This window comes from Protomyctophum parallelum (genome assembly GCF_964188405.1).
Source record: "Protomyctophum parallelum genome assembly, chromosome: 21".
NCBI classification, from domain to species: Eukaryota; Metazoa; Chordata; class Actinopteri; order Myctophiformes; family Myctophidae; genus Protomyctophum; species Protomyctophum parallelum.
In genome coordinates, this window is record NC_139713.1 from 14,213,600 (window position 1) to 14,334,370 (window position 120,771).

A 120,771-nucleotide genomic window follows, 5' to 3' on the forward strand; every position below is an offset into this window, starting at 1 on the left:
TTATTCAGCATTATGTGCAATATTGAATGTTTGATATTCTTGCAAGAAAACAAGACATGTGGAGCGCACATGTTCTTTAAGGTGTTAGCATCATGCTATATGCTTTAGCTATTGGAAAATAGCAGACCTACAAGCTCATAGCGCGCCACCGCGCTACGAGCTTGTAGGTCTGCTATTTTAGAAAAATCAAAGAACGACTGACATATAGAAACAGCTTTTTCAGAAAACTGTCGGGATGTAAAAGACATTTTTTGAATCTGATCTCAGGTCAGAATGGGTTAAAAAAGCAGCGACGGAAAATATTTAGTTTGCATTTCTTTCTATATTGGAGACCTCAGAGGTCAAACCAGAGGGCAATTACTTTGTGGTGTCATGGCCCTTTTATATTCTCCAATAGACAAAATGAAACAGTACACACAGGCAATGGAGGTAGCAGCACATCACAAAGGCCAATAACGATTATGGCCTCTTCAGAAACAAAAATAAAACAAATTATGCATCACATATACACGTACTACACACACACACGCACATGCACGCACGCATACACACACTCACACTTTCTTTATTTTTTTACCAATCATCAGACAAAAAGCACACATTTTTGTGCAATAGGAAGACAAACAAAGGTTGTCTCGAACTAGGCGTTTCATGACAGTTTGACAGCTATACAGACAAACAAAAAACACTTTCGTTTTACACGTTGCACCAGCGATTCTTGGCAAAAAAATGAAAACTGGTATAAATGCAAGGTTCAACTTTGTCAAACGTACAAAAATGAGGAATGTTATGCTCATATTGTATTGTATTTTATTTTTATATAAAGGCCACTTAGACGGCTAAGCTTTGCCTGATGTGGCATCATGTCACTATTTTGCTTTTATAATGCCCTGTCGCCAAATCTGTTTCATGTCCTTTCGTCTGCAGAGCCCTATCTGCTCGTGGGCCGGTCCACGCCACACCACAAGCTCAAGTTCAAACAATATTTTTCTTTGCTTACTTCCCCCCCCCCTGCCCCATATAACCATGTGTGGATCAAACACTCGTTCTGTGATATTGCACTGAATAAAGCCTTTTGTTAGCAGCAGCATTTTTCAGAATGCCTCAATAACAGTGACAGTGTCGTCCCCGTTTTCGTATGGTCTCTTATCTCCTTTGTATTGACATCAATCCATCTCGGATTCCTCCACCAATAATATACCGTAGGTGTTTCTCTGTTGTTATTATCTTTGCTGAGTAAGTACTGTACGTACTGTATGTTAGAAATCCAGATGTAACCCCAAATGTGTTTTTTCCATGGCTTGTATACCCTGCTTGACATAAACACACCAATAAAGTTAATTTGATTAACAATGATAAGAGGAAAATACATGTCATGAAAATCCTAGTTTTTTTTTTTCATCATTCCTTGATTTAAAATACATCACAGTAATACTGTATGTGTGCACGGGGCTGACCATACTCTTGATTTTGGCACACACTGCACTGTACATACACAGTAGAAAAAAAAAAGAAAAAAGGTCCCTATTTTTATACTCAGAGTAAAATAAACTGAGGATTTTACTGTGTAAGTAACTTGTTTTGGAATAAATCACTGAACAAATAATTATACCACTGATTATATTCAACATAGCTCACACAAGTCCTTTTTTATACATGACTCTCCTTCGCCATGTGTCGTCGGATCAGAATTGATTGCGTTTATGCACACGATATCATAGAGCCCGCCGCGCCTTGTGCATTGAATGCACAACGAAAATGTGTGTTGTTTTTTACTTCACGGGGGACAGTCTCTTTAGCAGTTTCTTCCCCTTGGACAGCAGGCCCTTCTTCGTCTTCTTCGACGCCAGGTCTTGGGAATTGTCCCCCCGCGAGTCCAGTTGAACCGGAGCCGCCGGGCCCCTCGGCGGGCTGAGGGGCCTCATGGTACCTGGGAGGAGGAGGGGCTTCACTATGGGGGACGGGGCGCGGGGGACGGGCAGCGAGGGGTCACTGTCGACCGTGCTGTTGTCGGTGGCTTCTTCTGTGCCCTGAGGAGAGAAGCCACGTGGTGGTGGAGGCATATGGGTTTGGCAATTACAAAAGGGACCTGACCTCAACATTTTTATGAGAAATCTAAATCTAAATCCTTCAGGTTTCTGAAATAAATATTCTCACGATTAAATTTTTTTTTAGCAGACCTACAAGCTCGTAGCGCGCCACTCGGTGGCGCGCTATGAGCTTGTAGATCTGCTATTTTTCAATAGCTAAAGTATTACATAATGCTACCAAAAGGGGTTGCCGCCCGGAATGGGTTAAGTTGGGGGCGGCCAGACAATATAGCCGATCTACAGGCTCACGACGCCTCACATCATGACAAGTTACTGATCTGTCGCCGCTTGTGCGTCAGCCATTTGTGGCGTGTACTGGTGTGTACCTTAGAGTATATATGATTAGAGAAGGCACCCAGAGGAAACACTGAGGCCAAATGGACATAGTGGCCGAATGAAAGCATTGCAGTTGGCCCCAAACACATGAACGCGCTGGTCCGTTGACTATCATTGTGCACGTTCACGACGGACGTACGCTCGTGCGCGTTCAACGGCAGCGCGTTCATGTGTTTGGGGCCACTCACTACTATTGCAATCCATCCCAGAATGCACTCTGTTCCTACCCGGAAGGAGGAGTGAAATCGCCTCATGCGCTTTTGAGCAACTTAACGCAAGTGGATGGAAGGAGAACTCGGATGTCATCTCTATTCATATATACTCTAAGGTGTGTACTGTAACGCAAAGCAAGGCACACCCTTACAGCAAGTTTGAAACCTGATTTGTCAATACAATTTCAATAGTGAGTGCAAGTGTACAGTGCAAGTCACAGTGTATATATTCAACTGGTTGAATGTACAAGTGATTGTTCAAAAATAATGCCTTTTATCACAATTTTCTCCAAATGTCTATTTTAGATTATAAATTACCATGGGGGTATATAGAGTTGATGTTTGTGTCAATGACAGAGTGACATTTACAGTGAGCATGACCGAGGTGTGCTTTGCGTCATAACTCATGTTAAAACGTGTCACCTATAATTAACGGACCACATACCACATCATGGGAGTGGACCTTTGTCATGTGACAAAGAACCGTGATTTGGATTTATGTTTTATATCGTAAATAAAATAAAAACAACTAAAAAAAGCAAGAAGTTGCCAACTGGTCATTTCCTTTCATGCGTAAAAGGGTAGTTGACTGTCTGTGCCAAACAGGCTTTCTTATTAATCTTTCATTGGATACACACAAGTTAACATTAACTACAGTATTTGTCATACTGGTCTAGGGATAGCTGAACATAAAATTACATGTATATATAGTCCTCTTATAAATAAAATAACCGCTGTATGTATAGTATAGATGGTAGCCCTACAGTACTATAGAAAGAAAGAAAGAAAGAAATAACAAATTTTGGCCACTAAGGTGTCATAAGTATGAGATTCGCATACTGTATGAAGAAGAGACACAGGAAAAGACATGAAACAGCGAGCACATTAGTACACCATCCACAGGGCCACCAACAGACAGTAGGCCACGAGGGAACAGATACAGTACAGTGTACAGAACATACAACACTCAGGGACACAACTGTAGATACCAAGCCTCTTGTCTAAATGCATTGGCTGAACACACAAACGGATGTTTTTCAAAACTTATGTTTTTTTTTTTTTTAATAATGTACTACTATATATAAAATACCCCTTTCAGGTCGTGAAACATTAAAGATTAGTCTTTTCTTTTTTTTATCCCACGATTTTGTAACCCATTTTTTCACCCAGTGTCAATTATCTAATGTAATCCTGGGCGCTACACTTCCTCTGCCAACCTAGGGGGGGGGGGGGAGCAGCGGACTGACCTCATGCTTCCTTCTATGCATGAGGAGTCCAAGCTGCTTCTTTTCACCTGACAGGGGAGAGTTTCACCGGCTGAACGTATAGCGTGTGGAAGGAACACGTTATTCCGACCAGTTCCTTTCCCCCTCCATCAGGCGCCCCGGCTGGCCAGGGGGAGGTAGTTTTAGAGACCAGGATAACTGCATGTTTTTTGTGAGGGTATACCTACCCTAGGGGACATGGAGGAGAACATGCAAACTCCACACAGAGAGGCCCTTTCGCCAACCCCGCCTCGGGTATGTATGGGCAGTGATGACACGGAGGAGGACACGCCCCCAGTGTCCCCAGCGGGAATCGAACCCAGGACCTGTGAGGATGATTAATGATGAGTCTTGACTTGCAGCAGATTTAAACATTTTTTTGGTCACAATGCAAGGTTGCTAAAGTGCTGGTCTCTGATCCGATCTCGCCGGAATACAGTACGTGACTAATGCTATCACAATGGCCTTTTGCGGTTGCATTAGGATTTCCAGTTTGGTATCTCAAGTTGCTGACGACTTACTGTACAAGGCAGACAGAGCCACTTTATGGTGTGAAATGAACAATCTTCCTCTTCCCTTTTATTTGGTAACTGTCAGTCGGAAACCTTGTATGTCCTTATCATGTTGTTGTATGTCGTTATTATTTAGTACCAAGCTATGGTTAATACTATTCATGGGTTCAATGTTTAAAGGGATTGTTAAAAAGTTTTTGTATTTTTTCTTATTCTTTTCTTTTAGGTTTTCTGAGCTCAATTGCACCCAAAAGAAAATAAACTGAACTTTTAACATTCAGTAGATGTTCTGTGGTCTGGGGTTTTTTCTGGCTCAAACAAGAACACCACCAGCAATCAGCAATCAAACACAAATGTTTAGTCAAACCCATTGGACTAAACGACTCCCATTGGAAAAGCGTGTTGCCTAAAGCATTGTGGTGGCCTAAAAAACCCAAAGAAAATGACCAAACATTTTGTTTGACTGTGTTTGATACGTGTTGAATGAGGCCTAAGGGCCAGCAAATCCCATATATGTCAATGGGATTTGCCAGCAGATGTCACTGTTTTGCCTGTTTTCATTGCAGCTCAAAAGGCTTCACAGGCACAGAGAACATCCCGGACCACAGAGAATCCACCGAATGTTCAAAGTTCAGGTCGTTTGGCTGTATAATAGAGGTCATGGAACCTAAAAGAAAGACGAAAAATAAATGAAAATGAATGTCATGAAACCTTTTTGGCACGCCATTATAGGCGAAATGTTCAGAAATGTTCAAATCTTTAAAAGAAAAGTAAAAATAACAAAAAAAAAAGCCGATTCTCACAAAGCATTGTGATGAATTAGGAGCGTGAAGATCTGACATTTGTGCAACTTTTGCATGACGCTGTCACACAATAGTAGGCCTATACGTTCATTTATAAAAATGTAGGCCTACGTTAATTTATAAAATAGTAGGCCTATGTTAATTTATAAAATAATAGGCCTACGTTAATTTATAAAATAATAGGCCTACGTTAATTTATAAAATAATAGGCCTACGTTAATTTGTAAAATAGTCGGTCTACATTCATTCATGGGATGGACACAAGGTTTCTGCCCAACAGCGCCGCTTTGATTTGCCCAAAAGCAGGTGAGGAAAAAATAAACCAGACGTGGCAGCATATCTTCATCGTCAGTAAAGAAACCCAACAGCACACTATGACAAATGAAAAGTAACAACATCAACACATGGACACAGAGCGCAAAGGGCTTTGTTTTTTATATCCAATTTTTGTCTTTTTATTGTTCCATTATAACAATACAAGTATGGATGTCTCAGTGTAGCGGCTCCTTTTTTTTCCTCTCTCTCTCTCTCAGATCAAACATGGCATTATGTTTTATTAACCAACTTTCAACAGGCCTGAAAAATAGATCTTTTGATGTGTGCGCGCAGTATACAAAAAGAAACGAAGCCTCTTTAAGTAAATACAGCAGTCGGGCCCAAGAAAGTCATTATAAAATGTATCAAGTTTTTTGAAAAAAAGGCATGTTTTTTCTCTCTCTCTCTCTCTCTCTCTCTCTCTCTCTCTCTCTCTTTCTCTCTCTCTCTCTCTCTCTCATCAAACTTGAGATTATTTTTCTTATTCAAATCTTTTCTTTCAGTGTCGTGGTGGTAGAGAAACGATGTGGTACATGTGTTCAAAAATCACTTACAGCATTTTCACTACACAGTACCCCATACTTAGATTTTTGTGTGTGTCGAGTGCAAAGAGATCACCAAATTATTTGTGTGTGTAAAGCCTAATTTATATACATACTGTCGCACGATGACATGGCTTGGTTGAAAAATTAAAAAAACAAACATTTCAAGCTGACGACGCGATGCGTCGCGTGACATCATCGTACAATGGAGTATAAATTAGGCTTAAGGAATGACTTTAGCCTTTTCGTCTAATCTCTCCCTCCTCCCCTCCCCCCCTCCCTCCCTCCCCCCTCCCCTCTCATTGGCAATACCACATGCATAATAACACATATAGACCCCCCCTTTTCCCGCCGGTTGGTTCCCGATGGGAATACCGGTTCAGTTCTTTTAGGTTCTTATATAGTCCATGAGCCACAGAGCTCCAAAATTGGTGGGAAAAAAAACTGTTTATAGAATCAATCAATAAAAGTAAATGAACCTTTCAACGGTAGTAGCTTTTTTTATATTTTCGATTGTTTTGCATATTGTCCTACATAATGCCTCATTTGCATATTTAAAAATGTAAAAAATACAATAAATCATTGTCTTCGTTGTAAGTACTCGATTGGGGAAGTTTCACGGTGATATAACAATATAATCTAATATAGGTATGGTTTTGCTTCACTCGATTCATAATTAGCCCATTTTGGTCGGGAACCTCCTTTGGTGTTATCATTATGTTATGCTTTAGCTATTGAAAAATAGCAGATCTACAAGCTCATAGCTTGTAGATCTGCTATTTTTGAAAAATCAAAGAACGACTGACATAGAGACATAGCTTTTTCAGAAAAACTGTCATTTGTTTCAAACAGACATTTTTTTTAATCTGATCTCAGGGACAAGATGGGTTGACGTTCCAATTTAGGGAGCTCTGGCTCAGGGACTATAATATAAGAACCAAAAAAATAACTGAACCGGGTTCCACATTATGGGAAACCGACCGGTGGGGGGGAAAAAAAGGGGGCCACAGTTCTCTGTGTCCATATAAGGGCTTTGCTTCGTCCTTTCTCTGAAAGGTGTTAGACCGACAGACAGACAGACAGACAGACGGGGGTGCTTGGGGGACGGGGACGGGGGGTTAGGGTTATCCCCTTTTCCAAAAAGGGGGATAGGCCGGCGGGGGAGGCGGTTAGTTTGTATAGAGAGTCACCACTTGGTTCACCACACGCACAGAAAACACGGCAACACACTGAAAACAGCACATAGACGGCATAAAAAGTGGAAGGAAGCTGAGAAGAGAGACGGTGTGGCTTCCAGAGGTTCCTAGGTACCCATAGAAACCTCTAGGTGTCAGGCCGGTACAAAGGAATGGAACACCACTGTATAAAAATCAAGAGAAGGACGAAGGAGGATGGACGGACAGGAGGAGGAGGAGGAGGAGGAGGGCGGGGCCTAGCGCTGAGGGCGAGGGCGACGGTGCTGTACCCGTTTGGCCTCCGAGACGGCGGCTGTCGCGGGGGCGGAGTCGGTGGCGGGGGGCGGCGGGCGGCTGGCCGCGGGCGGCGTCTGGTCCTGCTGCTGAGGGTGAGGGGGGTAGTGGGCCGCTGGCTGGGTGTCCGTCAGGTACACCTCCACGTCGTCGGGCACTTCCTCCAGGAAGTTGGAAGGGACGAGGCCCCGGTGGCCGTTCATCTCGCCCTGGATGTTTGTGAGAGGAGAAGAAGGAAGGAAGAAAGAAACACACGAGACGGGGGGGGGGGGGGGGGGGGGGGGGTGAGAGGACCGTATAGGCGGCGGCGGTGAGAATTAACCCATTCTGACCTGAGATCAGATTCTAAAAATGTCTATTACATCCTGACAGTTTCATTATTAATCCATTCTGACCTGAGATCAGATTCTAAAAATGTAAATTTTTCAAAAATAGCAGACCTACAAGCTCGTAGCGCGCCGCGGTGGCGCGCTATGAGCTTGTAGATCTGCTATTTTTCAATAGCTAAAGCACAACGTAATGCTAACACCAAAAGGGGTTCCCGCGCAAAATGGGTTAAAGGACCACTTCACCACTTTTCAACCTATCTTCATTATATTAGGTCCTCACTAATAATCATTGATTAAAATTGCGCAATTCTTTTCTACTCGGTCCGTGTCTCATATAGGAGGGCCGTGGGCAGTTCAGGAACCGTCCTCCAGTGACATAATCGATGGAGAATACAAGCTAATAGAAACTGCAGGCTTTCTAGTCCTGCAAAAGTTGAAATGTGAAAATGGAAGCCATATCGTTCTCACGCTAATGAATATCTAAACATGATTCTTGTTTAAAAAATAATCTGCCTAATGATGATGTCACTGGAGGACGGTTTCTAAACTGCCCACAGCCCTGCTAAGAGAAAATAATCGTGCCATTTTATCATGATTATTAGTGAGGACCTATTATATGAAGATGGGTTGAAAAGTGGTGAAGTGGTCCTTTAAGAGAGTGGAGGGAAAGGGGGAGTACAAGTTCTTAAAATAATTTGAGAAGACCCAGGACTTTTCTCTCTGAATGCTTAACCCATTTAGACCCCAGAACGATTCTATACAAATGCCTTCTATCACAATGCCTTGGGTCACATTTTCACGATTTCTCAAAAATAGAGCAAGCTATGAGCTATGAGGTTGTAGATCTGCTATTTTTCAATAGCTAAAGTATAACATAATGCTTTAAAACAACCAAAAGGGGTTTCCGGGCCCAGAATGTGATGATGATGCTAAGCTGTGATGTGGTGGCTGTCACTCACATAATAGAAGCCATCTTCGTCGATATCCCCACAGACAGCTATGATGTCCCCCGCGCAGAATGTCAATTCAGCCTATAGGAAACGGAGACATAAACAGAGGGAGAGTGTACTGTACACTGTACAGTATGTTCAGTGGCGTGCACAGACATTTAGAGGGGCAGGTGCTCAAGTGAAAAAAAAGGGCACCTTGTGCAGCGCATTTTGGGGCGGGAACCCATTTTGGTGCTTTAGCTATATTGAAAAATAGCAGACCTACAAGCTCATAGCGCGCCACCGGTCCGAGTGGCGCGCTATGAGCTTGTAGGTCTGCTATTTATTTTTTTATCGAAGAACCACTGACATAGAAACATAGCTTTAGATTGTGGGGGCCTAAAATAATAATTATAGTAGAAGCGTTTTTTTATCAAGATTTGATCAATGTCACTGCATGGTCCACACACTACAAATTAAGAAAAAAAAAAGAAACTTTTTTATCTGCTCTAGCACCCCCTAGTGTCTATCTGTGCACGCCACTGAGTTTGTTCTGTCTGTGAGGTCTATCCCTGAACTATAGCACAAACTCTAGTCTGGAACGGATTGGGCCCAACCAAACCAACTAAGGTCAATATAAATGAACCGACAGGGCCAGAATAAATAAAGACTTTATCCTTCCCTCAAGGTCAACTAAGGTCAACATAAATGAACCGACAGGGCCAGAATAAATAAGGACTTTATCCTTCCCTCAAGGTCAAATGGAGGAGCAGCCAACTTTGATTGATTGATCGTATTGGAAGTTATCTTCGTATGTTCATCAAACTCACATTTGAGACAAGGGGCTCCATTTTCGTCAACGCTAAACCCCTTATCCCTAAACTTCTTTGCCTTTTTTTTTTACTATTTTGCAAAACATTTTTGAATAGTTAAAATGGCCAGTCTACAAGCTCACAACGTGTCAATGTAGATTGGCTATAGTTGAACTATTCAATTTTTTTTTAGTAAAAGGCAAAGAAGTTTAGGGATAAGGGGTATAGCGGTTATTCTTATTATTATACATGTTTCTTTTTTTTAGTGGTGCAACCACTCCAAGGAAGTATGTCCTATAACCTATGTCCCGATGTTTAGAGTACCAATAGGTCGCTTCAGACTGGTCTGATTTTTTCTTCTTGATGTAGCACTTAAAAATGTGTTACGAAAAAATCCTGACAGATTTCAGAAAAACCTACAGTATGTTTATATCAGTGGTGGATGCCAAAAACTATATGGAATTGGCTGCCGACCCCCCCCCCCCCCCCCCATCCGAAAATATGTTGTTCCAGGGACACCCCAGAAGCAAAGATTTGAGTTAAAAACGTTCACCGTGAAAGTATATATATTCAAAGATTTGGTCCCTGGAACAACATATTTTCAGGTGGGGGTCAGTGGCCAAATACGGATCATTTTTGAGGGTACTTGACGTGGAAATGCTTGAGAACGACTGACATAGAAACATGGGTTTTTCAGAAAACTTGAAGACATTCGGAGAATCGTTCCCAGGTCAAAATGGCTTAGATGTGCCAGTGTGGTGTGCGTGTGCGTGTGCACGTGCGTGCGTTTGTGTGTGAGTGTGTTGTCTACTGTAATGACAGTACGAGGTACCTCGACATCAACATTTGGGGAGCTTTCCCTCGGGTCGTAGTCGTACAGGGCGACCATCCTCCGAGAGGCCTGGTCCCGACGTTGGCCTCGCCTGTTCTGCTCTGGAGAGGCACAATGGAAGGCCACGTTAACAAACACGTTAACAAACACGTTAACAAACCTGTTCTGCTCTGGAGAGGCACAATGGAAGGCCACGTTAACAAACACGTTAACAAACACGTTAACAAACCTGTTCTGCTCTGGAGAGGCACAATGGAAGGCCACGTTAACAAACACGTTAACAAACACGTTAACAAACCTGTTCTGCTCTGGAGAGGCACAATGGAAGGCCACGTTAACAAACACGTTAACAAACCTGTTCTGCTCTGGAGAGGCACAATGGAAGGCCACGTTAACAAACACGTTAACAAACCTGTTCTGCTCTGGAGAGGCACAATGGAAGGCCACGTTAACAAACACGTTAACAAACCTGTTCTGCTCTGGAGAGGCACAATGGAAGGCCACGTTAACAAACACGTTAACAAACCTGTTCTGCTCTGGAGAGGCACAATGGAAGGCCACGTTAACAAACACGTTAACAAACACGTTAACAAACCTGTTCTGCTCTGGAGAGGCACAATGGAAGGCCACGTTAACAAACACGTTAACAAACCTGTTCTGCTCTGGAGAGGCACAATGGAAGGCCACGTTAACAAACACGTTAACAAACACGTTAACAAACCTGTTCTGCTCTGGAGAGGCACAATGGAAGGCCACGTTAACAAACACGTTAACAAACACGTTAACAAACCTGTTCTGCTCTGGAGAGGCACAATGGAAGGCCACGTTAACAAACACGTTAACACGTTAACAAACACGTTAACACGTTAACAAACACGTTAACAAACCTGTTCTGCTCTGGAGAGGCACAATGGAAGGCCACGTTAACAAACACGTTAACAAACCTGTTCTGCGTGAATCTGAACTCAGGTCAGAATGGGTTATAATCAGACCAGTGTGTGTTGTCCAGTGGAAACCTCGTATGAATCTGATCTCAGGTCAGAATGGGTAAAAAAACACCAAAAGGGGTGTGTGCGACCGTTATACCTATTCTGTCCACGGGCGTGTTGAGCGGCAGGAAGCCCTGCTTCATCAGCTGCTCCATGGTCTCGTCGTCCTCGGCCCTGATCTCCGACACCATGTTGCACGGGATCAGCCCCATCCTGCCCCGCACGTCTCCTCGGTAGAAGCCGTCCGTGTCCTTGTCGCCGTACACCTGTACAACGGCGGGGGGGGGGGGGGGGGGGGACACACAGGAGTCAGTGGCGTGCACAGATAGACACTAGGGGGTGCTAGAGCACCCCCTAGTGCCCTTTTGGCAATGTGCTCTAAAAAATACGTTTTCTTTTTTTCCCTAATGTTTTGTGTGTGGACCATGGTGACATTGATCAAATCTTGATAAAAAACGCTTCTATTCCCCCTGGCCAGCCGGGGCGCCTGATGGAGGGGAAAGGAACTGGTTGGAATAACGTGTTCCTTCCACGCGCTACGTCCAACCAGGGAAACTCCCACCTGTCAGGTGTAAAGGAGCAACTTGGACACTCAGGCATGAAGGAAGCATGAGTTAAGTCCATTGCTCTCCCCAGGTTGGCGGAGGGTGTGTAGAGCCCAGGATCACATTAGATGATTGACGCAGGGGTGAAAAATGGGTTACAAAATCGTGGGATAAAAAATATATATATAAAAAAAACGCTTCTATACTATATTATTTAGGCCCCCACAATCTAAAGCTGTTTCTATGTCAGTGGTTCTTTCGATAAAAAAATAAATAGCAGACCTACAAGCTCGTAGCGCGCCACTCGGTGGTGCGCTATGAGCTTGTAGATCTGCTATTTTTCAATAGCTATAAAGCGCCAAAATGGGTTCCCGCCCTAAATGCGCTGCACAAGGTGCCCTTTTTTTCACTTGAGCACCTGCCCCTCTAAATGTCTGTGCCCTGAAAATAGTTCCATGGCTTGTTGTCGAACCGAAACATATGCCAACTGCTAAGAGTCCAGTTGAAACTACCGTTCACTTGCATTGAACTCATTTTCCCAGAAGCCCTTGCAGCCCGGAGCACGGTTTCGTCGTCATAACGCGACACCAGGTCCGCGACAAACCCCGCAATTTCTTTTTAATTATAAAAAAAAACAGTGGAATTAAACACAAACAAACAGTGGGGTTTAGCATATTACGCAGGGCAGAAACATGGATTAAATAGCGTGGACAGCGGGTTATGCAGCAAAACTGTTTTAACAACAGCTTGTCACTAAATATAAATAACAACTACATTGGATCCATCTTAGGCCTCAACGACAAACACACACACACACACACACACACACACACACACACACACACACACACACACACACACACACACACACACACACACACACACACACACACACACACACACGACGCCAATTAAGTCAAACCAATGGTCATGAATATTTTAAAAAAAGAAGAGAAGAATTGGATGTCTCTTCTTCAACAAAAAAACACACACCCTGATAATTTGTCCCTCTTTGAAGGGCAGCTCCTCGTCAGCCGCGTCCGGGTTGGGGGACATGGAGAGAGGGTCGTAGTCAAAGAGCGCCACGAAGATCCGAAAGGACTCCTCGGTCTCCGACTCGTCGTAGTACGGAGGGGAGCGGCGGTCCCGGTCCCTGTATCCATCTTTAATTAACATCGGGGAAACAAAACATTTAAAAAAGGTACCAAAGAAATGCCATCAAACCATTGAGTATAGGTGCATTAAATGAGTAGATTCCAGAGCTCTTCCCTATACAAGGAATGGCGTGTGTTTTCTTGACCAAAGCAACCTGTGGGCATGTATTCCACAGTCACATAGGATCGCGTCGTGTGCATTTTGTGAGGCATGTTAATACAACATGCTTCCGTGGCAAGTTTGAAATAAAACAAACGGGAATATCTTCGTGTTTTTTTTTACGAGATACACCGACCCCATGCAGCGCCGTATGACACGTTAATTATCAAAATCATCCAGCAAACCGTCTCTTATCGGCATGCAAACGTTCTCATCTCATGGTCAGTCTCGTCCGTTCCATCATTCAGTGCGACACACATTCAACGAACCAATACAAACACCGCCTTGCGCGCACGGTAGGGCTTTCACTTCTAGTGATTTTTACTAGTCGACTAGTGGTTTACTACTAGTCGACTACCCGTTATGTAAAACTAAAAACAAAAACAAAAAATATATATATTTGTACATTTAAAAACTGTGTACATTGGTGACTATAATCTAGAATTCTAGCTGATCTTGAAGCCTTCAAAAACGGGGAGGAAAACTAGTCAACTACTAGTACCAGCAAGGTCAAGTAGTGGATTTACTAGTCGACTAGTTGAATAGTCGACTAGTTGAATGAATAGTCGACTAGTTGCGTAAAGCCCTAGCGCACGGCACACAGTCGTTTGTAATGCTTTTGTATTTCAATATACAGTACATTCATAAGAAAGTGCTCCACCAGGATAGTGTTGTGCTGCAGACAAACGAAGGGCAAAATATGGAATTATATTGACGTGAAACATGGACAATTATGACATGTGATGACACACAAGTACAGTAACAGACAAGCATGTACAGTAAGACCATTATGAAGCAACTGTGGACACTATGGCGAATTAATAAAGTATCGTCTTGGAAGTGTAACATGATATGTAATATTGCTGCATCTCTGATATCGATTAGGACATCGTTTTTTACTACTTTTTAGGGAATGAGTGAGTTGCTTAAGCCGTGACCTTTTTTTCTACTGTTACTCAGGGAGACAATATTATCGTTTTGTTTAGTTTGCGAGGAGCTGCATGATTACTTTCAGATAATTAGGGCTTGAAAGTAACACAATACAGTGTGGTTTGTATGTAGTGTGCTTCTACTTTGTTTGACTAGTTTTCAGGGCGCGCTACGAGCTTGTAGGTCTGCTATTTTTGAAAAATCGAACGACTATGTCGAACGACTGACATAGAAACATAGCACTGGAACAACACCTTTTCAGACGGGGGGGGGGGGGGGGGGGGGGTCGACAGCCAATTGCATATATTTCTGGGGGTCCTTGTGTGAGAAACATAGGATTTCTCAGAAAACTGTCAGGATTTTTAGAAGGCATTTGTGTAATCGACCTTGGGTTAAATACAGCAAGATACACACACCACATAAAAAAGGTTAACCAGTTTACAGTACGCAGTCACTCACTACAGTGCATATATACACTATACAGTAATTGAATATAGCCTTAAACTTCCGTCTCCCTTCATGCATGGTCGGCCCCAAGGACAGAGATGGCCGAATTGTGTCTACTGTATAATATACAGTAGTTCATGTATTATATACATGATGTTATATCATGTATTATAATACATAAACTACTTTATATCACAAAAGGGAAGGGGTTACCGTTTAACCCATTCTGATCGGGAACCCATTTTGGTGTTAGCATCATGTTATGCTTTAGCTTTTGAAAAATAGCAGATCTACAAGCTCATAGCGCGCCACCGAGTGGCGCGCTACGAGCTTGTAGGTCTGCTATTTTTTGAAAAATCGAAGAACGACTGACATTTTTTTTAGAATCTGATCTCAGGTCAGAATGGGTTAATCAGACCAGTGTGTGTCCAGTGGAAACCTGGTATGAATCTGATCTCAGGTCAGAATGGGTTAAGCAGGCATCTGGAGTTCAGTGCAGGAGGAAGCAATCCGATCGATCAATCAATCAATCAATCAATCAATCAATGAACAACAGTGGGGTGGCCATCTCGTCAGTGATGCCACTGTTTCAGTGCAGTGCAGTGAGGTCATGTGAGGTCAGTGCAGTGCAGTGAGGTCATGTTTCAGTGCAGTGCAGTGAGGTCATGTTTCAGTGCAGTGCAGTGAGGTCATGTTTCAGTGCAGTGCAGTGAGGTCATGTTTCAGTGCAGTGCAGTGAGGTCATGCTGGTGCGGCGAACCGGGGAACGACATAATAGGGGGTTCAACAGTTTGCCGAACTCATCCATCTCTAATGAAGTCATCCATTTTGAAAAGAAAAGATTTAGACGTTTATTTTTTCATATTTCTTTCCTCCTCCTCCAAGTTCAACAACGTGGTGCATCGTCAGACTATTTATTTTAAAGCAAATTTAGTGTCAATTCCTTGACATATAGGGCTCCATTTCCGTCACCGCTAAACCCCTTATCCCTAAACTTCTTTGCCTTCTTTTTTTACTATTTTGAAAAACATTTTTGAATAGTTCAACTAGTCAATCTACATTGACACGTTGTGAGCTTGTAGACTGGCCATTTTAACTATTCAAAAATGAAGTTTAGGGATAAGGGGTTTTAGTGGTGACAAAAATGGAGTCCCGTCTACAGGAATAAGTCAGACGTTGACATAATTAAAAATAAAAATATATAAATGACCCCCCGCCCCTCCCTCCCTCCCTCCAACATCATGCTTCTCGATTATTTGATTAATCGAAAAAAGTAATCGGCAAAGAAAATAATCGATAGTTGCAGGCTACATATATTATACTCACTTGTGGAGGAGTGTCCTCCACATCTACTCAACAAGCACCATGGTCAGGGAATATTACCAGAATAATGTCAAATCTTACCAAGACTTTTCCTCACCAATGTGTTTGTAAAGGTGTCTACTAACTAACATATCCCACACGGTTTATTTTCAACCAATTTTTGACAGCTGCTGAAAGTTGGGGTACCATCAACAGCAAAACGTTCTAAATTTCATTATGCTTTAAATAGCATGTGACGTGTCAAACTAGGGTGTTTTCATCATTCTGAATCCATTCCAAGCATTAGTTTTGCACGAAAAACACTACATGGGCTAAAAACGGCCATAGACCTGACCTCACCACATTTGTGATGACGGCTACGGGCATTTTTAGCCCAAGGAGTGTTTTTCGTGTAAAACTAAAGCTTGGAATGGATTAAGAATCATGAAAACCCCCTAGTTTGGCCATAGACCCCCTAGTTTGGCCATAGCCACTTGCCCAAATATGCCCAAATGTGCTGACTTCATCACATTTGTGATGACGGCTATGGCCATTTTTAACCCAAGGAGTGTTTTTCGTGCAAAACTAATGCTTGGAATGGATTCAGAATGATGTTACTTAAAGCATAATGAAACTTAGAACATTTTGCCTTATAATGGTTCCATGGTACCCCAACGTTCAGCCGCTGTCAAAAATTCCCCTAGGGTGGTTGAATATAAACCAATGTGGGATTATGTTAGTAGACAGTAGACACCTTTACAAACACATTGGTGAAGAAAGTTATTTTCCCAGATTGTATTAATATCCCCTGACTACCAGGTTTCTTTTCATTTCGGGAGGCTTTATTATTATTTTTTTTGGTGGCTATACTGTAGTCCTGTTGGTTGGTGAACGAAGGGGGGGGAGGGGGGGGGTCAAAGAGAGAGGGGGTGGGGGCCGCAGGCAGGCAGCAGCTAGCAGCTAGCAGCAGCACGACGTACCATGGGGCGGCCTGCAGGGGGCGCCTGTGCAGCCGCCTGCGTGCCTGCGGGACGAGGCCCTGGTCCTTTGTCCTGCACCTACTCTGCCATGGGGGAGGTTCCCTCCCTCACTGTTGTTACTCTCAGTGGTTATCTCTATACAGGGAAATAAACCAATCACAGAGGGGGTGGGTGGGGGGGTCAGGGGTCACCAACATGTCCGACCGTACACAGACAAAAATGTGTCCCGTGCCAATTATTATTATTTTTTTTTACTCTGTTTTTATTTACACACCATTTTAATGTATATGTTCTGATTTTTGATCATGAGACCCACTTGATCGAATGTCAAGTCTCCAGGGTTTTCTTCACAATTAGCCCTTTCACTAAGCCCCTCCCCCAACACGTCCAAGACAGCTTGACCTTGACAGTCGCTTTTTGGGGGTGGGATTTAGTGAAGGGCTAATGATATGTATGGCAATAATTCACGACTACTACAGGCACACTAGGAGTCCAACTAGTACTAGTGGTTCTCAAATGTTCTATATTTGCAAGGACGCCCCTTAATGAGTGTTCAAATGGAACCAAATGGTTACAGACCTGTTACAGACATTCAGGGCTCTATTTGTCGTCTTTCTGGTAATATTATCGTCCACTCATTTTGTACGTCTGTGGCAAAAATGGACTGTTGACCAAAAATGTCCACCAAGCCAACATGGAGATGACCCCTGGGTAGGGGGGGGGGGGTTCGGTTCAGGAACGCCAACTGAATTAAGCCTTTCTATTGCAGCAAAAATGTCCCTGCCATGCTTTGGTATAGTGGCTATAGTTAACATGGGAGCATATATACACCAAAATGATTTCAATCAGAGTGCGAGTGTCTGTGTATGATGGTCTGCGGCCCGTCTATAGCCTCGGAAACCCAGACTTTTTTGGTTTTTTTCCAGGGAGAGAAAAAAAAAAGTCTGGGGCCCGAGTCCACTTCAATTCGGCATAGAGTAGCGCAAACGTCGATCACTCTCTGCTGATTTCTGATCGTCTGCACCTTTGTTACATTGACGCAGACATGCACACGCGTACACACACGCACACACACTCCTCTCTCTCTCTCTCGCTCTAATTAATTAGGCTCATGTCCAGCAGCTGTGCCTAGTTTCTCCCGGCGAATCATGCCGGGAGCTGCATATCATATGTCCATAGCGGGCGAGAGACTATAGCGGGGCCAGCCTGTTGAAGTATATACAAGTTTGCGCGAGATCTGTTAATGTTCAGGGAATGTGGAAGGGCATGAACATGGCTCAAAGACACACATGGACCAGTGGCGTGCACAGATAGACACTAGGGGGTGCTAGAGCACCCCCTGCCCTATTGGCAATTTTGCTCTTTTTTTTTAAATTTGTAGTGTGTGGACCATGCGGTGACATTGATCAAATCTTGATAAAAAAACGCTTCTACTATATTATTTAGGCCCCCCACAATCTACAGCTATGTTTCTATGTCAGTGGTTCTTCGATAAAATAAAATAAAATAGCAGAGCTACAAGCTCGTAGCGCGCCACTCGGTGGCGCGCTATGAGCTTGTAGATCTGCTATTTTTCAATAGCTATAAAGCACCAAAATGGGTTCCCGCCCCAAAATGTGCTGCACAAGGTGCCCTTTTTTTCACTTGAGCACCTGCCCCTCTAAATGTCTGTGCACGCCACTGACATGGACGGTTTTACAACATCGGGGGAAACCTACAATGACAGTTTTTAACGGAGCAACATAGACCGCTAGAGCAAGTGGTTCCCAAACGGAATTTAGCAAAGGATTTTGTGACAACTACATTTTCAACGGCTCCAGCAGTGGATTCTCAACCCGTTTAATTGCATTAGTCTACGGACGGACTAATATGAACTGGGGACCCCCCAGTTTATGTTGTAAAATCAATGTTAATTTAACTCTGAGAGTGTACAAATCGAACCATAATATGGTTTGATTTGAGTTACAGACCCCTATGGGGTCCATTTGGTTCCAAACTATAATTTAGCTGCGGGGACCCCCACTTTTTGGTAACCACTGTGCTAGAGCATGGAGAACATCAAAGCAAGGAAACACATGAACAGCTTTTTAAAATGAAAATAAAACGACCCAGGGAACCCAGAAGCAGACCGTTCTTTCGCTCGGCGCTAAGCGACCATATACTGACCAATGGAAGGGACCATGAGAGGTCGTCTCTGGGGCTTCATATACTGACCAATGGAAGGGACCATGAGAGGTCGTCTCTGGGGCTTCATATACTGACCAATGGAAGGGACCATGAGAGGTCGTCTCTGGGGCTTCATATACTGACCAATGGAAGGGACCATGAGAGGTCGTCTCTGGGGCTTCATATACTGACCAATGGAAGGGACCATGAGAGGTCGTCTCTGGGGCTTCATATACTGACCAATGGAAGGGACCATGAGAGGTCGTCTCTGGGGCTTCATATACTGACCAATGGAAGGGACCATGAGAGGTCGTCTCTGGGGCTTCATATACTGACCAATGGAAGGGACCATGAGAGGTCGTCTCTGGGGCTTCATGGGGCCGCCATGTTGGATTCTTCTCCCCGTCTCTCGATCTATTCGACCGCCGGCGTTGGTAGCGTTGGTCTGAAACACACACACGCACACAGATACAGAGGCATGTGCATGCACTCATACCCGCACAGACACAGACATACATGAGTTGCATGTGCACACACACGCAACCACACAATCACGCACGCATACGCACGCATACACACGCACGCACGCACTCACACACAACGCACCACTAAATGTACGCGCACACAAACGCTCACAAACACATACACATTATGTGAAGACGAGCCCATAAACATACATGTGCATATGCACTCACACAGCTATACACTCATGCAGGCACACACACCTACACACACACACACACACACGCGCACACATAAACACACCCACACACAAACATACCCACCCGCACGCACGCACATGCGCACACACACACGTGCACACACACACACACACACACACACACACACACACACACACACACACACACACACACACACACACACACACACACACACACACACACACACACACACACACACACACACACACACACACACACACACACACACACACACACACGTGCACACACAAGCACACAAGAATATTTTTTTTAACATTCCAGGAATAGGCCAATGCAATGACATACAAGAAAAACAACAAGAAAAATACACTTTATTTGGATAATTTTTCTTTCATACAGATAATGTAACCCAAGGTGCTTTACAGAAAGATATAGCTATAGAGAGATACAGGCAGTGGCGTGCACAGATAAGACACTAGGGGGTGCTAGAGCACCCCTGAACCTTTTCCCTCTGGACAGCACTGTGCCCACTGTTTTCTTTTGTACAGTGTGTACACTGTACAGTATGTGGACCATGGTGACATTGATCAATTCTTGATTAAAAAAAACCAAATGCTTCTAATATATTATTTATGCCCCAAAATCTATTAATCTCACACTATTAACCCATTCTGACCTGAGATCAGATTCTATAAACGTCTTCTACATCCTGACAGTTTTCTGATAAAGCTATGTTTCTATGTCAGTCGTTCTTCGATTTTTCAAAAATAGCAGACCTACAAGCTCGTATCGCGCCACTCGGTGGCGTGATATGAGCTTGTAGATCTGCTATTTTTAAATAGCTAAAGCACGACACAATGCTAACACCAAAATGGGTTCCAAGGTGCCATTTTTTTTTTTTCACTTGCACCTGCCCCTCTAAATGTCTGTGCACGCCACTGGATATATAGGACAGTGACCCCTGAGCCTGCAACATACAGTAGCCTCCATTCATCGCACACAAATAGTTAGAGCCGAGCCGTACATTTGCTGGTTAACCCTGTTCAGAACGGAAACCCCCTTTAGGTGTTTTAACCCATTTTGACCCATGGGAACGATTCTACAAAATGTCTTCTAAATCCTGACTGTTTTCTTGAAAAAGCTATGTTTTTCAAATCATCAGTCGTTCTCAAAACACTTTCAATCACTGAATGCTCCTTTAACGTCGATATTTAAAAATAAATGTCTTTTTACAATGTCTTTAGTCTAAGTGAAGAACTCATGTTTCTATATCAGTGGGTTCTCAATATTCCATGTCGGAAGCAAAGATTTGAGTTAAAAACGTTGGCTCTGAAAGAACACGCATTCAAAGATTTGCGCCGCATTTTCACGATTTTTCAAAAAAATAGCAGACCTACAAGCTCATAGCGCGGCACTCTGTGCCGCGCTATGAGCTTGTAGATCTGCTATTTTTTCAATAGTTAAAGACTAACATAATGCTTTAACCCATTCTGAACGGGAACCCATTTTGGCGTTAGCATCATGTTATGCTTTAGCTATTGAAAAATAGCAGACCTACAAGCTCATAGCGCGCCACCGAGTGGCGCGCTACGAGCTTGTAGGTCTGCTATTTTTGAAAAATCAAAGAACGACTGTGAAATTTTTTAGAATCTGATCTCAGGTCAGAATGGGTTAATCAGACCAGTGTGTGTGTGTCCAGTGGAAACCTCGTATGAATCTGATCTCAGGTCAGAATGGGTTAAAACACCAAAAGGGGCTTCCCGGGGTAAAACAAAGTAAAAACAATGGAGAGTGCTGTTTCCACCAGCGATAATATCAGAGTATGCCCCGCCATACCGTCCGTCAGTCCGTACCTTAAGGGCGTTGTGCGAACTGCGCCGCCGTCCCTCCTCCAGCTGCATCTCCGAGTACAGCTCCTCCTCGTCCTCCTCCATGATGTCGGAGAGGTCCGAGCCGCCGCCGCCGCCGGCGCCGCGGCTACTATCACTCTGACACTCCCCTCCCTCCTCCTCCTCACTGTGGCTATAGTGAGGCTGCGGAGGTTGACGGACACACACAGCGACAGCCGCATGGTTTCAGCAACAACACACACACACACGCATGCACGTTTGTGGTCGCGAGGTCGTCGTAGGCCCCCGCCCCCACACCACCACCACCACCGCCGCCGCCGCCATCGTCACATGCGTGCATACACGCGACACATACACGCGCACCACACGCACACGTTAAAAAAATATATATACACGCGCCGTCGGCACGCGCCGTCGTCGTTGTCGTCGCGCATGCATGACATGCCGCACGTATGCATGTGTGCATGTATGCAGGCATTCATTCATACACACACACGACATAATGCACGTGTCCATGTATACATGCATACGCGCGCACAGATGGGAGATAGAAAATGCATGCACAAGACAGACAGACAGACAGATACACGCGCACGCACACGCACACATACGAATATAGACGTGACACAAGAATGCATCATCATGTATATATGTACAGAACACCCATACAGACACCCATTTACGGTATGCATGCATTTGCATGCAAAGTTGCATCCACACGTGACATGGGTACAGTACACACGTGTGTGTGTGTGTGTGTGTGTGTGTTTGTGTGTGTACGTACGCGTGGACGCACAAACATACACGCGCGCACACACACACACACGCACGCATACAGACAGAAAAGGTTATGCTGTATTTGCATAGATCCTAAAGTCACGCATGTTTACCGATTTGGACAGGGCTCAGCTCCCTTAAAAATGCTACTAGTTTTAGCTAGGGTTGTCCCATTGCCAATCTGGACCCGATCACGTCATTTTTGTGTTCTTCAAGTTCTTCATTTTAGTTTTAGTCATATAGTCTCTTGAATAGTTTTCATTTAGTTTCAGTCACATTTTAGTCACCTGGAATGTTTTAGTGTTAGTCTAGTTTTAGTCAACTAAATATCATAAGGTTTTAGTCGACTAAATCTACAGTTGATTTAGCCGAACAAAATGTATTTTGGCGGGCCTTGATGCCGTCGTAATGATGCGACGCGTTGTGAGCTTGTAGATCGGATATGTTCAGCATGCAACCAAGTGTAAAATGACTTATAACTGGATATCTTGTCCACTATAGTCCCTTCCTAACATTTTAGTCTAGTTTTTATTTGTTGACGAAAACGTCAGTATATTTTGTCTCAGTTTGAGTCAGCGCGGCTTCGTTTTCATGTAGTTCCAGTTTAGTTTTCGTCGGTGGAAAAAGGTAGTCGACGAACTTATTTAGTCTTAGTTTTAGTCGACGAAAACAACACTGTTTCTAATGATCGGAATCGGATTGGGAAAAAAAGTATCCATATCATGATATTACGACTGGATATCGTCTATGAGTTTTGGATATTGTACGATTGTGACATGGCGTTATAAATATCTGATCGGGGGAAAAGTCTGTACTCAAAATCAAATTATCGGGAATCGGAAACAGGGAGCGAAAAAAATAAAAACGTGATCGGTGACATCCCTGTAGTTTTTAGCCCATTGGAAGCCAATTCCCTAAGAATTCCCATTCCCTAAGAATGGACCCTTGCACACAAAGACAGACAGACCTGGGGGGGGGGGGGGGGGGGGGGGACAGGACAGGACAACGTGGGTCGGGGTAGGTATGGGAATGATTCAGTGGGTTTGTTTTTTATCAGTGGTGGAAAGTAACTAAGTACTTTTACTTAAGTACTGTACTTAAGTACAATTTTGAGGTATTTGTACTTTACTTGAGTATATCCAATTTCCAGTACTTTTACTTCTACTCCATTATACGTCTCAGAGCCAAAATGTACTACAATTATTTGAAAACTTTAGTTACTAGTTAACTTTGGAGATTTAAATTTTGATTAGAAAACACACATTAACCACTTCAACCCTATACATTTCGGCCATTTGAAAATCGCCGATCTACAAGCTCAACAACGCGACACATTGTGAGCTTAGAGATTGGCTATTTTCAATAGACTTTGCGCACATTTTGAACTTGTGAAATGGGACATTCTGCAATATGACTACTTTCACTTTTAGTACTTTAAGTACATTTTGATGCCGACACTTTTGTACTTTTTACTCGAGCACAATTCCGTACTTTTCCGTAGCCTATACTTCTAAATTGCAGTATTGGCACTTTTACTTAAGTAAAACAATCGAGTACTTTTTCCACCACTGTTTCTTTTTGTTGTTATGGGTGTTGGTCTTACCGGCCGGCCCAGCTCGGAGCCTCTGAGGAACTCGTCCACAGAGGCCACTCTCCGGCGGCTACGAGCGTAGCCGCCGCCGTCGTCCTCCTCTTCCTCGTCCGAGTGGTGTTGGTGGAACGACTGGCCGTGCTGCTCTCCGTAGCCGGCCTGCCTCGGCCCCCCTCGGCCCCCCTGGAAACACAGGCGGAGACGCCACAAAACACACCGAGAGTTAAACCCATTTAGAGGCCCCCTGCCCCCCTGGAAACACAGGCGGAGACGCCACAAAGCACACCGAGAGTTAAACCCATTTAGAGGCCCCCTGCCCCCCTGGGAACACAGGCGGAGACGCCACAAAGCACACCGAGAGTTAAACCCATTTAGAGGCCCCCTGCCCCCCTGGAAACACAGGCGGAGACACCACAAAGCACACCGAGAGTTAAACCCATTTAGAGGCCCCCTGCCCCCCTGGAAACACAGGCGGAGACACCACACAGCACACAGAGAGTTAAACCCATTTAGAGGCCCCCTGCCCCCCTGGAAACACAGGCGGAGACGCCACACAGCACACCGAGAGTTAAACCCATTTAGAGGCCCCCTGCCCCCCTGGAAACACAGGCGGAGACACCACAAACACACCAAGAGTTAAACCCATTTAGAGGCCCCCTGCCCCCCTGGAAACACAGGCGGAGACACCACAAACACACCGAGAGTTAAACCCATTTAGAGGCCCCCTGCCCCCCTGGAAACACAGGCGGAGACACCACAAACACACCGAGAGTTAAACCCATTTAGAGGCCCCCTGCCCCCCTGGAAACACAGGCGGAGACGCCACAAAGCACACCGAGAGTTAAACCCATTTAGAGGCCCCCTGCCCCCCTGGAAACACAGGCGGAGACACCACAAAGCACACCGAGAGTTAAACCCATTTAGAGGCCCCCTGCCCCCCTGGAAACACAGGCGGAGACGCCACAAAGCACACTGAGAGTTAAACCCATTTAGAGGCCCCCTGCCCCCCTGGAAACACAGGCGGAGACACCACAAACACACCGAGAGTTAAACCCATTTAGAGGCCCCCTGCCCCCCTGGAAACACAGGCGGAGACGCCACAAAGCACACCGAGAGTTAAACCCATTTAGAGGCCCCCTGCCCCCCTGGAAACACAGGCGGAGACGCCACAAACACACCGAGAGTTAAACCCATTTAGAGGCCCCCCTCGGCCCCCCTGGGAACACAGGCGGAGACGCCACACAGCACACCGAGAGTTAAACCCATTCTACAAAATGTCTTCCGAATCCGGACATCCGCCGATTAGAAAACATACATTAACCACTTCAACATACATTTCAGCCATTTGAAAATCACTGATCTACAAGCTCACAATGTGCATTGTGAGCTTGTAGATCTGCTATTTTCAATAGATTTTGTACACATTTTGAACTTGTGAAATGGCACATTCTGCACAATGAGTACTTTTACTTTTAATACTTTAAGTACATGTTGATACTTTTGTACTTTTACTCAAGCACATTTTCAATTCTGTACTTTTACTTGTTCTAAATTGCAGTATTGGTTATTTTTTCCACCACTGCTCAACACCATACCGTAATGTGCGTCCAAAAGAATAGACATACCAACCACCAATGCACCGCTCATGGCGTACTGAACCTCTTGCCTGCCCTTTTGTTTTCCTTCTCCTGATCTTCTGATGTAATTGTGATGTTTTTTTTTACATGATATTGTATTACTCGATGACACTGAAAATGAGTTTAGTTACTCAGTGTAATTTGGAGAATAAATAAAACTTTAATGAATTACCGTGGCAACGTTGATTGATTAGGTCAGGATGACATTAGGTTATTATTCAACCGCGACATGAAACCAAAACGAGCTATCGAGCTAACCAAAACGAGCTATCGTGCAATGATCTCATAAAACATGTTTGCATTATGGCAAGTTAACTGAAGTTATATATACCTAATAGTTGAGCAGCTCATTTTGGTGTGCAAAGTGCAAACCAGCACAGCCAGCGATAGCAACAAGTTAGCAAGTAGCAGGCAGCAACAACCACCACCACCACCACCACCACCAAGCACAACCAGAGCTGCAGCATCAAACAGCCAGTGCAACACGCTGCACTCCGCCCTCCATTCCACTCCTCCACCTCCAGAGAGTCACATAGTAGCCTGGGCGGTTGGATGGCACTCACACCCGCCTTCTAATGAGAGCGCAGAATCTAATCTAATCTTATATACGGCAACCTTCCCTGTGTTTCTTCACTATAGTCCGATCCAGAAGAACACAGTTTGCAACACATACATCAGTAAGCAGGAACTGGGGATGGCGATGAAGGACCGGAAAGTCTGGCGTGGCGTTGTGAAATCCATGATCTCGACCGCGGCCGTGGTCACCATTCCATTTCGGGTTTATGAACCGGTCGGGAGCGGATGATATCGCTACGTCATGTTGTAGTATTGTTTTGTAGTCATCAATCTTCCGGAACTTCCTTTTCCCTCGAACCGATTTTCTCAATAAAAGCCACAGGCTACTAGAGCTTTTATTGTTATTCTTCCGGTTTGCGGGAAAAGGAAGTTCCGTTTGATTGTTCCTGCCTGATGAATACAAAACAATGACTACAACATGACGTAACAATATCATCCTGATGACTGCAAAACAATGACTACAACATGACGTAACAATATCATCCTGATGACTACAAAACAATGACTACAACATGACGTAACAATATCATCCTGATGACTACAAAACAATGACTACAACATGACGTAACAATATCATCCTGATGACTACAAAACAATGACTACAACATGACGTAGCGATATCATCCTGATGACTACAAAACAATGACTACAACATGGCGTAGCGATATCATCCTGATGACTACAAAACGATGACTACAACGTGACGTAGCGATATCATCCTGATGACTACAAAACAATGACTACAACGTGACATAGCGATATCATTCTGATGACTACAACGTGACGTAGCGATATCATTCTGATGACTACAAAACAATGACTACAACGTGACGTAGCGATATCATTCTGATGACTACAAAACAATGACTACAACTTGACGTAGCGATATCATTCTGATGACTACAAAACAATGACTACAACGTGACGTAGCGATATCATCCGTTCCAGACCTGACACGGCACTTTTGGAACAGAGACCAGGCTTGCCTCCGAGGTGGAAAGCCTGGTGAGTCACAGAATTGTCATTTTAATTATACTAAAATCAAAATTAAATATCACAGAAAATCAGGGCCGGCCCGGCCCGACTAATTAATTAGGGGGTCGGGTAGGGTCGGGTTCGGGCAGAAAATGAGGTCCGACTGGCTGAAACTCGTCCCGTGAGAAACCTTCCGGAGCGCATGCAATGAAATATCGCGAGTCGGCCGGCGATTTCGATTCGTCCTATACACCGAACACCGATCGTCAATTTTCGACAATGTATCGAGAATCGCCTTAGTGGGTATAATGTTTTTGTACGTTTTGTATCCCCGGGGGGGGGGGGGGGGGTAAACCAGGCAGAGACATAAAAAAAGCACAAAACATTTGACTTTTTTCTTTTTGAATATCCGAAACGTTCTCTCACCTTGCCGGCCTGGCCCTCCGCCGCCGCCACCCTCTGCGCCGCCTCTCGAGCGATGGCTTTGGCCACCGTGTCCGGAATCAGCGTCCCCCGGGGCTGGGGCAGGATCCTCTGGGGCGAGGGGGAGCGGGCGTTGCAGGCCGGGGGCGGCGCCGCCAGGGTATGGCCCTGCATGGGGGGGGCGGGGGCACCGGCGGGGGGGGGAGGAGGAGGCGCCGCCGCCAACGAGGGGGAGCGGGCGGGAGGCGCCGGGTCCCAGCCGGGCGGTCCCGGCAGCGCGGGGTGGTGGTGGTGGGCCTGCTCTTTGGCATTCAGGTCTCTGGCACTTACTGGTCTCTGAGGTACGGGGTGGTGTTGGTGGGGGTGGTGGGGGTGCGGGTGCGGCAGGAGGGGTAGCCGGTGCTGGGGCCTCATGGTGGGACCACCCTGGTGGAGCGGCGGCGGGTGGTGGTGGTGGGGGTGGGGGTGGGGGTGGGGGTGCTGGAGGAGGTGCGGCGGGGGGACCGCTCCCCCCGGGTGAGGAAGCCTGACCTGCTGAGCGTGCGGCGGAGGAGGAGGAGGAGGAGGAGGAGGAGGAGGAGGAGGGTGGAGCGCAAGCGGCTGCCCGCCCCGCGGCGCCTGAGGGTGGGGCAGCAGGGCGAGGAGGGGCTGCTGCTGCGGGGGGGCGTGAGGGTGAGGCGGCGGCGGCAGGCCTGTGCTGTGCGGGTGCTGCGGGTGCTGCTGCGGTACCAGCGACAGCGCCAGCGGGACGGGGAGAGGCACCAGGAGGTTGTTGGGGATGGCGGCCGTGGGGGAGTCCTGCGACTCGCCCTGCGCCGACAGGGTCCTGACGATGACCTCCCGCGCCTCCAGGCACTGGATCCTCGTCAGCTCCACCGTCACGTAGTCCGCCATGGGGTACATCACCTCCGCTATCTGCAACGGGATATCGGCACACACGCATCAAGGTCAAGGTCAAGGTCAACTTTATTATTGTCCACGAGGGAAATTTGTCTTGGGCTTTCACCCCCAGCTACAGCCACACATAAAACATCAATGACAACAAAATACATTACAGAGGAAGACACGACATTACACAATTCATGCATGCACACGCGCGCGCGCGCGCACACACACACACACACACACACACACACACACACACACACACACACACACACACACACACACACACACACACACACACACACACACACACACACACACACACACACACACACACACACACACACACACACACACACACACACACACACACACACACACACACACACACACACACACACACACACACACACACACACACACACACACACACACACACACACACACACACACACCACGACAGCGCTTAGAACAGTCACTGCATGGTTGGTGGGGGACACCTTCACCCCTTTTTTTTGTTGCAAAATAAATATATGTTAAAAGGAGAATTCCATGTGCTTTCAGAATAAGGCTTTCTGAATCGTAAAATCTCCAAAGCAACTGCAGTAACTCAAGTTTTTCCAAATAATTGTAGTGGAGTAAAAGTACACATTTTGACTCTGAGATGCAGTGTAGTAGAAGTAAATACAAAAAAATATATATATAGCCCCTATAGTGTCATGTGCACTGCACACTAGACTAAAAAGAATGTGTACCGCAGTTCCGTGACCCACAAATGGGTCCTATAGGAGCCGGTGTTTGGGGAAACGAGGAGGTGAGGGGGGGGGGGGAGACAAATGGGACTAGTGTGAAACATGCACTGGCGTTGGGTTGTCGGTAGGGGTCAGTGCAGTGCACCATTATGCCCACGTTGAAGGCACACACGATGCCCAGGCCATGTTGTTCACAAAGGCGGAATATACAGAGCTACACTACTGCATTCATGGTGCTTCCTCTGTACTTTTTTTCAACAGACTGATACAAAACCATTCCCTGACATGTTTTACAGACAGACAGGCAGGCAGGCAGGCAGGCAGGCAAGCAGGCAGACAGGCAGACAAGTCTCCTGTCTTTCTATATTACTAGAGCCAGTGTCCGTGGTGTGTTGTGAAGAACAGAACAGGCCAACTCCATATATGGAGATATATATATGACCAGGTCCATATAGCCCGGGGCGGAGGCCTTTTGTTCCTGGTTCTAGTTAAACCAGGAACAAGTTAAATGCATGCCCCCACCCAGTTATTATATGTATGTGTCCCTTTTATGCCATTATATGGAGTTCTGTGTCATGCATGCAGACAGACCAGCCCCATGTGGACCAATGGGCAGGGGCCCTGCAGTCCAGAGCACGGAGCAGAGGCCTTTTCTGGGGCGGTTCTGAACAACCGTGGGCCTGACCGACTCGACACCGGGCACCGCTGCACCCCCCCCTGCGGGGGTGTGGAACGCGTGAGTCGAATGTGAAGTCGTTGGGGCGAATGGTTCTCGAGTTACGTGGATTACACACACACACACACACACGTACAGACCGACAGACAGACGCACAGACAGAGCATTTATAGATAGATAGAAGATGTCAAATCCAACGCGAATACAGTATACAAACATCACTATCACCAACCAGAAGCTAGACAGCTTCAACGTGCCCTCAAAATATGAATAATGTATTGGTGGGCGGCATCGACTTTAAACTGGAATGCTTCAACTCACCCGTTGCCCTTTAGTGCAGACCACGTAGCCAATGACGTTGGCCCCGTTGGATGTGCCCGTAGGGGAAAGGGGCGGGGGCTTCCATCGCACCTGGAGGACCCCCGGAACCTGTCCGCAGAGGACCTGCACCTCTTGGGGAGCATGGGGAGGGCCTGGCAGGGCAGGGCAGGGCAGGGCAGGGCAGGGCAGGGCAGGGCAGGGCAGGGCAGGGCAGGGCAGGGCAGGACAGGGCAGGGCAGGACAGGACAGGACAGGGCAGGGCAGGGCAGGGAAGGACAGGGCAGGACAGGGAAGGCAGGGCAGGGCAGGGCAGGGCAGGGCAGGGCAGGGCAGGGCAGGGCAGGGCAGGGCAGGGCAGGGCAGGGCAGGGCAGGGCAGGGAAGGCAGGGCAGGGCAGGGCAGGGCAGGACAGGGAAGGCAGGGCAGGGCAGGGCAGGGCAGGGCAGGGCAGGGCAGGGCAGGGCAGGGCAGGGCAGGGAAGGCAGGGCAGGGCAGGGCAGGACAGGACAGGACAGGACAGGGCAGGACAGGACAGGACAGGACAGGACAGGACAGGACAGGACAGGACATGTCAAACGCATATATGTACAGGATAGGGGTGTAACGATATAGTGCAACTGCATCGAAAAATCGATTTTAATTTCAAGAATCTAAGTATATATCGGAATGAAAACGGCAACATTGGCTATGTGTTGTATCGTTTTGCAATGGAAATAATCGGTATCGATTCGTTTTGCTATATGCAACTAATCGATTGTATCGATACTAAATCTTTGTGCGTGGTATTTAGCAAATTTTTTTTGAAGAAAAATGAAAAAGAGGGGTTTAATTACTTAATTTAAAATGACGTCAATGTATTTTAAATAGTTACCGTATCGATTTCAAATCGTTGAATCGTATCGGATCGCCATAATGAACCGATGTCGTGCATGTGTCGTATCGTCGTGATATGTATGGCATCGCTGTTAAAATGTATCGTTACACACCCCTAGTACAGTACAATGATGATTCTCCAACATTTCACCTTCAAGGACCACCAGTTTGATATGCATTAGATTTAAGTTCCCAGAGGGGATTTCAACCCTTTTCACATCTCCGTTGTTGAGCCACGGGGACCACCATGTGGTGACATTTATAGGGCTCCATTTTCGTCACCACTAAACCCCCTTTTTCCCTAAACTTCTTTGCCTTTTTACTATTTTGAAAAACATTTTTGAATAGTTCATCTCTAGACAATCTACATTGACACGTTGAGAGCTTGTAGACTGGCCATTTTAACTATATATTCAAAAATGTTTTGCGGGGGGAAAAAAAGCCAAAGAAGTTTAGGGATAAGGGGTTTAAGCGGTGACGAAAATGGAGCCCTTAGCCTCTCACAAAAGTAATGTATGTTCTGTTTTTTTCGTTGGATAAGATTTTGGCTACAATTCCATGTTTTTGGCAAAGCATTTATTTTATTTTATTTACATTCTCTAATTGTGTAGAATTCTTGTAAATTAAGCAGTGCAGATGTTTAACAATAATGTATAACTCTTGAGAGCGTAAAAAGAAACCAAATGGACCCAGTGCCTTCATGGACTCTCAAGAGTTAAAGATCTAATGATAAGGGTCCATTTGGTTACCAACTCTTCTAAAGAGTTAAAGATCTAATGATAAGGGTCCATTTGGTTACCAACTCTTCTAAAGAGTTAAAGATCTAATGATAAGGGTCCATTTGGTTACCAACTCTTCGTCATTTACAGCTGGGGAACGTAAAATGAGACCAAATGGGGTCCATTTGGTTTCATTTTACGCTCTTAAGAGTTAACTTATTGTGAAACATCTGCATTACTTAATTTACAAGAACTCTATACACAATTAGAGAATGTAGAAGAATTTATCATTTTGATCAACGTTTGCCTGTTATCTCTCCCAATGGTATACATCAATACAGCATGGAGATGTGGACACAATCTTATCCCAACAACAACAACATATTATTTTAGTTTTGTGTCAAAATGCCATCAAAATGATGGTTCCGTGGCTCAAATGCCGAATACATAAATAATGGGCCTTGATGTATACATTTGCACCCCCTGGTGGTCGTTGAGACGTTGAGATCTACCGAGTGTCACATAATATAGATTTTACAGACAACAACATTATATACAATAAGGAAGTAGAAATTGGGGAACACACTTAATACACTCACACATTCGCGTGTATTAATGTGTAATGTGCATGTGCGTGCATGAATGTAGGTAAATTAAGTTGTGCATGCTCCGCGCGCGCACACACACGCACGCGCACGCACGCACACATGCGCGCACGCACGCACGCACATCAATGGTTCCATTGTGGGATTCACATGCACAGCCACAGTGCATACTGTACACTATGTACACTCATACATAGTGTAAATACATGCGACAACCAATCAGCTTGAGTTGTGAGTGAAATAAATATTAATAATAATATTATTATAATAATAATAACATTTATATTGTATTTTTTAATAGATACTCAAAGCAAATGTGCTTTACAAAAACAAGACAAATAACTTTAAATAAAGACGGAATTATTGGTGGGGAAGGCATAGATAGGCAAGTCTAACTTTCTTCAGCATGTGTTATTCCTGGCTATAGGCTGCGGGAATGACTCAACTCAATCAAAATGGCAGCCGATCGATGGCGCTCACAGGTGCTCACGGTGCTTTCATTAGCCGTGTGCTCGGTGAGTGAACTACTGAACTCGCAAAACAAAGCATTTGAAATTGGCTTGAAGTATTTTAACTAGGATGTAAATAAATGTGGCAACATGCCTGTCTCATCAAGTAAAATTCAAGGAGTATATATATATATAATATATATTTATTTTTAATTATAATAATTATTATTATTATTATTATTATTATTACTACTCTGTAGCACTAATAACAATGACAATAAACTTTAGCCAACTTAATATCTGTTTTCAAAAGTAATAATTAAATGAAATAATAGATCCTATAGACTAATGAAAAAAGATATAAAGGGAAACGGTAAAATAAAAGGAAGGAAAGGAAGCATACAAAAGATACAAAACAGGAGGGGACAGAGGAGGACAAAATATGAAAATACTTCCCTATAACTTTTCATTGCCTTTGTCCTCTCTCTTTAAAAATAAATATATATATATATATATATATATATATATATATATATGCGGTAATAAATCTGCCTCGCAGCGTTGGGTGCTTAAAACGCTTCTTGGAAACGAACCCCTGCCAAAGAACTGTGCTGATGATTTAAGTGCGAGTGAAAATGGAACACTATACACGGGTGTGTCTTTCTGACCTGTTCTGCAATATGCTGTTGGACCTGAGGCGATAAAACACAGCACACAACAAGGGGAAGGTAAGGCACTGTGTTCTATGGGACGCCATGAGGCCTGACTCACACCTTCACAACAGACTGATATGTATGCGTGTTGTATACAAAGGGTGTGATACATCTTGCCCCAATGCATTTCCACAGTGGCGTGCACAGACATTTAGAGGGGCAGGTGCTCAAGTAAAAAAGGGCACCTTGTGCAGCGCATTTTGGTGCTTTAGCTATTGAAAAATAGCAGATCTACAAGCTCATGGCGCGCTACGAGCTTGTAGGTCTGCTATTTATTTTTTAATCGAAGAACCACTGACATGGAAACATAGCTTTAGATTGTGGGGGGCCTAAATAATATAGTAGAAGCGTTTTTTATCAAGATTTGATCAATGTCACCATGGTCCACACACTACAAATTAAGAAAAAAAATATTTTTTTCTTTTTCTTTTTTAGAGCACATTGCCAAAAGGGCAGGGGGTGCTCTAGCAACCCCTAGTGTCTATCTGTGCACGCCACTGTATGTATGCTTGTTGTATACAAAGGGTGTGCTACATCTTGCCCCAATGCATTTCCAATGGGAGTCACATGGTTTGACACATTTGTGTTGTGTGACGGGGGAGGGGGGCAGTCGAAACACAGCCGTACTACAACAGCTTGTAGTCCAAAATTGTTGTATCAAACCATGTGACTTCCATTGGAAATGCATTGGGGCGGCCATGACACTTACATCTTGCTTACATCTAGCATGCATCGATGTTGTATGTTAGATCGAAAGGTGTGGATATACCAGTGTAATTAGCAGTGGTGGAAAAAAAAGTACTCAATTGTTTTACTTAATTAAAAGTACCAATAGTGCAATTTAGAACTACTTTGTCACAAGTAAAAGTACGGAATTGAAAATGTACTTGAGTAAAAGTACTAAAAGTAAAAGTATAACATAATGCTTTAACCCATTTTGGGCGGGAACCCCTTTTGGTGTTTTAAACATTGTGTTATAATTAGGGCTGTCAATCGATTAAAATATTTAATCTGATTAATCGCATGATTGTCCATAGTTAACTGTGATTAATCGCAAATTAATCGCATATTTTTTTATCCGTTCTAAATATACCTTAAATCAGTGGTTTTCAAGATTTTTCTTATCAAGGCCCATTATTTATTCTGCATTTGAGCCACGGACCACCATTTGATGACATTTAGCCTTCCAGACCCAAACTAAAGAACTGTATTTATGTTGGCCAATGGTACCATTACGAGAGATAACAGGCCATGTTGATCAAAATAACATGTTTTCTAAGTTTTCTAATTGTGTAGACTTAAATTAAATTAAGTAATTCAGCTGTTTAACAATTATTCAACTCTTCAGTGTAAAATTGCCATGCGTCTCTCAACCATTCTGTCAAACTTCACAGTGCGTTAATCGCGCATCAAACAAAATTGTGCCGTTAAAAGGATTGTGAGTTAACTAGTTAATAGTGCGTTAACTTTGACAGCCCTAGTTATAATTTAGCTATTGAAAAATAGCAGATCTACAAGCTCATAGCGCGCCACCGAGTGGCGCGCTATGAGCTTGTAGATCTGCTATATATACGAGCTTGTAGGTCTGCTATTTTTGAAGAAAAAAAACATGAAAATGTGGTGCAAATCCTGACAGGATTTAGAAGACATTTTCATAAATTTCGACGTCAGGCCTAAATGGGGTTAAAACAACCAAAAGGGGGGGGGTTCCCGGGTTAACTTAAAAAAAAAAAGATGGCCGCTGTCGCTCACCCGCAGCCTGCGTGCAGAACTCCACGCTGGTCTCCTTCTTCTCGCGCTGCTCCAGGGGAAGCTGCCACGGCACCTGGTGGGGCCGCGCCGCCACCGTCACCTTGTACACCGTGGTGGCCTTCAGGCTGTGGAAGCGCAGCCGGTGCCTCCCCGGCTTCACCGTGGCGTACTCCACCTGGTATATGGAGGCCCGGGGGGGGGGGGGGGGGGGTGGAGGAGACATTTATTTTTTTAGGGAATACACTTTAAAATAATCATCTTCTAAATCCTCCAGTTTTTCTTGTAGGTCTGCTATTTTAAAAAAAATTGAAGAACGACTGACATTTTTAGAATCTGATCTCAGGTCAGAATGGGTTATAAGGGAGTGGTGGTAGCCCTACTCAAAAACAAAAACAAAAACGCCACACACACACACACACACACACACCCACCCCGTCCAGGAACACCGCGTGTCCGTAGTTGCTGTTGCTCGGCATCCACGACAGCTCCGCCGCGTCGCGGCGGATGTCGTCCACGCGCAGCCCGCACGGCGCCACCACCACGTTGGCGCCCACCAGCAGCGTGCAGCGCAGCTCGTCCGACGCCAGGCCGCTGGTCGTCACGCACTGCACCGACACGCGGTGCACGCCGCCGCCGCCGCGCCCCGGGGGCGGGGCGTCCAGGTCCGGCAGGCCCTCCAGCAGGCTCTTGCAGGCGGCGCGCGGCGCGCCGTACGGCACGCTGGCGCGCGGCTCGCCGTCCACCAGCACGCTGTAGCCCGAGACCACGCCGAAGAAGGAGGAGGAGGAGGAGCCGCCCGGCGGCGGCTCCCAGGCCACGATGACGCTGCGCGCCAGCATCTTGATCAGGTTGATCTTGCGGGGGAAGGGGACGGCGTCTTCGTCGGCGAGGTCCTCGGCGTCCAACGCTCCTCCTCCTCCTCCTCCTCCCGTGCCGTTGCTACAGGGACCGCCCCCCCCCAGGCTGCCGTTGCTGCAGGCGGAGCCCAGGAGACCGCCGTCCTGCTGGAGGAGGCAACCGACGCCGCCGCCACCGCCGTCCACCAGAGCTAAGGCCAAACATGGCCCCTGCTGCTGCTGCTGGTCCTCCCCTCCCTCCCCTCCCCCGCCCCCCCCAGCCTGGATGGCTAGTTGTCTCTCCTTGTCCTGGACAAACTCCACGAAGTTGGAGGGGACGAGCCCTCGCTGGCCGTCCAGGAGCTCCCCTGGACGAGAGAGAGAGAGAGAGAGAGAGAGAGAGAGAGAGATGCGGGAGACAGAGAAAGAGAGTGGAATTAAAAACTCATTCATCGCCACCAGGGGGCGCCAAAAGTCTCAGACCGCCATTATATATCCATTTTTATTTTATTTTATTTTTTGCGTTAAACACGTCGTTGGCAGTCTAGGACATCATAAAAATAAGTCCTTGGTAGTCACTGAGTTTTAAGTAACTGATTTCATATTATTCCTTTGTTGGGTTATTTTTTTCAACTTTTTAAAGAAATGGTTACCCACTTGTGTGCCTGCGTGCTACTGTTAATGAAATATAAAGCATCATTATGCTATGATGCTCACAGTCTCGCACGCGATTTATTTCCCCGTCCCCATTCTTAATAAAAATGTCACGACGGAGCGATCGATAAACTACCACCGATGGGTGTCACGCGGTGTACGTTTGTACTGTCTGGTTCTACAACATCCCGTCATCGATAAACTACCACCGATGGGTGTCACGCGGTGTACGTTTGTACTGTCTGGTTCTACAACATCCCGTCATCGATAAACTACCACCGATGGGTGTCACGCGGTGTACGTTTGTACTGTCTGGTTCTACAACATCCCGTCATCGATAAACTACCACCGATGGGTGTCACGCGGTGTACGTTTGTACTGTCTGGTTCTCCAACATCCCGTCATCGCCATTTCATTAATGTGAGTCTGGCATCAGTGTTGTTTTTGGCAGCAAATTCTGATTTGGGTTTTTAGTCATAGTCTCTTGAATAGTTTTCATTTAGTTTTAGTCACATTTTAGTCACCATGGAATGTCTTAGTGTTAGTCTAGTCATAGGATTGTAGTCGACTAAATCTACAGTTGATTTAATCGACTAAAATTAATTTTGTCTGGCCTTGATGCCGTCGTAATGACGTTGTTTTTACACTAGCTGATGTACATCGTCTATTTTCAGCATGCAACCAAGTGTAAAATGACTTATACTGGGTCTCTTGTCCACTAGTCCCTTCCTAACATTTTAGTCCAGAATGAATGTGTTGACGAACTTCTCAGTATATTTCTTAGTATATAGTCTTATTTCGTTTTTATGTCATTTTCGTCAGTGAAAAAAAGGTAGTCGACGGGACATTTTTCGTCAAAGTATTAGTCGACGAAAACAACAACAACAACAACAACAACACTGTCTGGCACGTCCTACACTATTGGTCCTATGAATCAGCAGCCATTGACTCATCTTGTACTTTTCATTCTGTGCGCTGTACACATGCAGGCAAAAGGAACAATGATCTGTTTACGTAATGATGACCAGGACAAACGTGAGGCGGAGGAAGTGATCTTTCTTGTCACGCTGTCACACTACATCATGGTTCCCCCCCGATGCGCCAAGGACCGCGGTGGTGGCGGCGTGAACATGTGAAGCTTATTAACTATGACTCACTGAATACTTGACATTACCACTGACCATCACACACGGCCAGGTCACTGTGTTCGTCAAAGGGAAGCCAGGTGTCGTTCATTCATTTATAATGAATTGCATTTTTATAGCGCATTTCCAGGTGCTCAAAGCGCTTTACAATGGTTCATTCATTCATATACATTGGGAGGTGAAGCGGCGAACAGTCGACGACTCACTTCCCACATTCAGACACCGACGGTGGCGAGCTCACACCGACCGACTCATTGGAGGCAATGTGGGGTTCAGCGTCTTGACTCATTGGAGGCAATGTGGGGTTCAGCGTCTTGACTCATTGGAGGCAATGTGGGGTTCAGCGTCTTGACTCATTGGAGGCAATGTGGGGTTCAGCGTCTTGACTCATTGGAGGCAATGTGGGGATCAGCGTCTTGACTCATTGGAGGCAATGTGGGGTTCAGCGTCTTGACTCTTGCCCAAGGACACTATGACACGTGGACAGGAGGAGCCGGGATTTCTGTACAGGTATACCCATAGGAGGCCTTAGCTATGTTTCACCAGTTTCAAGTGAAACGGGCCTCCACCCTCAGGGGGGCCTCCGAGCTCCAACTGAACGTCAGGCGTCAGTCAACCCCCGCCACTCTTGGCCCTCTCTATCTCTCTATCTCGTTCACTCACTGCCTTGCTCTCTCCCACAATGTTAAGTTACACCTATTTTATGTTAATAACCTGGGTAAAATGTGCAGCATAATTGGGAGGTAAAGGGGTTACACTTTAATTGTGAAGGGACGACAGGATGAGGAGAGGTGTAACTGCACAGTTTTGTTAAACCAACATTGACTCAGTTACTTACACACTTAAAAGTCTTGGGTTATTTTCATGAACACATTGCTGGGTTAATTAAGTTCAGCCATTATTCTGGTTTATTTGGTTACTGTAAACACACTGCTGGGTTGTTCTGGGTAACCCCTGGGTCAAAGCGCTTCAACACCTGCCTGGGTTATTTTAACCCAGAGGTTGGCTTTATTGATTTTCCTGCTTCTGAATCACTGTGGAACCATTTCTGAAAACAAGGTATGTAATGTAACCTATATTTTATCACATTTATCAATTCTGTAAATTATATTTATTTTCGTTTTCTACTTTTTTATGATGTTTTGGATAGCTATATATTTGTCTATTGAATGTTTTGATTGATTGAGTTGTATACTTGAAATGTACTGTAATTCAGCAAACTGTTAATAAATAAATCAATTGATTAATTGCGTACAAAAGGAAACAAATTAACAGCCTGAACAGAAAAACACATTTGTCCGATGTAGTATGAATCCACCCATCGAATGCACAGGAATTACTATAAATGTCTCCCATTGTATGGGCCCAGATGTGTGTGCGTGTGTGTGCATGTGCGTGTGTGTGTGTGCACGTGCGTGTGTGTGTGTGCGTGCATGCATGCGTGTGTGTGTGTGTACTGTGTGAATACTGTTTGATATATATCGGTTCTCTTCTTCCTTTTTCTTTTTTTTCTGGTCTCTTTTCATAGTATCAGTGTCCAGTAGTACACATCTCTAAGACAAAGTATTGCCTTGGTAGTCTAGTGGTCTGTGCTCTTGCCCCTGGAGTTATTCCTGCACCTGGGAGCCAGTTCAAATCCCGCTCATGGCAAAAAGTTATTTGAACTTAATGTTATTTTGTATATTGTGTATGGACACAAGCTACATTTTTGACGGTATCATTATTGTAAATCATTTGATAACACTTCTATCGAGAAAGACGTTGTGTATTGTACTTTTTTAAACGGGCTATAAAGTTGTTCTCTCCTCTCCTCTTCTCTCCTCTCCAGAGGAGTTTTGTGTCTTCAAACAGACCTTTAAAACATGTTTTCTAATGTTATTCCTTCGAACACTAGACGTATTTTTCATATTCAGGACATGCCGCATCCAATGGCGCCGGTCTCGAATTTTGCAAAGGTCAAAGGTCAGCCAAAAGACTGCCACGGTGACCTTTGGGCCAAATGCCTTAATGGGGCTACCGCCGCGACCGTATGTCCGTTTGGCCCGAAACTTATACGGCTGCGATCGGGGCCGCGACCCGGTAGCAGTGATGGTCTCGGATTTGTTCTGCGACTTTCGCGTCAAAGTCGCAGAACTTCTTTTTATCTAATTAACACACGCCCCTAATTAGCATCAGAAACACCCCCATAAACCGCACCCCCTATTTACATAAACCACTCCCACAAAAAAGGAGGCGTGGCTTAAGTTTGCAAGAGGAGGCTGGGCTTAAGTTAGCAAGAGGCCTAAGTTAACGAGAAAAGTCGCGAAAGTCGCAGAAATAATCCGAGACCATCACCGCGACCGGGTCGCGGTCCCGATCGCAGCCGTATAGGTTTTGGGCCAAACGCACATACGGTCACGGCGGTAGCCCTGCACGAATGCCTCGAAATGTGCGACTTTGACGCGAAAGTCGCAGAACAAATCCGAGACCATCACTGCGACCGGGTCGCGCCCCACGATCGCAGACGTATAAGTTTCGGGCCAAACGGACATACGGTCGCGGCGGTAGCCCTGAACGAAGGCCTACAATTTGCCGACTTTGACGCGCGACAACGCGCCAACGATAAAACATTACGGTCCGACGTTCGGATATGTCGGAGAGCTCACCCAGACGAACGGTTTGATGTCTTCGATGTACGCCTCCGACAGTCGTACAAAACGTCCTTCACTTTGGCTTTGTGCATCAGACACCTCATAGACCCATAGACTTTAACAGCATCCTGACTGAAAAAAGTGAAACGAGACCCCGCCTCCTAGAAAGGTCGCCCGAGGACGTTCTATAGATTCACGCGTGCGTCTCTGCAAGCTCTATAACATATCCGAAAATCAGACCCGAAGGCCTTACCGTTGTGCCGTAGTGAAGCACCGTAGTGAAGCAAAGGTTTGACATTCGCGCGTTCTACGTCGATGATCGTAGGTCTGTTCAAGATGAGCCTCATATCTCTGCGATCGCGGCGACGAGCCGATCGTCGTGATAGTCTCGGTTTTCTTCTGCGACCTTTGGAACCTCTAATCTGGCCCAAAGGTCACCGTGGCAGTCTTTTGGCTGACCTTTGACCTTTGCCAAAGTTGTGGAAATTCGAGACCGCCGCCAATGAATTCGGCATGTCCTTAATATGGATATTGGAGGTTGTTACATATTTTTTTAAATATCCTTCACCCCATTTTCTAAGGAATTTGGCACTAAAGGTCACTGTTGCAGTCTTTTGGCTGAACTTTGACCTTTGCAAACGTCGTGGAAAGTCCAGACCGACGCCATTGGATTCGGCATGTTCTAAATATGAAAAATACGTCTAGTGTCTGAAGAATAACATTAAAAAACATGTTTTAAAGGTCTGTTTTGTGTCTTCACAAAACTCCTCTGGAGAGGAGAGGAGAGAAAAGGAGAGGAGAGCAGTCCAACAAGTTTATAGCCATCATTCTGGGTTATTTGGTTACTAGTGTAAACACACTGGTGCGCTGTTCATGCTACTCAGCCAAATAGGTTATTTCTGGTTGAACACCTACTGCCTGGGTTAACGCCTGGGTTTTAACCCAGAGGTTGCTTTATTGAGTCGTTGACTCCACCCATTTCCCCTGATTGGTTCAAAACAATTCAAACACACTTTCTCAATCCTTTCTCCCTTGAAAACTGAGAAGAGTACCCCTCTTGTGTTTACATGCAGATGCGAGTTATTTCTTTCTCTACAGTAACATTGGCTCATGTAGTAACAGTTCAATGAGTCAGAATTGATCTGTGTGAGGTTACAAAAGTTCGTTTTTTGTGACTATTTGCTATGCCTAAGGTCAGTGGCTAAGCTAGCAGGGAAGCTAACTGTGAGCCTGCTATGTTAAGAATGAAGCTAACTATGAGCATGTTAACCTGATATGCTATGTACTGCATTTTATTCTAGCTTGCATAGGAAATTATTAGCTCATGGTTTTATTTCTGTACTCATGTTTATTATTTGTTATTTCAGATACCTGTTGAATTCTACTGCCAGCATCATGCTATCATAAAGATGCACTTTACTTTAGGCTCCTGTTTGGACACTAAAGAGTACCCCTGTTGTGTTTACATGCAGATGCAGCTAATGCTATGAACCAACATCAATAAGTGAGTTATTTATTTCTCTACAGTAACATTGGCTCATGTAGTAACAATTCAATGAGTCAGAATTGATCTGTGTGTGGTTACAAAAATTCGTTTTTTTTTAGGCTACTATGCCTAAGGTCAGTGGCTAAGCTAGCAGGGAAGCTAACTGTGAGCCATGTTAAGAATGAAGCTAACTATGAGCATGTCAACCTGATAATATGCTATGTGCTGCATTTTATTCTAGCTTGCATAGGATATTATTAGCTCATGGTTTTATTTCTCACTCACTGTTTATTATTTGTTATTTCAGATACCATGTATGTTGAATTCTACTGCCAGCATCTTCATATAAAAATCCTAAAACTACCATCAGTGTCATTTATGAACCCCCCTTTGACCAGAGCCATGTGGTGGGAGTGTAAGTGGTTTCACTCGCTGTACAATGAGGTACTTGGGTAGTTCTAATTAAACCATGTTATAAAGTTTTAAGTTGGTATTAAAAATACACCTAACCATGTATCTCTCTTCTCCTAAGTCACCACTCAGAGAGACTCGGAGACAGGCCAACAGTCTCTACTATTTCAGGTTGGTACGTTTTGACTTTTGAACTAAACAAAACATAATGCATTTTGGATGGATTGCAATGAATATATAATCAGATCATCTGTACATTGTAGGCTACTAGTAGGCCTATCATCTCTGTCGGGTGAACACAACTTTTTTTTTCAGGATTTAAATTCAAAAGCATCAAAAGTAGCAGATCGACAAGATCGAAACGCAACGCTTCATGTCGTGTTTCAAGCTTGTAGATCTGCTTTTTTGTGACGCTGTAGTATGATCAAGTAGTGCATTAATTTACGTAAAAAACAAACAATAAGATAATTTTAGGTATTGACGCAATGCATTTATTTTGTATAGGAACTCAACATTGAGTTTTAATTTGGATTTCAGCACTGGTCTTGTGCATTGTTTGTCGTTAGCTATAGGTTTAGCCCAAAATAAATACATGTCAACTAAATTAGGTTGTAAAAAAGATGCAAAAAGTCTCGAGAGATGCCCACATCCAGCAAGCTGTGTGGTCCCTAAAGCATCCAATAAATGGTATGTTACAATGTTTAAACATCAACTCAACATCAACACAATTTGCAGTATGTTCAATCTCACCCTGGCAGCTACAGGCTACTTCTGATCCAAATAACAGTGAGGGAACCCATATCAGATGTGTTTGTTCTTTTGATGAGTTAGCTGGCATCATGCATGCATCAGAAGACATGTTATCTAAATTACATACCATGCATGTCCTCCTTCTCTCCTCTATCCCCAGATGAGGTCACATCCACTAGACCTACCACCTGTCCTCTCAACCCTGTCCCATCTCCAATCTTCCAGACCATCGCACCTGATCTCCTCCCCATCTCCTCCATCATCAACACCTCAGTAACCTCAGGCTGGGTCCCTTCTGCCTTCAAGTCAGCCAGGGTAACACCACTCCTCAAGAAACCAACTCTTGACCCCTCAGATGTCAAGAACTACAGACTGGTATCACTCCAACTCTTGAACGTGTTGTCTCTAACCAGCTCTCTCTCCATCTCTCACAGACAAGGCCCACTCCACAGAAACTGCACTCCTCGCAGTCACAGAAGCACTACATGCTGCCCAGGCTGCTTCCCACTCTGTCTCCCCCTTCTCCGCTCCCTCCATTGGCTCCCAGTCGCTGCCCGCACAGAATACAAAACTCTGATGCTGGCATTCAAAGCAACAAAAGGTATGGCTCCCCCATATCTTGCAAGTCTGATTGAACCCTAAACCCTCCCGCGCACTCGGATAAGCCAACGCAGGGAAGCTGGAAGTACCTTCACTAAAAACGCAGGGACAACGCTCCACACGTCCCAAACTCTTCTCCCTACTGGCTCCAAAACTATGGACCCATTACAATCAGAACTGCAGCCTCACTCCCAACCTTCCGCCGTAGTCTGAAAACCCACCTCTTCAGACTCCATCATGGCCCGTAGCACTTGCCCTAGCCCCGACATTTTTATGTAGACTTAGATAGCATCTTATGTAGACTTATAGCATTTTTATGCAGACATAGTACTATAATGTATACATGCATAGTTCCATTATATAGATATTCCACTTACGTGCTTAGCTTACATGCTTAATGATAACTACTTTTTATGTATGATGTATTGCCATGCTTTTTGTTCTTGCTTAATGTAGGTCGCTCTGGATTAAGAGTGTCTGCTAAAAGCCTAAATAGTAAATTGTACAATGTGTATGCATTTCAGTTGTAACAGCAAGATCAACTCCAGATCACTACAACACATCAAAGCCTTCACAACTGGCAAGGAATGGTATGTCACATTGTCACAATAATAGGATGTGTAGTTGTCATGCTTTTAGATAGAGCACTCTGTAAACAATTTCTCCCAACTTGACTCACAAATTGTTTTACATTTCCACTTTGTAGAAATGGTTACTGGTCAACTACTGGAAATCACCACCTGAGCAATTTCATAATGGTGAGTTATCAGTCAGTCAGTCACATAACATAAAATTCTGGCAAGTTTAAAACATCTGTGTTGAATCCATTGTCACACACACACACACACACACACACACACACACACACACACACACACACACACACACACACACACACACACACACACACACACACACACACACACACACACACACACACACACACACACACACACACACACACACACACACACACAATTACCTTTCAAAATGTGTGCAGTGACAAGTTGCATGAATGTTTGTGTTTTACAGATGGAACCAAACAGATGCACGGTGATGACACCAGGCAGGCTTTTGAAAGGCAGGTTTATTGGACATAGTGTCATGAGTCATTTGCAGGGTATTTTCATTTCTAACTTAAAGATTTTAACTAAATATAAGAAGAAAATGTATGGGGAAATGTATGGGACAAACAGACAAGACACTCTTCCTCACTCCTCACTCCTATTCTTGTGATTTTGTCTTTCAGCTACTCTGCAGTTTGACTTCAAGCTGGCCCACAAGGACTTCAGTGAAAGTGTAAAGAAGTGGCTGAGTTATGCTCCACAGTGCGAGCGAGGAATCCAAAGGAACGCAAGTGAAACAAACACAAGTCAAACTTTGGGTACCCCACACTAATGTGTTTTCCTTGTGCATACAGTACAAGGTTTACAGCCTCATGGACAATAATGTTCTATCATGGACTGTTCAATGGACTGTTGTAGTGTTGTTCTTACAGTCAAAAGGAGTCAAATGTATACAGCTTCATGGATGATACTGTAAGACTTGAAGCTTCAGGCTGTATTTGATGCAGTGTTTGGTGCAACAATGTTTCTTCTTACACACCTTGTGGGTCACTGTATACCGGTATTTGCAGGCTCTCTACCTGTGTCTAGAGCCTGCCTGAGGTTTCCCAAAGTGGGTGCTGTGATTCCAGTTCAACTGTGACTCAGGTTACTTAATAATATCAGTTTAAGCACTTAGACCCTCTATGTTTAGTAAAACATTTATTTTTCCCAAAATGACAGATCTACAAGCCCACATGGCGTCATGTTGTTGCACCCTGTGGGCTTGTTGATCGGCCATCTCCGGTGAACATTCGCCCCATAAAGTCCCTTCTTTTGCCTGTCTTTTGCCCCTTCTTTTGCCCTTCTTTTGCCTGTCTTTTGCCCTTCTTTTGCCCCTTCTTTTGCCTGTCTTTTGCCCCTTCTTTTGCCCTTCTTTTGCCCCTTCTTTTGCCCTTCTTTTGCCCTTCTTTTGCCCTTCTTTTGCCCGTCTTTTGCCCCTTCTTTTGCCCCTTCTTTTGCCTGTCTTTTGCCCTTCCTTTGCCTGTCTTTTGCCCCTTCTTTTGCCCTTCTTTTGCCTGTATTTTGCCCCTTCTTTTGCCTGTATTTTGCCCCTTCTTTTGCCCTTCTTTTGCCTGTCTTTTGCCCCTTCTTTTGCCCTTCTTTTGCCCCTTCTTTTGCCTGTATTTTGCCCCTTCTTTTGCCCTTCTTTTACAATTTACAATTTAGGCATTTAGCAGACGCTCTTAATCCAGAGCGACTTACATTTAAGCAAGAACAAAAGCATGGGAATACATCACATAAAAGCATTTATCAATATCATGAAACATGCGTAAGCTAAGAAAGTAACAGTGGAATATCTATATAATGAAACTATACATACACTATACATATAAACTATACATATTTACTACTATGCTATACATATGTACTATGGCGTGCTATGACTATATACAATACAATTATAGTGCTGTCTACATAACATGCTATAAGTCTGTGTCAAATGCTATCTAAGCCAACAGAAATGCTATCTAAGGGGTTAGGGTAAGTGCTATGGGCCATGATGGAGTCTGAAAAGGTGGGTTTTCAGGCTACGGCGGAAGATTGGGAGTGATGCTGCAGTTCTGACTGCAATGGGAAGTGCATTCCACAGTTTTGGAGCCAGAAGGGAGAAGAGTTTGGGACGTGTGGAGCGTTGTCCCGGCGTACAACGGCGACAACGCTCCACACGTCCCAGACATATACAGACGTATAGCATGTTATGTAGACAGCACTATAATTGTATTGTATATAGTCATAGCACGCCATAGTACATATGTATAGCATAGTAGTAAATATGTATAGTTTATATGTATAGTGTATGTATAGTTTCATTATATAGATATTCCACTGTTACTTTCTTAGCTTACGCATGTTTCATGATATTGATAAATGCTTTTATGTGATGTATTCCCATGCTTTTGTTCTTGCTTAAATGTAAGTCGCTCTGGATTAAGAGCGTCTGCCAAATGCCTAAATTGTAAATTGTAAATTGTAACCCCTGATCTAGCGAATAGTAAGCATTTGACTTCTGCATGTGTCCACTAGGGGGAAGCTCCTAGTGTGGTAGGAAGCCAATTTGAGTTTTGCTCAGGGCATTGGTTTCTCTCTCTCGTGTGTGTGTGTGTGTGTGTGTGGGGATGACTGATGTATCCTGTGTGCATTGTGTGTGTGTGTGTGTGTGTGTGGGGATGACTGATTTATCCTGTGTGCATTGATTAGATGGAGGCACAACAGGTGTCTGTCCAGTCACACCCAGCTCAGAGTCCATTTAGTTTGGATTCAGGCCCAGTTTGACTGCTGATTTCAGCCATCAGCCCCAAACACGCACACGCACACGGGCACACACACACACACACACCACAGAAGATGTTCGTTTTTCTCCCTGCATTACCGACAATATCTTCCATGTTGTCTTCGGTAAACTGGCGGCTGTGTATGTGTAGGTGCGTGCGTGTGCGTGTGTGTGTGTGTGTGTGTGTGTGTGTGTGTGTGTGCGCGCACGTGTGCATGGTGATGTCTAAGCAGAGGCTTGTTGGATTAGCCATTGAACTAAAATGGACCATGGTCCCCATCTTGACAACAGCTTGGTCTGAGCCATCAGCCTGCCTCCCCAGGGGTGTGTACACACACACACACACACAAACACACGCACACACACACATACGCACGCACGCACGCACACACACACACACACACACACACACAAGGCTTTCTCCAGGATGCAAGGCCATCTTACCAGTCACCACCACCCACAGACGATGACTCAGAGTAGCTGAGCATGACTGCAGAGGGCTGAGCTGACTGAGGAGCAGATAGACCGGCTATAAGGATAAACACAGAGTCTTATACAGAGAAGCCTTCATAATGCTCATATCATATAGGGGCGCATCGGTTCATCGGAATAACCAATGTAACCAATTGCAAAATAAACAATAATAATAATAATAATCATACTATAATTAACCGAGTGTGTGTGTGTGTGTCTGTCAGAAACAGTGCCGTAACTCCTTACTGCCTGCACCAATCACTCCCACTTTTCACACAGGCATTGACCATATGAATATGGAGGGCGTAACGAAGCCCTTTTTTCGATTTGACACATTAATGATTATTAATGTATTTATTAGTCAATTACAAACGCACCCGGGTGCAGTACCCCCCACGGCCACAAGGGAGGGCAAATATCTCACAACGGGTAAGGACTAGTATTAATAAATTACTATTATTATTATTATAATGATAATAATAATAACTATTTATTCAGCATTTTAGCCACAGACCACCATTTGAGCCTCCAAAACTAAAGATGTTTTAGTTTTTGTCCACAATTCTATGCTGTATTCAGGAGCGATATAACGTTCAATCAAAATAACAATTCTTCCACATTCCATTTCTTCCGGCTCTCAAGAGTTAAAGATCTATAATATAAGGGTCCATTTGGTTACCAACTCTCCATCATTTAACTGGGGGGACGACGACCTGGAATCCTCTCGTGGACCACAGGTTGAGAACCACTGCCATACATTTCTATTATTTAATTATTTCCTACCTTCATAGAAGCCATCATCGTCCATGTTTCCATAGACGTACAGGTATTTTCCCGCCACCAGGGGGAGCTCTGCTTCGGGGTGCTCATTTGGTCCGTCATAAGGGTTATAACTGAATGGAGAAAGAACGTCAAAAAGGTGTGAAATTATAAATTAATAATATACGACGATGTGTTGCTCATTACAGCTTCATCAGATCTTTCCTTTCTGATGTGTCTCTGGTCTCAGCCACCACGATGGACATTTTGACATTTCGTTATTTTTTATTTTTTTTATGTTGCCACTATTGTAGGAGCACTGGAGCAGCCATAAACTACACAGGTTCATCTCGATGTTCTGGGCATCTTTGTAATGTCAGCGTTAGTAAAAAGCAGGTAAAAGAGCAACATTTGAGGCAGACTAAGCATCAGTCACTCTACAGTTCAATGTAGTAGAAGAGGTGCGGGTTTAAAACGCAGCTATGTCGGCTCCGCCTACAGGAAATACGTTCATCAGATCTTTTCTTTCTGAACAAAGCGAATAGACGTGGTTTGCCGATATCCGTCCAGAATCTGATACTGCTCAATTATCAATCGTACGATTAGACACACGTTTAGAAGACTGCAGTGAAATGTGTTCCCCGCGTTTGACCCATCTATGGGAGCGGTGAGCCGCAGCCGTGTGCCGCGCTCGGGAATCATTAGTTGATTTGACCCCCCCCCCCCCCAATCCAACCCTTTGATGCTGAGTGCCAAGCAGGGAGGCATTGGGTCCCATTTTTACAGTCTTTGGTATGACCTGGCCCTGGGGATCGAACCCCCGACCTCCCAGTATCAGGGCGGACACTCTAACCACAAGGCCACTGTCTGGTATACTGCTCTATATCTGCAAGCCAGCCTTGTAGTGTCCATTTGGGGGTCCTTGACATGAAAAGGTTTGGGAACCACTGGTCTATACACGGTCTGGTCTTTCACTTTGTAATTCACTCTGAATAACAGTGTAGTGTAGTTTTAGTCATAGTCTGTTTCATTTTAGTCACCCGGAATGTTTTAGTGTTAGTCTAGTTTTAGTCGACTAAATGTCATAAGGTTTTAGTCGACTAAATCTACAGTTGACTTAGTCGAACAAAATGTATTTTGGCGGGCCTTGATGCCGTCGTAATGGCTCAATTTACACTTGCTGAAATTGTAGATCGGCTATTTTTAGCACGCAACCAATTGTAAAATGACTTATACTGGAAGTTTTGTCCACTACTCCCTTCATAACATTTGAGTCTAGTTTTTATTTGTTGGCGAAATTGTCAGTATTTTTAGCCTCGGTTTTAGTCGACCATAGCTTTGTTTTCATTCAGTTTCCATTTCGTTTTCCTCAGTGAAAAAAAAGGTAGTCGACGAACACTTTTCGTCTCAGTTTTAGCCGACGAAAACAACACTGCTGAATAAGATCATATCGTGTCAATCGGGACGTCATAATTTTAATAATTTATAATATATGTATATATATTTTTGTCAGTGTGTATTATCGGACTTCAAAGCATGAACAGCATACACAGCCAAGTAGAAAATACACAAAAGCAGCTTGCTTGATTAAACATTTTTTTACTAACTGGAAGGCAGCATAGGCTATACAATGATGCAATTGCAACTGTCAGCGCTGCTAGTGCAGTGAGTGCACACACTGGGAAGTGGGAACAATTACAACCAAACAACACACTATACTACCACTACTATTTTTTTTATTTTTTTGGGGGGGAGGCCCCTGGAGGCTCAATTGAAACGATTGAAACCTATATTAGGCCGCCACTGGTGTCAATGCCCAACGACATATTGTTAATTGTTAACCCCAGAACTTGACCTCTCACCTGTAGCGGGCAGTGCAGAGGCGGACCTGGCCTGTGTATCGAGGCTTGGACCTGGGCGACGGGCTGACCTCATCCTCCATCTGTTGGAAAGGCCAGTGGGAAGTCTAGAGTCATTCGACAATGGACATGACGGCATTCAAAACAACCGAAACTCCAATGTCACTGCAAGTGAGCTAAGAAGTGTTCGCTTTAATGGCTATACGCATAAAACTACTGGTGCAACATGCCAATCGCAAATAATACGTCATACAACATAATTGATAATTGAATAAAACAAACAAGGAAGCAAGCATGTTTACAGTTGTTGCAAACTTAAGTAATTTGACATGAAAAGTAAGGCTACTTTTAATAAAAATTGTGAAAAGGGGGGGGGGGGGATAAATCATTAAAATAAATTGGCTGGAAAATACTTTTGTGTTTAAAATATCGTGAAAAATCACATGGTGAACCTCATATGGTGATACGTATCCTATCGTGAGTTGAGTGTATATCATTACATGCCTAATACACACACATGCATTAAGTACTGCACATACAGTATAGTCATCCATATAATATCGTCGTTGTCGGGCAGAAACCTCGTATCTTCATATTTCAACTTTCTGTGCATGTCTTTGTGTCAAACTAGAGTGTAGCGAGAGTATAGACCGATTCAGAAACGGGTCTCATGGTCGCAGGCAAGGGGGGGGTCCCTGGAACAACATATTTACAGATGGGGGGTCGGCGGCCGATTCCATATGATCCTATGAAATAGTATGACAAACACTGATATAGAAACATGAGGTTTTTCAGAAAAACGTCATTTTCTTTTTTTTTTTTTTTAAGACATTTTGTAGAATCGAGCTCAGTTTAACGACAGAAGGTTCCTGCCCGACGGCCGGAGCGGGGCGGGCGACGATACGTCAACACACACCTCCGAGGGCGTCGCCCGTCGGGGGCTGCCTGGGCGGTCGACTACGGTGGTCACGGTGCCGGGCGGCTTGACGGACAGCTCTTCTAGCCAATCTCGGTCTCCTCCGGTGAGGTCTGCGAGGGTGGGCGAGTGGGAAGAACCAGGGGGGTGATCAGTGACGGCGTGTTTGCCACGCCCTCGTCATTGCCTGGGAAACATTGATTTTTCCATAGCAAATAAACAGCTTCTATTCGGGGTGCTCATGGTATGGTATATCTGTTCAAATAAACAGCTTCTATTCGGGGTGCTCATGGTATGGTATATCTGTTCAAATAAACAGCTTCTATTCGGGGTGCTCATGGTATGGTATATCTGTTCAAATAAACAGCTTCTATTCGGGGTGCTCATGGTATGGTATATCTGTTCAAATAAACAGCTTCTATTCGGGGTGCTCATGGTATGGTATATCTGTTCGGCCAGTACAGTTTCCAGTAGGGCATTCACTTCTAGTCATTTTTACTAGTTTACTAGTCCACTAGTTGTTTAACTACCTATTATGTAAAATAAATAAATAATATATATATATATATAATTCAACATGGACTGTTTCAACAAATACACATGTAGTCATATGATATAAATGTGGGACATATTTGTATTCATGATCGACTGGATGCAGAAAATGTTTGTATATTTCACAAACAAAAACATCTATTCTGACAAAGATCAACAGGATCATAATTGGCATAGCTCATTTATAGCTCATTTATGAGCTATCCCAGTAAAGCTAAAAAGTGTGAGCGCAAAAAGTAAATGAACACAAATTATTCTTTAGGTTTCCTCTAAGTTTGGAGTGACTGTTGATATAATGGATCAAATAAAGTACTTGAATCTTGAATCTTCCGTGTACTATACTCAGTGGTAGAAAGTAACTAAGTACTTTTACTTCAGTACAATTTTGAGGCATTTGTACTTGAGTATTTCCAATTTCCAGTACTCTTACTCTTACTCCACTACATCTCAGAGCCATAATTGGTACTTTTACTTCAGTACAACTATTTGAAAACTTTAGTTACTATAGTTACTTTGGCCATTGTAATTTTGATTAGAAAACGTACATTAACCACTTCAACCCTATACATTTCCGCCATTTGAAAATAGCCGATGTACAAGCTCTACAATGCGTCGCGTTGCGTTTTTTTTTACACATTTTGGACTTCTGCAATATAATATGGCATTCTGCAAATTTTACCTTTTAGTACTTTAAGTACATTTTGATGCCGATACTTTTAGTACATTTTCAATTCCGTACTTTTGTAAATCGCAGGAATTGGGTCTTTTATTTAAGTAAAAAACAATCGAGTACTTTTTTTCCCCCCACCACTGACTATGACCGGCCCCACCTTGTGCTGCCCCAGACGCGTTCAGTCATAGATTATAGAACCACTGACTATGACCGGCCCCACCTTGTGCTGCCCCAGACGCGTCCAGTCCGTCCAGGAACGTATGTGAGACTTTGTCTGCAGAGAGAGGAGGAGGACGACCTTGACCTTGACCCTGGGACGACGTCGAGACGATGGCCTCAGAGTGAAGGACGCCGGAGGCCCCCCCCGCTGCCGCCGCCGCCGTGTCTGGAGCGAGGTTATAATAGTTAACTAAAACTAACTAAAAAAACCGAAAACTAGAATTAAAAAAAAACATTTTAGTTACCTGAAACTAATAAAAACAAAAAAAAAAGATAACTAAACTGAAACTGTATTATTGTGTGTCCTCAAAACTAACTAAAACTAACTGAAATTATAGAACAAAAATACCCTTAGTTTTAGTTTTAATCAATATTTATATGCCTTTCGGATATTTATAATATAATCCTTTTGAATTAATTTGATTCATTTCCTCATTTCTCCAACAAGTTTTTTACGGCAGTTTTCAGCACCGTACGGCAGCATGTAGCCACGCTAACCCTAACCCACAAATAAACCAAAGTACGAAAAAACTAAAACTAAACTATAACTAAACTGAAACTAAACTAAAACTAAACTAAAACTAAAACTAAAACTAAGCACTTTCACCAAAATAAAAACTAAATAAAAACTAGCAAACCCGCTCTAAAAACCAACTAAAACTAACTGAATTAGAATATGTCAAAACTATAACTCAAACTAAACTATATATATATATATTTCTTTTAAGACATTTTGTAGAATCGAGCTCAGTTTAACCCATTCTGAACGGGAACCCATTTTGGTGTTAGCATCATGTCATGCTTTAGCTATTGAAAAATAGCAGATCTACAAGCTCATAGCGCGCCACCGAGTGGCGCGCTACGAGCTTGTAGGTCTGCTATTTTTGAAAAATCGAAGAGTCAAAACTATAACTCAAACTAAACTATAATGAAAAAAAAAACCCAAAACTATTATAACCTTGGTCTGGAGAGAGGGGAGGAGGAGGAGGAGGACACCGGGGCGTGGTGGTGGAGGTGGAGGAGGAGATGCAGCAGGGCTCAGACCGTGGAGGATGGAGGACATCCACGGCGTGACGGGCGACGGCGGCGCCCGGCGGTGACTCTGGCCCGTCGTTCTGCTGTAGCGTGCTGCAGAGGTGGAGATTCAGCAGTGTTTCCGAGAGCCGGTGGTACTGATCATTCTGCGACCTGCACTTCTGTTCCAGGTCACAAACCTTTGTTTTTCAAAACCGTATATGCGAGTGAAAGAGAGTACACACACACACACACACACACATGAGAGTTGAAAGGGGGAGAGAGAGAGAGAGAGAGAGAGAGAGAGAGAGAGAGAGAGAGGGGGAATGAAAAAGAGAGAGGGAGAGCGTGAGAGAGATCAGTGACGTACAAATTCTTCTAAATCCTCCAGTTTTCTGAAATAAATATTTTCACAATTTAAAAGAAAATAGCAGACCTACAAGCTCGTAGCGCGCCACTCGGTGGCGCGCTATGAGCTTGTAGATCTGCTATTTTCCAATAGCTAAATTATAACATAATGTTTAAAACACCAAAATGGGTTAAAATAGGGTGCATTTTGCATCCCAAAACGCAGTTTCTAGTTAAGGGACGCAATAAAACAACGACCTCTACACTACTGTACTGTTTTTTTATTCTAGTTTATTTTGCTAGCTTAATAATAATTTCTTCTTCTCTTTTCTACATGAATATAATCACATTATAACCAATGAAATGGGAGTTAAATGCTAAAAAAAAAGAAAAAAGAAATAAAAAGCATAATAAAGGCAAAATATGACTGCTAATGTCATTGAAGTGGTACTCATAAAATGTCCCTGGGACTCATCTAAAAGACCATCCCTTCAACCTGGGACTCATTACATTGACACAATTACATAAAGACTAATCAGTGTGTGTATTTCCTGCACTATCTGCATCGAGTGATCTTGGTACATTATAGAATTTGATTTATTGAAGATTCGGACGTTCAAATGTACATACATTTTGTTTTGACTGTATTGCTGTATCGTGCCTTTTGCTTTGGCAATGTAAACGTATGCTTTCTCATGCCAATAAAGCCCTTTGAGTTGAATTGAGTTGACTTGCAATCCATGTGCAAAAAGCCATCAGTTGGTGAAATTCAACTCCGTAATTGAGTTCTCGGTAGAGCAGCCCGCCGTCCTATCTGTTTATGCAGATCAAATGCAGAACCAATTACCACACAACCCCCAAAAGAGATGCTTTCCAAGCTTGTTCTGCGATATCAAGAAAGCCAGCAGTCTAATCCGCTGGTCCTTTTAAAGTGGGATCTGGGGACCCCCTAGGGGTCCTTGAGGGGTCTCTCTCCCCAGCTTAAATGTGTTTATGTAGCATCGGAATCCGTTGAATACATTATCCGGGGGGGGGGGGGGGCACGTTGTGAGCGTGTGGAGAGCTGCTATTTTTGAAGATTCTTGAAAACATCTCGAGGCTCCCCGGCACAGAATCTTTCAGGTGGGGGTCGGCGACCAAATACACATTCATTGGTATTTGAAGGGGGGTCCTCGTCATGAAAGTGTTGGTCTATGCAGCTCAGACACAAACAGATTACCACGCAACCCCAACCCCCAGGTATAAAAATAAAAGAAGCTGCAGTCTAACCCATTTTGGGGCGGGAACCCCTCTTGGTGTTTCAAGCATTACGTTATGCATTAGCTGATCATTAGCAGATCTACAAGCTTGTAGGTCTGCTATTTTTTTTTTTATCGTAAGAATGTGTCGCGAATGTGTCGCGAATGTGTCGCGAACGTTTTCAACTCAATTCTTTGCTTCTGGAGGGTGCCGGGAACTACATATTTTGAGATGGGGGGTCGGCGGCCAATTACATAATAATCTTGGGGGGTCCTTGACATGAAAATGTTTGAGAACGACCGACATGGCTTTTTCAGAAAACTGTCCGAATTTAGAAGGCATTTGTAGAATCGTCCTCATGGTCTAAATGGGCTATAAATCAAAGCATCTGGAAGTGAAGGTTCCCTCCATTACAGCTACACATACTGTAATATCCCATTCTGAACGGGAACCCATCTTGGTGTTAGCATCATGTAGCATCATGTAGCAGATCTACAAGCTCATAGCGCGCCACCGAGTGGCGCGCTACGAGCTTGTAGGTCTGCTATTTTTGAAAAATCGAAGAACGACTGACATTTTTTTTAAATCTGATCTCAGGTCAGAATGGGTTAATCAGACCAGTGTGTGTCCAGTGGAAACCTCGTATAAATCTGATCTAAGGTCAGAATGGGAACATGGAGACGGGAGGTATCTCTAGCCGACAGCAACGAGACGCGTGCTCCAACAAAACTGCTGCCACGCTTTGATAACAAAGCCCCTCGCTGCGACGCAGTTAAGAGGCTTACAAAAGTTAAGTACGCTAAAGACATTATCAGAACAGCTCGCAACAATGACTGAGGGGACCTGAGTTAATAGCTATGGGGTTATATAAACATAGAGAAGTTATGCACACACACACACAGACAAATACAATGCAATGTTTCCGACCGACAGCATATATATATATATATATATATATATTATACTGTTACTTATTTTTCAAAAATATTTCAAAAATAGCCAATATAGCTGTACTCTATATCTGCTATTTTAGCAACGTTTAACTTAGCCTCGGTCCCAGGCTTACTTATCTGCGAAAAGAAAAGCTTGGTCACAACGTAAGGCAGCGAAGCTATCGGCGGATGTATCCTTCCGGAAAACATCCGTCAGATGTATTTCCCCCGGATACGATATTTTCCCGACCAATCACAACACTCGTTTCATTCGCGGAGAATGTAAACTGATTTGTAAAGCCATCAACGTCATTTCCTTGGGGCGATAGTCTTTCAGTGTAGTAGGTCTTGCCCTGCAGGGTGCTTTTAAGTCAACCCATTCTGGAACGGGAACCCATTTTGGTGTTTATAGCATTGTGTTATGCGTTAGCTATATTGAGAAATAGAAGATCTACAAGCTTGTAGCGCTACGAGCTTGTATAGGTCTGCTATTTTTGAAAAATAGTGGAAATGTGGAGCAAATCTCTGAAAATTTATTCTTTCAGAGGGAACGTTTTTAACTCAAATCTTTGCTTCTGGGGAGGGTCCCTGGAACTACATATTTTCAGATGGGGGTCGGCGGCCAAACGCATATATTTTATATACTGTATTTAAAATAAGGGCATTGAATTAGGGGAGGAAAAAGTGGATTTTTTTTTAAATAATATGGAGACACAAGTTTGGGACGATAATGAAAGTGCTAGATGTAGCACTTTCAGTACAAAACTTTGGCTCTGAGATGGAGTGGAGAGAGTAGAAGTAAAAGTACTGGAAATTGGAAATACTCAAGTAAAGTACAAATACCTCAAAAGTGTACTTAAGTACAGTACTTAAGTAGTGCCTATAGCCTTGCTCTGTGAAGACGAACCAACACTGTACAGAGTACTGAGGACTCAGCAGAAAGATGGGAGTACAGTAGATACAGCCGTACAGTTTGGAGAGGGGGGGGGGAGCTTTGGCTTCACGCCTGTACACCTTTTCGGTGCTAAACCTGATCTTGTAACACTATACTGTCTTTTAAACATGGAAATGTAAGCACCGAAATAAACTATTCATTCAAACTATTCATTCATTCATTCATTACTGAGGAGGATTGAGGAGAAGCTGTGCAAAAGGAGACAATACACGACACGTGTGTGTGCGTGCGTGCGTGCATGTGCGTGTGTGTGTGTGTGTGTGTGCGTGCGTGCGTGCATGTGCGTGTGTGTGTGTGTGTGTGTGTGTGCGTGAGCATGTGTGCGTGCGTGTGCGCAAAAGAGGCTTTGATATACTGTATGTGTTCACGCATATAGCCTATTATATTTTATATGAAGAATAAATGTTTTTCAAACATATCAAGAATAATGAATCGCAATCGTTTTTAGTTTTTTCATTCACCCAGAGAGGCCGTGTGGTTTTCACAATTTAATCTTTAAATCAATTAAATGTAATCTTTATTGCACCATTAGTGCAAATGATTAACAGCTAAATTACTGCAGGCTCATTTTTTTAGATGGCTTTTGGGGTTTGGAGGGTTTCAACGAGCTGTATTAAAACAATGCTCTCCTCTTTGCTGGCATCATGGGTCAAGGCTCGCCCGCTGAACCCAAAATCCCATCAGTGTTGCAAATGGATACAAATATAATGATGGCAGTCGAACTAGGCGTGGCCATAGCGCTCTCTTCATTTTTGTATGACAAATAAGGGATTCAGAAGAGTCTTAAACAAAGCAGGTCTATCGAGCGTCCACCGAGTGGCGCGCTACGAGCTTGTAGGTCTGCTATTTTTGAAAAATCAAAGAGCGACTGACATAGAAGACATTTTTTTAGAATCTGATCTCAGGTCAGAATGGAAAACTGTCAGGATGTAGAAGACATTTTTAGAATCTGATCTCAGGTCAGAATGGGTTAAAGGTCTAAATGTCATGCCGTGTACCACGTACCTTTAACTGGTGCACCGCTTCTTCATGCTCGCCGTCCGCCTCAACCTGAGCCTGCAGACGCAACCCAAGAAGCACTCGGTTAAACGCATTCTGACCTGAGATCAGATTCATACGAGGTTTACACTGGACACACACTGGTCTGATTATAACCCATTCTGACGCGAGATCAGATTCTAAAAATGTCAGTCGTTCTTTGATTTAAAAAAAATAGCAGACCTACAAGCTCGTAGCGCGCCACTTGGTGGCGCGCTATGAGCTTGTAGATCTGCTATTTTTCAATAGCTAAAGCATGACATGATGCTAACACCAAAAAGATGCAACTGCGGCTGGAAAAACCACAGAGAGATGCCGTATTATAGGTCAACACAGACTCGACGGAACAGCGGCGTAGAAGGACAGTATAGCACAGTCTCCATTAGGGTTCCATTTTCCTCAGACACTCCTGAGAAAATACAGTCTCTCGTTGACCTTTTTTTTTATTTCTGGAGCGCAGTGGTGTTTGTTTTCCAGGTCATGTATTGTTGTCCGAGAACCTGAAGTCCGAGACCATTTTCCATCTCCTCGTTCCTTGATGTAGAATGACGAAGGCTGAATATTCTATCTCCTGAAGTCAAACTATCAGCTCCTTTGGTCTTGGAGGTGTCGAGAACGAGGTTGTTCAATCATCACACACCATTCTGACATAGCGCTTGATAGCACTGAGCGCTCGCGTATATTTGCACGTCCAGTAGTAGGCACATTTTAGGTTGCAGATGGACAAGATGGTTACATGTACTCCCTCGGGGTGGCTGTTTTGCTGAAAACTAATATTTAGCATCATACAAGTGACTAAGGGCTACTATACGTCTAAGCATCTGGTGGTGTATATATATATATACACAGCAGTCACCAGGACAACAGTAAATTCCCTTGGAAGATATATGCCGGTCTGCACTTTGACTGTCACATACTCTAAAGTCTGGAGAGCGGTGGCTGTCAACAGTACAGTAGTATCCTCCTTTGCCCTTTCCGGAGTCACGGTTTCTGTCCTGTCGTCGGCGTATGCATGCATGTGCGTCCTCGCTATAGCTCAATAGCCGTGTCTGGAATGGAAGGAAGGGTGAAGCCAGGTCTCGGTTATTATCACTGTGACGCAGCAATCCCGGAACGGCGTCCATTTCCCGCAGTCCATAATAGTCTCATTGGTCATCCATTTTGTCCGCGATGGATCTGACATTTGAGAGGAAGAAGAGGCTGGGAAGCGGTGGCTTGTGGGGCCGTCTTCTTAGCTGCGTGAGGAGGACCAGTGTTGTTTTCGTCGACTAAAACTAAGACGAAAAAATGTTCGTTGACTACCTTTTTTCATGAAAAAAGGGGGTGTAGTCTCTGTGACACATCTAGGGGCCGCAATGTGCATTCAAAGATGTTCCTAGGAGCTTTGTCATTGGTCGAAGAAAATACCAGTCGCAATGACTATAACCAATCAGGAAGCAGACAGGCAAATCGACCAATGACAAAGCTTCTAGGAAAATCTTTTAATTCAGATTGCGGCCCCCTAGACGTGTCACACAGAGACAATGAGTTCTACCCACTGCTGTCCGAATACCAACAAAAAAAGGTCATTCAAAATTTTACATATTATTGCTTATAGCAGCTTTGAATTGTCACTCTACCGTCTTCTGGGGACGCCCCAAAAATCCTGAGTCCAGAGTCCCGACCCACAGGTTGAGAACCACTGACATAATTAGGACAATGACTGTCAAGATGTGTACTTACAAGGACCCCCGTTTGACATAACGTGCATCCCGGGGACCCCGATCTACACTATGAAACTGTTGATGTGGTCATTTCATCGAGGACCCCTGATGGTCCCCAGACACCCTGCGTTGAGAAATATTGACACAGAGATCACAAGTCGATTCTGTAAAATCCTGATTGTGAGCTTTGCTATATTCGCTGTACGACAGAGTAAATAAGCTGTGAGTGGTTAACCCATTCTGGGCGGGAACCCCTTTTGGTGTTTTAAAGCATTACGTTATACTTTTAGCTATTGGAAAAATAGCAGATCTATCGTGAAAATGTGTAGCAAATCATTGTCTCCACCAGGCCGAAGGCATGGGCAGAGAGTATGTTTTGCACTCCGTCTGTGTGTGTGTGTGTGTGTGTGTGTGTGTGTGTGTGTGTGTGTGTGTGTGTGCGTGCGTGTGTGTGTCCGTCCATCCTTCCTTCCGTCCGTCCGTTACCATCCGTTACCATCTCCGGCACCGTTGGCCCGATCCATGCCAAACTTTGCACACACACTCCCTGGATGCCAACGATGAACCTCTGCCCAACATTTTCCAGAAAGGCCTGTTATAGCGCCACCAGGAGGCCGACGTTTGTAAAACAACAGACATTACTCCCTCCATATTTTGTGCAAAAATCCCGCAAATCATTACACAGTATCTCTATAATCATGTGATCAAGACAGATTTGTCCGATATTGCATATTCCATCCTGATTGCCTAACAGTGGCTTTCAAAATTTGAACAAAAAGCCTCAAATCATGAACGCAGCGTGCAATTTACGTGAAATCTTTCACAGACGTTCCTACTAGGCTGAGGAATATATCCCACCTTTTCACATTGGCCTGTTATAGCGCCACCAACAGGTGGATTTTTGGAACATGTTTGGAACAAAATGCCTCAAATCATCCAATTGCCATCCAAGGCGTAAGGAGAAATGGCACCCTTTTCACATTGGCCTATTATAGCGCCACCAGGAGGCCACAACCTGACCTGCCCTGGTGGACACCTGTGCCCAGAGGGGCACTTTTTCTAGTTGAATATATATTCTTTCAGAGCGAACGGTTTTAACTCAAATCTTTGCTTCTGGGGAGGTCCCTGGAACAACATATTTTCAGATGGGGGGTCGGCGGCCAAATACAGATCATTTTGGGGGTCCTTGACATGAAAATGTTTGAGAACCACTGACACAGAAACATGGGGTTTTTCAGAAAACTGTCAGGATTTAGAAGACATTTGTGGAATCGTCCTCACAGGTCTAAATGTTAAACAACAAATGATGAAGTATCAGGGTTGACTTCATAGACTTGATCTGGGTCTTCTTACCCTTTGCAGTTGACTGATCTCCTGCTGCTGGGTGTGAAGGACCCCCAAAGCCTGTTCATGCCTCCGCACTGCAGCCTCGCACATATGCTGGAGCCACAGACACAAACACAGACAGACACAGACACAGACAAGACAGACACAGACAAGACAAGACAAGACAAGACAAGACAGACAAGACGGGACAGACGGGACAAGACAAGACAAGACAAGACAAGACAAGACAAGAAAAACAGACATACAGACAGACAGACAGACAGACGGTTATAGTCAAGCATGAAAGCAGTGGTGCAAAGCGACTCCCATTTAGGCCCGATGTCAAAAATGAAATAAAATAAAGGTTTTCTGAAATACCTACGTTTCCATATCAGTGGTGCTACAATATTTCACGTCACATTTTCACGATCTTTCTAAAATAGAAGACCTATACAAGCAAAAATAGCAGATCTACAAGCTCGTAGCGACGAGCTTATAGATCTGCTATTTTTCAAAAGGTGGTCCCCGACCCAAAATGGGTCACAAGAAGCCTAAGCTTAAACACTTTAGAAGTCTATATGCTACTCCTCTCACGGTTTGAGTATTCCTTTTATTATTTTTCGTTCTCGTCCTCCTGCTGCCTTCTTCATCCAAACTCCCAGCACAGGGTAAATTGGCCGTAGCCGAGTGGGTACTATAATAGTCTGGTAATCACCAGGACAAAACGCTTCAAACCCTTGGCTCTATATAGTCGTTGAAGTGTCCCAGAGCAAGGCGACGCTTAACCCCTAGCAGCTTCCCCACAAACGCTCCTCTGAGCCAGCCATCTGCTGTGTGAACGCAGACCTCCCTCCCCCTCAGTATGATTCTGTAGAGCAGGGGTTCATCTGCTGTGTGAACGCAGACCAAGTATCCCCTCAGTATGATTCTGTAGAGCAGGGGTTCTCAACGTTTTTTGGCTGGTACCGTAAATGCTTTGGCCATGTATCGTGACCCCCGCCCCACTCCCCCCTTCCCCACCCCCAAATACAAACCGACTGCAAAAATAACCTGACCTGAGATCAGATCATCAAGGAAAGTGTATGCATGCACTGTTGTGTACTATATGTAAACTCTTAGTTTCCATTTCCCAGCCATTGAGTTGCAAAACATATATATATATTTTATTTTTATTTTTCAAAATAAATAATGTGGTGACCCCCCCCCACGGGTTGAGAAGCCCTGCTGCAGCACACACAGTGTCCCCATCCATCCACATATAATCGATACACAATGAGAGACTCGCACACCTTTTTTCTTCTTTCTATATTAAAGAGCGGGTCAATTTATTTCCTCGCATATGGACCTTTTCTCTCTGGAAAACGCGGGGCCGATCCCTCCGTATATACGCACAGACAGACAGATCAATAGAAGATGCAGCCCGAAGGCATGGCGTTTGTAATGAGAGTTGCATTTTCCGTCGCGGTACAGACTGTGTCTGATTACTATTGGCACAACAGAACATGATGAGGAAAAAAAGAAGAGTTGAAACCGATGACACCTTATCCCATTTTAGACAGGCTGCGGGAAACGATTCTATATACAAATGTCTTTTAAATCCCGACAGTTTTCTGGGAAAAAAACCCCATGTTTCTGTGTCAGTCGTTCTCAAACTATTTCATGTCAAGGACCCCCAACGATTATATGTACAGTAATTGGCCGCCGACCCCCCCCCATCTGAAAATATGTTGTCTCAGGGACCCCCGCCCCCCCCTCCAAGAAGCAAAGATTTGAGTTAAAAACGTTCGCTCTGAAAGAATATATATTCTTGGTCTGCTATTTTTCAATAGCTAAAGCATAGCATTTTAATGCCAACACCAAAAGGGGTCCCCGCCCAAAATGGGTTTAACGTCTCTCTCTCTCACCTTCAGAACCTGCTCCAGGCTCTCCACTTTGCCTTGCAGCCGACTCCTCTCCCACCGAGCCGAGTCCCTCTCCTGGCGCACAACGGAAAAGGTCTGTCTCAGCCGCTCACACTCCGACTGCACCTGTGATAATAGCAGGAGGGGCAGAAGACGTGTGACACAAGGAGAAGGACGTCAAATGGAATACAAAGGCCACCTTAACCCTGCGTTGCAATACTACAACATATTGTAATGAATTAATTAATGAATTAATGCTTTGGCAATGTAAACGTACGTTTTCTCATGCCAATAAAGCTCCTTTGAATTGAAATTGAAATTTGAATTGAATTGAATTGAATTGAATTGAATTGAATTTTAGAAAGGCGGGGCTGAAATCCCGTTTGGACAAAAATAGCAGATCTACAAGCTCACAACGTGTCGTGCTGCGACGCGTTGCGAGCTTGTAGATCAGCTATATTTTCGGGGCGCAATTAACCCAGCACACTTCATCTATACTGGAGACGCGGCGTAACGACATGTATTTAGAAAACAAATTGGTTGTAACGCAAAATGCCGCGTTCAGGTTCAGGAGACTCTCCTGAATGCTGCCTTCAGGTTCAGGTTCAGGAGACTCTCCTGAATGCTGCCTTCAGGTTCAGGTTCAGGTTCAGGTTCAGGAGACTCTCCTGAATGCTGCCTTCAGGTTCAGGTTCAGGTTCAGGAGACTCTCCTGAATGCTGCCTTCAGGTTCAGGTTCAGGTTCAGGAGACTCTCCTGAATGCTGCCTTCAGGTTCAGGTTCAGGTTCAGGAGACTCTCCTGAATGCTGCCTTCAGGTTCAGGTTCAGGTTCAGGAGACTCTCCTGAATGCTGCCTTCCGGTATATATAGGCGTGGAAAGGACGGGGCTTTTGCATTTCTTTCACCGTATAGCAAAATGCTGCATTGGTGGCCGTGGGTCTGCATGGTTAAGGGCAGTTGTTTTACAGACGGGTAAAAGACGGCTGAAGAAGCCCCCCCCCCCTTTGACGCCCATGTGAGTTATGGTGAGAAGGAGAGGGCAGGTGGAAAAGATGGCCAGAGAGAGAGAGAGAGGACGGTTTAGTGTGTGCTAAATAAAAGGACACAGCTGACAGTAACGGAAGCCAGACAGAAATAAACAACTCCGTTAAAAACACAATCCCCGCCCGTTCACGTATAATCGCGTAAATAAATGATCTAATCCATGTTTTGATCCGATCGAGTCCCGTCAGCAGCCATGCTATAGTGTCGAGTGTGACACTGGGCCGTGCCATCTTAACCCATTCTGACCCGAGATCAGATTCTAGAAATGTCTTTTGCATCCTGACAGTTTTCCATTCTGACCTGAGATGAGATTCTAAAAATGTCTTCTACGTCGGTCTCTGTTCGATTTTTCAAAAATAGCAGACCTACAAGCTGAGCTTGTAGATCTGCTATTTTTCAATGGCTAAAGCACGACATGATGCCAACACCAAAATGGGTTAAGTTGCGCATCTACATGCGTTCTATGTTTTCAATGGCCTTTATATCTCCAAATTGGCTCCATGAATGTTGTTTCTGGTCAAAACAGGGTTTCTCAATGGCCGGCGCTGTGATACTTGCGTCGCGGTCAGGTTTTTTCTGCACCCAGCGAGTGAACAACAACCGGTCAAGACACCCCCCCCCCCCCCCACACACACACACACACACACACACACACACACACACACACACACACACTCACTTTCATTTAATCTTTGGTCCCACCTTGTCAAGAGGACGGATGGCGTCTCGTTGTGTTGCATGGTGTGTGTGTGTGTGTGTGTGTGTGTGTGTGTGTGTGTGTGTGTGTGTGTGTGTGTGTTGCGTGATGTATGTAGTGCCGTTGCGGTGGGGCAAAAGTCCTACGCTGCTGCATGCCGTGTCCCTGGATGTGTGCCAAATCTGGCCCAAATGAATGTGATACTATTAGCACCCAGCTAATTGCTTGCCACCACAGACGGATATATACCGGGTCTCCATCTGTGCGTGCGTGTGCGCGCCTGCGCGGGTGTGTGTGTGTGTGTGTGTGTGTGTGCACGCGCACATGTGCGTGTGTGTGTGTGTGTGTGTGTGTGTCAGAGCTGATATCACCATTATTTCAAACTCCTGCCATGATTACGTATAATGAAAAGATCACACCCGTGTGACGTGAGGGGCGCTCTAATAATCATCATCATCATCATCATCATCATCATCATTCTCCATTCATTGTCAATGAGAATTTAACCCATTTAGGCCCGAGGTCAAAATAAAAATAAAACGTTCACTCTGAAAGAATATATATTCAAAGATTTGTGCCGCATTTTTACGATTCTTCTAAAATAGCAGACCTACAAGCTCGTAGTGCGCTGCCCTAGGAACCCCATTTTTTTTTAAGCATTATGTTATACTTTAGCTTTTGAAAAATAGCAGACCTACAAGCTCATAGCGCGGCACTATGAACTTGTAGGTCTGCTATGTTTGGAAAAATCGTGAAAATGTGGCGCAAATCTTTGAATATATATTCTTTCAAATATATTTCTTTTCAAAACGGTTTTAACTCAAATCTTTGCTTCTGGCAGGGGTCCCTGGTACAACATATTTTCAGATGTGGGGGTCGGCGGCCAAATACAGATAATTCTGGGGGTCCTTGACATGAAAAAAGTTGAGCACCACTGACATCGAAACAGATTGTTTTAGACAACTGATAGATTAGATTAGACTGTATTTAGAAGACATTTTGTGTATGTAATATTCTAAATATATATATTTTGTTTGCTGTGACCCCACTGTGACCAACGTATACATCGAATTTGTTTGAACACAATCCACAATCGAACTGTACTTGGAAACAAACACCGAAACAGTGAGTCCCAAATAAATACACCAACATTTAGTTTTTGTTTTAAATCAATATGAGACATAATGCCAGGAACACACACACACACACACACACACACACACACACACACACACACACACACACACACACACACACACACACACACACTTACTTTACTTAACGGATATGACTAGTAGAGGTGCTAAAAGGGCACACAATCCCCTGTGGAAACACAGGGGCTGTTCGTGTATTGATTTTCCAAAGAGGATGGATCACTGACTGCAAACTGTATATAAGACCGATGCAATGGCTTGAGACGTACCGTATATCCTGTACAGTAGTGCTGTACATAAAGCATGGTTACCCATCGGTCTTATACAGTACAACACTGGGACTGCAAAGTAAAGCCTCACCAGTGGTGGGAGAAGTACTCATTCTTCTAAAAATGTCTTCTACAACCTGACAGTTTTCAGAAAAAGCCATGTTTCCATGTCAGTCGTTCTTCGGTTTTTTTCAGACATAGCAGACCTACAAGCTCGTAGCGCGTCACCGAGTGGCGCGCTACGAGCTTGTAGGTCTGCTATGTTTCAATAGCTAAAGCATAACGTAATGCTATAACACCAACAGGGGTTCCCGCCCCCAAAATGGGTTAACCCATTTTTACCTGAGGACGATTCTAAAAAGAAAGTGTCTTCTAAATATAAATACTGACAGTTTTCAGAAAAAAACCTATGTGTTTGTCAGTGGTTCTTATATACATTGTCATGTCAAGGACTCCAAAAAAAATATATGTAATTGGCCGCCGACCCCAAGCCCCCCCCAACGAAGCTGCCGCTACCTACCGGCGAGATGTGGAATTGCAGCACTTTAACCCATTTTAGACCCATTTAGGAACCCATTTTGGTGTTAGCATTACGTTGTGCTTAAGCTATTGAAAAATAGCAGATCTACAAGCTCATATCGCGCCACCGAGTGGCGCGATATGAGCTTGTAGGTCTTCTATTTTTGAAAAATCGAAGACACTTTTAGAATCTGTTCTCAGGTCAGAATGGGTTAATAATGAAACTGTCAGGATGTAATAGACATTTTTAGAATCTGATCTCAGGTCAGAATGGGTTCATCAGACCAGTGTGTGTGTGTCCAGTGGAAACCTCGTATGAATCTGATCTCAGGTCAGAATGGGTTAATGGAAGGTGGACGGACGTTCATGACGTCGCGTGCGTATAAGCTAGGCTATAGGCTAAACTTCCGCAGGCTCGAGCCATTGAGTTATAATTATACTTCCGGCAGTCTTTCCGGGTGCTTCAAAACTGGGGGGGGGGGGGGAATATGTTGTTCCAGTTGTTGTTGAGTATAGAAGTAAAAGTACTGGGAATACTGTGTATATACTCACGTAATGTACACAAATACCTCAAAATTGTACTTAAGTACAGTACTTTCCACCACTGAGCCTCACTCTGGTCGACAAGTGACAACGCGTGCGTGCGTTGCGTGCGTGCTTGTGTCGTGTCTTTATGTGTGTGTGTGTGTGTGTGTGTGTTCATGTATAGCTCACATACCTGCTCATACTTGGACTCCTTCAGGCTGTGGCTGGTGATCAGGTCATGGTTCTTCAGGAGGTTTTTCTCTTGCAAGGCAGCACTGCAGAGTTTAGTTTTCTGTGAAGGAAAGAGAGACGGAATTGATGGTTATTATTATTATCATCATCACTGTAACATTGAATCTATCCCAAAGCATTCCTTTCTTTTCGTGCAACGATGCACTGTCTATAGCCTCATATTACTGGAATGAGCCAATGACGCGGCCTCATGCTGGAATGAGCCAATGACGTGGCCTCACACTGGAATGCATCATGTGCTGTAGGCAGGCCGCGCGCTGCACAGCTCCATCTGCGAGCTCTACGCGCTTACATAAGACACAGGATGAAAGAGTCACATTAGCACTGATCCCACCCTTTGGGTGTGTGCATGTGTGTTTGTGTGTGTGCGCGCGTGTGCGTGCGTGGCGTTCCTCTGTGTGTCTAAGCTCTATAAGATGCCGTCTCTGGAGGACAACATCCACAGCTGCATTCTGTCACACTTCATTTGTCGTGTGGCTTTAAGGACTGGACGGAGAGATGGAGGGAGATAGATAGAGGAGAGGAGAGGAGAGGAGAGGAGAGGAGAGGAGAGGAGAGGAGAGGAGAGGAGAGGAGAGGAGAGGAGAGGAGAGGAGAGGAGAGGAGAGGAGAGGAGATGGGAGCGAGAGGGCACATGGGGAAGGGAGCGAGTGAGCAAGGCACTCACACACAGCGGAACTCTAGAGAGATGCCCCCTCGGCCAGCTGGCCCTGGAACTCGGGGCACAAACACAAACAGAGCCACGAGATTGGAAAACCAATAGGCCCTGCGGTAAGCCCCGCCCGCTCGCTCAGCTGCCTCGATACCGTTGTTAAGCAGGACAAACATCAGCGAACCTCCATTGAGGACCGTGTTATGTCGGCGTTTTTCCGAAGAGGAATAGAAGCATTCACATCAACAACATTCATACTATAATAACGCCATGGTGAAACGTTGCTGTTGGGCGTCCTGCAACAGTGCTTAATAAGTACCCAGAACGTTTGGGGCATTTCTTTTTATTCCTTTCCCCGTGGGTGCGCACATCATGCACATGTCAATGTTTACATTCTGGAGGTGGAGGACGCGGCGGTCACTCATTCACTCTCCCTGCTACTAAATCATACTATTAACGTCAACTTTTACTAAACAATGTTTAAATCAATCGTCTAATAAACAACTAACAACTTACCTTGGAGCAAATGGTGTGCTTTGTAACTTTCTAATCTCCACGCTCAGTTGCTTGTGTTGGTCTCCAGCCTCCAGTCACGTTCCCTCCCACTGCGGTTCAGAAAAAGAACGCTGCTTAGTGCTTACCATTTTCTGCACATTGTATCCAAAAAGTGAAGGTCCGCTAATGGTCTAAACTATTTTGAATTTAGGAACGGCAAAGAAAATAGTTTAGACCATTAGCGGACCTTCACTTTTTGCATGCAGAAGGGGGTAAGCAGCGTTCTTTTTTTTCTGAACCGCAGTGGGAGGGGACGTGACTGGAGCCTGTGGTTGAAGACAGTTATGTGGCTGCCGTCCAACACAAGCAACTAGAAAGTTACAAAGCACACCATTTGCTCCACGGTAAGTTGTTTGTTGTTTATTAGACGATTGATTTAACCATTGTTTAGTAAAGGTTGACGTTAATACTAGTATGATAGTAGCAGGGAGGGTGAACGAGTGACGCCACCGCCGCTTCCTCCTCTAGAATGTAAACATTGTGCGCACCCACGGGAAAGGAATAAAAAGAAATGCCCCAAACGTTCTGGGTGCCTATGAAGCACTGTTGCAGGACGCCCAACAGCAACGTTTCACCATGGCGTTATTATAGTATGAATGTTGTTGATGTGAATGCTTCTATTCCTCTTCGGAAAAACGCCGACATAACACGGTCCTCAATGGAGGTTCGCTGATGTTTGTCCTGCTTAACAACGGTATCGAGGCAGCTGAGCGAGCGGGCGGGGCTTACCGCAGGGCCTATTGGAACTAAACCAAATTATAAAACAGCAAAAGGAAAACTATACCTGACACATTGTTTCCAATGTGTCAGGTATAGTTTTCCTTTTGCTGTTTTATAATTTGACTATTATATATTTGACTATAATATGACTAGCTCTCAATGATGACGTAAGAAATATGGTCATGTATGTAATCTGGTCCCAGCAAATCAGGCACAATTTGCTGTTTTATTTGCATACGCATCAAAAGTGGCGGGTTGGCTGCGACGGTTTTTGGCACAAAGTAACCACAGTCTCCCCCGCCTCCAGCAAGGATCGCCCTGGTGAACGCTAGGTCGCTAACAAACAAAACGTTTATCCTGAATGATTTCTTCGTCACACGTCAGCTTGACTTTCTGTCAATCACAGAGACTTGGGAGAGAGCCGGTGAGTCAACCACTTTTTCCGAACTTTTGCCGCCTGGCTGTGCGTATTTCAGCACTCCACGAACGACTGGCAAGGGAGGTGGAATTGTGACAGTTTTCAAACAAAACTTTCACTGTAAACAGCTGTCACCGCTCTCATTCTCCAGTTTCTAGCTGAACATGTTTGAGCTGGGTCGCTCTCCTCCTGTACTGTACGCTGTAATATACAGACCGCCAAAATACAACAAGCACTTCATCCCTGATTTCTCAGACTTTCTGGCTGACATAATGCCGAAGTATAATCATGCTTTAATTCTGGGTGATGTAAATATACACGTGTGCTGTCCCTCTAAGCCAATGGCTAGTGAATCCTTAAGTCTCATACCTTTGATCAGTTCCTTTGATCTTGTGCAGTCTGTGTCTGGTCCCACACAAGAGCACGGGCACATGGACTTGGTCCTCTCATATGGTTTACCAGTTTCCAATGTTGCAATATGTGGTGCTTTCTTCTCTGACCATATGCCTGTTTTGTTTGATATGTCACTCCCATGTCACACTGTTAAACAAGCTGCACCAGCTATTAGATGCCGTATACTTAACTCTTCTACTGCCGCCCGTTTCTCGTCTGCCTTCACCGGTGCAACAGTAGGCCTACAAAGCCCAGCCAGCCCTATGTGTATGACCACAGATGAGCTAACCACTCGCTTTGATTGCATCTGTCTTAAAGCCCTTGATATACTGTTGCTCCTTTTAAAACTAGGCGCCCTAAACCTAAAACTGAGCCCTGGTTGAATGACAGCACACGGAAGGTCCGAAAAGAATGCAGGCGAGCTGAACGTCAGTGGAAAAAGGATAGGCTAACGGTGTCATTTGACATTTTGCGTGATAGCTGGCGAAAATACCAGCAAAGTGTCAAAACTGAAAAGATGAAATACTTTTCAGATATCATTGTAACTGTAACTGTCACAAACCTCAGGTTTTATTTAAAACTATAAATGATATACTTGACGTCCCCCAGCCTATCTGTCTTGATGCTTCCCCTGAAAAATGTGAGCTCTTTTTACAGTTCTTTATTGACAAAGTGGCCAACATCAGGGCTAGCATCCTTACTCCGACACATGACCCTTCTACTGCTGTCACCTGCCCCAACGTTTTGAGCCATTTTGAGCCTGTATCCCTTATTCAGCTACAGGAAATAATTCCCCAAATAAAACCAACTGGCTCCCCCTTAGACGTCCTTCCCCCTCGTCTGGCTAAAGAAAGCAGTGAGGCTACCGGGCCAGATCTCCTGTTGATCATAAACCAGTGCCTGGCAGGTGATGTACCAGCAATGTTTAAACATGCTGTGGTACAGCCGCTGCTTAAAAAGCACAACCTTGATCCTTCTGTCCTATCCAACTTTCGGCCTATTTCCAAGCTCCCATTTAATTCCAAAGTTTTGGAAAAATGTGCCCTGGCCCAACTGATGCCCCATCTGAACACACATGGCATTCTGGAAGTGTTCCAGTCCGGGTCCAAAGCTCTCCACAGCACCGAGACTGCACTGTTAAGAATCTTTAATGACATCTTTTTGGCTACAGACTCTGGTGACTCTCTCATTCTGGTGCTCTTGGATCTTACCGCGGCATTTGACACTGTAGATTACAGTATCTTGCTCTCTCGCTTAGAGCACTGGGTTGGCATTAAAGGGCCAGCACGGAGTTCCTGTATGTTTAAAGCCCATCACACACCGTCTGCGACCGCCGCGCATCAAAACAGCCGTCTCCATTATTTTCAATGAACCTATCGCACACCGGCGGCGTCCGACGCGCGCTGGCGCCCCGCCTGACGCGCCGATAGAACCAGTTCTATTTCCCAGGTGTGTTGGGCTTCAGTTGTTGCCCTGTGTGGCGTATATCCTGTGTTCTTTTATTCTAAGTTAAGTAAAGTGTTTTTCCAGTCATTCTCCTGCTTGGTTCCACACACATATTCCGGGTCGACTAAAACTAGACTAACATTAAGACATTCCAGGTGACTAAAATATGACTAAAACTAAGTGAAAACTATTCAAGAGACTATGACTAAAACTAAAATCTAAATTTGCTGCCAAAAAACAACACTGCTGTTTCGCAGCGTGACGCGTTGTGAGCTTGTAGATCGGCTATTTTCAGCATGCAACAAAGTGTAAGGGGGTGAGTTCCAGACCCACAGGAACGCACCCAGGGTGCCGGCACGGTTCTGGCGAGCCGCCCCACGTCCGAAACGGTTGACAGACGACAGAGTTACCGTGTGGTGGTCCCTCTACTGTACTGTACTGTGACTGTACTGTACTGGCACACCCGAAAGCATCACATATACAGTTAATGCATGCGTGTGTGTTTGTGTGTAAGTTAGGTTGCGCACAGGTGGTGAAAATACCCAGACACCCACCCACCCACACATAGCTCCGTAAGGGAGAAACAAAGCCTGGAGACATGGCTGCAGTTCAGCTGCTAATAGCAGCAGCGGAGCTGTCCTTTCAGCACCAGGCCGAAGGTCTCCAGAAGTCATCAGATCAGAACCCTGGACAGCTCCTCGTGTTAGCATCATGTTATGCTTTAGCTATTTTTTTTTAAATCGAAGAGCGACTGACATTTTTAGAATCTGATCTCAGGTCAGAATGGGTTCATCAGACCAGTGTGTGTCCAGTGGAAAGCTCGTATGAATCTGATCTCAGGTCAGAATGGGTTAACTGATCTGACTGCTGTGCGTGCGTGCATTATATGTGCAATTACACAGATATGCATGCACGTGCCTTTTCCTTGCGTAACCTAATGAGTGACTCCAGGCATGCAGTATAGGCCTACATCATGCCATAAGCTTTTGTGCATCCTCTTGTGTTCCAGGAGCATCATTTATTTAATCCATTCTGACCTGAGATCAGATTCATACGAGGTTTCCACTGGACACACACTGGTCTGATTAATCCATTCTGACTTGAGATCAGATTCTAAAAATGTCAGTCGTTCTTCGATTTTTCAAAAATAGCAGACCTACAAGCTCATAGCGCGCCACTCGGTGGCGCGCTATGAGCTTGTAGATCTTCTATTTTTCAATAGCTAAAGCATAACATGATGCCAACACCAAAAGATCCATGAAAGATATTATATTTGTGGTGGCCAAAAATCCGCACACGTGAATGGCACTCGATCCCCGGCTACTTAATATGAAGGCACACTTAAGGATTTGATGACATTAATTTCCATTTATTTATCATTTAAACTTGACCTCAATTACAGGCACAACAACCTGAACTTCATGAACATTCGGTGGATTTTCTCTGAGGTCTGGGATTTTCTCTGTGTCTGTGAAGCCTTTGGAGCTGCAATGAAAACAGGCAAAACGGTGTGAAAACAGACAGGGACACAGACAGGGACACAGCCAGGGACACAGCCAGCCAGGGACACAGTCAGGGACACAGACAGGGACACAGCCAGCCAGGGACACAGTCAGGGACACAGACAGGGACACAGCCAGGGACACAGTCAGGGACACAGACAGGGACACAGCCAGGGACACAGCCAGCCAGGGACACAGTCAGGGACACAGACACAGCCAGGGACACAGCCAGGGACACAGCCAGGGACACAGCCAGGGACACAGACAGGGACACAGCCAGGGACACAGCCAGCCAGGGACACAGTCAGGGACACAGACAGGGACACAGCCAGGGACACAGACAGGGACACAGACAGGGACACAGTCAGGGACACAGCCAGGGACACAGTCAGGGACACAGCCAGGGACACAGTCAGGGACACAGCCAGGGACAGAGACAGGGACACAGCCAGCCAGGGACACAGACACAGCCAGGGACACAGTCAGGGACACAGCCAGGGACACAGCCAGGGACACAGCCAGGGACACAGTCAGGGACACAGCCAGGGACAGAGACAGGGTCACAGCCAGACAGGGACACAGCTAGCCAGGGACACATAGCTTTATAGGAGTCTATAGGAGTGGTTGCACCACTCAAAAATTACAAAAACCTTTTTTTTGTCAGAATCCCTTTAATAAACATTCATGTTTTTTGGTTTTTGAACCCATTCAGGCCTGACGTCGAAATTTAGAAAATGTCTTCTAAATTCTGACATTTTTCTGAAATACCTCATGTTTCTGTATCAGTGGTGCTCCATATTTCATGTCAAGGACTCCAAACATGATATGTAATTGGCCACCGACCCCCAGCTTAAAATATGTTGTTCCAGGAACCCCTCAGAAGCAAAGATTTGAGTTAAAAACGTTCGCTCTGAAGGAATATATTCAAAGATTTGCACTATATTTTCACGATAAAAAAAAATAGCAGACCTACAAGCACAGCTTGTAGATCGGGGGGGGGGGGGGGGGAATGACACGCAGCAAAAAGGCCATTGCGCTCAAGCTTCGAACCCGCGACTGGCCGTCAGGCTGCATTAGAGTCTATAGGGCTCCATTTTTGTAACCGCTACACCCCTTGTCCCTAAAACATCTTTGCCTTATATTTTTACCATTTTGAAAAACCTTTTTGAATAGTTCAACTAGCCAATCTACATTGACACGTTGTGAGCTTGTATAGACTGGCCATTTTAACTATTCAAAAATGTTTTGTAAAATAGTAAAAAGAGGCAAAGAAGTTGTTTAAGCGGCGACGAAAATGGAGCCCCATATGTGGTGCTAAGCGCCCTGACCGCTAAGGCCAGCTGTGTTCCCACGGTTTTGTTTTTGGTAAACGTGTATGATCGGAAGATCTACACTGCATTATACTGACAAATATAAATACAATGTTAATCAGTGTATTCTTGTTTGTTTTTTTCATCATCTCGCAATGCGCATGTGGAGGCCCTGGCCTCATTATGTGTGTGTGTGTGTGTGTGTGTGTGTGTGTGTGTGTGTGTGTGTGTGTGTGTGTGTGTGTGTGTGTGTGTGACTGTGACAGTGTGCGTGTTCCCCATTGTACTTCTCTAGTCTACATAGCAGGAGACAGTCGCTTGGAGGCATGGGAGGAGAGACAGGAGAGGCCATGTACCAACGTCATGAGAGATTTACTTCTCCACGCAATGCACTTCTTCCTACTTCACCTCCTCCCCTTTGGTATATAGTCATATTGGGGGGGGGGCACGCGCGGCACCCCACCTTCACTTTATGCGGCCCTCAGTGTTAAAACATTTAGACCCGATGACGATTCTACAAAATAAACCTATGTGTCAGTGGTTCTCAAACTATTTCATGTGAAGGACCCCCAGAATTATCTGTATTAACTCGAAAGTTATGGAGAATTATTTTTGTTTATGAACAGGTTGAAAAGTATCTCATTCCACTGACACCACATGTAACACTCGTTTTGAATCAAACATGAGGTCGACATGGGCAAAATATACTGCTGCATGTGGCATGGTCACGCTGGACCTCCAAAAGGCATTTGACACCGTAAATCACGTGGGCGCTCCACAAATCATGTTCAACCCAAACAAGGGGTTCCATTTGTTCTACTGCTATGCCCCCAAAATGTGGAATGCCCATACCAACAGTCGTAAAAAGTGTGAATCCCTGGACTCCTTCAAAACCGCTCTAAAAGAGCACTTACATGTAGGTGGCTGCAGTTCGGAACTGGCCCCTGTAAACAATTCAAGCCTATCACCAGAAATGCCCCCCGCCCCCTGTACTAGGGAATTAAGCAACTAGTCGACTATTCAACTAGTCGACTAGTAAATCCACTAGTCGACCTTGCTGGTACTAGTTGACGAGTTGATAAGAAACTAGTTTTTTATTGCATTTTGCCTCAAGATCAGGTAGATTATAGTTATAGTCACCAATGTACACAGTTTTTACCCTCGCCAAAAAAGGGCAGAGTCAAAAAAGAGTCAGTACTGCTGTACGGGGCCGAGACATAGACCCTCACAGTGGAGTCAGTACTGCTGTACGGGGCCGAGACATAGACCTTCACAGTGGAGTCAGTACTGCTGTACGGGGCCGAGACATGGACCCTCACAGTGGAGTCAGTACTGCTGTACGGGGCCGAGACATGGACCTTCACAGTGGAGTCAGTACTGCTGTATGGGGCTGAGACATAGACCTTCACAGTGGAGTCAGTACTGCTGTATGGGGCTGAGACATAGACCTTCACAGTGGAGTCAGTACTGCTGTACGGGGGCGAGACATGGACCCTCACAGTGGAGTCAGTACTGCTGTACGGGGCCGAGACATAGACCCTCACAGTGGAGTCAGTACTGCTGTACGGGGCCGAGACATAGACCTTCACAGTGGAGTCAGTACTGCTGTACGGGGCCGAGACATGGACCCTCACAGTGGAGTCAGTACTGCTGTACGGGGCCGAGACATAGACCTTCACAGTGGAGTCAGTACTGCTGTACGGGGCCGAGACATGGACCTTCACAGTGGAGTCAGTACTGCTGTACGGGGCCGAGACATAGACCTTCACAGTGGAGTCAGTACTGCTGTACGGGGCCGAGACATGGACCTTCACAGTGGAGTCAGTACTGCTGTACGGGGCCGAGACATGGACCTTCACAGTGGAGTCAGTACTGCTGTACGGGGCCGAGACATAGACCTTCACAGTGGAGTCAGTACTGCTGTACGGGGCCGAGACATGGACCTTCACAGTGGAGTCAGTACTGCTGTACGGGGCCGAGACATGGACCCTCACAGTGGAGTCACTACTGCTGTACGGGGCCCGAGACATGGACCCTCACAGTGGAGTCAGTACTGCTGTACGGGGCCGAGACATGGACCCTCACAGTACAAAGAGTCAGTACTGCTGTACGGGGCCGAGACATGGACCCTCACAGCAGTGGCGTGCACAGACATTTAGAGGGGCAGGTGCTCAAGTGAAAAAAGGGCACCTTGTGCAGCGCATTTTGGGGCGGGAACCCATTTTGGTGCTTTAGCTATTGAAAAATAGCAGATCTACAAGCTCATAGCTTGCCACTTCAGTGATGCTTGCGGAACTCAACTTCGTCTCGTTCCCCTACCGCATCACTGTCGTGGCAATAATCACGTTAAACAACACCCTCTCGTGTAATATTGCTTAAGTGACATCTGAAGAGGTGTGTCTGTCTTCAGACTATAATGAGAGAGAAAAAACCCCATTAGGTTCATGCATATTATCTCTCTGTGAGTTAATTTTCTTTCGAAATATGACTAATGAGCTTTGGGCCTGCGGGAAAACCAGGTCAATTTCTTGGGGACTTTCGTTATTTCTCGTTCTTGAAAATGCCAAACAAGAGAGAGACATACTGTATTAAGAGAGAGCTGGATATACACAAACGCTGTGAGGAAGACCAGTGCAGCAGTAATGAGAAACACCTGAGCTGGAAAGGGATTACCTATACTGTATATGCTTGGGCAGACCTCCATGCACGCACGCACGCACACGCACGCAGTTCATTTGTACACGACTGTACAAATCATGCACGTCGCGCGACACAGAAACACACACGCCCCAACACACAGATGCATGTTTCTGTGCAAACCCACTCGCCAGCCAACCCGTGCACGCGCACGCACGCACGCACGGCCCAATCCGCGGCTAAACATACTGCAAAGGCACTACATAATTTATATCTGACCCCATTGCACACTTAGGAAAATGTATGCCAGAGATACACACAGTAACCGGCTGAGCAGAGGTCGGCTTACTGATACATATTTCTACGGTGACGATAATGGAAAGCCAGATAGCATCATGTATGACATATTGTTCTCTTTGCCGTATATATAGTGTCACAGAGAACAGTAATGGCGTATATGCCATATAGATGCGCCACGGTGATAGTGGTCTTTTTCCATCATAAACTAGAAGTTTATGATGTGCCCGCGCGGAGGCACAGGTCTCCACCATGCAGGGTGATAGTGCCCGGTGATGTGCCGGCGCGGAGGCACAGGTCTCCACCATGCAGGGTTTATGATGTGCCCGCGCGGAGGCACAGGTCTCCACCATGCAGGGTGATAGTGCCCGCGCGGAGGCACAGGTCTCCACCATGCAGGGTTTATGATGTGCCCGCGCGGAGGCACAGGTCTCCACCATGCAGGGTTTATGATGTGCCCGCGCGGAGGCACAGGTCTCCACCATGCAGGGTTGATGTTTATGATGTGCCCGCGCGGAGGCACAGGTCTCCACCATGCAGGGTGATAGTGCCCGGTGATAGTGCCCGCGCGGAGGCACAGGTCTCCACCATGCAGGGTGATAGTGCCCGGTGATGTGCCCGCGCGGAGGCACAGGTCTCCACCATGCAGGGTGATAGTGCCCGCGCGGAGGCACAGGTCTCCACCATGCAGGGTTTATGATGTGCCCGCGCGGAGGCACAGGTCTCCACCATGCAGGGTTTATGATGTGCCCGCGCGGAGGCACAGGTCTCCACCATGCAGGGTTGATGTTTATGATGTGCCCGCGCGGAGGCACAGGTCTCCACCATGCAGGGTGATAGTGCCCGCGCGGAGGCACAGGTCTCCACCATGCAGGGTGATAGTGCCCGCGCGGAGGCACAGGTCTCCACCATGCACGGTGATAGTGCCCGCGCGGAGGCACAGGTCTCCACCATGCAGGGTTTATGATGTGCCCGCGCGGAGGCACATGTCTCCACCATGCAGGGTGATAGTGCCCGGTGATGTGCCGGCGCGGAGGCACAGGTCTCCACCATGCAGGGTGATAGTGCCGGCGCGGAGGCACAGGTCTCCACCATGCAGGGTGATAGTGCCGGCGCGGAGGCACAGGTCTCCACCATGCAGGGTGATAGTGCCGGCGCGGAGGCACAGGTCTCCACCATGCAGGGTGATAGTGCCCGCGCGGAGGCACAGGTCTCCACCATGCAGGGTTGATGTTTGGATAAAATAGTGTTGCACATAAGTGGGCCTCCCCATGGTGGCAGAATTGAAAAACGCCTTGTTTTTCCTTGGGCTGTATAGGGGTGTGTGCATACGAAGTTTACAGCGCCACCGTCAGGCCGATTTGAAAAATGTCAAGTGGCATTTCTTCCTCAGCCTGGTGTGAATGTGTGTAATCGGACACTGCTCCTCTTCTTCCTCAGCCTGGTGTGAATGTGTGTAATCGGACACTGCTCCTCTTCTTCCTCAGCCTGGTGTGAATGTGTGTAATCGGACACTGCTCCTCTTCTTCCTCAGCCTGGTGTGAATGTGTGTAATCGGACACTGCTCCTCTTCTTCCTCAGCCTGGTGTGAATGTGTGTAATCGGACACTGCTCCTCTTCTTCCTCAGCCTGGTGTGAATGTGTGTAATCGGACACTGCTCCTCTTCTTCCTCAGCCTGGTGTGAATGTGTGTAATCGGACACTGCGTTGATGATTTTTGCGGCATTTTGTACAAAACGGGCCACTCCTGAAAACTTTGGTATAGCCAATCTTATAGCCAATCAGGATCAATTACGTCATGATCACATGACTATAGAGATCAGTTATAGGTAAAAACACAAATGGGCCAGTTATAGCGCCACCATGAGGCCGAGTTGGACATTTTCAAGTGGCATTTCTTCCTCGGCCTAGTGGGAATGTGCGTGCAACATTTCACACGATGTGTTCATGATTTGCGGCATTTTGTTGGAAACGCAGCAGTCCTGCGAACTTTGGACGCCAATCTTAGCCAATCAGGATGGAGTCTGAGAAATCTGAAAGACCCGTTTCGTGAAATGGCTCTAGAGAGACTGTGTACCAATTTGCGTGAAGTTTGGACAAAATCTGTAGGTGTACTGTCCAAAAATGTGTTTTTCAAAAAGCGGCCTCCTGGTGGCGCTATAACAGGCCAATGTGAAAACTTTGGGTCAGAGGTTCAGCTTTGGCATCCAGTGAATGTGTGTGCAGAGATTTGCCAGAGATTAGCTGTCCACAGAAGGCGCGCACACACACACACACACACACACACACACACACACACGGAGTGCATAACATACTCTCTGCCTAAGCCTTCGCCTGGTGGAGACAATAATGTGGAAAAACTGGGTGCTAAGCTAACCCATTTAGACCTGAAGTCGATAAAATAAAATAAAAGTCTTATATCTAAATCATGACAGTTTTCTGAAAAACCTTTATGTTTCTGTATCAGTGGTGCTCAAACTATTGCATGTGAAGGAACCCCAAACGTAATGTGTAATGTAATTGGCCTGTGCGACTCCAATCTGAAAATATGTTGTTCCAGGGACCGCCAAGAATCAAAGATTTGAGTTCAAAACGTTCGCTCTGGCCCGGGGCGTCCAGGCATATTACAATCCAGTCTGTGCCGCGGGTTCGACTCCCGTTCCCGACGGCCTTTACTGCATGTCGCATGTCACCACCTGCATTACGCAGCAGCATTCAACTCATTCCTTCATTGTGACTTGAATGAAATAAAATATAATAAACGTTATTTTACTGGTGTTTTTCAATAGAAACAAATTATTTTGAGGCATAAAGGTGACAGCATGCAGTGCAACACTCCTTAAACACTCCCATGACTAATTAAAGGCCGTTTTGCGCAATCCACGGGGTGTCGAAAGCGCTTCTTAACATGGCCAAAATTGCTATATGACATACAACACGCCCCCAGCTCTAAAAACTGTAATATTATATGTAATATTATTGGAACTGGATAATCGACCTGTATGAGCTTGTAGATCTGCTGTGTTTTTCCAATAGCTAAACTATAACATAATGCTGCATGATAATGGCTTAACGGTGTGTAAAAGAGACTCTAGTCCAATCCACACAGTTGAAGTTATACATCTTTATGGAGGAAGGAAAGGTTCCCCATCCATCCATCCGTCCTGCAAGTGCAACTATAACGAACACTGCAGCAGCAGAAAGTGCCGGATGTGCCCAAAAAGAGGAAAGATCCCCCTGGGGTGGATGGAGGAGCAACAATGCAGTAGCAGCAGCAGAGAGCATCTCGCTCTCTCTCCGCCGCGGATGGAACAACAATACTTTGTGTGCGAAGCCTTTTGTTGAAAATGTACACCCGATTGTGTAGCAGTTGTATAATGTCTAACTATATGGCAGTGCGCCCGGACGAAGCATTATGGCTGAGTCATACACACTGTTCTAGGTATTATATACAGTAGGTATACAGTAGCAAGGTACTGTAGGTCCCCCAGGTGAGCACGGCTCAGTAGAGAGAACTGATAGGTGACACTAGTAGTAACACCTGGGAGGCCCTGTCGTGTCGCTGGTGTCTGGACAGAGTGTCTGAGGCTGTGGATCTCTCTCTCTCTCTCTCTCTCTCTCTCTCTCTCTCTAGCACACACTTCAGTCAGTCTCTATCTCTCTCTCCCCATCAGTGTTGTTTTTGGCAGCAAATTTCTATTTTACTTTTAGTCAGTCTCCTGAATAGTTTTCACTTAGTCTTAGTCACCTGGAATGTATTAGTGTTAGTCTAGTTTTAGTCGACTAAATGTCCTAAGATTTTAGTCGACTAAATCTACAGGTGATTTAGTCGACTAAAATGTATTTTTGCGGTCCTTGTTGCCGTCATAATTACTTATTTTACACTCACTGCGACGCGTTGTGAGCTTGTAGATCGGCTATTTTCAGCATGCAACCAAGTGTAAAATGACTTATACTGGATCTGTTGTCCACTAGTCCCTTCCTAACATTTTAGTCTAGTTTTTATTTGTTGACGAAATTGTCAGTATATTTAGTCTTAGTTTTAGTCACCATAGCATAGTTTTTGCGAACGCACTGAGCACTAACTATGAGACCCTGCAGATCATGTCTGTGTGTGTGTGTGTCTGTGTGTGTGTCTGTCTGTCCCGCTGTGACACCACCCGCCCGCCACCAGAGGGCGCAGCTGTAGCACACACACACACCAGAGGGCGCAGCTGTAGCACACACACACACACACACACACACACACACACACACACACACACACACACACACACACACACACACACACACACACACACACACACACACACACACACACACACACACACACACACACACACACACACACACACACACACACACACACACACACACACACACACAGCGTTCGCTTCCCGCGTTTGCACGTCTTACTTGTAATTTAGTTTCCATTTAGTTTTCTTCAGTGGAAAAGGTAGTCGACGAACATTTTTCGTCTTAGTTTTAGTCGACAAAGACAACACTGCTCACCATGTAGGTGTCCTACATGTTCTACATGTGTCCAAACTGAGGCTGCGTCTCCTCCCGTTTTAACCCATTAACCCATTCTGACCTGAGATCAGATTCATACGAGGTTTCCACTGGACACACACTGGTCTGATTAACCCATTCTGACCTGAGATCAGATTCTAAAAATGTCAGTCGATTTAAAAAAAAAAATAGCAGACCTATGAGCTTGTAGATCTGCTATTTTTCAATAGCTAAAGCATAACATGAGGCTAACACCAAAATGGGTTCCCGTTCAGAATGGGTGAACCCATTAAAACCTGGTTGCCGATTCTACAAATGCCTTCTCTGCAAAAAAAGAAGAAGAAAAAAAAAAAACTATTATTACTCTTGAGCAGACCTGTCACACACAACCTGTGCGTTAAACGCATTCAGGGCGGGAACCCCTTTTGGCGTTTTGAAGCATTACGTTATGCTTTGGCTGTTGATAAATAGCAGATCTACAAAAAAAATAGCAGATCTACAAAAAAATCAAAAATAGCACACCTACAAGCTGGTAGCGCGCCACTCGGTGCCGCGCTACCAGCTTGTAGGTGTGCTATTTTTTTTAATGTGGCGGAAATCTTTGAATATATATTATTTCAGAGCGTTTTTAACTCAAATCTTTGCTTCTGGGGGGAGGTCCCTGGAGCAACATATTTTGAGATGGGGGGGTCGGCGGCCGATTACATATAATTCTAGGGGTCCTTGACATGAAATAGTTTGAGAACCACTGACATGGAAACAGAAAACAGTCATGATTTAGAAGACATTTTGTAGAATCATGCTCAACGTCTAAAATCGGTAATAATCGCTGTGTCTTTGGAGACGAGACCTTCATGTTATGACGACGAAACCGGAAATCAACACATGCTGCTAGGGCTTCTGGGAAAATGAGGCTAATGCAAATGAACGGGGTATACACACAACGCCTCATGGAGGAGGGTCTTGTGCTGCGGTCTTGTGGCGCACCAAGATGGCGGGTGGTGCGATCGTTCATAACAAACGGATTTCCGTGGATCAAAAGCCCAAATACTTCAGCGTATATGCTCTAAAGGTAATAAAACAATCTCGGCAGCGTAGAATGTTTGATTAAAATGCGGGTTAGAACTGTTAATATACGGTAATATACAGGTGCGACGGTACAATTTGAGAGTTTACCGGGGGTTTGTTGGAAAGTTTAAACGGGAGTTTCCTGTAATATACGCGTCCGTGTATTCCATGCCTTTTGTGCAGTGTTATAAAACACTAGAAGTAATGAGGAGATCACAGACACGTCGTCAGCTCTCGTTCGGGAAGGGGAAATCGTTGGACAAGGACAGCGGTCATAAATTAGGCCCAATGGGCCTCTTAATGTATCTGTGTACACCAACACCCAAGCCCCGAGCAGGGAGTGCCAAAGATTACAATACAAACTCAGAGCCAAAAGAATAAGAAAGAAAAAAGCCAAGGCTACATGTTTCCATTTCTCTTTTTTCAGCCTGAAGTCGTCAAGTAAATGTCATTCTGCAGCGGACTCGGACCACTTCAAACCCATTTTGGGGCGGGAACCCCTTTTGGTGTTTTTTAAAACAGCTTTAGCTATTGGAAAATAGCAGATCTACAAGCTCGTAGCTACGAGCTACGAGCTTGTAGGTCTGCTGTTTTCGAGAAATCGTGAAAATGTGGCGCAAATCTTTGAATATATATTCTTTCAGAGCGAATGATTTTTAACCCAAATATTTGCTTCTGGGGAGGGTCCCTGGAAACTAGTACTACATATTTCCAGATAGGGGTCGGCGGCCAATTACATATAATGTCTGTGGTCGTTGACATGAAATATATGTTGAGCACCGCTGACATAGAAACATAGGTTTTTTTTAAGAAAACTGTCTTTCCTTTGATTTTTCGTGGTCTGAAGTGTCTGGCTTTGCCTTTAAAACCCATTTTGGGGGCGGGAACCCCTTTTGGTGTTTTAAGCATTGTGTTATGCTTTAGCCATTGAAAAATAGCAGATCTACAAGCTCAAATAGCAGACCTACAAGCTCGTAGCGCGGCACTTGTAGGTCTGCTATTTTCGAGAAATGGTGAAAATGTGGCGCAAATCTCTGAATATATATTCTTTCAGAGCCAAAGTGTTTTACTCAAATCTTTGCTTCTCCAACTCAGACGTCAAATCCGCCCTGCTCTATTGGGGCGGAAACATGGAGAATGACAAACACCACAATAAACAAAGTGCAAACATTCATGTCACACAAATGTCTGAGGAGAATCCTGACAATTCACTGGCCCGGGACAAGATAGAAAAGCAACCAACGATCTCTGGATGAAAACTAAACGACTCCCTATGTGTGCAGCAGATGAAACTAAACAACTCCCTATGTGTGCAGCAGATGAAATTGGGGCGGCGGCCAATTACATAATAATCTTGGAGATCCTCGACGTGAAAATGTTTGACTGACACATGGAAACGGTCATTCGTAGAATCGTTCTGAGGTCAAAACACCCATTCTGAACGGGAACCCATTGTGGTGTTAGCATCATGTTATGCTTTAGCTATTGAAAAATAGCAGATCTACAAGCTCATAGCACGCCACCGAGTGGCACGCTACGAGCTTGTAGGTCTGCTATTTTTGAAAAATCGAAGAACGACTGACATTTTTAGAATCTGATCTCAGGTCAGAATGGGTTAATCAGACCAGTGTGTGTCCAGTGGAAACCTCGTATGAATCTGATCTCAGGTCAGAATGTGTTGAAAAGCAGCCAGGAAAAGGTTCTCCGCCCGTCCCTCTGCTCCGCCAACGGCCGAACGACATGAACTCACTTACAGTGTGTTTGCTAGCAGTCAATACAGCACTCACACGCACACACACTCACGCACGCACACACACGCACGCACACACACACCACCATCACTTAACCCATTTAGACCCGAGCACGATTCTACATAAAGTCTTCAAAATCATGACAGTTTTCTGAAGAAAAAAAACTGTGTTTCTATGTCGGTGGTGCTTAAACATTTCCATGTCAAGGACCTCCCATAAAATAATATATCAAAAAATAGGAGTTAAAAAATTAGGAAAAAAAAAAAGAAAAGGTTTACAGCACATCCAGAATTTAAATAAATGGCGGACACAAAGTATACTCACATTTCCATTTCTTTATTGGCACACACCGAAAAGGAACGCTTGTAGCGTTTCCGCTACGCAGCCTTCATCAGAGCATAATGTCATTGAAAATATGTTGTGGAACACCCCCGGAAGCAAAGATTTGAGTTAAAAACGGTCGCACTGAAAGAATATTACATTCAAAGATGTGCGCAACACATTTTCACAATAACAAAGAAATAGCAGACCTACAAGCTCGTAGGTGCCGCGCTACGAGCTTGTAGATCTGCTATTTTTTCAACAGCTAAAGTACATACCATAATGCTTAAAAACACCCAAAAGGGGTTCCCGCCCAGAATGGGTTAAACAGGTGTGTGTGTGTGTGTGTGTGTGTGTGTGTGTGTGTGTGTGTGTGTGTGTGTGTGTGTGTGTGTGTGTGTGTGTTGCTATAGAAACCGTTCTCTTCCACGTATACAGGTACAGAGAGTGCCAGGTTGGTATACAAAGAGAAGAAGAGAAAAAAGAAAGTGCCAGCTTCAATTTACGTCATGTGTTTAATATGCCGCTCACATCATGCCATATCTCATGACCTTTTATTTGCCTCTGCCTCTTTAAGGCTGCATCTGAGCACTGTGGTGCGAGCAAAAAGCAAGGCTGCTATTCAAAACATGTACAAGGTATTGGTAGATGTAAGGATGAGTATATATGAAAACCTCAGATGATAGGACGTGTGTGTGGCCTGTGTGCGCTTGCGTGTGTGTGTGTGTGTGTGTGTGTGTGTGTGTGTGTGTGTGTGTGTGTGTGTGTGTGTGTGTGTGTGTGTGTGTGTGTGTGTGTGTGTGTGTGAAAATGCATTTATCTTAGGGTTATTTTCCCACCAGATTGCGTTTTTGGTCAAAACAAGCTATATATATGTTATGTTCCAACAACAATGCGGCAGTCAGCATGAAACATTTCATTAGCAGAAAGGTTTCAAGATTTAAACATTATGTTATACTTTAGCTATTGAGAAATACTGGAGCAGATCTACAAGCTTGTAGCCTACTGTATATATGCGGTTCTTGAAAGAATCACAAATTCTGCTGTCGCAATGACCGTTTTCACACTTGCTGAAAATAGCTCACAATGCGTCGCGAGCTTGTAGATCTGCTATTGTCAGCATGCCAACAGAGTGTAAAATGACTTATGAATACTGGATCTCTTGTCCACTTCCTAGCATTCTAGTCTGCTTTTTAGCCGTTGACGAAATTGTCAATACATAGTCATCATAGCTTAGTTTATTTAGTTTCCGTCACTGCGCCTGATGAAAAACCCGCTATTATACGTCCTATGTCTTCTCATGTACGTATTCCATTATTATAGGTATTCAGCATCGGTGAATTTCTGTCGGAAAGTGCCATCATGTGCATGCTTCCCTCTGCACTCGGACTGCACACTCACTCACACGTACAGGTACAAGTTTGGCTAAAGAAACAGGATAAAAAGGGTGACCCACACACGCATGTGTATGTGTGTGTGTGTCCCTCCATACTGCACGGACATCTCCGTGCACGTATTATATCCTGAGGAACATGGGGGGATATTATTCAAGGAGGGAGGCAAGTCTTTTTGGCCCCTGGCGAGGTTTGTTTTACCGCTATAATCTCAAGAGAACGGCCCAGGGAACCAGCCCCACGGGATTCAAAGACGCACGTTTCTCTTCTACTCCACTTCTTCCGTTAATAAAATCACCTCTCCTCTCTCTCTCTGCCCTCAAAGCCCCCTTCCTTCCCAGCATCAAAGTGAACCGTTACTGCAGCTATATGGTGCTGCTTCGAGACGAGATGAAGAACTGTCTCTAAAGACGGAGATGGGAGAGGGAAACTGCACACAATAAAACACTGACCAGACCTACTGCACACCTAGACGAGATGAAGAACTGTCTCTAAAGACGGAGATGGGAGAGGGAAACTGCACACAATAAAACACTGACCAGACCTACTGCACACCTAGACAAGATGAAGAACTGTCTCTAAAGACGGAGATGGGAGAGGGAAACTGCACACAATAAAACACCGACCAGACCTACTGCACACCTAGACAAGTCTCCTGGCTTGCCACTATACAGAAACAGGTTTCCTAAAGCGCAAATAACCCATTCTGAACTGAGATCAGATTCATACGAGGTTAACACTGGACACACACTGGTCTGATTAACCCATTCTGACCTGAGATCAGATTCTAAAAATGTCAGTCGTTCTTTGATTTTTCAAAAAATAGCAGACCTACAAGCTCGTAGCGCGCCACTCGGTGGCGCGCTATGAGCTTGTAGATCTGCTATTTTTCAATAGCTAAAGCGTAACATGATGCTAACACCAAAATGGGGTCCCGTTCAGAATGGGATAATATACTTTTACTGCTAGTTGTGACCGTAGGTCGCATTTACTATGAAAACCTACATCTCCCGTCCGTCCGTCCGTCCGTCCGTCCGTCCGTCCGTTCGCTAGTCACCCCACGCCTCCATATATGGTCACGCCTCGTTGACGACACGCCACCATATATGGCCATCTCTCCATATATGAAGATCACGACACTGGCCTCATCAAACCCTGGAATCTATAGCCATACATGGAGAAGACTAGGATCGCCACCTATAGATCTGCAAATATGGAGCCGGCCAGCGACACTCTACATCTGACCTCAGGCGACCTCGCCCTTTAGGGCCCTCGGGGCGGTCTTTGGTAATATGTCTTGATGAATTGAATTAGGGATGTTGAAAAAAGTTGAAAATCGACTCGATTTTCGACTCATGCCTCCCGCGACTCAAAACGTATGAGTCGAAAAATCGTTTTTATTTGTATTATATTTTTTTAATAATGTAAAATGTTATAAACGTTGCCGTTTCAAATGTTTTCCAAATGGGAGAGGTACGTGTTTGTCTGTGTGACACTGCTGTGCTGCGCCTGTCAGTGGCTCGTCACATGCAAATTAACTTTGAGCAGAGCGCTGTGGCTCTGAGTTTGAGAATAGACCCCATCGTCCAAGGGTGTGTGTGTGTGTGTTTGGTGGGGGGTGGTATCTTAGCAACACTGAATGATCTGTCCCATTGGTCGTGTGCTCGTATCATGAGCCAATGGCTGCAGCTCTGCTTCCCAGACCCAGACCCAGGTTCACATCTCATATACAGTCTACACATGCCGTAAAGTGAACTGACAGCCACAGGTCTGCTACCATATTAGCAGTGGTGAGCGCTCTTCTCTCGTGAAGAAAGCAGGACAGAGTTGTCAAATAAATCCCGCCGTCATTCATACTGTATTTATTCTCCGACCCGACATTAAAATACGGAACAACGTGCGTTCATTACGGGGCTCGTGACAGGCTGCAGACACTTGAGAGTTGGGACTACTAGCAGATAGCACCGCTGCTCCTTTACAAAATAAAGTTTATTTTTTATTATTGGGATTTGATCATTGATGCAAATTCTAAACATATGGATGCAGCTGCAGAAGTTGTGTTGCTTAAAGGAATGCATAGTTGCGTTCTCCTCAACTGCTGCGCAGCAACAACAAAAATATAAAAATAATAAATAAAAAAGGAAAAAAGTCGTTCGACACGTCGATTTTCGGCCTCGATTCGTCGATTGGCCAAATATGAGTCGTTTGGCATCCCTAAATTGAATACATGGAACCAGGCACGTGCACACATAGACATCAAAGGGGGCTTCAGCCCATTTAGGCCCGACGTCGAAATAAAAAAAATTAAAATAAAAAAGATTTGTGCCGCATTTTCACGATTTTCTAAAAAATAGCAGACCTACAAGCTCGGTGGCGCGCTATATGAGCTTGTAGTCGATATGCTATTTTTCAATAGCTAAAGTATAACGTAATGCTTGAAACACCAAAATGGGTTAAACCCGTCTGTAAAACAACTGCCCTTTTCCAGACCACGAATGCAGCATTTACTACATGGTGAAAGAAACGCAAATGCCACTCCTTTCCTTTCCATGCCATGCCGGAAGGCAGCATTCAGGAGAATTGATTTTTTTCCCCGAAGTCTCCTGAACGTTTACACAGTGTTTTGCGTTGAACAAAATGTGTTTAGAAAACACTGCATCTCCACTAGCTAGAGTGCTGGGTTGCGCCCCGAAAATAGCTGATCCACACACACACACACACACACACACACACACACACACACACACACACACACCCACCAACTGTAGATTTAGTCGACTACAATCGTATATTTAAGTCTATTAATAAAACTATAGACTAAAGGTATAAAATTTCAGACGACTAAAAACTCAACAGAATTTTATTCAAAAGACTAAAACTCATCCCAATTTGCCGTCATAATCAACACAAACAGAATGATGACCAAACCCCCATTATGTTATACTTTATCTGTTGAAAAATAGCAGATCTACAAGCTCATAGGTGCCGCGCTATGAGCTTGTAGGTCTGCTTTTTTTTATCGTGAAAATGTGTCTCAAATCTTTGAATATATATTACTACAGAGTGAACATTTTAACTCAAATCTTTGCTTCTGGGGGAGGGTCCCTGGAACAACATATTTTCAGATGGGGGGCGGAGGCATATTACATAATCATTTTTGGGGTCCTTGACATGAAGTATTGAGCACCACTCATACAGAAACATGTGGTATTTCAGAAAACCTCAGGTCTAAATGGGTAAAAACATGTCTCTCACTTTTGGCTTTTTGTGCCTTTTATCGATAGTTACAGTGAAGACGGACAGGAACGAGGGGAGAGACAGGCAAGCAAAGGTGGTCAGGAGCCGGACTCGAACACACGGAACGCTGCCAGGCCAGAGCCTATAATGTGTCATCATGCGCCTGCCTGGACCGCTAGGCCAGCGGGCGCCCGAGGAAACACAAGCTTAACGTGATTGGCAGGACAGTAATTGCTTTAGTTTCACCATTGTTTTTGACAACTCTTTCTGATGAGTTTGAAGGAGAGTAATGCTGCTTGACAGGATCGTATATAGGGTGTATGGCTGCACTGTATACTGTCTGTATATACTTGTATAAATATTTGTTTTAGGGTGCGTCTTCATTGTGATGTTATTCTTCTGTGCCTAATGCACTTGGATGGATTTTATTTTAATTGTTTTAATTTTATTCATGATTTCTTTTTTTTTAGATTTTTAAATAGTTTGAATTCCTGTTTAGGGTAGGCTATGAAAAATATGTTTTATTTTTAGAAAATATTTTGAAAAAAATAAAATAATAATAATAAAAAACAAAGGGAGATTGTTACTCTGTGACCTAAAAAATAAATCGGTCCCTAGCCTGGTTAATAAACCAGACCGAATCAGCCGTTGGCAAAAAGAAAATTGCCTGCCGGCGGATTACGGTCTGGAGAGGCTCAATTGTATACGCCCATTTCCTACACCAGAGAAATGGGGCGGCCAATCGGGACACGGTATGCAATATGGGCGGGCTTTGGTACAGTGACTTTCAATGCTTGAGACCTTTGACTGACAGTAGCTCTGACCAATTGCGTCAAAGAGAAAATGTTTCAAGGGAAGCCCCAGAAGCAAAGACTTGAGTTAAAAACGTTTGCTGTGACAGATTATATATTCAAAAGATTTGCAGACTTTTTCATGATTAAAAAAAAAAAATCACACCCGTGTGAATTGAGTGGTGCAACTCCCCTCTCTCCCCGGTGTGTGTGTGTGTGTGTGTGTGTGTGTGTGTGCGTGCGTGCCTGTCTCTGTGTGTGTGTGTGTGCGTGCGTGCCTGTCTCTGTGTGTGTGTGTGTGTGTGTGTGTGTGTGTGTGTGTGTGTGTGATTTATCTTTGTGTGATACAGCTGCGCCCTCTGGTGGCGGGCGGGTGGTGTCACAGCGTGACACACAGACATGTTCTGCTGGGTTACATAGTAATGGCTCACTGGCGTTCGCAACAATGAAAACATTATTAATGCATGTACGGTAATGTATATATATAATACCGTAATGACTTGTTGCCTGTTGCCAACGAGCTGTGAACTTCTGAGGGTCCCTGGAACAACCCATTTTGAGATGGGGGGGTCCCTGGAACAACCCATTTTGAGATGGGGGGTCCCTGGAACAACCCATTTTGAGATGGGGGGTCCCTGGAACAACCCATTTTGAGATGGGGGTCCCTGGAACAACCCATTTTGAGATGGGGGTCCCTGGAACAACCCATTTTGAGATGGGGGGTCCCTGGAACAACCCATTTTGAGATGGGGGGGTCCCTGGAACAACCCATTTTGAGATGGGGGTCCCTGGAACAACATATTTTGAGATGGGGGGTCCCTGGAACAAGATATTTTGAGATGGGGGGTCCCTGGAACAAGATATTTTGAGATGGGGGGGTCCCTGGAACAACATATTTTGAGATGGGGTGTCCCTGGAACAACATATTTTGAGATGGGGGGTCCCTGGAACAACATATTTTGAGATGGGGGGTCCCTGGAACAACATATTTTGAGATGGGGGGTCCCTGGAACAACATATTTTGAGATGGGGGGTCCCTGGAACAACATATTTTGAGATGGGGGGTCCCTGGAACAACATATTTTGAGATGGGGGGTCCCTGGAACAACATATTTTGAGATGGGGGGGGTCGCGGCCAAATACTATACCATTTTGAGAGTGGTTGACATGAAAAGGTTTGAGCAGCACTGATATATAGTAACAAAGTTGTTTCAGAAAACCGTTAGCATTTAGAATCCATCTGCAGAATGGGCCGCAGGTCGTACGATGGTGTGTTTGTATTCCGTGAGTGTGTACAAATATAGGCTCCATTTGTAGGCTACAGAGGAGTTTAGTGCGCGCACACACACACACACACACACACACACGCGCACACGTTTCATATAATCCCTGCCCACTATACTTTGATGTGTATAACTGACAAGTGCGCCATGATGATGTTTCTACGTCAGTCGCTCTTCGATTTTTCAAAAATAGCAGACCTACAAGCTCGTATCGCGCCACTCGGTGGCGCGATACGAGCTTGTAGATCTGCTATTTTTAAATAGCTAAAGCATAACACGATGCTAACACCAAAATGGGTGATGACGCTATACTATAGGAAGGGATTTCTGTAGGAGTTGCTTCATTTTCTCAAACCATGCAGTCATGATGAGCCACAATGTAATGCTGTCCGTCTGTCTGTCTGTCTGTCTGTCACAGATAGACAGAGACACAGACAAACACACACACACACGCGTATCTAATTTTATATTTCAACAATCACCTGCATTTGTAATTGTAACACACATGTTACAACAAAGATTATCTCCAGGATTTGAGAGCAGCTATAGTCAAGAGTCAAACATGCTAACCCAGCCGGCAGCCTCCCTACCTCTCTCTCTCTCTCTCTCTCTCTCTTGCGCGCGCGCGCACACACACACACACACACACACACACAATAACCCCAGCCTCTGCACGCGCGGCACAACACGCCCACGTGTAAGCACACGCACATGATTCCACTATACAAACAGGTGGTGCCACTGCTCTCTCACTCTCACACACACACACACACACACACACACACACAGTCATTGTGTCGCAAAAAGCCACAGATGCTGCTGCCATTCAAGGCTGATTCATATCATCGCTGATTTATCGACCGAGCTTTGAATTGATCGAAGATCGGCTGTATATAATTCCCAGGAGAGAGAGAGAGAGAGAGAGAGAGAGAGAGAGAGAGAGAGAGATCGACGCAATGTAGTAATGTACCGTCCATCCTCCTCCCTCCATCATGTCTATTTGACGGACTATACTATAGTCTGCTGCATCTGATCTCAGGGAGAGGCTCTGCCTTCAGCAAATAATACAGTCACTTGAAAACGCTATACCCACATTACATTATACATACACACACACACACACCGCGCGTCGCGCCTCCACCGACTCCGAAATAACACACGCACGCAAGCAGGCACACCCACCCACAGGCAGGCATTGATTGAGCACACACACAGTCACACAAACACACACAATAAGTGTTTTCCCCAGTGAAAATAAAAAACCCGATGGGGAGTGAGTGTTAGCGCAACGCACAAACGAGAGAGAGAGAGAGAGAGAGAGAGAGAGAGAGAGAGAGAGAGAGAGAGAGAGACCATGCAGTAGAACAGGAAGCAGCGAGCGGCGGCAGTATGTAGCATTAAAAAAGGATCATTATTATTTACCGTGATCCGCTGGCTTGCTATATAGGAAGCGTCGGAGCAATTTCCTGAGGACGGAGCGGAGGTATATATACCGCTGCTAAGTGCTAACTCGTCCCTCCTCCTCCTCCTCCTCCTCTCCCCATCATCATCACCATCATCATCATCATCATCATCATCACCATCATCGCATCTCCTCCGCTCCTCTTCGCCCTCCTCCTCCTCCTCTCCGTGGGTGGGGAAAGGGAAATGGCATGCGGCTGCAGAGGCAGCGCTGCATCAGTATAGCTAAAGAAGCGGCGGCTCCTGGGCCTGTCACTGCTGCGTGTGTGTGTGTGTGTGTGTGTGTGTGTGTGTGTGTCTGTCTCTCTCTCTCTCTCTCTCTCTCTCTCTCTCTCTGCTTCCTCCGCCCCCACGTCGACACACTCTCTCTCTCTTCACTCTCACCACTTTCTCTCCCCTCCCCCTGACTGTATACCTCCCTCCCTACGGCCGTCCACCTCCCTCTCTCTCTCTCTCTCTCCCCCCCCCCCCCCATTTGTGCAACACACACACACACACACACACACACACACACAGCTCAGTGTTCACACACACACTATAGCTGCTAGCTGCTAGCATCATCAGCTACATAAGTAGTAGCAGCTGTAGTAGTAGTGGTGGCAGCAGCATTAACCCATTCTGACCTGAGATCAGATTCATACGAGGTTTCCACTGGACACACACTGGTCTGATTAACCCATTCTGACCTGAGATCAGATTCTAAAAAATGTCAGTCGTTCTTCGATTTTTCAAAAAATAGCAGACCTACAAGGCGCGCTATGAGCTTGTAGATCTGCTATTTTTCAATAGCTAAAGCATAACATGATGATAACACCAAAAGGGGTTCCCGTTCAGAATGGGTTGAACACCATCCACCAGCATCTTGGGGAGGGGGAGGGGAGGGGGGGGGGGGAGCTACTGTACACATGCACATCAGGCATTCAAATTGTTTTCACCATAATTAGTGCCATGGGTATAGGGTATATATGCATAGCACTGTACTCTGCTTATAGGCTATATACTTGTTGACAATGAAAAGGAGCATATAGCCATGCCCTTATACGCCATTATAAAAACATTTGGTCTCCGATAGCATGGTGACGGGAGATTGATCAGCAAACGCATCGGTATATATTATCGGCCGGTTCCAGTTGTTTTTAGATTAAACCGCCATCATTTCGATTAATCAATCAGACCGATTAATTAATCGGTCCGATTAAAATCGGTCTGTCTTTACAGATAAACAAGCCCAAAGTAACGGCTTGAACAGATCTACAAGCTCACAATATTTATATTATATAAAAAGGTATTTAAGTTAAATCTGACTTGCCTATAAGTATGCATGCAGTGCAGACACCCTGTTACATGTATTTTTCAGAATGGACAAAATTATAATATTTCTTTAATACAGAATGAGATCATAATCGACATCGGTACAATTTACAATTTACAATTTACAATTTAGGCATTTAGCAGACGCTCTTAATCCAGAGCGACTTACATTTAAGCAAGAACAAAAGCATGGGAATACATCACATAAAAGCATTTATCAATCTCATGAAACATGCGTAAGCTAAGAAAGTAACAGTGGAATATCTATATAATGAAACTATACATACACTATACATATAAACTATACATATTTACTACTATGCTATACATATGTACTATGGCGTGCTATAACTATATACAATACAATTATAGTGCTGTCTACATAACATGCTATAAGTCTGTGTCAAATGCTATCTAAGCCAACAGAAATGCTATCTAAGGGGTTAGGGTAAGTGCTATGGGCCATGATGGAGTCTGAAAAGGTGGGTTTTCAGGCTACGGCGGAAGATTGGGAGTGATGCTGCAGTTCTGACTGCAATGGGAAGTGCATTCCACAGTTTTGGAGCCAGAAGGGAGAAGAGTTTGGGACGTGTGGAGCGTTGGCCCGGCGTTTTAATCGGCCATAACATCAATTAATTATATCGGATATGGATATCGGCCAAAATGTCTCATCGGCACATCCCTATATAGTCTCTGATGTATAGTCTATCGATTCCACTTCAAAGTTCTAGTTGTGCACGTCAAATGCATTGCGTGTTCCAGTCCCCAGCCCCGCCTCGGGTATGGGCACCACACCATAGACTGTACAACATATGGACAAAGTGTCAGTGGCGTGCACAGATAGACACTAGGGGGTGCTAGAGCACCCCCTGCCCTTTTTTTGCTCTTAAAAAAAAAGAAGAAAAAAAAAAGGTTTATTTATTTTTCTTAATTTGTAGTGTGTGGACCATGCGGTGACATTGATCAAATCTTGATAAAAAACGCTTCTACTATATTATTTAGGCCCCACAATCTAAAGATATATGTTTCTATGTCAGTTCACTGGTTCTTCGATAAATAAATAAAACAGCAGACCTACAAGCTCGTAGCGCGCCACTCGGTGGCGCGCTATGAGCTTGTAGATCTGCTATTTTTCAATAGCTAAAATGTGCTGCACAAGGTGCCCTTTTTTCACTTGAGCACCTGCCCCTCTAAATGTCTGTGCACGCCACTGCAAAGCGTTGAACGTAAAATGAAGTTTGTCAGTCCTTGAATTGCAAATCGCCATCTTTCTAGATCCGTTTGGGCCCAGCTGGCCCATTGGCTGGCCCAGACAACGAGGCGGGACTTCCCCCCCTTCTTCTTAGTTGGTTTTTATTTTGACTCAAGTGGGTGGGGAATCCCGATCATAGACTGTAACGGTAGCCACGCCCCTCAGAACATACGCAACTTTATGGTCATTTTTTTAATAAATGGGACCATCATTTTCCAAAAAGAATATTATGACATTAGAAATGAGACTTTAAACTAGTGACTGGAAGCAGAAAGTATTCATGACCATGTTTATTAAGGTAATACAGTCTAGGTGAAGTTGGGCCCAAATACATGGACTTCTATGGGGCTATGGGTTTTTTTGGGCCCAATGACAGCGCCACAACAGGCCATTATATGAACTTTCAGGAAATCCCGATTTCCTTGTGGCTTCACAAAATATCTGTCTGACTGCCCCCCTGCACCACACACACACACACACACACACACACACACACACACACACACACACACACACACACACACAAAAGTTGTGGATTGCGGCTTTAACGCCCCCACCCCTTCCAGAGTATCTGTATATATTATATGCTGGACTGCATCTTCATGTCTTGACTGTCTGACAGACTGGTTACAAACAACAGAGGAAGATACAGCATATTGCTGGATAGACTTCCACACTCCATTTGCCCCCTCCCCTCCCCTCCCCTCCCCTCCCCTCCCCTCCTCTCTTCTCCTCTCCCCAGGCATAGAACTAATTGGACAAGGTTTTGGTTGATGGTATACTGTGGTTATCACGCGCGCGCACACACACACACACACACACACACACACACACACACACACGCACACACACACACACACACGCACACACACACATGTGCAAAGACAGCTGCATCATACACAGCACAAATAGGCACAAATGATGCTAACATGATGACAATGCATTCTGTGGCGCTAGTGTGTGTGTGTGTGTGTGTGTGTGTGTGCGTGTGTGTGTGTGTGTGTGTGTGTGTGTGTGTGTGTGCGTGTAGAAATTAGATCTAAAACCTTTTAAGGCAAGTTTTTATTTTAAAATCAATCAAAGTGATAAATCACACCTGTGTAAAGTGAGTGGTGCAACTCTGTGTGGGGGTCCCCGGAAGACGGAAGTTCCAGACCCACAATTGCGTCAACGAATAAAAACTAGACTAAAATGTTAGGAATATTGTATAGTGTACAAGATATCCAGTATGAGTCATTTTACACTTGGTTTTGGTCTGTCATTACAACGGCATACATTTTAGTCGACTAAATCAACTGTGGATTTAGTGGACTGAAATCGCATGACACTTAGTCGACTAAAACTATAGACTAACACTAAGACATTCCAGATGACTGAAATATGACTAAAACTAAATTAAGTTTCAGTCCAAAGACTGTGACTGAACTAAAATGGAAATTAGCCGGCAAAAACAACACTGCTGAGTGTCCCAGTGTTGTTTTTGGCCGCGAAAACTCCCGCCTGGGGCGCCAGATTATCCCAGGACCGGCCCTGTGGTCACATGTTACGACAGGTCACCAATTTCACCATGATTTCACCATGCTGGAGTGGCCGAATGGGAGTGGCCGAGTGAGTGGGAGTGGCCGAGATTTTGGGTATTGGAATTTGTCTTTAGGGACACGTCCTCCACCGGTTCAGGTCACCTGCCACCTCCCAGCATGCAGCAGGGAGTGGTCCTCTCTACGGTCCTTAAAGCCATTTAGGCTTGACGTAAAAAAGACCAAAAAAATTAGTCTTCTAAATCATGAAAGATTTCTGAAAAACCGCATGTTTCTGTATCATTGGTTCTCAATATTTCACGTCAAGGACCCCAAAAAAATTATATGTAATTGCCTGCCGACCCGTACCGTATCTGAAAATATGTTGTTCCAGGGGGACCCCCCCCCCCCCAGAAGCAAAGATTTGAGTTAAAAACGTTCGCTGTGAAAGAATATATATTCACAGACTTGCGCCACATTTTCACGATTTTTCAAATCGGTTGTAGGTCTGCTATTGTTCAGTAGCTAAGGTACAACAGAATGCTTAAAACGCCAAAAGGGGTTCCCGCCCAAAATGGGTTAAAGCCAAATTCCAATACCCAATATTGTGTGCAAAGTGGACAGATCTTATGAGGTCTGCTCCTGTGACTGTAATCATGAGTTCTTTCACTCAAAATCCATTATTAGCAATTTGGGCTACATTCACTATGAACTACGTGTAATGAATAATCATGTCCAATCTGGCAACCCATTGGCAAAACAAAGGAAAAACAGAGTCCTCTTTTGTCTGTCTCACGGGCTTTTATGCATTGTTTGTCTGAAGATAATATGTTCTCATCGACATGTCGTGCGCACACACACACACACACACACACACACACACACACACACACACACACACACACACACACACACACACACACACACACACACACACACACACACACACACACACACACACACACACACACACACACACACACACACTTGAGCTATTTCCATATCACAATAGATACAAGAAGACAGGAACAGACTAAAGTAGCACTAGCTATGTCCAAGATGTTCCCTTTGCCAGCCAACGGCAGTCTTAACTCAATGACTGCCAAGGACAACGACGTGTTTAACGCCTTTTTAACAACAAGACGTTTCAGTTCACATGTGCCTCCGTCTTTGGCCTCATCTGATGCACGTCATAAGCAGGCCTTGCCAGTAACAGTGGTGGAAAAAGTAGTAGTAATTGTTTTACTCAAGTAAAAGTACCAATACGGTATTTGTACGGAATTGAAAATGTACTTGAGTAAAAGTACAAAAGTATCGGCATCAAAATGTGCTTATAAAGTACTAAAAGTAAAAGTATTCACATCGCAGAATGTCCCGTTTCACACGTTCAAAATGTGTAGAAAATCTATTGGAAATATTTTCAAATGGCCGGAATGTATTATACTATATACATTTACAGAATGTATTATACTATATACATTTCACCCATTTATATATACTATATAGGGTTGAAGTTGTTAACCCATTCTGACCTGAGATCAGATTCTAAAAATGTCAGTCGACATTCAAAATCACACCAGTGTGAACCAAGTGGTGCAACTCCCGTGCGTCCAGCAGGTGGCAGCCATGTCACATACTTCTCTCGTTCCATGCTCACACAGACACAAACACGTACAGGGCATTGTAAGGTGGATGTAGAAGTGGTTTGCACCACTTAATTCCATGCTCACACAGACACACACACAAACACGTACAGGGCATTGTAAGCTGGATGTAGAAGTGGTTTGCACCACTTAAAAATTCAGTCAAACATTCAGTCAAAAATAGCAGACCTACAAGCTCGTAGCGCGCCACTCGGTGGCGCGCTATGCGCTACTGCCAGGGGGAGGCAGTTTAGAGACCAGGATTACTGCATGATTTTTTGCGAGGGTACCTACCCTATAGGGGACACGGGGAGAACATGCAAACTCCACACAGTGCACCATTCCTAACTGAGCACTATTAGGACCCTTTGGGCACCGTTCTACTATGCATGTCGGAAAACAACGCAAGTTGTTCATGCTGTTATATGCGGCGCAGACCTTATGCGGCTCGGTTGGCCAATTCATGCAGGGAAGCTGATGAATACAATCTCCCAAAACACTCTGCCTCTTTCTAAGGGCCGATTCATACTCCATATCTTTACCGCCGTTTCGGCGCTGTAGTGCCGAAATGATTTCGGCTCGTCAGAAATATTCAGTAGCACCGAAGAGCCGACTTTAGGACGGTACCCGTCCCCCCGAACCTCAAATGACGTCAAATTGTAGGCTCTACAGAGCCGAACCGACTTTCATTCGGCTCTAAAATAGGAGTATGAATCGGCCCTAAGACCCGGGTGGACAGATGCAAATATTCCTGATTTATCGGTTTTCCAGAAACCGTTGGTCTCTACTACGAATTGCCATGCACACGGCTCTGCACACCATGGTGTCATATGAGATGCACACACCAAAGTATGAGACCTAAAAAATGGCAACTAAAAAAATACGGTGTAGCAGCTTTTTTGCTTCTACGGGCCGACGTCGTGGAACAAACTCCCACTGTACCTTCGACAGGCAGCCTCTGTAGACATTTTTAAAGCACATAATATGCTCAAGACCCACTTCTACACTCTTGCTTTTAGTTGATCGTTTAATTTTTTAATTTTATTTAATTTTATTTTTGTTATTCATGTCCTCACTGTATTGCATTACTGCTATTATTTTTAATGTTTTATGCCTTGCTTTTCTTTCTTTCTCCATTGCTCTGTAAATCACTTTGAGCTGCATTTCATGTCATGAAAGGTGCTATACAAATAACCTCGCAAGGCGATAAATAGGACATTTCTCCACTCGTGTGAACACTGTCACTATCCAAAAAAAAAGGGAAAAAAAAGAAGGAATGGCCAGTAACAATCTTCTTTTAACCACCATCACATTATTACATTTAGATTGTTATCAAACGACTGATGCATTGACAGCAAATATTTTCACTGTGGACATATTCAGTTTGTTAAAGCTTTATCAAAACCATTTTGTGACTCGTCTGAATGCACGGAAAAGTGTCAGTGCTGTATATGATCTAGGAGGGCATGAAGCAACTCGTCGACTCGTCGACCTTGTTGGTACTAGTTGATAAGAAAAAAAAAGATTTTTTTTAGTTATAGTCACCATGTAACGTTTTTAAATGTACAAATATTTATTTCCAAAAAAAATAAAGTAAAAACGACTAGAAGTGAATGCCCTAATATGGTCCACACACTGGCAGGAGGCCCGGATAAATCATCTCAAACCCAGGCTCTCAAATGACTTGTGTGTCTGGAATGAGCTCTGAGAGAATGTGATTATACACAGACCGGATTGGCCTGCCCTGACATACTATAAGCCTACATCCAAAACTGCCCAGCCCCGATTAGTGGCCCCTCACTCAACTATAGCTTTCTGGATGAACTTGTGAAAATGGGACATTCTGCAATATAAGTACTTTTAGTACTTTTAGTACAGACCCGAGTTAAAAACATTCACTTTGAAAGAATATATATTCAAAGATTTGCGCCACATATTTACGATTTTTCAAAAATAGAAGACCTACAAGCTCGTAGCGCTATGAGCTTGTAGATCTGCTATTTTTCAATAGCTAAATTATAACATAATGTTTAAAACACCAAAAGGGGTTCCCGTCCCCAAAATGGGCTAAGTACATTTTGATGCCGATACTTTTGTACTTTTACTCAAGTATACATTTTCTTTTACTTGTAGTTCTAAATTGCAGTAGCCTATTGGTACTTTTACTTAAGTAAAACAATTGAGTAGTACTTTTTCCACCACTGAGTGGGCAGTGGGAGTTAAGATTAGGAAAACCCATAGAAGAAGGCATGAGTAGAGATGAAGGCAGGTATAGACATTGCCCTGGCCTGAAAACAGCTAAGAGAGAGGTCATTTTTAGTTTTAGTCATAGTCTTTTGAATAGTTTTCATTTAGTTTTAGTCACATTTGAGTCCCCTGGAATGTTTTAGTGTTGGTCTGGTTTTAGTCGACTAAATGTCATGAGATTTTAGTCGACTAAATCTACGGTTGATTTAGTCGACTAAAATGTGTTTTAGCTTGGCCTTGATGCCGTCGTGACAGATCTTTCACACTTGCTGAAAATAGCAGATCTACAAGCTCACAACGCGTCACTCTGCGACACGTTGTGAGCTTGTATATCTGCTATTTTCAGCATGAATCCAAGTGTAAAATGGAGAAATGACTTGTCTTTTATTTATACCGGATCTCTTGTCCACTAGTCCCTTCCTAACATTTTAGTACAGTTTTTATTTGCTGACGAAATTGTCAATATATTTAGTCTTAGTTTTATTCATCATAGCTTAGTTTCCCTCAGTGGAAAAAGGTAGTCGACGAACATTTTTCGTCTTAGGCCTGACTCACACCTTTAGAACAGACGGATGTATGCTTGACTGATGTATGATGAGATGTATATAGCTGATGCAAGCTCGCAATGCATTTCCAATGGGAGTCACATGGTTTGACACAACATTTGTGTTGTATGAGGGGGTGGGGGGGGGGGGGGGGGGCAGTCGAAACACAGCCGAAAGCCGTACAACACAAATGTTGTGTCAAACCATGTGACTTCCATTGGAAATGCATTGGGGCAAGATGTATCACACCCCTTGTATACATCTAGCATGCATCAATGTTGTATGCTAGATGGAAAGGTGTGAGTCGGGCCTCAGTTTTGGTCGACGAAATCAACACCGCGTTTAACCCAACTGTTTTAACACGCACTGAGGGGAGGCTTTGCTTTTAGCTTTCACTTCTTCACCTTCTGCAGCGAGAGGGACAGGCCCCAAAGCTGGGCTGGGAGAGGGAAAAAATGGATAATGGAGTTATAGAGACAGCTTGAGCCATCTTGAAAGAACACTGGGGCCAAATTCAATTAAAGAAAGAGACCTGCAGTCCAAACACACCCTTAAAGAAAGAGACCTGCAGTCCAAACACACCCTTGAAGAAAGAGACCTGCAGTCCAAACACACCCTTAAAGAAAGAGACCTGCAGTCCAAACACACCCTTAAAGAAAGAGACCTGCAGTCCAAACACACCCTTAAAGAAAGAGACCTGCAGTCCAAACACACCCTTAAAGAAAGAGACCTGCAGTCCAAACACACCCTTAAAGAAAGAGACCTGCAGTCCAAACACACCCTTAAAGAAAGAGACCTGCAGTCCAAACACACCCTTAAAGAAAGAGACCTGCAGTCCAAACACACCCTTAAAGAAAGAGACCTGCAGTCCAAACACACCCTTAAAGAAAGAGACCTGCAGTCCAAACACACCCTTAAAGAAAGAGACCTGCAGTCAAAACACACCCTTAAAGAAAGAGACCTGCAGTCCAAACACACCCTTAAAGAAAGAGACCTGCAGTCAAAACACACCCTTAAAGAAAGAGACCTGCAGTCAAAACACACCCTTAAAGAAAGAGACCTGCAGTCCAAACACACCCTTAAAGAAAGAGACCTGCAGTCAAAACACACCCTTAAAGAAAGAGACCTGCAGTCCAAACACACCCTTGCCTAATATCATTTGAGGATGCCGCCCCTTAGAACATTGTCAATTTCCTTGGATTTCCTGGGGGGGGGGGGGGGGGGGGGGGCGGGTGATATAGTTTCAATAAGAGACACAAATTGAACGGTCTTAACAGTACACACTGGTTTGAACAGGCTATTATTCACTCTGTGATATTGTTTCCGCATCTTTGATTGCGGGGGATAAGAGATAATTAGGGGCCTGCATGGGCCGTGGCTCAGCGGTCCAGGCACCTTGGCTGGTAATCCAGTCTGGCAGCGTGCCGCGGGTTCGACTCCCGATCCCGACGGCCTTTACTGCATGTCTTCCCCCCCCATCTCTCTCCCCATTTCCTGTCAGCCTACTGTCTGTCCATCCATAAAATAAATGAATAAAATAAAATAAAGAGATAATTAGGGCTACTAACACATCATTGCTAGTTAATTAGTTGTGACCAGATTTGACTGAGAGCCTGCCATCGCGCAAACTACAGCTTTTCACCAGGGGAGAAAAACTTTGGGTTTTTTTTTAATCCAAAATGTGTTAATAGCACAGGCAGACTCTTCACATACTAGAACATGTCTGAAATAAGTGTCAGAGCTGAAATCGACAGATATGAAATAAATGCTTAAACATGTAGCTATAGGTGTAATGTTAGAGACCATAGAAGTGAACCTTTCAAGCCTGTTGTCTCAACTCGCTGTTTTCTGCATTAGGACATTATACTCTATAAGCCATATCTCCAAAACCGGTGGGTCAAACTGAACAACCAATATGTCAATTTGAAGCTATGATCATTGATAATGGCAGTCCCTCTGTCAAATGTAGTCACAATTAATTAATTAATTAATTAGTGACCTTATTATGGCCTGTATCATCAAGATTATAATAGAAGGGACCAGCTGTGCTCACATGTTGCCATGGGGATGGATGGGGCCATGGGAGACACCACCACACCAATAGCCTTTTAACCCATTCTGACCTGAGATCAGATTCATACGAGGTTTCCACTGGACACACACTGGTCTGATTAACCCATTCTGACCTGAGATCAGATTCTAAAAATGTCAGTCGTTCTTCGATTTTTCAAAAATAGCAGACCTACAAGCTCGTATCGCGCCACTCGGTGGCGCGATATGAGCTTGTAGATCTGCTATTTTTCAATAGGTAAAGCATAACATGATGCTAACACCAAAATGGGTTCCCGTTCAGAATGGTTTAATTAAGCATAGAGCTACAGTATAAAGGATAGAGAGAGCGAACCGGAGCGTCAAATTTAGATTTCAGTTTTAGTCGTAGTCTCTGGAATAGGTTTCACTTTGTTTTAGTCACCTCATGGACGAATGTTTTAGTCTTGGTCTAGTTTCAGTCGACTAAATGTCATGAGATTTTAGTCGACTAAATCTAGAGTTGATTTAGTCGACTAAGTCGTGTTTTGGAGGGCCCTGATGCCGCCAGTCGCAACAGCCTGTGGAGCGATGCGATCGGTTTTGATATCAAATGACCACCGTCCTATTAACCCATTTTGGACTGCACTGAAATGCTGAGTCAAATATTTATATAGCAGCATACAAAATAATATATATCTATATATTGTTAATACTGTACATACTGTACAAGTGTACAGAACCCCAAGCAGGGTTCCCGTCCAGTAGGGTTATAGAAGAACACCAAAAAGGGGTTTCCCACCCAGAATATATCTTTGCAGAAAATAGTAGATCTACAAGTTCACAATGTGTCCTCCATCTAAAGCAACAAATGAGTGACTTGTAAATCTGCCTATTTTCCTGCGAAAGTTCCCCCCCCCCCCCCCCCCCCTACGCAATACGGATGCTGGGGTTTAATGTTTGTCAGTGAAGTGACACACTTCTGGAAATAGGCTTGTTGCCAAGACAACGGCTCACACACTCACTTGGCCATCTGGGACCACCTGGGGGGGCAAGACTGTTTGTAACCTGCTAAATACTCGCATGCATGCATGAACATGCACCGCACGCACACACACACACACACACACACGCACGCACGCACGTTTGTATTACGATACAGTTCTTGTGAGGCCATCTTAAGCCCGTGATTCTATGAAATGCCATTTTTACTCTTCTTTTTCTTTGCAACACAACTAAAGAGGAAAAGTCAACAGCCCGTCGCAGCGACACACGCTGTGAGCTTTTAGGTCGGCTATTTTAGGAATAAATCAGCCATAACGCCAACTGCTGAACCTATAATGACCTCTGAATGTATTCCTAATTGAAATCCTATATATAACTCCCCCAAAATAGTTTTAAATCTTTATACAATATTTTTCTCTAGTGAGGTCCTGCAGGAAAATGGTCCTCATGCCTCTATCTCTCAAATTATACTATAGTAATGCAAACGTGTGTGTGCGTCTCTGACAGTGTTGATTCCGTCGACTAAAACTAAGTCGAAAAGTGTTCGTCGACTACTAAATGGAAACTAAATTAAAAACTAGACTTTAATGTTATAGGAAGGGACTAGCAGATCTACAAGCGCAGGTCTACAAGCTTGTAGATCTTCAGCAAGTGTAAAAACCAGCCATTACGACGGCATCGAGGCCCGCCAAAACACATTTCAGTCGACTAAAAACTAGACCAACACTAATACATGCCGGGTGGCAAAAATGTGACTAAAACTATAAGTGAAACCTATTCAAGTAAGACTATATACGGCTAAAACTAAAAAAAGACATGTGCTGTCCGAAAAAACAACAACACTGGTCCCCGCATGGCATGACGGTGAGAAAGAAGCTGTAGTGTATTGGCTTTAATACATATTATGCTAAACCAGGGCTCCCCCTGTTGACAAATGTTGGATGGTGCATTCCAGCACAACTGCGCATGTGCACCAGCCTATGTACTGTATGCTCCCGCTTGTATTCATTCAGTAAATAACCCGGCAGCCATCCAAACAGAAGCACTGTGTCCGTGTCCATTCATAAATACTACAGTACAGAACCCGATATATTACACAGAAGCGAAAAGCGGAGAGGACGAACAGAGACGGAACGGGAGAGAGGACTCACTGACGTCCTGCACTGCGGCGACGACTCGCGGCGAAGGGCGGTCACTTCCACCTTCAAGGCTCGCGTTCGCTCCTCCAACAGGCGCACGCGGCGGTCCACGCCGTAGACCGCCGCCGCGTGGCCGCCGTACGCCGCCGTCGTCTTGTTGTCTTCGGATGAAATGATGTCATCTTTTGGCTGCAAAGTATTAAAAAAATAATTTAAAAAAATACATAAACACAACACTGAATCAGTGTTGTTTTCGTCGACTAAAACTAAGACGAAAAATGTTCGTCGACTACCTATTTTCACTGACAAAAACAAATGGAAACTAAGCTACGATGACTAAAACTAAGACTAAATATACTGACAATTTCGTAGACAACTAAAAACTAGACTAAAATGTTAGGAAGGGACTAGTGGACAAGAGATCCAGTAAAAGTCATTTTACACTTGGTTGCATGCTGAAAATAGCTGATCTACAAGCTCACAACGCGCCGCGAGCTTGTAGATCGGCTATTTTCAGCAAGTGTAAAAACACTCATTACGACCATCAAGACGCGCCAAAATACATTTTAGTCGACTAAATCAACTGTAGATTTAGTCGACTAAAATCTCATGACATTTAGTCGACTAAAACTAGACTAACACTAAGACATTCCAGGTGACTAAAATGTGACTAACTAAACTAAATGAAGTTTCAGTCCAAAGACTATGACTAAACTAACCAAAAAACAACACTGCACTGAATGAACAATATTATTGTGCCCAAGACGGCTATATAGTTGCAACACGCCATCAGCCAATGTCGGTCACATCGGTTTTCACGTTCTCCCTGCAGTTAAATGGTATACATTTAATATAGCGCCTTTACCAGCTCAGTGGCCTTGTGGTTAGAGTGTCCGCCCTGAGACTGGGAGGTCGGGGTTCAATCCCCGGCCGGGTCACACCGACCAAAGACTCTAAAAGTGGGACCCAGTGCCTCCCTGCTTGACACTCAGCATCAAGGGTTGGATTGGGGGGGCCGGGGGGGGGTAATTAAGTCCCTGCGACATACTAGCGTAATGTCCAGGGGGTGCACTTGTACATCAAGCTGCCTCACGCTACAGAAACAGGAGATATATATGGGCCTCATGGATCGGCAAGGCTACTTACTTTACTCCATCCACGGCGCTTTACATAGGTTGTGCATTACATTCACACACCGATGGCGGCAGGAAACCAATTGCAAAGGCATCCAACTAGCACATCAGGAGCAATTAGGGGTTCAGTGTCATTGCTCAAGGACACTTCGACACTGACTCTGGGTGGAGCCCACAGGGTTTCGAACTGGCAACCTTGCGGTTACCATCCGGCTACTCTACCCTTGAGCCACCGCCGACCCCCATGAGCCACTGTTAATATTATTATGTTTTATTTCAGTTTCAGTCATAGTCAATTGAATAGTTTTCATTTAGCTTCAGTCACATTTTAGTCACCTGCAGAATGCTTCAGTGTTAGTCTAGTTTTAGTCGACTGAATATCATAAGATTTTAGTTGACCACATCTATTGATTTTGTCGACTAAAATGTATTTTGGCGGGCCTTGATGCCGTCCAATGACTGATTTTACACTTGCTGAAAATAGCCGATCTACAAGCTGTAGATCCACAGCGATCCACCGCGTTGTGAGCTTGTAGATCTGCTATTTTCAGCATGCAACCAAGTGTAAAATGACTTATACCGAATCTCTTGTCAACTAGTCCCTTCCAAACATTTTAGTCTAGTTCTTATTCGTTGACAAAATCGACGGTATATTTACTCTTAGTTTTAGTCATCATGGCTTAGTTTTTATTTTAGTTTTTATGTCGTTTTTTGTCAGTGAAAAAAAAGGTATAGTCGACAAACATTTTTCGTCACAGAGTTAGGGCCGATTCATACTCCTATTTTAGAGCCGAATAAAAGTCAGTTCGGCGCTGTAGAGCCTACAATTTGACGTCGGTGCTACTGAAAATGTCTGACGAGCCGAAATCATTTCGGCACTACAGCGCCGAAACAGCGGTAAAATAGGAGTATGAAGCGGCCCTTAGTCAAGTTAAAAACGTTCGATCTGAAATAATATATACTCAAAAGATGTGCGCCACATTTTCACGATTAAAAAAAAAAAAGATAGCAGACCTACTGTACAAGCTTGTATAGGTCTGCTATTTAAAAAAAAAAGCATAATAAAACATAATGCTTAATAAAACACCAAAAATAATTGATTCATAATGTATTATAACTTTGGGTCCCGGCCCCGGCAGGGCACGACACCAAAATGCATCTTCTGAGGTCTCGAGCTGAAAAGGTTTGGGATTGGTTTGCACAGAATTATAAAAGACGTCGTATTATACTGTGGTTTTGGTGCACTTTTGTCCCAAAATCACTCCCTTTATAACCCATTCTGAACGGGAACCCATTTTGGTGTTAGCATCACTTTATGCTTTAGCTATTGAAAAATAGCAGATCTACAAGCTCATAGCGCGGCACCGAGTGGCGCGCTACGAGCTTGTAGGTCTGCTATTTTTGAAAAATTGAAGAGCGACTGACATTTTTAGAATCTGATCTAAGGTCAGAATTGGTTAATTAGACCAGTGTGTGTCCAGTGGAAACCTCGTATGAATCTGATCTAAGGTCAGAATGGGATAAATGTCACCAGCTTGCAAGGGGACGACGCGGACTGAGAATGTCCTGCCGTTTATGTACTGTATATGTACTGTATATGTGCATTCTGCGCGGGAACCCCTTTTGGTGTTTGCATTACGTTATGCTTTAGCCATTTAAAAATAGCAGATCTACAAGCTCGTAGGTCTGCTATTAAAAAAAAAAAAAAAACGACTGACGTAGAAGACATTTTTTAGAATCTGATCTCAGGTCAGAATGGGTTAACGCGTCAACAACTGCGGGGGCTTATACTGCATTTATATGCCCCCGTCATGCCACGATCCATAAGCTTCCCCCGTCGAGTCGCGCAACGTATAAATCAGGCTTTAGTAGCCTGTGATATGTAGAGCGAGTAGGGAGGCACCGAAAGAGGAATGACTGGCCCCAATACCGAATATGATTCATATTATACAGTATATATTTTTTTCTCTTCTCCCTACCATTGCTGTCATGGCCGTTACCTTGACGCTATACCTGATTTATGGCAAAGTAAATGGTTATATGGCTATAACTTAACTTAAATAATAATCACTGTTATGGGTCCATATACAACATTTATTCAGCTCTTTTGAAAATGCATCAATTGCATACACTATTCGGTGATCTAATTTTCTGGACAATTCGGGCCGAAAGCGAATAGGCCGGAGAATTAGAATATCCGGTGCATCACTAAGAGCAAAAGACAGACAGACAGACAGACAGACAGACAGACAGACTATACAACGCCTTCATATCACTCTGTCACAAAGTGTCACACGTATACACAATCCCTCATTCTCGTGTTCACGTGTCTCTCTCGTGCTCTCTGCTCATTTTCCCTCGCCATGTACAGTATAGCTCTCCTATAAGCTTATAGAAACACCCTCTTGCACGCAAGCCCCTCTCTCGCACACACGCACACACACACACACACACACACACACACACAGTGTCTTGAATCCACACTCAAAATATCAATATACACGAAGGAGGACGTATACCCGCACCCCGTGTGTGTGTGTGTCTATATACTCTGCATTCATTTCAACGGCCCTGCTGTGTCTGTGTGTGTCTCTGTCTGTGTGTGTGTGTCTCTGTGTGTGTGTGTGTGTGTGTGTCTGTGTGTGTGTGTGTGTGTGGTGAATCCATACTGAGCAGTGATGTGTGAATGATTGCATCATGGATGATGAGCATCTTCTTCTTCTCCTCCTCTCGGTGGTGCGTTCAGCGCGTGGTGCAAAAAAAAAAGACCGGCAGAGTAGAGCTTATACCCCCCCCCCCCCCCCCCCCCACCCCCCACCCACCCCCTAAACACATAGACGTCGTCGACGTGAAAACAATTCACTGCACGTCTTTGTTGCACGTTATCCCATTCTGGGGGCGCCGGGCCGGGAAACCCCTTTTGTGTGTTTTATAAGCATTTCATAGCGTCATACTTTAGCTATTGAAAAATAGCAGATCTACAAGCTTGTAGTTTTTTGAATATATAATTATTTCAGAGCGAACGTTTTTTAACTCAAATCTGAGTTCCTGGAACAACATATTTTCAGATGGGGGGGTCCGTGGTCAAATACAGATAATTCTGGGGGTCCTTGACGTGAAATATTGAGCACCACTGACACAGAAACATGGGGTTTTTCAGAAAACTGTCAGGATTTAGAAGACGTCACCTATACACACCAGATACTTCTTTGTTTCCTCCATACGTTTCCCCATTTCTCCGTTGCTCTCTACGGTGCTTTACACACACACACAAACACACACACCCCTTTTCATATATCAAGGTCCATCATTTATTCATACATTTGAGCCACGTACGGAACGACCATTGTGATGACATTTAGCCTCTCAGACCCAAAACGTATACGAATTAGGGATGCACCGAAAACTTAACTTAAATAATAATCACTATTAGGGGTCCATAAAACATTTATTCAGCTCTTTTGAATGCATTCATTGCATACACTATTCGGTGCTATAATTTCTGCCTATTCGGGCCAAAACCAAATAGGCCATTTTCTGCAGAATATTTTCTGCGGCCGAATATTGTCGTTGGATAAGGTTTCGTCCACAATTCCATGATGCATTGCTGTTGGTATACCAGGGTTCCCCAATTAGCGGCCCGCGGGCCATCTGCGGCCCGCAGAGCGCCCCCTTGTGGCCCCTGGAAGAATTTCAAAAGAAAAGACCGGGCAGGGCAAGACCTCGACCTCGCGCGTGCCGCCTCGGCCCCCCCCAGCCTGGTACCCTATAGTCAAAATATGGCCCTTGAGGAAAATTAATTGGGGAACCCCGTGGTATGATAACAGGAACGCAAAACCTTGATAAAAACAACAATTCCCTAATTGACCTCTTCCCTAAAATACCTCTTGTAAATTAAGTAATGCAGTAAGTTTTAACAATTCAACATCTTGAGAGCGCATAAAATGAAACCAAAATGGACCCTGTGCCTCCCGGGTCCATTTGGTTTCATTTTACACACTCAAGAGTTAACAACACTGGTTCCCAACGTCCGGCCCGGGGACCACCCGGGGTCTCCAAATGGATCCTATAACGGTCCTGACCGTTTGCAGAGTTCATTTCCCGTCCGTGGCAAAGTAAAAAAAAAAATCAAAACGTTTGAAAAGAAGAAGAATCGCTGACTTGCACACCCGTGTGAAGTGAGTGGTGCAGGGGGGGGGGGGGGGGCACTGCACTGGCACAAAACGTTCGCTCTGAAAGAATATAATATATTCAAAGATTTGTGCCGCATTTTCACGATTTTTCAAAAATAGCAGACCCACAAGCTCGTAGCGCGCCACTCGGTGGCGTGCTATGAGCTTGTAGATCTGCTATTTTTGAATAGCTAAAGTATAACATAATGCTTAGTTAAAAAAAAACACCAAAAGGGGTTCCCGTCCAGAATGGGCTAATATGTGCGTGTTTGTTTGTGTGTGTGTGTGTGTGTGTGTGTGTTACAGTAGGTTGCGCACATGGGTGCTGTCGTCGTGCTCAGACGCACCCATGCACCACCCATAGCTCCGTATAAGGGAGTGGCTGCACCACTCAAAAAATAAAACGATCTAAATCCGACACGACAGTTCATGACGGTCCATGCATGGGCATGGGCAGGGCAGAGGTTTGTGTCACGTTGTTGGGGTCCTCTCTCTCAAGTATAAACTCTCATCAGGGGGGGGGGGTCAGCCGTTTACGTCCGCTGTGAACACTCCGTAGGAGTGCTCTTCATGCCATTAGCAGGATAGTCTCAGTGTAAACACTTATGGATGGAGGGGAGGAGAGAGAGCAGCGGTGAGAATGAAAGTGAGAGAGAGAGAGAGGGAGGGTGAGTAAAATATGCTCTCCTACACTCTGTTGCCTAGCAACCCTTTGCTCGCCCTGTCTGTTTCCACCCTTAAGCCATTCTGACCTGAGATCAGATTCATACGAGGTTTCCGCACTGGACACACACTGGTCTGATTAACCCATTCTGACCTGAGATCAGATTCTAAAAATGTCAGTCGTTCTTCGATTTTTCAAAAAATAGCAGACCTACAAGCTCGTAGCGCGCCACTCGGTGGCGCGCTATGAGCTTGTAGATCTGCTATTTTTCAATAGCTAAAGCACGACATGATGCTAACACCAAAATGGGTTCCCGGTCAGAATGGGTTAAGCCATACTTTATACAGCCGTGTCACTCGCCACCGGAAAGACCTGACTTTCAACGTGATAAATGTGACACATCGTCGTACAGTGTATATACGCACGGCGATTATAGCATACATTATAGATTTGGGTTTTTCTGGACACGTTACAGCTTCCAAGCGAATATGTTTTTTCTTCAGGCGTGCCATACAGTAGCAGGGAGGAATAGCCCAAAAAGAGAGGCAGAGTTTCAGGAGTGGATGGAAATTCAAATGGTGCAAGCTCGTAGCGCTATTTTTCAATAGCTAAAGCGTAACATAATGCTAACACCAAATGCTAAAAATACAAACTCAATACAACATGTCAGGAATCCACAGCCCTCTATACACACTTCTCTAAGCCCAGTGGTGGAAAGTAACTAAGTACTTTTACTTAACCCATTCTGAACGGGAACCCATTTTGGTGTCAGCATCATGTTATGCTTTAGCTATTGAAAAATAGCAGATCTACAAGCTCATAGCGCGCCACGCGCCACCGAGTGGCGCGCTATGAGCTTGTAGCTCACATCTGCCATTTTCAATAGATTTTGTACACATTTTGAACTTGAGAAAATGGCACAATGTGCACAATGAGTACTTTTACTTTTAGTACTTTAAGACAAGTACATGTTGATGCCGATACTTTTGTACTTTTACTCGAGTACATTTTCAATTCCGTACTTTTACTTTTACTAAATTGCAATATTGGTACTTTTACTTAAGTAAAACAATTGAGTAGCCTACTTTTTCCACCACTGTCTAAGGCTTACTCTAAGCCAATGTGAGGGTTCTGCTGCGCTCTACAGATGTTGGATCTGAATATTGAACAATGCTGGCCCCTGCTGGCCATTCTTAGGCATTGGCCAAAAGGTATTTTTTGTTTCACTAGTCCTTCACTGTACAATGTAAGTCAATAACCCATTCTGACCTGAGATCAGATTCATACGAGGTTTCCACTGGACACACGCTGGTCTGACGAACCCATTCTGACCTGAGATCAGATTCTAAAAATGTCAATAGCCGATCTACAAGCTTGTAGATCTGCTATTTTCAGCATGCAACTAATTGTAAAATGACGTATACTGGATCTCTTGTCCACTAGTCCCTTCATAACAATTTAGTCTAGTTTTTAATTTGTTGACGAAATTGTCAGTATATTTATTATAGTCTTGGTTTTAGTCATCATAGCTTAGTTTTCATGTAGTTTCCTTTTAGTTTTCCTCGGTGTAAAAAGGTAGTCGACGAACATTTTTCGTCTTTTTCGTCGGCGAAAACAACACTGGCTGTTGCCCCGTGACCCGGCCACGGATAAGCGGTTGAAGATGAATGACACACTGTGTACCTTTGGCCTGGTCTGCAGATGATGTGCATTCCTGGCAGAGATCATGGCCAACTGACGCTGGATCCACAGCAGTTCCCTCTGAGACTGCTTCAACAGCTCCTCGATGTTTGCACCAGATCTATGTCCCCGCATTATCATCACCTGCGCGAAACACACACACACACACACACACACCAGACCCACTGAATCTAAGCCCAACGTCGATTTTTTTTTGTTAAGTCTTCAAAATCCTGATGTTTCTGACTTTCTGTATCAGTGGTGCTCAATATTTCATGTCAAGGACCCCAACAATTATATGAAAATATGTTGTGCAAAATGTGGTGCAATTTTTTTTAATATATATTCTTTCAGAGCGAATGTTTATAGCTCGAATCTTTGATTCTGGGGGTTCCTGGAACAACATATTTTCAGATGGGAAGGGGGGGGGGGGGGGGTCAGCGGCCAATTACATATATTTGTGGGGGTCCTTGACATGAAAATGTTTGATAACGACTAACATAGCTTTTTCTTAAAACCGTCATGATTTAGAAGACTAACTTTGAATATGTATTGTTTCACAGCGTTTTTAACTACATTTTTGGCTATAGAATAATAGAATAACATATTTTCAGATGTCGGTGGCCAAATACAGCGCCCTTTAAAAAGTAAAAACTACAAAAACACTGATAAAACACTGCCATCTAGTGGCCTGTGTCTGCCCTCAGATGGGGAGGTCATTATGGGTTTAAAGCCCCAGCCGAGTCATACCAAAAAACTATATAAAAAAAGAAAAAGGGTACCCAATGCCTCCCTGCTTCAGTGTCACTAGGATATCCCTGCTTGGCACTCAGCATCAAGGGTTGTGTTGGGATTCACCCATTTTGACCTGGGAACGATTCTACAAATGTCTTCTAGAAGCAAAGATTTTACTTAAAAACGTTCACTGTGAAAGAATAAATATGCAAAGATTTGTGCCACATTTTCACGATTTTTCAAAAAATAGCAGATCTACAAGCTCGTAGGGGTATAAAAGGGGGTTCACTTCCCGCCCCAAAATGGGTTAAATCCCTGCGACAGACATGCTAACATCATGTCCAGATAAAGGGTTAAAGTTCCTGATCTGTGATCACATGGTCGGGGGGGGGGGGGGGGGGGATCGTCAGATTTTAATCCCAACACAAACTCAATTGTAGCCACTAAACACGTGTAAACCGATCGAATCTCGATCGAAAGTCGATACGTGATCACATGTCCATGATGTAACATCCGGCATTCACGTCTTTAATGCAAATCTATATACGCAAAGAAATTAACTTTTGGATGTTCCCCCAGGAACAAAATCTATATTGGCTTTTTGAATATAAAAACACGGTACATCGTGAAAAACAAAACATTTGCAATACTCAAGACAGACAAGTCATCGATATCAATATATGAATATTTGCACCAATTTACCACTTACTGCACTACACTCTTCATCCATCCATCCATCCATATAGTAAAAAATAACTGCCGTCAGTGTTTGGCATTATTATATTTACCACATAATGATGCACACATCATGAATCTCCCCCACTTCTCACTTCTGTTGCTCCCTTGCACGAGTGTCTACCCAGGAGGCGGACTGGGATTATTGATTGTGTGTGTGTGTGTGTGTGTGTGTGTGTGTGTGTGTGTGTGTGTGTGTGTGTGTGTGTGTGTGTGTATGTATGTGTGTGTGTGTGTGTGTGTGTGTGTCCTCTCTGCTCAGTTGCATAAGAGAGAGAGAGAGAGAGAGAGAGAGAGAGAGAGAGAGAGAGAGAGAGAGAGAGAGAGAGAGCAAGAGGGATTACGGTATCACAGCATTACAATGAAAGAGGGAGATACAGCTTTTATCAGTCAATCCTAAATCATAAATAAACCCACCCTAGTGGTTCTCCTCCTCCTCCTACCTGACTGGACCTTTTGGTTTTGTTTGTATTAAAAAAAAGGCTCGATTTCATATCCCTCTGTAGCCTGTTGAGTGTTGACTTTGTTGACCTCCAGCACTCTGTCCTTGAGAGAGTCCACACAAAATCTGTTGGCCCCGTCATGTCTGCGTTAGGAGGAGACTTAAACTGACGGTCGTCCTTATTTCCTCCCTCTGCCGCCAGTGTTGTTCTCGTCGACCAAAACTAGGACGGAAAATGTCAGTCGACTACCTTTTTCCACTGAGGAAAACTACATGAGAAGTAACTACACAAGTAAGACGCGCAAACGTGGGAAGCGAACGCAGCTCGTAAATTGCAATAACAACAATTAGAATAAATTACGTACTTTTTTTCTTCTTTTTAGTTAGTAATTATTTTAAGTTTTCTACTGTGTGTGTGTGTGTGCTACAGCTGCGCCCTCTTGTGGCGGGCGGGTGGTGTCACAGCGGGACAGACAGACACACAGACAGACAGACAGACACACACAGACATGATCTGCAGGGTCTCATAGTTAGTGCTCACTGTGTTCGCAATCACTGCGTTCGCAATGAAAACTAAGCTATGGTGACTAAAACTAAGACTAAATAGGCTATTGACAATTTCGTCAACAAATGAACAACGGACTTTAACTCATGCTTCCTTCATGCCCGAGTGTCCAAGTCGATCCTTTACACCTTGACAATGGGGGGGGGGACATCCCTGGTTGGACATAGCGCGTGGAAGGAACACGTTATTCCAAACAGTTCCTTTCCCCTCCATCAGGCGCCCCGGCCGGCCAGGGGGAGGCAGTTTAGAGACCAGGATTACTGCATGTTTTTTTATGTGAGGGTACCTACTTGCAGTTTTGATTGATGCTCAACAAACAACTCGTAGCGCGCCACTTGTAGGTCTGCTATTTTTTTTTAATCGAAGAACGACCGACATAGAAACATAGCTTGTTCAGAAAACTGTCAGGACATTTATAGAATCTGATCTCAGGTCAAAATGGGTTCAGGGCACATACATTATTTGACAAAACCAAGAACAGTGTTTTTACAAAGAATTACAAACAAAGAATTGTCACAATAGCTATAACTGGTGAAATAAAAGAGTTTCAGCCAGTGGCGTGCACAGACATTTAGAGGGGCAGGTGCTCAAGTGAAAAAAGGGCACCTTGTGCAGCGCATTTTGGGGCGGGAAGCCATTGCTTTAGCTATTGAAAAATAGCAGATCTACAAGCTCATAGCGCGCCACCGAGTGGCGCGCTACGAGCTTGTAGGTCTGCTATTTTTCTTTAATCGAAGAACCACTGACATAGAAACATAGCTTTAGATTGTGGGGGCCTAAATAATATAGTAGAAGCGTTTTTTATCAATAGAAAAAAAAAAAAAAAAAAAACGTTTATTTATTTATTTTTTAGAGAAAAATTGCCAAAAGGGCAGGGGGCTCTAGCACCCCCTAGTGTCTATCTGTGCACGCCATTTCATTGTTGATTCACCCGATGTTGATGCACGCCATGCACACAATAGTACTGTATATTTTTAGTTGCATAATCTGCTAATCAAAAGGTGGTCAAATATTAGTGTCACGGCTCTGTGAGCCGAACATGTTCAGTTAGAGGTGTGGAAATTATAACTAATAACTATAGAACAAGGTCATGGTGCTGGAAAACTGAAAAGTATGGACCCAGTGTTGTTTTCGTCGACTGAAACCAAGACGAAAAATGTTCGTCGACTACCTTTTTTTCCACTGACGAAAACTAAATGGAAACTAAATTAAAACTGTAAGCTATGACGACTAAAACAGACAATTTTGTCAGCAAATAAGAACTAGACTAAAATGTGAGGAAGGGAATAGTGGACAAGAGATCCAGTATAAGTCATTTTACACTTGGTTGCATGCTGAGAATAGCCGATCTACAAGCTCACAACGCGTCACGGGCTTGTAGATCGGCTATTTTCAGCAAGTGAAAAAAAATTACGTCATTACGAGTCACGACGGCATCAAGGCCCACCAAAATACATTTTGTTCGACTAAATCAACTGTAGATTTAGTCGACTAAAACCTTAGGATGTTTAGTCGACTAAAACTAGACTAACACTAAAACATTCCAGGTTAAAATGTGACTAAAACTAAATGAAAACAATTCAAGAGACTAGGGGGGCTGTATTTTGCGTGTCTTAAGTACCAGGTCTTATTCCCTAACTTGAGTAAACTAAAGACCTGGAGGCGTGATCAATGCCATTTGGCTATTCTGAGTGGCCAAAGAGCATTGATGACGCCTCCAGGTCTTTAGTTTGCTCAAGTTAGGGAATAAGACCTGGTACTTAAGACACGCAAAATACAGCCCTATGACTTTAAACTAAAATCTGCTTCCAAAAACAACGCTGTATGGAACTAGATAGATGTGCTCCTCTGAGCACAGGTCTCCGCCAGGGCACGTATAGCGTTAACAATCAGGGTTTGTGATGCATTCGAGGCATTTAGTTCAAATCGGGACACTCCGGCGAACTTTAGAAGCCATTCTTAGCCAATCAGGATGGAATATGAAAACATAGTCTCGGCCATGCCTTAATTGGCCTGACGACAGACACATAAGCAGTGTCTGCAGCGCACTTGGATCAGTAGAAGCTTTTGGAATCAGGCGACCTTCGTTCAAAAGGTTGTTTGACCCAAAGCTTTGCCCTGATGAAGATCTTCCGACTGAAAGCTTGGCTTATTTTTATTTATTAGCCACTTGTGTTTTACCGGAGTCCCTCAGGGCTCCAGGCCTGTACAAGTATGCTTTCCGGTATTGTAGGGAAAGCTTTAGCTGAAAATAGCCGATGGGAGTGTACAGAACCTCCTTTCATTTTACATCGTTTTGCATAATTTCACAAAACGATGCATGGAAACTCTTCGGCGTGTGAGTGACATTTCTTTCACCTCGTTGATCGGTATACTTTCATTTCAACATTGACCTGAGATCAGATTCTAAAAATGTCTTCTATATCTTGACAGTTTTCTGAAAAAGCCATGTTTCTAGGTCAGTCGTTCTTTGATTTTTCAAAAATAGCAGACCTACAAGCTCGTAGCGCGCCACTAAAGCATAACATAATGCTAACACCAAAAGGGGTTCCCGCCCAAAATGGGTTAATAATGTTCAATCCCTGAACAGCTCCGTCCTCGAGCTCAAAAATGACTTGGGCAGATTTATAATACTTTCACTGTATTAAAGATAGATACCCCATGGCCTCGGGATATGCATCTATAACAAGTCAGCTTTATAAAGAGTTCATGGAACTTTTAAACTCGCTCTGGACATCATGGTGTATGCATGACAACTGACTGAGAAGTTACAACAAAAAAAACATCTGATGATGTTATAGTACCCCTTACTATAAATACGATAAAACAATGTACATTTAAAAAAAAATTGGTTAGGATTTGGAAGGAATTATTTTGTTCTTCTTACCCATTTAATCAAGTATCGTCAGCTCCCCTCGTCTTCACGTCATTGTACCTCAGTTTTCTTGTAGGTTGCTCACCTTTAAACGTAGCCTGGCTGGCCACGGCCGCAATGCCCACATGCTGCTCTCGCGTGATCTTCTGCGAGAACCGTACAAGGCCCTTTGTGTAGGATCCAAAAAACAAAACGTGCCGATCTTCATGTGTATTCCAGAGTTCTGTAGTGGTGCGTTTGTGGGCGTGTGACTGTGCGGCGTCTCCCAAGACACCGCCTCAGAAGAATCGGTATTAGTTTCCATGACGGGGTCCAGGTGAGAAAATGTGTGTGCACGCACGCCGTGGGGTATGACGCACAATGTTGTGTTTCCCCCCCGTGTCCAAAGATGTTTTATATTCCAGTTTGTGCCTGGCATTTTCCTGACCATACATTTTCTTCATTGCAGCACGCGACTCGAAAGGACGACGAGTCAGAAATGTTGCCTCGTTGTTGTAGCAGCGCGCCCAATTCATGCTCCGGTCGCACGACGGTACATCGACAATAAGTAGACCTACAAAACCGCACGAGACCTCGAGCACATTGCACTGTGGGCTTGTAGCTCCGCTATTCCTGCCGCGCGGCACCATATGTGTGATGAAGTATGAAGCAGGCTTTCTGCCCAGCAGGTCAGCCTGCTGCTGTGGGACCATATGGCATGCTTAAACAGAGCAGAATGTGGACTGCAGTGTAAATATAATTTTTGTTTTTATGGATGGAAACATTTTCAACGATTACCTTTTTTTCAATGACGAAAACTAGATAAGAAATTAAGCTGCGATGACAATTTTGTAAAAAAAAAAAAAAAAAAGAACTACAGTAAAATATTAGGGAGGGACTGTAGACTGAGATCCAGTAGAACTAGAAAAACGAGTCATTTTATATTTGGCTGTGTCACGTCTTCCAATGATCATGAGGTAAATCTCAGGGGCCTGTCCTTTTATTAAAATAGCACGCACTCAAAAAAAAGGCATTTTTCAGCTTTACATTCATACATAAATATTGAAAGATATGTATATATACATCGGTCCGATATGTTGCAGATCGATGCCGATATAATGGCTGATGCCTGGGGGGGGTGCATCCCTACGTGGGAGTGGGACTCCATTCTACACCAGTGGATCGCAAACTTTACCTGACAAAAGGTGATGGCCGTGGACCACCATCTGGAAATGTTTGGTACAAGGGACGCCCAGAAGAGAATATCTGTGTTTAACCCATTTTAGGCCGCGATGGGATTCTCAGATTTAACCCATTTAGACCTGAGGACGATTCTACAAAAAGCCTTCTAAATCCTGACAGTTTTCTGAAAAGCACATGTCAGCGGTGCTCAACCTTTTCCATGGCAAGGACCCCCAGATTTATCTGTAATTGCCCCCCCCCCCCCCCCAACAAATATGTTGTTCCAGGTGTGATGATCATGATCAGTATCTATTATCTTTAACCACAAGGTGTCAGTGTCTGTAGTGTCTGTGTCAGTAGTGAAATCCATATAAGGGCACACAGAGACAGGAAGTCAGATGAGATAGAGTTCATGTCAAGAACAAACATTTGTATACCTGTTTGATTGAATAAAGAAGCCTTGGAGTCAAAGTACTTGGTCATCATTGAATCAACAAACAGAACATGGTACCAGGAGTGAAAACTCAACTATAAAGCAA

At 44.5% G+C, this 120,771-nt stretch overlaps 1 protein-coding gene across 1 annotated transcript; it reads right to left on the minus strand.

The window, feature by feature from the left end:
- Positions 1 to 1,772: 1,772 nt before the first annotated feature.
- Positions 1,773 to 78,050, minus strand: LOC310878837 (RIMS-binding protein 2-like; the record flags this gene model as incomplete). The annotated part of the gene is made up of 27 exons (XM_083793252.1): positions 1,773 to 2,030; positions 7,541 to 7,753; positions 8,833 to 8,904; positions 10,447 to 10,547; positions 11,533 to 11,701; positions 12,974 to 13,143; positions 16,954 to 17,088; positions 19,456 to 19,564; positions 21,656 to 21,835; positions 24,033 to 24,203; positions 27,635 to 28,162; positions 28,250 to 28,546; positions 30,266 to 30,417; positions 33,580 to 33,603; positions 35,377 to 35,551; positions 35,808 to 36,580; positions 48,524 to 48,633; positions 50,362 to 50,441; positions 51,275 to 51,387; positions 52,720 to 52,884; positions 53,763 to 53,846; positions 58,205 to 58,262; positions 61,301 to 61,387; positions 63,178 to 63,300; positions 67,577 to 67,675; positions 67,857 to 67,922; positions 77,793 to 78,050. The coding sequence occupies 27 exons, from the start codon at positions 78,048 to 78,050 to the stop codon at positions 1,773 to 1,775; spliced, it is 4,770 nt and encodes a 1,589-aa protein (XP_083649378.1).
- Positions 78,051 to 120,771: the final 42,721 nt, after the last annotated feature.